The sequence below is a fragment of the Pinus tabuliformis genome, chromosome 5_1, assembly GCF_031772625.1.
Source record: "Pinus tabuliformis cultivar Carrire ecotype Pingquan chromosome 5_1, CPIR1, whole genome shotgun sequence".
NCBI classification, from domain to species: domain Eukaryota; kingdom Viridiplantae; phylum Streptophyta; class Pinopsida; order Pinales; family Pinaceae; genus Pinus; species Pinus tabuliformis.
The window spans coordinates 578,276,211-578,420,389 of NC_142305.1; the positions used below are offsets into that span (position 1 = coordinate 578,276,211).

The window sequence follows — 144,179 nt, forward strand, 5'->3', positions numbered from 1 at the left end:
GTTCTGAGATCTGTAGAGAATTGTTGAGCAAGGGGGAGGATAGCTTCATCTTAAAGCATCCCTCTACCCAACGTTAAGCTTGATGGGAAGAATTATCCTATCTTCAAGTGAAGGGTGCTAAACATATAATTGAAGAATTGATTGTTAAGACTTGTGGAGGGTAAGAAGACAAATTGCACTGTTGCTAAAGAATTAGTAAAGCTATAAGACAAATTGCACTGTTATATAGAGTGTCTATACAACAGTCTATATATTACAACTAAGTACAATGTGGAGAATAGGAAATGGAGAGAAAGTGAGAATAGGTGAAGATCCCTAGGTGAGGTTTAAAAGGCTCCAGGAGATTAATGAAGAAACTATTGAGACCCTGCATAATAATGGCACACAATCAAGCTGATATTGTGGATCCAAATTTGACCACCATGCAGAAATAGCACTAGATATCAGCAAGGTCAACAGGTTTGGAAGGATATTCGTTTGACAATCGAGTTGGCTATGTTAACAACTTAACATATTGCATTGTTGCAACTAAGTACAATCAAAATTAGAGATAAGGAGGATGAATTAAATTGGTCTAACAACCTTGATTCAGTCGGCTACACAGCAAAGCTTGGTTACAAAGCAGTGCTCACAGAGAAAACACAAGGGGAGCCAGTATGCTGGTAGAGAAGCATATGGAAAATCAAAGACGAAGTCAAAACTAAGTTGTTTAGAAAAAAGATATTGAAATTTAACTGAGGATATAAACCTAGGATACCTACCACAGTCCGGGTAGAATTTGAATATTTTTCTAAATTCTTAACCAGACCATATAAGGGTTCCCCTACATATTAGCATCACTAGTTGTACTTTGTAGTCCCATTTACCTATCTGTCAGGCTTTATTTAGACTTAAATAAAATTATCTTGCCTTATCTACATTGTTTCTCAGCCTTATATCTTATGCTACAAAATTAGATAGAACTTTGTAATAAAGGCAGGACAACCTTTCAATCTGAATCTTGACTTGCAGCATCCTACAAGTTGGTCAGGCTTAAATTTTTTTGTTGGCAGGTATTGAACGATGATACTATATCTATAAAATATATTTCTTCTGTACTAACTGTATTGCCTAGAATATTTTGGTCATTGAAGTTGTGGGTTGGCAGGCTCTAATAGCCCACTTGGAGCACAACCCCTTGAAAAATTCGGCTTTAAGAAGAATTACATGAGAAAATTGCTGTCACTTAGATGTCAGTAAAAACAGGTAGGTCTTTAGACTTTTGATCATAGTTGAGAACATTCCTGAGATAACTTTCTTTGATACTCCAGACTATAAAATTTCTGAGAATGCTGCAAAATGGAAAAACTGGAACTAGACATGCTTAAACCTTCTGCACTCCTCAAAATAGTTCCGCTTACACTGTTTGATTTATAAAACAGAGAATGCCAAGCCAACTGAGCAATGGAATTCATCAACTCCTATATCTTTAGACTTGATTGTTTCTCTTGAAGTCTCATCTTCCGAAGGCTAGTGATTGGTCAGAAAGAAGCCTTGACTTTCAGTAGATGAGCTTTTCTCTAAACAAACCTCTTGATGTGGAAGTAATAGTGGCTTTCCTTGACCCTGTCAAGACTTCCAAATTAAGCTTTCCATCTTATTATATTTTAACCATTTATTTTTCACATGTTAAGGGATGGAGGCTCTACCCTTTCCATACTTAGATTTCTGGTTGTTCAAATTTCTTCCTCAGGTAGCAATACCCTTTCATTTGGCTTAGCATTAGCTTTTGAGTTTTGGGCATGGTAGACATACTGTAAGCTAACTTGGGAGGAGGGGACCAGGTCCTAAATCCGTCAACCAACTTCTGTAGGAAATTAGGAATAATTCAAATAAAGTGATGTTGTTTCAATGTTATACAAATGAATTATCATATTTTATGTCTTAAAATTTAATAGTTTCCCATTATCATTGTTAAATAATTTTTGTGAAATTCCATTTTGCCTCAAAATTCAATTTCTGATATATGTTCTTTCAATGTTGACTCAACAATTATTTTGCAAAGTATAATTCTATTTTCTATGAACAAGTGAATTTATATGAAGCATATCTCAACGCTTGAAAACTGTTGATGCAGGTTTGCAGATCGATTGGAAATTTTACTTGTGGAATATTTAGTGAGATGTCAAAAGATAATCATGGGAAGAAACCATCAAGGCAAACAGATGTATTATCATACTTTCAAAAGGCTCCATCCAAAAATACACATCCTCTTCATGATTCAAGCTCCTTTGAACAATCTGTTACTGAGAGAGAGGTTAACTCTTGTGGAAATGCATTTGATATCCATACGATGGATGAAGAAATAGGTTCCTCAAGTGGTCAGGGTGAGATAAATGCAGTTTCAACAAAAATTGGTGATGAAAATGTTAAAGATTTTTCCTTGGAAAGTGACACAATCCATTCGCGGAAAAGGAAAAGAGGCCAGTGGGCCATAGGAAGACGATTCCAAGAAAATTGGGTCTCAAGTTTTCCATTTATTGAAGAAATAACTCCTACAAATGAGAAAGAGCTTTTCCGACAAGTTAGATGTATTGCGTGTAGTTGGAAAACTCAAAAGGAAGTGAAATTTCAGATGAAGCTAGATACGGTACAAAAGCATGCAGGAAAGGTGTATGAAAAGAAAATTGTAAATGGTAAAGAGAAATCTATTGTTAGATGGAAATCTTCCGAGGAATGTCGACATGTTGAATATGCAGAAGAATATAAAAAATATTTATTATGTAAGAGGAAACTTGAGGCGGACGGAGGAACCATCATATCTCTATTTGAAAAGACGATGGAAAGAAATTTGTTATCCAAGACGATACAATTGAGCACTGTATTTCACATCTTATCTAAAGGTCGTCCTATGACAGATTATCCAGATCACATGAAATTACTATCTTTTCTTCAAGTGCCAAACTTTCCATCTTCTCATTGGTCTGTAACTAGTGGTTGGGGATGGGCAGGATATCTAGATCAAGTAGAAAAGGATGATTTGAAAGAGAAGATTGCAAATGCTAGGTTTTTGGCATTGTCTTTAGATGAGGTTACAGCTATAGATAATACTTCATGGATTTGCATGAGCATTTATATGGTTAATGACCATATTAGACATTCCTATCTACTTGGGATTAATAAGATGAGAGAGACTTCTACAGCTGAAAATATTTATGAACTTGTTCTTAATGGATTGAAGGAAAGTGGTATGGATGAATTAATGATTGCAAAAAAGTTGGTATGTGTTGGAGCAGATGGAGCAGCGGTAATGCAAGGACAAAGGAATGGCCTTTGTGTTAGGCTACAACTATCAGCTTCACCATATATGCTTAATATTCATTGTATGGCTCATAGGATGAATCTTGCATTTAAAATAGTAAGCAAGTTTCCATCAGTTTCAAAAGTTGAAGATCTTGTACGTGAGACTCATGCATACTTTTCTCGTAGTCCCAAACGATATTTAGAGTTTCAACAATTTGCAAATGGTATTACGGATGGAAAAAAACTACTGAAAGATGTTGATACAAGATGGATCTCATTAAATGGACCAGCTCAAAGACTATTTAGTGAGTTCAAATCTTTGGTAGGGTTGATGTATGAAAATCGCTATAATGTAGACAAAGCTCAAGATCTTCTTTTTCAACTAACTAATATAGAGACATTATTGACATTGGCTGGAATTCTTCCTATGCTACATGAAATGAATGTCCTCGTGAAAATGTCTCAGAATCGCACAATGTATATTGCGGAATACACAAATGCAAGAAAGTCAGCATGTCTTGCATTGGATAATTTGTATATGATGCCAGACTCTTTTACTGGTCCAGAGTTTAAAAGTTGGACTGAGATCATCAATATAGAAAATACTGAAAATTTTTTGACCTTTGATGAAAAAGGGATACTATGTATCGTAGTGCGTGGGTATATGGTTCCCTTTCATTATATTAGTAAGACAGGACGAATCACCAAAGATTGCCCCGTGTCAAGAGACCAATTTGATAATATTGTGATTTCAGTGAGACAAAATTTGATAGAAATTGCAAGATCACTATCATTAGAGATAAGAGAACGATTTCCTCGAGATGAATTGTTGGAGGCCATGTGTGTGGTATACCCTCAATATTGGAACAATTGTCAATGTCGAAGAACTTTAAAAGCTGATTTTCAAAAAAGATTAAAATGTTTAGTAGACCATTTTTGCAAGAAAGTCTGGATACATGGAGAACAAATTGAAGGTATTTTAGATTCATCAAAATTGTATCAACAAGGTGGACGCTTTGCTGAAACAATGTGGAAGCAATATCCTTTTTTGGAGAATCCTAATGAAAATGGTGCTATAACAAGATTATGGACTACTTTAAGTGCTAGTCAATACCTGCAAGAAAACATATCAGAATATTTCAAATTAGCAGATTTGTGTCAAACCATGATTTTGGGATCAGTGGAGGATGAGAGAATGTTTAGTGCATTATCATTCTTGAAGTCAAAGTTGAGGAACAAGCTTGATAAACATGTGGATACATGTTTAAGATTATATGTAACAAAGTATGACATTGACAATTTTCCATATGAAAGAGCGCTAACTCTTTGGCGATCAGATTGTGATAGAAGGGGAGAAAACAATATAATAAATCTATCTAATGAACTTGATATAGAACATAATGTTTTGGAGGCTCATAATGACAGTTCATTTAGAGAAGATCATGTTCACAATTTAGAAAATGAGGACCAAGATGAGAACTGGGAAATTGAACTACCCTAGGACTCTTATTTTGGTATACATGTTCCATTGATCATGCAAAATTACTATATGTCAACTTCAGGTAAAAATAGGTTCTATATTTGTATTTTTCATTGTAACATTGCAGCAACATTATTTTGATGTGTGTTATTTTAAGATTGATGTTTCAAATTTAATCATTACATTGTTTGTTTCTTATTTGTGACAGGAAATAAAGCTGGATTTGGTGAGGTTGGGACCTATTTCTTTTCATTTGCTAGCCATTTCTTGTCAGTGATTTGTCAGCCATGTTTTCAAGTCTTTTAGGTACTAAGTTGTTCGGGTCCCCACATGTCCTTAGGACCATTAAGGGATGAGATAACATGAGTCAGTCCAACTCATGCCCCGAATTTACTTTTTACCTATTGATGTAAGTGTTTTGTTACCACTTATCACCAACAAAATTCTACCATAACATAAACCAACTTGAAGACGACACTTCTCATCTTCCTTTTACATAAATGCTCTATGGATCTCCCTACTATACTTTTCCGAGACCAACGTCCCTTCTTGGTAGGTCTCTCCACCATACCACTAATCACATAATAGTAACTACTGCCTTCTATAAATCTCTCTAGTCTCAGTTATTTGTGTCCCTGTCACACTCGACCAATATAATCTTGCAGGTCTTCTTTTTTATCATATCTTTATTTTTTTTTATTTTGTGTATTTAACATTAGTACCATCCAAGAGTAACGAGTTAGTGTTCTTTGGATTTGATCTTTGATTTGAAATGAAGTCAGATTTGATGAAGCTGGGACCTATTTCTTTTCACATAGACCGTGTCCTAGTATTAAATGATAAATAACTAATTTAAGAAGTCTAACGCTAAGCAACAATGGGCTTATTCAAGTACATGAAATTGCGTTGATGTCTAGCTCTAATATCTTAGAAAATTTTAGCAGTTTGTTTGCTGCTTGTTTAGAGGATTTTGTCAAGTTTGAAATTTTTGGTTTATTTTGGTCATATTTTTTTAGTCGCTTGACTTATTTCATGCATAGATCGACAGATCTAGTTTTATTTTTATAATTATTGTTGTTTTCTTTATATATTTGGTGGTTTGAGGAAAGATATTTGATTTCCTTTCACTTTGTGGCATGATTTCAACATCTTCACCTTTTAGAATATAGTAAAATATTATTCTTATTTTATGTTTTCTTGGAAAAGAATTATTGATATTTGGAAAGGGAAATAAGCCCTAGGTAGCTAAGCGAAGAGAAAAATGGTCTATGTACTAGGTTCCTGCGCATTCATCGTAGGAGACCTATTGGCATGAGACCGACATTCCTTTTATGCAATTACACTTTTTCAAGGCGGAGCTGAGTTTGCTGACTTGGGAAGAACACTGACAGCTGATCATAATGCTAAGGAGATTATAATGTTGGTTTCAAAAACAGGATTGTGAAAATTGTTTGCACTAGTTCTTCTTTTGGTCATATTTACTACCAAATTTGTGTCTTGCTGATTTTTTACATTTGTAATGACCTTGTGCAGAGATGGTTTGAAGAGCCCAATGTTAGAGTGTGAAGACTCTCTACAAACCACAAGGACTACATTTTCTTGGAGGGCACTCGATGTTCTTGGTGTTGCTGAGTCTCTTCGCTCGAAGCGTAAATGGATACAATGGTATGGCCATAACATCACTTAATTTGATCCTCTTTACTAATCTCCTAATATCATTTCAATACATCAAATTGCTTTGTTTACATGGAATCCAAAGATACATCAGTAATGTTATTTTGTCTTGGAAATACTAAATTATTTTGTTTTGGTATCACCCAGTTTGAGTTGTTCTTTGCAACTACCACTTGATCATTTAACAAGCATTTGAAATTCAAAGTGAAATAAAGCTCTTTTAGTTTTTTTCCAGAAGAAGATTAGATGTTGATTGATTTCATTTTCCAACAAATGTGGTATTTAAGTTACTTTCTTCTTGCAAGTCGATTTTACCGTTATTAGTACACTGCTAGTAGATTTGTTTGACATGATCATTTTCTTCAATTTCAAGGTCGACTAGCTTAATGATAGTGTCCTTTTGCTTCAGCTCATGTTCATTCATCAGTTCTCAATTGATTCTCTCTGTGTTCAAAATGGATTCAAGTAGCTTAGGAATTACATCGATTTCCATGTTCATTCATCAGTTCTCAACTGATTCTCTCTGTGTTCAATGGATTCAAGTAGCTTGGAAATCACATCAATTTCCTTTTATATTGTATTAAAATGTACAGGAATGTCATAGTGGAATTGCTTTCCACAACAATACTTCTTTGTAACTATGGACTTTATCTCAACTCAACTGGATTTCATTTCTAACAAGAGATTTCCTTAATAAATTCCTCTTGACAAATTTTTCTGTTATAAAACTTTGCAAAAGCATACCCTTGGTATAGCTCACTACACAAGAAAATTCATTTTTGAAGCATAATTCTTATACTTGCAACTTTCATTTCTCTGTATAGACTTTCTAGAAAATAAATTGCGTGTAAAGAGTCTATATTCCACTCTTGGATTCATTTTGTTCGAGAGTTATGTGAAGGAGTAACGAACCTAGTAGTCACAGGACGAAACAAACCCTGAGGCAGTAAAAATTTGTACATGGGTCCACATTTGCTCCCGTTATGGTCCTTACAGAGAGTGCATTGAAGGTAGGTATGTTGCAGTTGGTAGAATATGACGAATGTGCTCCCTTCATGTTCTCTAAGACGACAACTTACAATTATTTGACAATTTCCTCATCCAAATGATTTTGAATGCGTAATTTCATCTAAATTTAACTGATTTTCAAACTGGGATTTAGTCTTCTTAATTTAACTGATTTTCAAACTGAGATTTAGTCAGTGTTATTGAGGAGTGAAATAGAAACTGATTTTCTCTTGCAGAGAATAACAAGGATTGGTGTGAGCTTATACTCTGCCTTATAGACCTTCAAATACAAATAAGCTCTTGTATCCCTATTTCAATCACATAATTTAAATGAATATAATGTCATTTTATTAGAAAAATGCAATGAGTATGAAATAGATCATTAGAATGGCCACTGTAGCCTAGGCTGGTGAGAACTTGAGTATTTTATATCTGACTAAACACATGCACGTGAAAAGAAACATCACCTGACACAGACATGAACAAGATAGAATCTAGATATTAGAATTTTGGGGAAAAACAATTGTGCCTTAACAGAGAGCTTCTTATCCTACACCACACATTTCACTCTTTCAAGGTGGAGTTACAAACTGAACATGCAATGATTGAGCTGCATGGTCACCAAAGTTGTAACACACCCAAAAAAACAATGCTTCATATCGGCTTCTCAATTATGTGTGTTTAGCATTAGTGATATAGTCTCTTCTGAACTTTTATTTCAAGTAGAAATTTGATTAAATTTCAAAAGTGCAAGAAATCACAGAAAACCCTCCGGCAGTAAATTGATAGGATAAATCTTCAAAAAAACCTGGAAGCTGTCCTGTTCATATTGTCCTGGACTTTTTAGCCAAGTTAATATGTCTGTAAAGAATACTATTTTATCCTAAGAAAAGATTGACACTTTGTTTATCACCAGATGAAAATAAATTAGAAGCAAAACATCAGGTTGGTGACAAATCCAAAACAAGTTGCAAGACTGTAACCCAATCTGCAAAACATCAAAAAATTGATTGTCCCAGAGTGGGATGCACTATGGGAAGCTGTGCTATCCCATCTTTTACTAGTGTCAGCTTCATAGCACCTGCTTCCATTTCCAGCAGCTCTGTCTTTAAGAGAGCATCGACCTCTATCTTGATAGTGTTGTCATCAAGAGATTTGTAGCTTATTTCCATTTTTAATCTTTATGGCAGCTGTTTATAGTCCTGTAGGACTGAACGTATGGATGTTTCAAAGCTTCATTAGCTGTTATTCTTTTGTTTCCATCCACTTGTAACATTTGTTTCAGCAAATCCACACCTTCTAGACACCCAACATTTTTAACAAATCTTGTGAGGGATGGGAAAGGCTTTCCCGGATTTGGAAATATGATATCCAACTACTCCTTTACAGATTGCCCACGAAATAGCGGCTCACCGATGAACAATTCTGCCGACATGTTATTTGTTGCTTTTTTCTAGACTAGCTCTCACAAAGCATTTGAGTTGTTCCTGTTCCTGGTTGGTTTTTTTATAATTTTATAGACAAATTCCATGTCGTGGAAATGTGAAAAAAGATAGTGATATTGCCACCATGTGGCTCTTATCATATATGGTTTTATACTTCTTCAAAAAATTCTCTAAGAGTTCACAATGCTAAAATTCACTAGGACTTTACAAAGTTTTATTATTTAGTGAAAGACTTGCCAAGTTCTTACAAGATTTTATAATTGAGTAAAATATTCGCCATGCCTGGTGAGAGATTCGCCAGAAAATTATATATACATATTATATTATTGATAAAATCGCCTTCCATTTTTCCTATATACCATGGAGATTCGCCCAATTATTATATTTATAAATTTGGGGGGGGGTTCTTAAAATTTTCCCTGCTCTATTCTGACCTAAGTAACAACAAAAGGAAATTAACAGAAGTTTATTTGCAAGGAAACCATGTGAAATAACTATGCAACTAAGCAATCATAAACCTAAACATGCATCCAAAACTGATATCAAGTTCTGCAAATGAGATTCGAACACTAATAATTGCATGGTGAAGCAAAGAATGTGTTTTTGTGGGCAGCAAGGTTACATTGGTCCCAGCTCATGATTCCACTGAAGGGGAGGTGAGATCCAAAGTACTTGGTAGCCTTTTTCTGAATATAATCCCTGTGATTAACCTATCAAGTAAATTTGAACATGAAGAACCTTTTTAATCATCGAAAGCAACCTAAATAACAACACAATATTTAAATCTAAATAGCAGACTTTATTCTAAGAATGCAGCAAAAACACATAAAGATAAACAAAGGAGGTACAGGGCACTTGAGATGGGCCCAACCCCAAAAGCTACAGCCTCCTAAGAGAGATTTAGAGCTGGTGCAAAGCTGGATTCGCCTTTATTGAGCAAGAAAAGAAGAGTTACATCAAAACTTTCCACAAGGAGAACTTGAAAATGAGTTGAAAGAAAAGCTAATCTATTGTCTCAAAATCGAAATACAAACTAGCTAACTTCTGCCTACAAAATGACTAACCATTGGCTAACTACTAGCTAACCAAAATGAGGCCCTAAGCCTTCTTATTTATACAAATTGAGGATCCAAACAGTCCTCCTAAACTTTAGGGACTCGGCTGCCCAAAACTTGTAGTTAACAATAGTCCTACTTGACTTGCTTGGCTGACCTTGTGTTAATTGATTTGGTGGCCTTTGAACTCCGAGCTGATGGTGGATAATTCGAGGTAAGGGCCCATAAATGAAGGGGACACCTTTCTACAAATCCTCCCCCTTGTTCTCCCTCGAATTTGGCTGCCAAGTGCTCATTAAAACCTTCAATTTTGTCTCCAAATTGACCAAAAAGGCTACAGAAAGCACCCTTTAGACTTGTTGGCATAATGACTAACCCAATTCACTTTATTAGCATAAATATAATTAAAAACATGCAATAAACTAATGAGAATGGTGGATTAAGTCGAATTAGGAGGTTGAATGAGCCCAAATAATTATCCATTTTTGGGGCTCATCAGGTTTCTTGACTAAGCTTGTTGCTGCAAGTGAAGCTTCTTTAATCACAACTCAAGGAGTGTATTTCTTAGTCTTTTGATTGTTTGAAGATTGAGATGCCCATCCTAAAGAAACAAGAACTCCTACCATGAATGCTCTTTCTTCTCAAGCTCCTTCATTACCAGCGATTTAATTAATAAAAAATGGATCAAAATGGCCTCAACTTGACTTCCTTTAGTTTGAACCCAATCAACCATTTTACATAAACTCCTAAACAAATAATAGGGAAGATTCAAAGCTTTCTTGCCAGTAAAATGCATTAAGAACCTAATGTGATAGTGATACACCCTATTGAATCTCCCCTCACATGTGAAGTACCTTTGGATGACCTCCAACAGTTTGATATGATGATCTTGTAAATAACTCCTTGGAACAAATGAACCATACCCTTTCTTATGTTTTGGCTTGAGAAATTCCTTGAAAGCAACTAAATCAAAATCCATTCCTTTGAGCCATTCCTCTCCCCTCAAAGGTATCTCAGTGGCCTTAGCTATTGATTGAACTGAGACTAGAAAAGTCATACTTCCCCCTTTGCTTGTACACCATCAAAACCCCTAGCAAATTCCTTTTCCAATTTCATATGATATCCCTGAATTCTCTCACAGAATCTCATGCATCCTACTTATTCAAAAGCCATCCTAATGGTTGGATCTACATTAATGGTCATGATGTCCTATGGTTCAAAACGTACAATGGCTCCCCCTTTGTGTTTTTTGTCTTCTGGTGTTGACATGGTTTCACTTTTGCAGCAATGGATATTTGAATTTATGAATCAACTTGTTTGGGCAATAATGGAGGTGTTATGGTTTTTAAATCTTGTGACAATATCTTAAAACACAACCCAACAATTTCACCAAAAATCAAAACCACAGACTTTCTCAGGCAAACCCTAGAGGACTCAGAATTTTGTAATTGTTGGCAAAAGATTAAACTAGGGATAGTCGCAGCGCACAATCCAAATATGCAGCGCTAAATAAAATTAGACCTCTAAACACCCTTGAGCATAAATTTTAAGGCAAAAATCCTAGTTATAGCCTTTGGACCAAGGAAACAATTTGCATGCAAAGGCTCTCACAGTGAAAAGGAAAATTGGCAACAAGAAAAGAGGGAAAAGTCTCATTGTGTGGATTTGCAGCGAGATGAGATGAAAACACAACGCAAAAGAGGAAAAATGCAGTGAATCTCAAAAAGGCAGTTATGGCAAGCTCTAAACTGTGTGCGATGGATTGAAAATGAAATTTCAGAGTTCTATCATGACCGAAGGACAAAGGGAAAATCGGATTTGTACATGTGAGAGGATTTGGACTATCAAGATGCGAAAAAATGAACACTGTGTGGATTTGCAGTGCCCCTGCCTCCCTTTCGTAGCGAAAGAACTAAACCTCTTGATTTTTTTGATGTCGATAATGAAGAGTTGAGCACTGAGGGATAATAAGGAAAGTTTAAATGATCACCATGAATGGCCTGGTGCGAGAGTGAACATGCTAATTATGATTTGGAGAGAAGCATCATGAATGCGAAACGTTTTTTCTTAAAATGCAACGCATTGGGAATTCAAATGATTGTCCTCTGACTGTTATCCTTTGTTGAGATCACATGTTATCCTTTTGAAATGACATCCAAACCGATGTAAGAAAGCCTCCAAAACTTTGTCACGATCATTGCATGATTGCTTTGATGAAGACATTATTACCAAACTTAGGTGGCCTACTAACTCTGACTTAAGATGGAACTAAACCACTCACACTAACTAAAGACTTGTGACATGATTTTTGTACCCTTTTACAAGTGACCAAAGACCTTTCATGATTTCCCTTTGTAAGGAAAAACATAATTTTAGACATTGGCCTCTTAATCAAAATGACAAGCCTTACATGATACCCAATCTAGACCTAGACCTTTTAAACAATAATAATCAATTGATTCATGACTAATATTTACAATTTTGACCTTAGATACATAGAAAGACTAACAAGACTAAGATTCCTAGACATAGGACACTAACATTATGACTATGAAAATCATTCAAATTCACGTTTAAAAAATGTTTCAATTTTAAATTAAATTAAAAATAGAAATGCTACTGCTAGTCATATGTTTCAATTTGATAGTTGATTTTTAAGCTTTGCATTGCAATAATACTAGTTTTTAAGGCAAAGATTTCAAATGAACTATAATTTTGACTTGTAAAAAAATTGCTTTTGGTAAAACCACTCTCTAATTTAATTGTTGATTTTTAAGTGTATTTATAATAATGTTATTGGTCTTATATTGGTTTTTACTGTCATGGTTGAAAAATATTGTAATTTAATCCTAAAAGAATGTGTAATTCAATAGCACCACTTTTTGATTTAGGGGCATTTTTCATATTTTTACAAAAAAATATGGGTTTCTGGGGCTAGAGTTCTTGTTTTGAAGTATAGTTCTCATTAAGTTGGTAAAGTTGCGTGTCATATGGAAAGAAACACATTGTTTTCATTTATTTCCATTTTTTTCTTGGTGTAGGTCTACCCAAAAGTGTGTAGAGTACCTAACTTGATGCGGAATTTAGAAACACAAATTTTTCACGCATTTCAAAATTTTATCAATGTAGGTCTACTCAAAAGTATGTACAATAATTAATCATTAGACACATAATTTAATTTTGCATGCAACAAATGCCTACACTTGACATTAGACACAATCTATAAGGGGATAATTCCAAAATAAAATAAAAATGTGTCTCCCTTTCATTTCTTTAAAAATTATCTCTTATTTTATTATTTTCCTTAAAATGTCCATTTTAGGCTTCAAAATTTCCCGCATAGGAGTTACCTAAAGGGATAATCAATGTAATGCAATCATAATAATAAAATAGACTCACTATGTAATTAAAATGAAAGAATATAATAACAAGAGATGGTTGGCATAAAACCTTATGACTACTCATGGAAAATATAAATACACAAGTATTAATGTTGGATATCGGTCAAATTGTTTAGAACCATAGCTTTTGGAGTGATTCCTTGTACAAGGAATATTTAATGGTGTTAGCTTATCTTAAGGGTTCTTCTTTCTATATTTGTGTGTTGTTTATAGTGAATGCCTTGTTATGTTTGGTGTTTAAGGGTTTATCTCTTAAGTTTTACAATTTATTCTCTCAAAATATCCACTAACGTTTACTAGAGAGAGCATCCCATGTTGTAGAGAGGGTTTTCAGAATCATTCAATGGAGAAGAAGAACAAGAAGATGAACATTTAAGGCAAGCAAATATGTCGTCATGAATCTTTAAAGGTATAGGCTGATCTACTAAAAAGGCCTCCCCCCAAACTGAAAATAAAAAATAATAAAAAAATAAACAATACTTAATCTTACTACAAAGAGGATCTCATGTTGTAGAAAGAGTTTTTGGAATCAAATAATGAAGAAGAAAGAGTTTTTGGAATCAAATAATGAAGAAGAAGAAGAACATTTAAGGCAAACAAATATGTCATCATAAATCTTAAAGGGTGTAGGCTAATCTAGTACAAAGCACCACCTCTCTCCCCCACAAAAAAAAACAATACTTAATTATACAACTATGTAGACTATGCAATCAAATTGCTGCATACTTGAAAGTTGTAGCACCACAAACAAGGTGATTCGTAGGTCAATTTAATATTTGTTGCGTTGTGACTTGAGTTAGATTATTATTATTGTTATTAAACCCCTCATATATCTTTGTTTTCAATACATTAAAAATACCCTTTCACCCCTATATATTATATGTTGACGTTAAATAACAAAAAGTAAGACATCTAAGGAGAAATGTCACAATGAACTTGAAAGGTATCAATTAATACAATGTTAAGCCATTGGTTATAACCATATAATGTAGACTAATTGGTTTGTGTGGGGCTAAATCCCCACCAGGTCTTAGGTTCAAATATCATGGGGAGGGGTTGAGGGTGGAAGCCACTTTGAGGGAATTAAACTATCCCAAGGAGCATCCAAGCTCGACCAAGCTTCACACAATCCTAGTGATAGCATCCCATTAGTGGGCAGAAATATATTTGATAAAAACTTTAAATCAAAGATGGATATATGTGTGTGTGTGAGCTTTACACAATCCTGATGATAGCATCTCATTGGTGGGCAAAAATACACTTGATAAAAACTTAAAATAAAAAATGGATATATACATATATGTGTGTGTGTTTTATAGATTTAACATTTTGAGGAGGCTCCATACAACTTGGAAACCAAAAGAGTATTTTTTTAACTTATATATTTGTTATAGCCAAACCTTTTTGCAGAATCTGACTCAACTCTTAACCTTTTTTAATTTATATATTTATCATAGCCAAACCTTTTTGCAGAATCTGACTCAACTCTTAACCTTTGGCCTACTGTGTCGTTCTTGTAGCCGAATCTGACAACTTTGCTAGAGTGTACACATGTTGTAGATACATGCAGTTCAATAATAACATTCAAGAGGATGGAAACAGCCTTCAAAAATTTTCCATTCAAAATATCTTCCTTAAAGGAAGGTAGCAGATAATACATTCAATGCTGAACGTATTGTTAGCAACATTGTTCAGCCAGCTCTCTATGAATGAATGAATGTTTGCCTATACTCGATGTACAAAACAGTAGCTCTTTTTGTAATATGTACACTGTTTGTTACAGTGGAAAGAATCTTGTACGACCGTTCTCATCCATCAGTAATGCATTAGCCATTAGAGTCGAAAATACACTATCTATCACAGGGCATCATTCACAACAAACAGGGCCAGATCCCTGCTGAAGCTTTTGCCAAAGACACAAGATCGATCTTGGTCCTTGGTAGTGTGCAATGACGTAGTCTGGTTCACAACCATTGTTAAAAAACTGATTATTATTAACGTAATAGACTTTATGGCCACTTTTCTTGTACTCCTCAACCCAGATACCCATAGCAACATCTTCCAGCTTGAAAAGCTACAAAATCCACATTAACCTAGTCAGATCCTAAATGAAAGGCTCAGATAAAAAACCAATGTTACTATTGATGGGATCCAATAGCACCAAATGCAAATTGTAAGAGAAAAAGATGACCCACCTTTAGCTTATTCTCTCGATGACCTTCTACAACAAATTTGGCAATGTCTTTAGAAATAACGTAACCTGGACCATGAGCCCATGGAGGATAAACTTCTTGTGCCCATTCCTGCATTTATATATGTGACATGGTTTTATCATAATGCTAAGGCAGTAAAGTAGCCTGCAAGACAAGTTATAAAATCCAAACGGTTTTCTAAATGAAGAATCCCAGCTTTATAATTCAAGTTTGAATGAAATTGCCTACCATCCTTACCTTTTTGCTAATATACCATTTACTGTCTTCATTTCTGTGTGGCTCAGAGGTAAAGGATATTAACCCATACAAAAGGCCCTTTGTGGTTTTTGTCTCTTTTAGAGCTGACAGGACTTCATCCACTCGCACAAATGTATCATCATCTGTTTTCATTATGTACTGTGCAGATACAACTTTGGTCTGCAGGTTCAGAAAGCGCATTTCAAATCCATTTTAGCTAACACACCAAAAGCGCTTTGGTTTTAGAAGATGTCAAACTGAAACGTTCGCTTACTAAACATGACCATACCCCGTAAGTGCAGATGGCAATAGTCTTCAAAGTGATCAGACTGTAGTAATCCACAAAAGGCACCAGCTGGATATCACCATATGTGTGTGCCTCTTTCCACAGCTCTTCATTGACTCTCTTGTTCTTGTTCTGCAGATGATAACAAAGACAACATGACTCTCTTATATAAGTTCACACACTACAAAGCAAGAAAACGCAGACTTGTGAAACACCGTAAAAAGTTAAAAACAATGCCGGTATAACACTAAATGAATGGGCTGTTATTGACAATGGATGATATGGCAATGGCGATCATCCACAGAAACAATTCAATAGTGCCCTTTTTATCTGAACAAAAAAATAATGACTTTACTACTAAGTTGCACTGAAACGGATATGGGAATGGATATGGAAACAGGGTTTGAAACGGACATGGCAAATTTTCAAAAAATCCAGATTACGATACTGGAAGGAAACAGAATATATATATATATATATGAAAAAACAAAAATATATATAGCATTCATTTTTTAGAATCTAGGTTCTATACTTAAAAATACATAATCATCATCATGAATTCAACATAAACAACTCATCATCATCAATTCAGCATAAAGTTTAAACATTGTCATCATCATTAATGATTATTATAACATTTAACATATCATCAAGTTTATGTTTCCAATTTCAATCATCAACGTCGTCACCAAAATTGATAATGCTAAATGCACACTACATAGTACAAATTACAAAATGAACTACGATTCGCAGTCTACTATCATATGAAATATTAAGGTATTCAATGATCATTGTTCAAAAGTTTAAAATATAATCATAAATTACATTTACATATCATCAAATATGTCTTCATCCATGTAATTAAGATCCACATCAACATTTGGATCATCTCCATGAATGGGAACATTGCTGCCATGTGCACTAGAAGATGCAATTATTGGTGCCTCCTCATCAAACAAAGTCATGTAAGACATGGCATTCAAAGTCATATCCAAGTCAGGCAACTCTGTAAACAGGGCCAAAACCCTTAAAAATGCCCAAAACGTTTCAGAAATAGGATCTTGCATTTCCAAAAATACTGAAACATTTCAGAAATAGGATCCTGCATTTCCAAAAAAACTGAAACGTTTCAGAAATAAGATCCTGCCTTTCCAAAAAAACTGAAACATTTGCCGTTTCAGTGCCATTTCATACCCATTTCCATTTCTGAAACGCTGAATGGCATTTATGGAGTTTTGGAGGCACGTTTCCAATAACTTAGCTTTACTGTATGCAACAATTTGGTTCCTAACTAGGAGATTGTGCTGAAAGGTGATTTCAGATGTTTGTTGTATGTGACTCTCCAGCAAGAGTTACCACGATCTGGTTACCTAAATTTAGTACATTGAATGCAAATTTATAATCATACACCATGGAAACACTAATTGCTAGAGGCATTCCAATCTGTTTACTGTCTAAAGAAGATTGATTGTTGTTTTCGATTCCAAACTTGATGCCTTTTTCCTAGGAATTGGCTTGACTAATAAGCCATAATTGGATAACTTGCATGAAAGCCATAGTCATTGAACACTAAAATAGTTTTCAGAAACCAATAAGCTGAGCAAATTGGGAAGTAAGCCATCTCATTTAATATTAATATCGCTTACTGTTGCATAAATGGTATCTTGATGAACTGTTCATGACCATCATTTTATTGCAAACGTCCAGATTTTCTATAGTTATTTTATTTTGGAGGTCACTCTACACAGAGAGTTCAGACTATTTAGTTTTAATGGAAGAGAATGTTTCTAAGGACAAGACCTAGGATTTCGTGTATTAATTGAGTTAGTAATCAGAATTGTAGCCTAACAATCTGTGAATGACAAATACTAAGTCTTATTCTGCTTTGATATATGACATTGGATGCAGTGTTATGTTTACTTAGAACAATAGAGACACCATACATGTTTTTACTAGAGCTGAGAGGGTTAAAAGCATCCAAGATAATAGTGAGTATAAGTACAGAACAGAGAATTACAATAGAGGAGAACATGACAGAAGCAGGCGCGTGACAAAAGAGAAGCACAAAATATGGAAGCGCGGATGAAAAAGCGCAAGTGCAAGAGGATGGTAAAGTACATAGTTTAGGAGTGGAGCAGGGAACTGCATGATGGGAAGAGCAGTGCACGAAGGATAGCATCATGGAAGTTCAGAACGACAAAGAGCATGCATGACAAGCACAACAGGGAGTAGTGTGACAATGCACTGGTGGAAGATGAAAGGTTGCAGATGGCAGAGAAGCGGAAGTTGAAAGGTCTTATGTAATTTGAACATCCCAAATAGAAGCTGAACCGGCTAAGGCAGGTGAAGAGTTCACGAGGAAGAAAAATAGGCAATCAGCAAAGAATAAATAGATTTAGCTATTAGAGTCAATTAGGAGGTGAGATCATGTAGGTAGCCAATTCTTGTAAGGCTGACCATTGATTGTATCAAAATATAGGTAGCCAATTCTGTAAGGTTGACCAGGGATTGTGTCAAAATATAGGTAGCCAATTTTGTAAGGTTGACCAGTGATTATATCAAAGTTAGTAAGTATCAGTAAGTTGGTTGTAAGCCAAGTAGTAGAGCATTGAGAGCATATGCATATATGTAACTTATGTATTAAAATTGTTAATGACAATGAGTAGACTATTTTCCCTATGATGTATGCTCTGTTTCTGCATTGTTCTGTATGTGAGTGAATGCGCATTAATCTTAGTGTGCCTTTGTTCTAATTGAGAGTCAGAGAAAGCTATGCAATGGTAGAAGGTGGTCAATTGGGCATGCCATGCCCCTAACTACACCATTTCATGTCAGAGCGAGGTAGAGATCTAGGATAGAGAGGAATAAGTTAGAGGAAGTGCTTAGAGAAGACAATGACAAGAGATCATAAGTTAGAATAAATAGCAAGAAGTGGACGAATGAAAGTGAATACAGCACTGTAAATACTAACAATAAGGTTAGAAGAACTAGAGAGAAAACACCAGGTTAGAGAAGTTGAGGAGAGTGACATCGAATCAAAAGAGGCAGAAGAAAAAGTCAAAGACAGATATGTCACAAGATAGGTTGAAAGGTCCTTGAAGAGCAAGAGGGAAACAAAGATTGAAATTTCCTGCTATGGTGGAAGCTTGAAGGAAAAAGAAATGATTGATCGTCTCAACCAAATGGAGAGATATTTTGAATTTGAAATAATGGAAGACCATCAAAGGATAAGATTTGTGAGTACCAAGTTGAAGGGAGATGCTGCAAGTCTGTACAATTTTGTTCAACATGAGTAAATTCAAAAGAGTAAAGATGAGGTAAGGAGTTGGAGCATCATGGTGGAAGCTTGAAGGAAAAAGGATTGATTGATTGGCACAATCAAATGGAGATCTACTTTGCGTTTGAAATAATTAAAGACCCTTAGAGGAGGAGATCTATTTGTAGCAATTTGAAGGGAGATTCTGCAATTAGGTACAATCTTGTGCAACATGAGAAAATTTGGAAGGGTTAAGAGGAGGTAAGGAGATCGAACAAGATAGTCATTAAATTGTGAGAAAAGTTTCTTTTGCATAGAGTAGAATGAACATTGTTTAGACAATAGAAAAATTTGCAACAAAAGGACAATATTGTACAAGAGTTTTATAACATCTCAATTCGAGAGGGACACAACGAGGATTATGGCCAATAAGTGTCAAGTAAGTGGGTTAAAATTAACAATTCAAGATAAAATTACCTTGCATGAAATGCATATGATATATGATCAATGGGCACAAGTAGAGGAGAAATAAGCATGCAATGCCTATGGATGGAATTTTGGTAGAGGATGAGGCACTGGTTGCAGTGGCAGCGGTTGCAATACTACATAGAAGGTGGAAGATGCATTCGGCCAGAAGGTGGAAGAAGCACACAACAAGAAGACTAAAAGGAAAAAAAATATTGTGCAATTGGAAAATGCCAAGGTAGGTCATCGAAATTTTAGAGGACAAGGAAGAGGTTATGATGGTTATCAGCCACAAATATACAATTATGTTTGTGAAGCATGATGACACAATTCATTTGAGTGTCCACAAAGAAAGAATGCATACAAAACTAAACAAAGAGCCCAATTAGCACACACAAAATCTTTAGAAGACAAAGAACTAGTGGCAACAACAATATAACAAGGAGAAAACTAGATGACGCATAGAGGGATGTGTGCACTAACAAAGCAACAAGCACCAAAGGAAGATTGATTATTGAGGAAGAATATCTTCACAACCAAATGTAAAGCTAGAGATAAGTGTACCAAAATTATATTTGTACCAAGAAGAAGATAGTTATAGTTGAGAGGTAGAGAAGTGTTGAAATTTCGAAGTCTGACACGTCAAAAATCCCTACTGTATTATCTAGTTTATTTTCTCCTACTTGTTCTTTTCATTAACAAGTTATTTATAAATATAAATACCGAAAATAAACACAAATGCAGCCTTAACACATATACAAATCAGCGACTGAAATAACTGAGACAATCACACAAGGGACACCATTATCTTTGGACAATCATCCCTAGAAAAACCCAATGTTGGAAAACTGGTGCAGCAAATATGAGGGTTTTATTATTATGCAGTTTCTGAATACAACTAGGGTGCCAAAAATGGCTCACCCAACAGAGAATGCCCTCGGCAGTAGTACCTCTCTTCGAAGACAGACATTTCGGCTAATCAGCAACCAATGATGAGCCCCACAATGATTGTTCCTTAGCTGGACAGTGAAAGTTGCTCCAAGCTTCCCTCTGGAACTGCATCACCCTCCTACGGCTCTACATCAGCTCACCATCACTCAGCCTGCCCCACGAAAATCACCCAGCACAGCTCCTCAGCCCTCTGTATCAGCTCTGCTAGCCTCTACGTCCTCAGCGTTGGCCCTCCAAGCTCCTGCGTCAGCTCTGGCTACCTCTGCATCAGCCCAGGGTGCCTCTGTGTTGTCTCTCTGACACTATCTTTGCTATGTATTCTCGACCTCATGCAGAACTACCCCTCGCTGCAATAGATCACTGGTTTGATTCTCTTAGCAAACCTCGCTCCAGAAAATCGAACTGACTGATCAATTTGGTGTATCTCCAACTGACCTTCAAGCCTCTTCTTATACTTTTCCTGTTGAGTCTTCAACAGCCGAGATTAAGTCCATAATCAACGGCTAAGATTAGATTTGGCTTGATCCTCGTCTCTTAGAACCTTCTAACCCAAAATTATATTAATACACATTAATATTTTAATTTTCCTAAGTTTATACTTAGGACCCCATCAAAATATTAATTATTTTAATATCTCCTCATCCGGGTAGAATTTCTTCAAACGATTTCTGGGTTTTGGAGATCTCATGTGCTTTAGCCTCTCCACCAATTTTCATGGCTAGAGCACATTCGATGCTACCAAAAATCAACACTCCCTCTTAGCGAGGAATGTGCTCTGGTAATGCTTCACCATGGAACATCACAATGATCCTCCGCACCGATACCTGTGTTGATGCTTGGCCTACTGCCTCACATCATTTGCACTGTTGCTTCCTGTACTGTTGCCCATGACACTGCCACTACCACTGCTACATTTGTACTGCAACTCCCTCTCAATATGTTGCCCATGCTGCCCCTAGCACTGCCACTGCTAACTGTTGCACTGCAACTCAGTTACCGAGAAGTAGGTAACTAACTTCTCCCAAATACTGACATCCCAGTTAGTCTGGAAGCCTTGTGAAACTGAAGTTGCCTCTACTGCTATCCTGTGCTCCCTCTGCTGCCATTGCGTTGTTGCATACACCTTTGTGCCTCTCGCATTGTTGCAACCTCTATTGCGTTGCCTTAGATTTCTGCACCCAAGCATTGCCTTGCTACTCCACTACACTTTGCTCCACCTGACCCCTATCGTCCTACTATTGTCGTTAACGGCTCCCGTAGCCAGATATGATCCAAGAGTTTGGGCACCTGAAGGATCCTAACCCTAGTATGTAGTCCTCCTGACTACAACTTGATGTCTCCCCACCTCTTCTCTAGAGGTGCATGAGCACTCATGGCACAATCATCATCAGTCCCAACCTCTTTCTCCGCCTTAACTGGAGTTGCCTTTGAATCGGAAACCTCTCCTTTGTTTTTCTTCCTGGGACATTGGGACGCATAATGTCCTAGCTCCCCACAATGGAAGCACCTCGCCTTGGAGATGTCCTTCTTCTTCCTCTTCCCTTACTATCCCGCAGATGCTAGAATCACATCCTCCTCCTCCTCTTTCTTGATTCGACCTCCCTTGCCACTACTCCCTGCCTTGTTCATCCTCCTGATCTCTTCTTGGCGAAGAGCTGCCCACATCTCCTCCCATCCTTGAAGAGTATCCCTGCCAAAATACTTTGGACAAATGTCTCCCACTCCTCAGAGACTGCATTCAGGACAATCCTAACCATAAATTTTGGATCTGGTGTAGACCCCACAGAAGTAAGTTGGTCGCAAATCTCCTGCAACTTGAGAAGGAATGGATCTATCTGCTCTCCCTTCTACATCTAATACGACCGCAGTTGATTCTCCAATAACATCTTCCGTCACACAGAAGTGCCCTGATACAAGGTCTTCAAAGTATCCAACATTTCCTTTGTTGTTTTCTTTTCAGCAATATGTGATATGACATGATCTTTGACCCCATCTAGGATCATGCGCTTCACCCTCACCATTGCATCCTCATACTTCTCATTCTCAGCTGGGTCGACCAGGATAGCCATGGTTCTCAAGGCAAAGTCCTTGATGCGATGTCGATCCAGGATTGCCAGGATCTTGGCCTTCCAGATGACAAAGTTGGAAGCCCCATCCAACCTGTCCTGATCCCTCAGTCCGTTCATTGCCATTTCAGCTCCTCTTCTGGACTCCCTCTGAGTTTCGACTTCCCTCCTGGAAATCTCCCTCTAAATCCTGATTTCCCTCCTGGAAATCCTCTGGCCAGTTATCGAACCACTCCTCTCCAATCTTCCTTGCAAGTGCAACTTGGATCTGGATTTCTTGGCTAGAAATCTGTCAAGGTAGCGATTCCCTATATCTTGGTTCTATCTCCTTAGGTACTGTTATGTTCTGACAGAACCAGCACCCCACCAGCTTCTCAATCACAATCTGCCCACAGCTCCCCAAGCCCCGACAACTGAAGACATTGAGCCTTTCAGGCTCTGTGCAATCCCGACAATGGCAGAATCTGCTCCTCCTGGCCACAGCGTCGATCCTTCCTAGCTAAGAAAGATGATCGGGCACTGCTTTGATCTGCCCCTCTCTGCCTCTGCGCTGACCCTCCTCCTGGATCGAAATGATGACACAAGCCCTCTGCATCACTTCTTCTATGTTGCTTCTGTTCTGGAACATCGATGTTTCTCGGGACAGCTACTATTGCTGCAAATTCTTCAGATTACTGTTGGTGCCTTCAGTTCTCCTGTGATCTGCAATGCTCTGATACCATGTTGAAATTTCTAAGTCTAACACATCAAAAATCCCTACTGCATTATCTAGTTTCTTTTCTCCTACTTGTTATTTTCATTAACAAGTTATTTATAAATATAAATACTGAAAATAAACACAAATGCAGCCTTAACATATATACAGATCAACAACTGAAATAACTAAGACAATCACACAAGGGACACCATTATTTTTGGACAATCATCTCTGGAAAAACATAATGCGGGAAAATCGGTGCAGCAGATATGAGGGTTTTATTATTATGCAGTTTCTAAATACAACTAGGGTGCCAGAAATGGCTCACCCAACAAAGAATGCCCTCAACAGTAGTACCTCTCTTCGGACACTGATATTTTGGTTGATCAGCAACCAAATGATGTGCCCCACAATGACTGTTCCTTAACTGGACAACAAAAATTGCTCCAAGCTTCCCTCTGGAACTGCATCACCCACTAGAGACTGCGTCACCCTCCTACGGCTTTGTGTCTGCTCACCAGCACTCAATCTTCCCCATGAAATTCACCCATCACAACTCCTCAGCCCTTTGTGCCAGCTCTGCTAGACTTTCCGTCAGCTTTGTGTACTCAGCATTGCGTCCTCAACGCTGGCCCTCCAAGCTCTTGTGTCAGCTCCGGCTGCCTCTACGTCAACCCAGGCTGCCTCTATGCTGTCTCTCTGACACTATCTTTGCCTCTCTGCTATGTATTCTCGGCCTCATGCCAAACTGCCCCTTGCTGCAACAGATCACTGGTTCGATTCTCTCAGCAAACCCTGCTCCAGAAAATCGAACTGACTGATCAATTTGGTGTATCTCCAACTGACCCTCAAGCCTCCTCTTATACTTTTCCTGTTGAGTCTTCAACGGCCGAGATTAAGTCCCTAATCAACGGCTAAGATTAGATTTGGCTTGATCCTCGTCTCTTGGAACCTTCTAACCCAAAATTATATTAATACACATTAATATTTTAATTTTCCTAAGTTTATACTTAGGACCCCATTAAAAATATTAATTATTTTAATATCTCCTCATCTGGGTAGAATTTCTCCAAACAATTTTTGGGTTTTGGAGATCTCATGTGCTTTAGCCTCTCCACCAATTTTCATGGCCAGAGCACATCCGATGCTACCACAAATCAGCAAGAATTTGGGTTTAGAATGATGGAAGCATCCATAACCATATCAATGGTTTTTGTCTTAGCACATATATGAAGTTCTTTTAATAGATTGATGGAGGGTGGTGGTACACAAGAGAGCATCACAATAAAGTACCCTCTAATGTTAAACCAATGGATGCTTGCCAATTCATATTTGAAAGGCCATGGCAACATGAGAGGAGCACTATGTATCATGGGAGAAGGAACACCTACACTATCATGGAGGATGGAGAAAATTTTGGTTGCTACCAATGGAGGAAGAAAACCTAGAGAACTATTGTTGCTGCTGGTGAAGAAATTCTTTAGCAGAGTGAAGAAAACCAAGAAGTATCATGCTATAGTGCCAAGGAAAGTGGTCCAGCACAAAAAGGATATTTACAATGAAATGAAGTTGTTGAAGAGGACATTGGCATTTCACACAAAATTGGAAGATGAAGTATCATAGAAGAGGAGGATAGTGCATGAGATTGACTTGATTTTGGGGCAACATTATCGAATCAAGTAGATAATAGGATGATTCCAACGAAAAGCATGAAATTGAACAATAAAGTTGGAGAATTATTGTTGAAGGACTAATTAGGGAGTATATAGCTCATGAGAGGTACTAACATTAATCATGTCCAAGAAAGATGTATAGTGGAGGATGTTCACAAACTCCAAAGCGTTGAACAAGATTAGAATTAGATACATGGTCCCCTCACCAAGGATGGACAATTTGAGTGGCTTCAAATACTTCACGAAGATCGATTTGAATAGTGGATATCACCAATTTTGAATCAAAGAGGTGACAAGTTTGGAAAATTGCAATCAAGACCAACGATAGAATGTATAGGTGGTTAGTTACACCATTTGCATTGTCCAATAGACCAAGCAAATTCATGTGATTGATGGTGGTATTTTAATCATACATTGATACGTTTGGAGTTGTTTGCTAGGACACCATATTGATTTTCTATAGGAGTAGGAAAGAATATTTACATCATTTAAAGCTAGTATTGTTGATGATTGTAGATCAGGAAGGTACTTCTGCACAAGCATTAATGTCTAGGCCTGCAAAAGTAGCCAAAAGTCTCTTTAGGATACTTACTCAAGTATTGAGTAAGTTGCTTTTGTAAATTAGCCCATGTCTAACTTAGTAAAAAGTTAAAAACACATAATTAGTAATGTTGGCTATTGAGATAAAGAAAATTAGGAAATGTAAAGTATTTACTTTAGCGATTATGTTTTAATTTCAACCATTGATCTCAAGTGAGGCCAGATCTAATCTCAACCATCCATCACTTTGGAGATTAGGGTTTGGAATTTAGCACAATGAGAAGTTATGAAACCCAGGCTAAGGAGAGGAGAAAGATACACCATATAGCAGCAAAAGACATTTAGAAAGATATTTTCTCAAGTGAGGAGTGAGATACTCAAGTGTACCACGTCTGAGGAAGGTATAGGGGTGTAGCATAGGAGATACAAATCAGCCAAGCAGATCAAGGATAGATATAGGGCTTGACTATTTGGATCAGATCCAGGGTATGTTGTATATGTAGTTTCCTCAGTTGAGCCATTATTGTAGGATGGGAGCCCAAGTAAGTTTATATTATTAATTTAATAAAGAACTGTTGAATGACCAGAATTTGTGTGTCATATGTGATTGAGATTGGTTGTGTAATTGTGTTTCCACTAAATATTTTGTTAATAACCTAGTTGTTCTTTTATTCAATAGATCTATGATAAATATGCTATGAATTAATTTCCAGGCATTGGGTTCAGATTTTAACAAGTATTTGAAGCATTAAGAAAGGACAAATTGCACATTAGCTTGAAGAATTGTGAATTCTTCAAAGAGGAATTGGTGTACCTTGGGTTCATTGCGTCTAAGGATTGATTGCACATGGATAAAGAGGGGGAGGCAATTTTGGAATGGCCCACATCATGCAATGTCATAGAGGTACGCAGTTTCCATGGCATTGCAATTTTAAAGAAAGTTCATAAGAGAATTCAATGGGATATGCCTATTGTTGACAAAAAGTATGAAAGCATAAGGATTCCAATGGTGTGCAACACATTGTGCAATTTTGAAATACTAAAGAAGAAGATAATAGAAGCAACATTACTAAATTTCAACAAAGTGTTCCAAGTTAATTGTGGTGCAAACACAACTATTGGCACAGTGTTAAGCCAAGAGGGAAGGCTGATAATATTTTTCAACAAAAGGTTGGATGAAGCACGAAGGAGGTCATTTCAACACCTTGTAAGAATGCACACGAGTTCGCATCCTGTATGGCCATTGAATGAAGATTTGAAGACATCTTGTAAGGATGTATTGTTTTTAATCTGCAACAACCTCCCCAAATTCTATGTTGAGGACAAAGCATCTTGAAGGGGAAGGGCTTAATATGAACATAACATTCATTGCTCAGGCTAGTTAAGTAAGCTAGAATAGCAACGATTAATAAATGCATGGTCAGGGAAACATAGGCCAACTAGCATGTACCACTTTGAACAAATATTGTACTATGTACTCTTTTTACATTCATTCATCCTTCATCTGTTACATGATTATTTGAATAATTCATTTGAAACATTTGTTATATTTACTTGAATGGGAATTGTTGCTTACTGGACTTGGTTATATGCATGGATAAGGTTATATGGCCTGCCGTCAGTGAGAGTCTATTAGTCTTAGAATGTTTTTGTTCTAACAGAGAGTTGCAGGTCACTGCACAATGGTAGAAGGTGGTTAATTGGGCACATCACAACCCGACTACACCATGATCCAACCCAATTACCTATGCCAAATGTGTAGGATTTCATTTCTTATGGTTGTAAATTAACTTCCCATTTTATTCTCTTCTATACACCCAAACATGGTTGTCCTACAACTCTCAAATGTTGATAGGTCACTTGATTCAACATATACACATTTTACATATCCAAAACTAAGATTAAGGTTTTGCAAGTTATACATTGTATCTGCTAACTTAATAAATCCCAAAATTTGATGACCAGTATGACCTTTCGTAGGAGTTACATGACTTTGTTATTCTGTTAGACCCAAAAGGGCACCTCCTTAAGAGCTCTATCCCAACCCCCTTTAGAAAATTTGATAGAAATGTGCTTGTGAATGGACTAAGCTAACACTAGAATATGGCTCAAGTCATATCAATACTTGGTTACCCTAAATTGACAAAAATATTATGGACAATCCTGCTATGGGAAACTATGACAAAGATTCTCCATCAGTGGCAACTTGGCAAGAAATACGGGATGAGTATTGCAATATACAAAGATAACCTGTTACACATAAACTTCAATTTGCTAGTGTTTTAAAGAATGTAACCTAAGAGAAAGCTGCAGGGCATGAACCTGCATCTATTTCATGTTGCATGCATTTTCCTCTTGAAATACTCCAAAATCCTTATTTCTCTTTAACTTCCTAAACTTGTTTATTACTAGCATTATACCAAGAAGATCTAAATATAGGAAGCTTTTCCATATGACAAAGGCAAAGGTGAAACCAATGAGGTAACAATAATAAGAAAAAGTGGGGAGCGACAAAGGGCAAATGGAATACCAATTGAGTGACAAAAGAAAGAAATAAATCTATTCATAAATGACAGGAAACTATATTTCTTTTTATTTTATTGTAAGTAATAAATTGCAATGATTAAAAGACCTGGGAAAAAATCCAAAATCGTAAAGCTAAAAAGATTTCTATTTCATGTGTATAAAATGTGAAAATTTTGAACTTGGAAAAAGGTCCATACAATAGAAGGAAAAGCATGAAGTGGTGTTCTACAGCAGTTAAAAGATATAGAGAAGGGGCCAAGAGGATTTTTTACCTTTATGAGGCTTTAGATTTGAACTAAAAGTAGAATTTTATTCTTAAATACCTACCATGAAGTTAAAGCCTAATTGCCAAATATTATATACTGTTATCGAACATTAACTGTATCAGTGGCCAACAGAAATAAAATATAAGTTCTTGCAAAGGGGCAGCATGTAATTGGAGTGAAGTGAAGAATAAGATTTAAATATGTCTTGTAGGTAAGAGATTGCAATCACAATCATCAGAAATTTGCGCAGTGAGGAATTTCATATATTCCTTCTTCTGTTGAAAAATATTTCTTCCTACACCATGATTCCAGATCAGTTTCAAAGTGATTTTTGTAGCTGAGAAGATAAAACTAAAAGAAAAAAAAGCTTTTTAATCGTTAGTTAAAAGTAAGTTACCATCCCAACAAAGAAGCGCACGACCACATCTCCATCTCTTACAGCCTTGTACTGCATCCAGGACCTACGAACTGCCATTCTGCGGTTGAAATTGTTTGCTGTAGAGAATACTCCAATAAACATGGAAAGCTTCTTCTGAGGAACTAAAGGAAGTGCCTTAAGGGACTCCAAATCAAAGACATAATCAAGATATTCTGATGTGGGCAAACCACTTGCTAATACAGAAAGGAGCTTAAGATCTCCCGTAAATCTTACCCCACTCACTAACCATGGTTCAAGGCTCTGCAAAAAAGCATGAAAAGATAGAATTAACCACTCAGATCAAACCAACAAATCACTTTTACTTAATTATTTTATATAATGTCTTGATTCATTATTAAATCCCTTAGTTTGACCATCTACTTATATGTACCTCACTGGACATGTACCTCACGGTATTCAAATGAAGTGACATGTTTCCCATTAACTGTCATATGGAAACCTTCCATGCCCACCCATATGGTTGCCACAAATGCATAGCCTTCTATAAAGGGAAAATAAATATTTTCTTTAGCACCCATCCTTCTAACACTTGTCTCTTTAGCAATCTCAGAGTGATTCCTGTTGACATGTTTTCTGATGGCAGCTTTTCCCACTTTTTCATTGCATCGATCCAAGTCATCCACTGCCAAAAAAAAAATCCCCACAGTTTCTTTTTAAGTATGAAATGCTTATAACAGTGAATAAGTATTCTGCGAAAATAAAATCAGATGATTTTTAGTATCTAAAAGGAAAAAGAACTACCAGTAGCTCAAGGAAATTGGTGATTGTTCCCATTCATCATCTTTCATAACTAAAATAACCTATATATATATATATATATATATATATAGGTTATATATATATATATATATATATATAACCTATATATATATATATATATATATATATTATATAGGCTATATATATATCTGTGTGTGTGTGCATTCACAGTCCTGTAACCTGTCCATCCATTTGCCATTGGCATTCACACATACAGATACAATTCCTAATTTCCTACTACAAAGTATATGTCGCTAATATGTGCTTGAAATCATGTTACTATGAAAGGATTGATAGAATAAGATTGTCACTGTAGCAAAAGAAAAGTGTAGCCTACCCTCTGCGCATGAAAAAAAAAGGCACAATTCCACTGGGACATAACCAGCCACACAAAGTTCAACAAGATAGGCTGCAAATTACTAAGGGCCAAACTATGAAGATGCCAACCAAAGAGACTTGAGATAAATCCCATTAACAGAAATTCCTCTTACCTCCAACATTCATCTATTTGATACATCATACAAGGTTTCAGAATATCTATAACGACTCTGACACATGCCCCTTAAACATTAAATTTTACATGCTATTCAACTAAAAGTCAACAACATCCCAGAAAAATTTCTCGTCATTAACTCATGCTCCTGTAACCCAATCACAAGGACATAAGATTCAAGACCAATATTGACTCAGACTCATAACAACATTTTATAAAGTCAGCCAACAATCCGAGAATTAATTTATCTCATCATCAAATAGTACTCTTCTACTACAGAAAATAAACTGTACAGCTGAGATAGGATGCCCAAGACAAACCTTATAACAAAAACATCACTCAATTACAATCTCTCGAAGTTTGTAGAAACTACAAAATTTTATTGGTTCTAGAGTTTATTTGATTTTAGTCTAAACAGAGCTGTTTATAATCCTTGAATTTGCTTTTTGGTCAGTGGCTGTTACCCACCAAAATGTGGGTAACCCCATAGGAGAAATTTTTCTCCTCCTTTGGACACCTAGCTAGCCAGCAGCTCCACATAGCTCAATATATGACATTGTATCGGGATCCTCCACCATTTGCACTAGTCAAACACCTCTCACCATTCCACATTCCTCTTGAAGGAAGGTGGGTCATTCCTCAGCAGGTACTTTAAATTTTTACTTAATGTTTTGGGCATTCTAACATGGATTAAGGGCTGATCTAGACAATTGACTGATCTTGACAGTAACCTCTTCTCTCACTTCACCAGGGAGGTTAGTTTTTGACCCTAATCTGGTGGGACCTCCTTTGAGGCCTTAGGGTTATAGGTGGGGCACTACTTGGGAGACTTGGATTGGAGTAGTGTGTCCATGATATTCCATGCTTACCACTTTCCATCATTCCCTTGATGTCATCTCCATTCTTTGGGCTTGTGATCATTGGTCATTGGGATTGGCACCCTTTCTTATCCTCATCCTTGAGTCTGGGCTAGAAACTTTACCCTGGAAGTTGATGCAGCTAAAAGAATGTTAAAAGAATAAATGGGAACAATAAAAGAAAAAGAAATGCTAAAATGCAAAAGATGGCCGAGGCCATTAATTAGCATGTGGACAAGAACCCAGCATGAGCTCTACCCCCCCATTAGAAATCACCTTGTTCCTTGAGCACTTGATGCTCCATCACATAATAAGAAGTAAAACGCACACTAGAGGGGTGGAAAAAGCAGGCTGAGGAAAGGGGTAACTCAAGCCTCCACGATCGCTCCCTCCTTACATGTACACTCAAGATGATGGGCCTCCATGTCACCTTGCCCCAAAGTCCTTCCCCTCCATTGCCACTATTATCACAAGCACCTATGGATTGAAGAGTTGAACTAGGACCTGTCACTTCCCCTTTGGGGCTAGAAACGCGTAAAAGGATTGACTATCTAGCCATCCCTAACACAAGTAGGCAACACTTTTATAGGACTTGGTCTAGTTAGATATTTGAAGGTGATCTTACTCTCAAGCACTTCTTCAGGCTTCTCCTTACCATTTGGAGTTGCTTATGACAGTGGAGCATCTCCTTAAGCCCATTCCACTCCTTGTTGTGGCATTTATTTCTCAAAAAGGAGATGATGTCATGATTGTAGAGGAAATCAACCCACACTTGTGAGCATTTATGGCATTATTTTATTGTTTTGAGCTATGAGGTTGGCTTATAACCTCTTGTCTTGTCAAACACTCAAAGTTAAACTTGTTTTAGGGCTTGTAGGATTAATTATTTTGTAAAAGTGAAGGGATAAACCTCATATAAATAGAGGATCCCTCCACTTCATTTGATCATCATCACACATGTGAATTCAACCTCCTTATAGAGAGTGTAAATTTCCTTTGTCTAACTTGCTACTTGGCACAATGTGATTTTTATGGAGCATCTTTATATTGGAGATTGATTTTTGCATTGGAGATGTCTTTTTGGGATTGAAAGAAGAGTTTCTTGGTGGAATTTGTAAGTTTATTGTTGATTTTTCTATATTTTGCATGTGAATGAATTTATGCTAGGGTTTATAAATGTCCATTACTAAATGTATATCATTTATTGGAAATCTTGGTGAAACTTTGCATGTTAAAATTATTCTTCCTTGAAACCTATTACCCACCAAAAGTGGGTGATCCCATAGGAGAAATTTTTCTCCCATCAACTCTTCCAACCAACAGCCAGCAGCCTCTAATGGCCTCTAGTAGCCGATGACAATGTGCCATTCTATCTTTTCCACCTCAGTCTTATGTTTCCTCACCCATTTGGCAAGAGCACATGTTGGAAGGTGGGCTTCTGATGAAAAAGTACTTTATTCATTTTGCATTCAGGTGCTTATGCTTGTTTGTATTTGGGCATTTGACATGGATTATGGGGTAACCTAGAAGGAAGAAGGGTTTTAACCATGATCATGTTCCCTCACCTTAAATGGGGGGTTAATTTTTCATCCTAGTCCAAAGGGACCTCTCCTAATGACCTAATGGGTATAGGAGGGGCACTATTTGGGAAACCCTAATTGAGATAGCATAGTCCCATCTTTCCATATTCCATACCACTTTCCACCTTACATTACGAGCCCTATATTCCTCCTCCCTTCTTCGGGTTCAACTGACCATTGGTTCTCTAGGATTTGGCACCATACATCCTCAAACTTGGTTAGGGCCTAGATCTTGGCCCTGGGAGGTTGATGTAGCTAAAAGAACAAGAAAAAGCATATGATGGCCACACGCAAAAGATGGTCAAGCATACACATTAGCACTTGGGAAAAAGCCTAGCATGAGATCTACCTCACTCATTATGGCCATCACCTGGTTCCTAAGCATATGTTGCTCTTCATATTATGAGAAGGAACCCTTGCATGTCCCAACCCTTGGTGGGAAATGAGTTGCCTTACCATTAAGGGGGTAATAACTACTATACATCATACAAAGCAAACTCTAACCCTTTGAGCTACGAGCAGTAATACAAAGAAAAAATCAAGAAAAATTAAAAGGCGCACATGAGTGGAAAAACAAAGACCGAGTTGGTAAGTCATGCATCCATGATTTCTCCCTCTCCACATCTATACAGTTAGGATGAGGAGCCCATCATAGCTAGTCCCTTTAGCCATGGCACTTGGCCATGAAGTCTTCTCCCCTCCGTTCCATCATTGTTCACATGACACCTATCAATTGAAGGGTGGACCGAGGACATGTCACTTTGCCTTTAGGGCCGAAAACACCTAATAGGGTGATCTATTAGCCACTTTTACTTAGGGAGGTAACACCATTGCAAGTTCAAAGCCCTAATTTTGGAAGGGGATCTTTATTTGAAGTGTAAAATTGCCCATTTCTTGCAAGTTTGGTTCACTTAGATACAAAAATGATTAAATGCACCTAATGATGTGGTTGCTAGCACTGGAAATTGTGTGTAATTGTCAGGTGGTTCCACAACCATGGTTTGGGAAACTTAATCGGGGTCCAAGTCTTTTAGAGGAGCACATTGGCACCCATAGGTGGAGCGTTGAGAGCCATGGGAATCCAAGCAATAGTAGAGCATCATACATATCATTGGGCACCTCTAGCACCCACAGCGTTCCAACACTTTTCCCTACACATGGGAGGGCTAGAACCACCTTGAAAGTCCCCAATGTTGGAGCAGAGATAGGCATTTTGACCACTTGGAGACCCATGAGACCACTTTTGTGCCCCAAAATTAAAATTGACGTCCATAGAGGGAGATTGATAGAGACCTAAGGGCCAACCTTTACGAGATGATTTTAGAGGGCTTCTACATAATACTTGGCACCCTTAGCCCTCAATGCATGCCTTGGAAGGGCTAACACAAGCATGACATCATCATTCTCTCACTTGCGGCTCACACATGTGGGAAAGAGTTATGTTTTATCATTGGCTACTAGGTCGTCTTGTGACCTAGCTTGTTATTAGCACATTATTTTATTATTTTAGGGGCCATTATGCCAAAATAGGCTTTATGACTCCTTATATAAATAGAGGAGAGATCATTTGTATCAAATCATCATCACACACTTTGAATTCCGCCCTGCTTGAGCAATTCAAACTTTGTTAAAATTGGCAACTATGGCCAAACTCCATGTGGATCACCTTATTTATGGCTTCTGATATTTTTCCTAGATTCCTCTCATTGAGAGGTCTAGGATTGATCTAAAGATCATTCAATTCGATAAGTATTTATGGAGATATGAATTTATTTTGATTATGGACAAGGTCAGTCAGCAAACTTATGTAAGCTCAGAAGCCCAACAGTCATGTCTATTCAACCTCAATGTTTGCATATAAATACAAGGAGCATTCTCCTCATTTGGACAATTCAATTCACTCATCTTCTCTCTCTCTCTCCTACGCATAAAAGGAGCCCCTCTCTCTCTCTCACACGTGTGGCTAAAAGGAAGACGTCCTAAGGCAAGGAAGATGTAGAAAGAAGGATGCTAGGGCAGCAGGTCATCTCTTTGACCAAGCGTTGACCTTCCAGAAGTGCGGATTGGGTGTGGTTGCCTCTCCTAGGCAGGCCACAATTTTTGGCATGAAAATCGAGGTGATCTGACCTCTGGTTTGACCGGTGTTGACTACCCTAGTTTAGGGTTGCAAGTTGACTTCAGAAATCTGCAAATTGACTGAACTTTTGGGGCTGTTCAAGGGTTGTTTCTTCAGGCTGTTCGAGGACAAGTTGACTGGAAATTGACCAAGTATTTTAGAGGTCAATTTCAGCTAGTTTGACCAAGTTTGACTTTGTTGATCTAGGGTTTGTTGCTGCAGATATAAGTTACATAATTTAGATTTTATAGTATTTCTCTCTGCTGAACTATTGAAGATAAAAGAAGATTTGATCAAAGGGTTTCCCCGCATTGGGGTTTGTCCCTGGCTAGCCACCACATCTTGTGTCTCTTGTCTTGGCTTGTTTTTTGTTGATCATTTAATGTTCTATCTGCACTTTAGTTAATGTATATGTGATTGTTAATCTGTGACTAATAAGAAGAAAAATAAGTAAACTGCTCTAAGCATAGAACATACCATAATTTAACATGGTATCAGAGCTGAGGTGAAGACAAAGCCCAAGCAAGAGCAAGAGCAAGAGAAATCACCGAAGAGAAGGTTGGCAAGGCTATCTTAAAAAGAAATCATGGGGTCCTCAACACACTTCTCTGCTAAAGACAAACTCCGTGAGAAGTCTGACTATCACGGATGGAAGATGTCTCTCGATCTAACATTAGAAGAGCAGGAAGTGTTGGACCATGTGAGAGGCGGAATTGTTGAGCCTCCATCAAATGCATCCGCTGCTGCTAGGAACAAATGGACCAAGGGAGAATTCAAAGCAAGGAAGATCATCTGGGACTCTATCGACAAGCGCTTGGTGGCCTATGTTTCCGAGTTGAACACCTCCAAGGAAATCTACGATAGATTGGTGAGTTTATTTAAAGTTAATGATGCAAATCAAGTCTTGTTTCTTAGAAATAAGCTTAAGGAAATTAAGAAGGGCAAAGATGAGAGTATGCAAGCATATTTCTTAAGGATCACCGAGATCAAGAACGATCTCCTATCTATTGGGGAAGTAATTCCTGACAGGGAAATGACACTCACAACTCTTAGAGGACTGCCATCTAAATGGTATATATTCAAGACTACTCTTCTCAACAATAACATAATTCCTAGATTTGAGGAATTAATGGCCAGGTGCATTCAAGAAGAGACGAGGATGGAAGAGCAAGAAATGCCCATACTTAAAGGTCATCCCTCTGCCTTTTCTTCTCATACTAAAAGAAGAAACAATTCCGGGGCTAAATTCAAAGGAAATTTTGGACCAAAGGGTGGAAGAAAAGGACGATGTTACAATTGCAATAAAACGGGTCACCATGCAAGGGAGTGCCCTGATAAAAGGGACTCACACCGGGACGATGATCAAAATCCCTCTCAAGGCAATCAAAGGAATGGCAGGTCAAATGGCAGAGGTAAAAGAAGTGTTGGAAATCAAGGAAGAGGACAACCATTCAAGAAGGCAAGAAATTCCAGGTATGAATCTAACATTGTTAACAATAAGCAAGATGAATATTATCTACCAGCAGCTCTATCTACTATTGCTCCCCCGGACTCGCTAGGAAATTGGCTTATTGATAGTGGTGCCTCAAGGCACTTCACTGGTTACAAAGAAGCTCTCTATAATCTGATAGAGAAGGAAATCAACCTAGAAATTGTTCTTAGAGATAATTCAAAATATCCCGTGAAAGGCGTAGGAAATGTCACTCTTTAATTGAATCAAGGTAATACCATCCACTTACAAGATGTATTATATGTACCTGATCTCAAAAAGAACCTGGTGTCCATTTCAGCAATGGAAGACAAAGGCTACAAGGTGGCCTTCAGCGATGGCAAGGTACGCGTATGGAAAAAGAACTTTAAAGATGCTTTTACTCTTGGGTTTCGAGTTGATTCATTATATCAGGTCGGTGGAAGTCCACTAGGTATCATGTCTTGTGACACAACTCTTCAGTCCAAACTATGGCATCGGAGATTTGCTCACCTTCATGATAAAGCTCTACCTGATGTAAGAAAAATGGTGACCGAGATGCCCGAGTTCAGATTAAAGCAAGAAGGTGTATGTCCAGGATGTGCCGAAGGGAAGCTCAAAAGGGGACCATTCCCCTCAAGCCAAAGCAAGACCTCTGATATATCGCAGTTGGTTCACTCAGACATATCCGATATGATGCCTGTGAACTCCTTGGGAGGATATTTATATTACCTCACTTTTACAGATGATTATTCTCACAAGACTTGGATATACTTCTTGAAAAAGAAGGATGAAGTGTTCTCCTTGTTTCAGCACTTCAAAGCCTTGATCGAGAATCAAACCGAAAGGAAGATCAAGATCTTAAGGACTGATAATGGGACTAAATATGAATCCAATGATGACTTTTGCAAAGAGGCTGGCATTAGGAGGGAGACTACTACACCATATACTCCTGAACAGAATGATGGGCGGAAAGGAAGAATTTTACAATTGTGGAAGTTGTCCGTGCTATGCTCCATGATCAAAGACTTCCGAAGTTTCTATGGGCCGAAGCTGCAAATACCGTCGTATATGTACAAAACCAATGCCCTCATCAAGCATTGGGTTCCAAGACTCCTGAAGAAATGTTCACAGGTAAGAAACCTGACATATCTCATTTTAGAATTTTTGGAAACCCTGTGTATTTTCATGTGCCTAAAGAAAAAGGAATAAATTGGGTGCATCTAGAAAGAAAGGAATATTTGTGGGCTATAGCGAAAATACTAAGGGCTATAGAATCTATGTAGCTGGTCAAAAGGAAGTCGAGATTAGTCATGATGTCACCTTTGACGAAGATATGGCTCTTAGCAAGGTAGACAATCTTCCTACTTTAAGGGGATCTAAAGAAGCTGACACCAGGGAACCAAAGGAAAAAGAAGATGAGATGATGCCCGATGTGGAAGAACCTATGGATCCTATTGATCCTCCTCCACAAGAGCCTTCCTCTTCTAGAAAGAGGCCTTCATGGCTTAGGGGGACACTTGATGATGCTGAAGGACACATTGCACCCCGAGGAACCTTCCGTGAAAGTAAGAAGCCGAACAGGTATCAAGGATACCTGACCATCATGAGCACGATCATCCAAAATGAGCCTTCATCATTCACAGATACCGTCAAGCATCAATTATGGAAGGATGCTATGACCAAGGAATATGAGTCCATTATGAAAAACGATGTTTGGGATGTGGTTCCCAGACCCCAAGACAAAGCAGTTGTCACTTCAAAATGGCTTTACAAGATAAAACATGCAGTTGATGGAAGTGCGGAAAAGTATAAGGCTCGTTTTGTCGCTCGTGGCTTCTCCCAGAATGAAGGTATATACTATGACGAGATATTTGCACCTGTTGCCCGATATACCACCATCCGCTCAATCATAGTCCTTGCTGCTTCGCAAGGATATAACCTACATCAAATGGATGTCAAGACTACGTTCTTACATGGTTCGATCAAAGAGGAGGTCTATGTGGAGCAACCCGAAGGATTTGAGATTTATGGTCGAGAATCTCATGTGTGCAGATTGAAGAAGGCCCTCTATGGGCTAAAGCAAGCACCCCGAGCATGGTATGAAAGGATCGATAGCTACTTGATGAAGCTGGGATTCACTAGGAGTGAAGTCAGCCCTAACCTTTACTTTAAGGTTATAGATGACAAGGCTCTCATACTGGTGCTATATGTTGATGACCTCTTTCTAACAGGTGCAGACCCTCTCATTCACGGATGTAAGAGGAAGCTGGCTTCTGAATTCGAGATGAAAGACCTAGGACTTATGCACTATTTCCTAGGACTGGAAATCTGGCAGAAACCAGGGGAGATTTTCCTATCTCAAGGAAAATATGTGGTGAAGATATTGGAGAGATTCGGCATGGTGGACTGCAAGCCCGTAACCACCCTGATGGAGCTTGACTTCAAGAAGTTAAGTGGTAGTGCTACCAGACCTGTTTTACGAAATGCTACTGAGTATCATCAACTCGTCAGAGCATTAATGTTCTTGATGAACTCCCATCCGGATATATGCTTTGCAGTCAACACATTGAGTCAACATATGGTTGAGCCTCACCACTCACATTGGATTGGTGCCAAGAATCTGTTGAGATATCTTCGTGGCATAATCACTCATGGGTTGAGATACACTGCCAGAGATGTGAGACTACTTGGGTATACTGATGTTGATTGGGCAGGCAATGTGGTGGACCGAAAGAGCACTTCTGGGTGTTGTTTCTCTTTGGGATCTGCCTCGATATCCTGGATGAGCAGGAAGCAGAAGTCGGTGGCTTTGAGCACCGCTGAGGCAAAGTACATTACTGCTAGCATGGCCTCCTGTGAGGCAGTTTGGTTGCGAAAGCTCTTCAGTGAGCTGTTTGGATTTACATTGGATACCACCGTGATTCTGTGTGACAACCAGAGCGGGATTCGTTTATCAGAGAATCTTGTATTTCATGATCGCTCCAAGCATATCGATATCAGGTACCACTATATTCGAGACATGGTGCAGCGAGGAGCAATAAGGCTCCAACATATCGGTACAGATGAACAGGTCGCCAACATTTTAACAAAGCCCCTAGGAAAGGTCAAATTCCTGATTTTTCGAGAGCGACTTGATGTCGTTCAGAGACCCTCTTATGAGGGTCGAGTATGATGTATTAAGCTCTGGGAGCTCCGGGGGGGCGCGGGGTACTTCTTGGAGCGACATGTGACCACAGGGCGACACACCATCTCCTGGTGGTGCACTATGTACAGGGTAAAGGTTCAACCTTCCCCTACGACACCCCGTGGCGACTGTGGAACAGGATGATTAGTTCTCCTGTGGGCCAGGATGATTCGTTGTCCGTGGCGACTGTGGAGTAGGATGATTAGTTCTGCTGTAGGCCAGGATGATTAGTTCTCCTGTCGAGGCATCCTATCCATGCAGTCTCGGACTCATGGGAAGTACCTCTCATCTGATCAATGAGCAGGGAAATGAGGATAAGGACCATAGTAGTACTATCGATGGACGCATCGTTGTATCTACCATACTCCCTATGCTAGGATAACCTCCATTGATCTGGGATCAATGATACTGATCTGGGATCAGTGGGAGTGGTTCACACTCTGAGACTAACTTCGGGTCAGTGGAGGATGGTATGATACATGCTCGATCATTTCTTCTTCTTCATAGTTCGAACAGAGCAAAGCAGAGTAGAGCAGAGTGGGATCAAGTTGTACAGGACAGTGCATTTGATGGATGGATAGCAACGACGGTCTGACGAATTGCGGATGAAGTTCTCCCTAGTTGAGAGGAAGTGTTAAAATTGGCAACTAGGGCCAAACTCCATGTGGATCACCTTATTTATGGCTTCTGATATTTTTCCTAGATTCCTCTCATTGAGAGGTGTAGGATTGATCTAAAGATCATCCGATTCCGATAAGTATTTATGGAGATATGAATTTATTTTGATTATGGACAAATTGTCAAGGTCGGCCAGCAAACTTATGTAGGCTCAGAAGCCCAACAGTCATGTCTATTCAACCTCAACGTTTGCATATAAATACAAGGAGCATTCTCCTCATTTGGACAATTCAATTCACTCATCTTCTCTCTCTCTCTCCTACGCATAAAAGGAGCCTCTCTCTCTCTCACACACGTGTGGCTGAAAGGAAGACGTCCTAGGGCAAGGAAGACGCAGAAAGGAGGACGCTAGGGCAGCAGGTCATCTCTTTGACCAGCGTTGACCTTCTAGAAGTGTGGATTGGGTGTGGTTGCGTCTCCTAGGCAGGCCACAATTTTTGGCACGAAAATCAAGGTGATCTGACCTATGGTTTGATCGGTGTTGACTTCCCTAGTTTAGGGCTGCAAGCTGACTTTAGAAATCTGTGAATTGACTGAACTTTTGGGGTTGTTCAAGGGTTGTTTCTTCACGCTGTTCGAGGACAAGTTGACCGGAAATTGACCAAGTATTTTAGAGGTCAATTTCAGCTAGTTTGACCAAGTTTAACTTTGTTGATCTAGGGTTTGCTGCTGCTGATATAAAATTACAGAATTCAGATTCTGTACTATTTCTCTCTGCTGAACTATTGAAGATAAAAGAAGATTTGATCAAAGAGTTTCCCCGCATTGGGGTTTGTCCCTGGCTAGCCGCCACATCTTGTGTCTCTTGTCTTGGCTTGTTTTTTGTTGATCATTTAATGTTCTATCTGCACTTTACTTAATGTATATGTGATTGCTAATCTGTGGCTAATAAGAAGAAAATTAAGTAAACTGTTCTAAGCATATACCATAATTTAACAAACTTCGTGTCTTGTGGTTAAATGGTTTCTATGAATGCATTTTGACATTTGGAGCAAATCAATTGTCTTTGGAGCTATTGTCTTGGATCAATGGATGGAATCTTTTGCATGTTATCTTATAAGTGAAATCATTGTTGAATATTTATTTTCTCTATGTCTAATGTATGGAATATGTTGAATCTAGGGTTTGCTATTGTGCCCTAATTTATTGATTGGTATAGATGTTAAGTTTAGGTCTGTTCTATGCTAGAGCAATTTATTTCAATTTTCACAGTTAGCTCAATATCTTTTCTAGATTAGCAATCACATCAGCGTTAAACTAAACTACAGATAGAACATAAATATAAATCGCAAAAGACAAACCAAGACAAGAGGACACAAGATGTGACGCTAGCCAGGGACAAACCCCAATGTGGGGAAACCCTTCGTCAATTCTTCTTATATGATCTTCAATAATTCAGCAGAGAGAGAGATAGATAATACATTTACAACAAAAGTCAACACTTTGACTTATCTAGATAAGAGCATAGATCATCTCTAAGAATATGATACACGAGATCAGTTGAAGACATGTTGTTTCAACTGATTCTCCAAGGTGACTTCTTCACCTATCATTGTACTGCATCTCGTCATCATGCTACGACTCACCATGCTGCACCCATCATCACTATGCTACATCTCATCATGCTTCATCAATCATGATTGTACCCATCACTATACTGCATCATGTGCCATTGTTGCACCATGTTGCCATACTGTCCTATGTGCTTGCTTGTTGTACCTTGCATGCTTGTTGTCCCTTGCATGCTTTTTGTACTATTGCTTGCTTCGTGTACTTGCTGCACCAAGTACCATAATGTTGTCCCATTATTGTTTTGTCTCATCATATGGTTGTCCCAACATCTTGTTGGGTTGTGTTATATTCTTTCCACAACTAGCCCACGTAGTTAACCGGGGGTTAGAAGGGGGGCGGAGCCCCCCTTCGCTGCGCCAATTGTGTAGCGGGGGGAGTCACAGGGGGTTTGAGCGGTGCAGGTAACCCCACTCTATGGGATCCGAGGCAGCGCCCAGGAAAATTTTGGTTTTGGACCCTATGTTAGGTTGGGCGAACCTACCTATCGTTTTGTGCATGATTCTCACACATGGTTTTGGACACGCTGGTTTTCAGTCCATGGTTTTGGACACGATGGTTTTCGGTCCATGGTATTGGATGCTTCGGCATGTATAAATATGTATTGTAACATTGAAAGGAACATAACAAAAAATCAAGCTAGTAGTCCCGGTTTTGGGATCCAGGGGAAAATCTCTATGTATATGTGTTTTATGTTTTATGCTCTCGCATTGTTTATTTTCTGTGGTCTATAAATCGTATGCAAGTAATTTATGTACGGGGTTAAACCTACATTTGATATCAAAGTTGTTTTGGCTTCAAGGGCATGCCTCTGTTGTTGAGGGGTTTCGCTCGGGCCTGTGGTAGACCCTGTTCAGTGGGAGATCTGCGAAATCGATTCTGGTGGTGAAGAAGATGGCGAGCAGTGGAAAGATAGAGATCGAGAAATTTAATGGTCAGAGTTTTGAGTTGTGGAAACTCAAGATGGAGGATCTGTTGGTGGATAAAGATTAGTGGATTGTGGTAGATCCGGGTACTAAACCAACGGGAGTGTCTGATGAAGAATGGAAGAAGTTGGATCGGAAGGCAAAGAGCACAATACGTGTCTCAGATTCAGTATTGTTGAATGTATCAGGGGAAGCTACGGCGAAGGCTTTGTGGGAGAAGTTAGGGACTTTGTACCAATCTAAGTCTCTGGTGAATAAATTGTTCCTACGGAAAAAGTTGTATAACCTAAGGATGAAAGATGGAGACTCTGTGACAGAGCATTTGAATGCGTTTAATACTATAGTAAGTCAGTCATCGTCTGTTGATATCAAAATTTCAGATGTAGATAAGTGCATTAGTTTGTTGTGTTCTCTACCAGATTCGTGGGATAGTCTGGTTATTGCAATAGATAGCAATGCAACTGCCTTGCAGTTTGATGAAATAGTCTCATCCTTGCTGACAGAGATGAGACTGAAAAATATGGAGAGCCAAAATGGTGATGCATTGTCTGTACGAGGACGGTCCCAGACCAGAAACAAAAATAAATCATCGAGTGGGAGATCTAAATCTAGAGGGAGATCTAAATCTCCAGGAAAACCTGTAAAAGTGGTGTGTTGGAAATGCAGAAAGGAAGGGCACTACAAAAGGGACTGTAAATCTAAAGCTCCTAACAAAGGAAAGGAATCTGATGATGCTCCTTCTGCATAGGCGAGAACCACCTCAGATGAAGGTGGGGATGTGTACTTGGCTTCTTCAAGTACACATCTAGATCATGAGGCATGGTTGATTGACTCAGATGCATCCTTTCACTTCACTCCCCATAGAGAGTGGTTCTGCGAGTATGAGAAATACGATGGTGGTGATGTCTTCTTAGGGGATGATAGAAAGGCTAGAATCGTTGGTCGCGGAAAAGTAAAGTTGAAGTTGCAAGGTGGAAGGGTTAGAATACTTCCGGGTGTCCTACATATTCCTGCATTGGCCAGAAATCTGATTTCTGTAAGCAAGCTGGATGATGCAAGTGTAAAAACAGTGTTCGAGAAGGATACCTGCAAGATGGTTCGGAGAGCATTGGTATTGATGCGGGGAGTTCGGATTGGAACTTTGTACAAGCTGCAAGGTAGCACTGTTGTTGATGGGTGCAACAGTTCTGTGGTTCCTGAAAGTGGAGCAGAAAATCTGGTGGTCTTTGGAGAGAAGACCATGCTGTGGCATCAAAGGCTTAGACATATTGGAGAGAAGGGTCTTCGAATACTTCATGGTAAAGGTACGGTAGAAGGTATGAGTAATAGCTCTCTAGATTTTGATTTCTATGAAAATTGTGTATATGGGAAGCAGAACCAGGTGAGTTTCCCCTCTGGTGGTAAGAGGGCGAAACAGATATTAGAGCTTGTGCACAGTGATGTGTTTGGACCTGTGAAGGTTCCATCACTGGGTAAGTCTGTGTATTATGTATCATTTATAGATGACTTCTCAAGGAATACATGGATATATTTCCTTAAGAAGAAATCTGAAGCCTTTGACAGGTTTAAAGAATTTAAGGCTCCGGTGGAAAACCAGACAGAAAAGAAGATAAAGGTGTTGAGGACAGATAACGGTGGAGAGTTTTGCAGTAAGGAATTTGAAGAATTCTGTAATAAGTGTGGTATAGCATGGCAGAAGACTACTCCATATACACCTTAGCAAAATGGAGTTGCAGAAAGAACGAACAAGACGTTGATGGAAAGGGCAAGAAGCATGCTCAGTGGTGTCGGGTTAGGACAGGAATTATGGGCAGAGGCGGTGAAGACAGCATGTTACCTGGTCAATAGATCACTTTCATCAGCGTTGGAGGATATGACTCCACAAGAGGTATGGACTGGTAAGAAACCCTCTCTTTCACATCTGAGGGTATTTGGATGTGATGCATATGTACATGTTCCAAAGAATAAACGAACCAAGTTGGATAGTAAATCTGAAAAGTGCATCTTTATTGGGTATAAGGATGGTTTAAAGGGTTATAAGCTTTGGAACCCAGTAACAAGGAAGGTTGTGTACAACTGAGATGTGGTGTTCAGAGAGGTGAAAGATGTTATTAAACATGAAGTCCAACCAAAGGAACCTAAGAAGATAGAGTTTGATATCAAGGAGGAAGAATCATACTTTACAGCAGAGGAGGAATCAGAAGATGAAGAGCCACAAACTCCAGGTGTGAGAAGATCAGTTCGAGAAAGAAGGCAGCCAGAAAAGTATAGTCCACCTGCTTTCTGTTCAAATTTTGCTTTATCTATTACTGATAATGATCCCAAAACTGTGAAGGAAGCAGTACATTCAGAGGATGGAAAACTCTAGAAAGAGGCCATGGTTGATGAAATGGCATCTTTGCACAAAAATGAGGCTTGGGATCTGAGGGAGTTGCTGGCTGTAAGGAAACCCATTGGCAGCAAATGGGTGTTCAAGAAGAAGACAAATGCAGAAGGAAAGGTGGAGAAATACAAAGCTCGGTTGGTAGCAAAAGGTTATTCCCAGGTGCCAGGAATTGATTTTGGTGATATTTTTTCTCCTCTTGCCAAGGTAACTTCTATTAGATTACTTTTATCTGTTTCTGCTGCTTTTGATTTTAAGGTAGAACAGATGGATGTGAAGACAACATTTCTTCACGGGAATCTGGAAGAGGAGATCTACATGAAGCAACCTGAAGGCTTTGCGATGAAGAGTAAGAAAGAACTAGTATGCAAGTTAAAGAAGTCTATGTATGGGTTAAAACAGTCACCAAGGATGTGGTATCAGAAATTTGATACATTTATACGGGGACTTGGCTTCACCAGAAGCAAAGCAGATCACTATGTGTATTTTAAATTAATTGGTGACCGTGTTATTTATCTAGTCTTGTATGTGGATGATATGTTGCTAGTTGGAAATGACAAAGAAATTATCTAGGATTTGAAGACCCATTTGTCCTCCAAATTCGACATGAAAGATCTTGGTGTTGCAAACTATATTTTGGGCATGGAAATTAAAAGAGATCGAACAAAGAGGAAGCTCTGGTTAAACCAGAGAAAGTATGTCGAGACAATATTGCAGAGGTTTAATATGCAAGATAGTAAACCAGTGAAGGTTCCTATTCCTATAGGTGTAAAGTTATCTGCTGAACAGTGTCCCAAGACACAAGAAGAGGAAGAGGACATGTCCCGTGTTCCATATGCAAGTGCAGAGATTGTGTTCAAATATGGAGTTAGTACAGGGAGCTATAAGGATAGACTGTGACAGCCAAAGTGCAATTTTCTTAGCAAAGAACCCTGCATATCATTCAAAGACAAAGCACATTGATGTTCAGTACCACTTTGTGATGGATATGATAGAAGACAAAAAGGTGTTGTTGGTAAAGGTGGACACTTTGAAGAACACTGCAGATGCATTGACAAAATCTGTGAGCTTTGAGAAGTTCTCTTGGTGTAGAGAAACAATGGGCGTTGCAGGGCTGGATAAATGACTAAGCTCTCTTGTGGCCCCCTGTGGAAAGAAAACAACAAGTGGGAGAATGTTGGGTTGTGTTATTCTTTCCACGACTAGCCCACGTAGTTAACCAGGGGGTTAGAAGGGGAGCGAAGCCCCCCCCCTTCGTTGCGCCGATTGTGTAGCGGGGGGAGTCACAGGGGGTTTGAGGGGTGCAGATAACCCCATTCTATGGGGTCCGGGGCAGCGTCCCGGAAAATTTTGGTTTTGGACCCTATGTTAGGTTGGGTGGACCTGCCTATGGTTTTGTGCATGATTTTCGCACATGGTTTTGAATGCGATGGTTTTCGGTCCATGGTTTTGGACACGAAGGTTTTCGGTCCATGGTTTTGGACACGAAGGTTTTCGGTCCATGGTATTGGATGCTTCGGCATGTATAAATATGTATTGTAACATTGAAAGGAACATAATAAAAATCAAGCTAGTAGTCCCGGTTTTGGGATCCAGGGGAAAATCTCTGTGTATATGTGTTTTATGTGTTATGCTCTCGCATTGTTTATTTTCTGTGGTCTAGAAATCGTATGCAGGTAATTTCTGTATGGGGTTAAAACCTACATTTTATAGTTGTCCCTTTGATCATTGCAACATTATATCATTGTTGTCCCATCATCTTGCAGTTGTCCCTTTGATCATTGCAGCATTATATGATATATCATATTATATCATTGTTGTCCCAATATCTTACAACTGCCCCTTGAATATTGCAGCACTATATCATTGTTGTCCCAAAAACAAGCTACTGCTCCAGCAATTAACTCGGCCTCCATTGAGGAACTCAGGCCTCCTCCACGCTGTCTTAGAGCCTCCCTCTCTTGCTGCGATTAGGGCAATCCATAGATTGCGTTAAGGTTCTAGGGCATCCATTTAGGGTAGAGACCCTTTTCTAGGCTGCATTGAGGGCTTACATTGCTGCCCTTCTTGACTGCGTATACCTCTTCATAGGTTATGTTAGGGCTTCTCCATAGGGCAGCATTAGGGCTTCTCCATAGGGTTGTGTATAGGGTAGCGTAGGGCTTCTCTTTTAGACCAACAATTAGATCTCTCCTTGCGGCGTTATGTAGGCTTCATTTATTGCATTAAAATCTCCTCCATGATAGCGTTAGGATTTAGGGCATCCTCTATGGCAGCATATCCTCTTTAGATCTCTCCTCCCAACCAAAACCCAAAGACAAGTGGAGAGGAAGAGATCACCAAGAGGATGTGTGTACAAATGACTTTCAAGACACCTCTATTTATACTAAAACATTGAGCACAAGTGAGGTTTATTTGGTTGTTGGCCAACCTTGACGAATTGTCCCATAACACAAATAAATTCATATCTCCATGAATACTTATTGGAATCGGATGATCTTTAGATCAATCCTAACCTCTCGCTGAGAGGGATCCAAGAAAAATATCAGCTGCCATTAATAAGATGACCCACATGGAGTTTGGCCCTAGTTACCAATTTTAACAATATAGATATAACTATTGCATGCATTACTCATGAATAGCAGGTAAATGAATTTACTAGTGGTGAACTTTAACTAGCTCTCCCATAAAACTCCTTGACCCATTGCATAGGTAATTGATACGATATTTGATGTTAGGGCATCAAGAATTCAACCTATTACCGCTCAAACTAGCAAGGGTCCTAGGAGGGGATCCTAAAGGGAAACTACTAGGTCAAGGGCAACAATGGAGCAATAGCCCACTATCACCTCAACTAAGGCTCCCTGCTCTTTACAGACTTTCATCGATGGGAGGAGACCCGGTATAAAGGGGAATCACTAGATGAGTAGGTCAATAAGAGGATAAGGAGTGATTCCTAAGGCCTATTCACAAGAGAGACTCAATTGTATGGTTTTCTTGCTCGAGAAGCAAGGTGATAGGCTCTCTAGGAAGGGCTAAAAGGATTCTCGAGGCTAGGGTTTGGGATTATATCTTGTAAAGATGATTCCAAAACGTAGACATCCTCATGGAGAATTGGTCTTTGTATGATCTTTGTGGGATTGGAATTTTTAGGTTGCAGGACCACACGAGACCAAGTGAACCCAAAATTAGGTCAAGGAAGTGGGATTGATCACTTAAGGAGGGGCTTGACCTAATTGTGGAAGAGAAGAGGATCAATGGACAAATCTTCTTGGAGTAAAGTGCAAGGATTCAAGTGAGGTCACTAGCCAAGGGAAACCTAGGGCAAGAAACAATCCTTGAGCTAGGACTTCCAATATATCGACATCCCACCATCAGAATTTCGTGAAATTTGGAGGGCCTCTAGAGGAAACCACAACGCAGTAACGTCCAAGAGATTGAAGAATTTTGATGGCTAGAACGTGGGATAATTGATGCCCTAGATGACCTATGGGGGCTATGCCTAGAAAAAAAAGAGGTGAGAAAAATAAGCTTTGAAAGTGACCTATGGAAGGATTAGTGCCTTGTCCTTTGGGAGAGATAGAGTAGAGGAGAGTTTATTGTTTGGAAAGAATTCACCCAATCAAGGAGGCCTTCAAGTGACTTCGCATGGCATTAAGGCATGTCAGCGGCTACTTCAAGGAATTTATACTTAGATTTGCAATATTGATGACTTATCGAGATGTATTTGGCATAAATTACCTCTAGGAACATTCACCCATTCATACATGGCCCATGACATGATGCAACGCTATAAAAGATCAAAATTTCCACCAATTTGTATAGGAAAGCAGTAAATTTCAGACTTGTATAGCGAAAATTCCACAACATTCATGTGACAAAGTAAATAACAAGAATAAGCATGAAAAAGAGCACTTACATGTACAAAAGAGTATATCCAATCATCAAATTATGCCAATAATGAAGCTCCAAGACAAGAGAGATAGATCCAAACATCAAAATTCATCCATATCATCCAAACTTGTCCTCCAAAAGGGATAGCGAAAATCTCACAAGAGCTAATAACCCAATCCAAGTGATGATGAGAGAGTGAATCACCTCTCATCTATTTATACAATCTCTAATGAATTCGAATGGCCTAATTTGGACTAATAATGCCCCTAAAATAAAATAATGTGCATAATAACAATACTTTTGGTGACAAGCCCACCAAATAGCTCAATAACATAAAGATAAGCCTCTCAAGAGGGCAGAATGATCAACATAATGAGTCGTTGGGCCTTTGAAAAGGCCTAATGAAGTCCAAGGGGTGCAATGATGTGAAAAGGGACTCCCAACATAGTGGACAAGGGCTTGGCCCCTTGCTTTGCAAGCAAGAACCCGTGGTAATCCCAAGTGGGGGTGGGGGCACAAGGACATCCTCATGGGTCTCCAAGGAGATCGAAAATGCCTATAGACCATCTGTAAAGGCTAGGATGATAACATAAGCCCTCCCTCTACAGTGGGAGACATCTTCTAGACCCTAGAACATCTGCCAAGTGTATGGTGCAAGTGTGAAGCCAATTGGGCATAATGAACCAGTTGCATCATCCTCATCCAACAAGATGGAACACAAGCAATCACTGATCGGTGTTGGGGATCCATAAAGTAATCTTTGCTATGGTGGAGGCGCATGGCTCTCAATGCTCACCCTACAAGTGCCAATATGGCCTTCTGGAGGGCTAGGACCCCGTATAGGGAGACCAAGACCCAAATAGAGACCCACCTGCAATCCTACATAAGATCCAATGCGCCCCCTCGCCCTCTAAGATAACAAATCATTAGAATAATCAAGTAAAAGAGCTTATAAGTCATGGAATCAATGGGGCACTTCATGGTAGCATGCTCTTCCATCAAAGGCTTTGGCAAGTACAAGTGTCTCCAAGCTCAATAAGGGGGTTAACCAAGGAGTCTATTAGGTGGTTTGATCTTTTAAAGGGGGCGACATGTCCATGGTACATCCTTCAAGTGGTAGGTGGCAAATGATAAAGTGATGGAACGGGATGGGGATCAAGGGAATCATCCAAACCACATGTTATGGTACAAGGGTAGCTATAATAAAGGGAATGTTAATTTGGGGTAGCATCGGATGTACTCTAGCTTTGAAAATTGGTGGAAAGGCTAAAGCACATGAGATCTCCAAGACCCACAAATGGTTTGGACTGAATCTAACCAGTTGGGGAAATATTAAAATAATTAATATTTTTAATGGAGCCCTTAAGTCTAAACTTAAGGAAAAATAAAATATTAATGTGAATTAATATAAAACTGAGTTAGAATGGTCCAAAAGTCATGGATTAAGCCAGATCTAATCTTGGTCGTTGATTAGGGGCTTAATCTGTGCCGTTGAATTGTCAACGAGAAAAGTATAAGAAGAGACTTGAGGGTCAGTTGAAAGACACACCGAATTGATCAAGAATTCGATTTTCTAGGCCAAGGCTTGCTGAGGAAATCGAATGAGTGATCTGAGTTGCAGCTGAGGGGCAGTGACTGCAATAGCAGAGAGGCAGAGATAGTACCAGGAGCATCAGCGCAGAAACCGAGAGAGGGTTGATGCAGAGCCAGCTAGAGGCCACGTAGAGCCAGCTAGAGGCCACGCAGAGCTAGCTAGGAGCTACGCAGATCCTAAGGAGGGCCAGTGTGGGAGACGCAAAGGCTCTAAAGGTTGACGCAGAGCCCCAAGAGGCTGACGCTTGGCCACATAGGCTGACGCTGGACCAGAGAGGCTGACGCAGACCCTAGAGGCTGACGCTGGGAGATTTCGTAGGGACCGCATTAAACGCAGTCTCAGAGGATTGGGAGGTAATTGTCCAGAGCATACTGGGCGGGACGAGCCTTCCAGATTGGGAGGAACTGTGGGCGGCTCTTCGTCAAAAAGAAATCAGATGGGTGTCCAAGGCGGGGAGTAGTGGAAAAGGGGTCAGAATCAAGAAGGAGGAAGAAGAAGATGTGGCTCTCACATCTGCGGGAAAGCAGGAAAAAAGAAATGAGGACCTCTCCAAGGTCAAGTGCTTCCATTGTGGGGAACTGGGACATTATGCGAACTAGTGTCCTAGATAGAAGAGCAAGGGAGAGGCTTCTAAGACCAAGGCTGCGCCAGCTAAGGTGGAGAAGGAAGTGGAGACTGATGACGATTGTGCCATGAGTGTTCATGCAACTCGAGAGAAGAGGTGGGGAGACATCGAGCTATAGTCAAACGGACTACAGGTGATGAGGGGCAGGATCCTCGAGGTACCCAACCTCCTGGATTATACCTTGCTACGGGAGCCCTGAAGAGGAATAGCAGGACTGGCAGATGTCGGTAGAGAAGGTGCGAATGTAGCAACAGAGAGGGCTACAGTGCAGGAGTCCCAGGACAGCGTGAGGCAATAGTGCAAGAGGCATAGAGTTGTTGCAGCAACGCAGAGGTCAGAGAGAGAGCACTTGTCAGTGACAGAGGGAGCTTCAGCATCGGGAGTGCTTCTAGCCTGACAGAGATGTCAAAGTTGGGAGATCAGTTACTTACTTCTCAGTAACTGAGTTGCAGTGCAGCAGTTAGCAGTGGTAGTGCTATGAGAAGCACGATGCAGCATGATGAGAGGGGATGTAGTGCAGATGTAGCAATGGCAGTGGCAGGGCCATGAGCAGCAGCACGGATGCAAAGGGAGTTGCCATACGGATGCAGCAGTGGCAGTGGCAAGGCCATGGGTAGCAGTACATGATGCAGCAGTGCAGAGGATGTTGGGTAACAGGCCTAGCATCAGCACAGGGACCGATGTTGGATGATTAGGGTGACACTCAGTGAGGAATATTACTAGAGCACAGTCCTCGCTAAGAGGGAGTGTTGATTTGGGGTAGCATCGAATGTGGTCTAGCCTTGAAAATTGGTGGAGAGGCTAAAGCACATGAGATTGCCAAGACCTAGAAATGGTTTGGGCAGAATCTAACCAGTTTGGGAGATATTAAAATAATTAATATTTTTAATGGAGTCCCCAGTCTAAACTTAGGGAAAAATAAAATATTAATGTGAATTAATATAAAATAAAATATTAATGTGAATTAATATAAAACTAAGTTAGAATGGTCTAAAAGTCATGGATCAAACCAGACCTAATCTTAGCCGTTGATTAGGGACTTAATCTCGGTCGTTGAATTGTCAACGAGAAAATTATAAGAAGAGCCAGAGGCTTGAGGGTCAGTTGGAGGACACACCGAGTTGATCAAGAATTCGATTTCCTAGGGCAGGGCTTGTTGAGGAAATCAAAGGAGTGATCTGAGTTGCAGCTGAGGGGCAGTGAATGCAGTAGCAGAGAGGCAGAGATAGTACCGGGAGCATCAGTGCAAAAGTCGGGAGAGGGTTGACGCAGAGCCAACCAAGAGTTGTGCAGAGCCTATGGAAGGCCAGCGTGGGAGACGAGAGGCTCCAGAGGCTGACGTAGAGCCCTGAGAGGCTGACGCTGGGCCAAATAGGTTGATGTTGGGCCAGAGAGGTTGACGCAGACCCTGGAGGCTAACGCTGGGAGATTTCGTGGGCCAGATTGGGGCCGATATTTGTCTCCGACTGAGAGGTACTACTGTTGAGGGCATTCTCTGTTTAGGTAAGCCAATTCTGGCACCCAGATTGTATTCTGAAACTACTTAATAATAAAACCCTTAGATAGCTGCACCGGTTTTCCCACATTGGGTTTTTTCGAGGACATTAATCCAAAAAATAATGGTGTTACTTGTGTGCTTGTTTTTCCTTCAGTTGATGATCTGTATGTGTTGAGATTGTACTTGTATTTATTTTCAGTATTTACATGGTAAATAACTTGTTAATTAACACAACAAGTAGGAATAAATAAAACAGAAAGTACAGGAAGGATTTCTAATAGTTAGAAATTCCAACAGGGAATCCCACACCTCGGTATATGAGTGTAGGAAGGAGAAAATCATGGTACAAGGGTTACCCCGACCTTTGTTTTTCCAACCTTCTTCATATGCCTTTTGCCTTTGATTGATTTCTCTTCATAACTTCTCAGGGTTCCAGGGGATGAGATCATGTTGTGTGGCATATAGCAGTGGGTACCCCCTTAAGGTGGGCCAATTCATTGCCCACCAGGGGTTGGCACAATCATGGATTCTTTAATGATGGAAGGGGCTCATCTAGGGCCCATAGAAACCAGGGTGATGGACATATGTAAGGGGCAGAGCTCATGTTTGGCTTTTGCCCACGTGCTAAATCTGCATGTCCCGGCCATCTTTTGCATTTTGTGGTACATTTCCTGTTAAGAGTGGCCGAATTATGCTTTTTCTTTTCTTTTTAGCTGCATCAACCTCTGAGTGTTGTTCAAGGCCCGACCCAAGGTGTGGACGAGGGGAGGGGGAGGCTAATCCTATGTGGACCTAATGGACACATGTCTCTGCATCATCTCCTGTCACGTTGTTGATGTCTGGCTGCTGCTACCCACCAACTACTGCGCAACTTTGATATGTGTTGCATCTATGTTGTTGTTGAACCGTTGTCAACTACTGCATCTACACTACAACTCCCTCTCAACTGTTATTGTTGAGAATCTATTGAAACAGATTCTCCACCATACCCATATGTTCTCTGAACTGGATAAACTTAGCTCTCCCTAGAACTTTTGTGAGTATGTCTGCTACCTGATCGCCTGTAGGGGCATACTGCAGCTGGACTGCCCCACATTGAACACAATCTCTGATGAAATGACATTTGATATCAATGTGCTTCAACCTATCATGAAATATTGGATTCTCAGATAATTTTATGCAACTCTAATTATCACAGTAAACATTGGTCGCTCCCATTTTCTTCTTGAACAAACTCACCAGCAATTTCCTAAGCCATATGGCTTCGCACGTAGCCGTGTTGGCCGCCATTATGCTTCTGCTGAGCTCAGTGCTACTGACTTCTACTTCCTACTACGCCAAGGGATTATCCCTGATCCAAAGCTGAAGCATTACTCGAAGGTACTCTTCCTATCCACTAAACTACCTACCCAATCTGCATCTGTGAATCCGCTCAACCTAATGTCATCTCCTCGAGTATATTTCAACCCGATCCCGACTGTTCCACACACATACCTGAGAATGTGCCTAGCTGCTACCCAATGTACCCTCTTCGGTTCCACCATGAACTGGCTAAGGGTATTGACAGTGAAGCAAATGTCTGGCCTAGTGTTGACCAGATACATGAGTGACCCAATTAGCTGTTTGTACAAGGTGGGGTCGACTTCCTTGTCCCCTGATGCATCTATCTTCTTCCAGTTGGTAATCATTGGTGTTGCCATGGGTCTGCAGTCTTGCATTCTGAATCTCTTCAGAATTTTTGTAGCATATCTCCCTTGCCCAAGGAAGATCTCCCCATTCTTTTGCCATACTTCCAATCCTAGAAAATAGTGCATCAACCCCATATCCTTCATGTCGAATTCTGTTGCAAGGTTCCTTTTGCAGTCCTTTATGAGCCTCGATGATCTTGTCAAAAACAGATCATCTACATATAAAACCAAAATGAGAGGCTCATTCTCCACCATCAGATAGTAGAGATTGGGATTTGCATCACTCTTGATGAATCCCAACTGCTGCAAGTAATTGTCAATCCATCCGTACCATGCCCTGGGTGCCTGTTTGAGCCCATATAGGGCTTTCTTCAATCTGCATACATGAGTGTGTCTCTCATGAGTTTCAAAGCCTTCAAGCTGCTCTATGTATACCTCTTCTTCTATCACCTCGTTCAAGAATGTTGTCTTGACGTCCATCTGGTGAATTTCTCATCCCATTTGTGATGCTAGGGATATGACGGATCTGAAAGAGGTATATTTGGCAACTGGGGCGAAGGTACCCACATAGTCTATTCCCTTTGCCACAAATCTAGCCTTGTACTTCTCCACACTGCCATCTACAGCATACTTGATCTTGTAGATCCATCTGGAACCTACAACTGATCTATCTTCTAGACGAGGCTTTACCTCCCAAAAATCATTTGTCATGATAGAGTTGTATTGTTCTACCATGGCATCCATCCACACCTGATGTTGAACAACTTCTTGAAAAATGGAAGGTTTTGTAGCCTGAGCTATCAAGGCTTGATATCTGGCAGGCTGCCTGTGTTGTCTTTTATCTGTCCTGGGAGCTCCGACAAACTCCTCTGCGTTTCTCAAGGTCTGGCACACTTCCCTATTGGCTCTACCACTGGTGGTGGGAGGTTCAGTCAATTCCTCCTCCTGTTCTTGTTGCTCTATCTGCTGAGAACTTCCTGGATCTCCTACTCCTGAGGAGATGTTGGTACTGGTCACTGTGCTTGACCCCTGCAACTATCCTCCTGCTTGTCCAACTTGTTGTCCCTGCTGCTGGACTAACGGAACCTCTGTTGACTGATCTCCTGCAGGCATCTCTCGAGATTTTCTGAAAGCTTTGTCTTCCATGAACTTTGCATCTCGCCTTACTACAATATTCCTACTACTAGGAATGTAGATCATGTATGCCTTTGAGGTTTCGCTATATCCTACGAGGAACCCCTTCTTTGTAGTCTGATCTAACTTACTTCGTTTTTCATCTGGGATGTGACAGTAGGCCACACTCCCAAAGATCCTCAAATGACTTATTTCAGGCTTCTTCCCTGTGAAGACTCCTTCTGGCGTTTTCTTCCCCAATGCTCTATGAGGTGTTCTGTTTTGAATGTACATTGTTGTGTTACATGCCTCAGCCCATAGAAATCTAGGCAAATCCTAGTCATATAACATAGCCTTTGCAGCCCCAACTATTGTTCTATTCTTCCACTCTGCTACTCCATTCTACTAAGGGTTGTATGGAGCTGTCCATTCTCTTTTGATGCCCTCCTGTGCACAAAAACTTGTGAAGTCTTTATCAATGTATTCTCCACCGTTATCTAAACACAACACCTAGATCTTTTTCCCTGTCGTGTTCTCTATGAGTTCCTTGAACTCTCTGAATCGATCAAAGACCTCACTTTTGGTCTTTAGAAAATAGATCCAGGTCTTCCTGGAATGGTCATCAATAAATGTGACAAAATATTCACTTCCACTAATAGCTTTGGTGGACATAGGGCCGCAAATATCTGAGTATATCAATCCCAACATGCCTTTTGCTCTGTTATCACTTCTAGGAAATGTTGCCTTAGCGTACTTCCCAAGTACGCAACCTCTACAAACGTTGTCGTGCTCAGTACTAAGAACAAAACACTTGTCACAGTTTCTTAGAGCATCCTAAGTTCTCCATGGTGTAAATGTCCCATCCTCCTATGCCATAGTTCGTTTAGCTCCTTCCCGTTGCTATTGTTCTTGCCTATCAGTGCCATTGGAGAATCAATCTGCAACCTATATAACCTGTTGCTTCTAGCTCCAATCTGTCTCACCTTCTTCCAGCTAGAGTGTTTGACATACACTTTCTTCCCTACAAAGTGTACATCATACCCCTTGTCCTACAACTGAGACACTGAAATTAGGTTCATACCCAATCCTGGCACATGCAGTACATTAGTAGCACTGGTGCTAGTTCCTGTTTCAGTTTGAAACTCTATGGTGCCTCTCCCTATTGGAGTACATTTAGTTTTGTTCTCCATAGTAATCTAGAAGTCCATCTCCTCCTCCTGATAGCTAGAGAAATATTCTCTAACTCTCGTTATATGAGATGAAGCTTGACTATCAATATTCCAGATACCAGATGATGTTGAACCTGACAAGCATGCAAATTCATCTTCCAATCTGGAAGACAATTTTGAGGCTTCCTAATTGCAGACTCTATCCATGATTTTTCTGTGTTATTTCTCCTTTCCTTTTCAACGCTAATTTTTGTTTATTTTTGTAGCATCGGATGTGTTCTGGCCACAAAATTTTGTGGAGAAGCTAGAATACATCTATTCTCCAAAACCAAGAAATCATTTCTAGAAATTCCACCTAGAAATGACTTAATTAAAATAATTAACTTTTTTTAATGGTTCCTAAGTCTAAACTTAGGAAATCTGGTTAATTAAAGGGTATTAGTTAAGTCATGGTGAGAATCTTCTAGAAGAAGACATGGATTGATTTTTAGTTAATCTTACCCATCGATTATATTTTAATCTTGCCTGTTGGTGCTCCAACAGAAAATTATAAAAAGAAGTCGATGGGTAGATGGAGAACACACCAGGGCAGATACTTAGTTGCTCAAGTAGATCAATTTTCTTAGTGCCTGAATTTCGGCAAGAGAAAGTCAAGTCAGAGAGTGAATTGCAGGTGGGAGAGAGGGCATTAGCATAGTCTCAGAGTGCAGGACAAATCTGGAGGGCACAGCACAAAGAAGGGACACAAATCATCAGTGCAAAGGGTTGACGCAGGGCCTACGCAATCATTGCGCAGAGGGTGACGCAAAAAGGCTAGTGAAAGGGCAAGAGGTCCTCTTTTGGGTCAGAAAAACGTTGTGGAGTGAGAAATTCACCAGTAAATTTCTCTCAGTGATTCTTCCTCTATTTTGTCTATCTGTGTTTTGTATGGAGATTATTGTTGAATATTAATAAAAGAAACACTCATCTGCTACACAAGTTCCCACATTGGGTTTTTCTTGGGACAATTGTCCAAAAATAATTGTTATTGTGGTTATATATGTGCTAGTATTTTCCTTGTATTTACTTTCCGCAGAATTTTATTTGTGAAAGCTGCAGTGTATGTATTTTGATATTTGTCGTAGAAAACTACAAATAATTTGTTTAAAGTAATTTAACAAATAGAAGAAATATTATTAGTTACTGCAGTAGGATTCGGATCACCGAATTTTCACAATTTTCCTACTGCAAAATGATGCGTCCTAGCTAGAAACTGTTGCAACCTCGTCTGTCTTTGGTAATCTTCGATCTGGAAGATTTTATTCTCTGTCAACTCTCTCAGAGAAATAATTTTTCCTCAAAACTGACCCTCTTGGCCCTAAGGGGCTCCGCTGCCTCTAGAGGGTTTCGAACTGCTGCCTTTGCAGAGATTCGAAATTCTCTTTCTTTCTTCTACTGAGCTCTCCAGCTTACAACCTATGCTCCGATACCATGTGAAAAATCCGAAGTCTGGAATCCTACTGCAGTAACTGATATTATCTCTTCTATTTGTTAAATAAATTATTTGCAGTTTCTTACGGAAAAAATTGAAATAAATACACTGCAGTCTTCACAAATTAAATACTGAGAAAAAATAAATGCAAGGAAAATTAGAAAAATGCTAACACACATATAAGCATATTAACACAGTTATTTTTGGACAATCATCCCCGGAAAAAAAATCCAATGTGGGAAAACCGTTGCAGCAGATGAGGGTTTCTTTATTATTCTTTAGTAGTAATTCATGTACAAGATATTGGACATCAAAAATAGAGAAAGAAACATTGAGAGAAATTTAGTATTAAATTTCTAACTCTCCACAGTGATTCCTTGACCCCGAAACGGCCCCTCTGCCCTTATGCTGGTCTCACTACGTCATCCTCTGCGTAGTGCACTAATGAACTGCATCCTCTCTCACACTAACCCTTCCAGAATTTATCTTGCACTCTCAAACACTGTTGATGCCCTCTCTCTCCCCCATGCAACTCACCCTCTAGCACTATCTTCTCTTGTTGAACTTCAGCCACTGTGAAAATTTGATCTGCCTAGGCAACTGAGTATCTGCACTGGTGTGTTCTCCATCTACCTATCGACTTCTTCTTATAATATTCTGTTGGAGCACCAACGGCCAAGATTAAAACATAATCGATGGCCCAGATTAATTCCCTATTGATCCGTGTGAGTTTCTAGATGATTCTCACCACATCTCAATTAATACTGATTAATTAACCATATTCCCTAAGTTTAGACTTAGGAAATAATTAAAAATTTGGTTAATAATATAATTGAGACACTTATGGGTGGAATTTCCAGAATTTATTTCTGGGTTTTGGAGAACTCGTTCATTCTAGCCTCTCCACAAAGTTTTGTGGCTAGAACACATCTAATGCTACAAAAACTGACACAAAATGTTGAAGAAGAATTAGATCCTGAGGAGTGGTATAAACCCTCCTATGCTTCTGTCCTAGAACCGCTCCCTTCCTCATGTTCTAAGAAATGATTTTGGCTGAAATCCGAAAGACAAAAGAAGATATAAAAAATAAACAAAAGAAGATGATGGAATTAGCAGATCAGATTCAACATCAAGTTCAGAGACTTGATGAAATGAATTCAAAGTTTACAGCTTTGGTCTTAGCTCGTGCAGATATACCAGCAGTTAAGGTAGAAGAAACATCTCCTAAACCTGTTCTTGATATCAGTTCTATAGGAGATCAGATGGTCATCCCCATTGGGATCAAAACTGATGGTTATAAACAGTATGAATTGGATGCACAGATAGACACAGGAGCTATGTGTAGTTGTTGCAAGTATAAATCCATTCCATCCTACTTTTGGCAGCCTACCCAGTTGCATTTTAAAGCTGTTAACAAACAGCTCATGAAGATTTCTTATTTTGCCCCTGATTTTCCTATATTGCTTGCATCTACTATTGTATATGTCACCCTGTATAACTATGATACTGGTTGTGATATGCTATTGGGACAAGATTTTGTGAAGAAATATATGCCTATCATAGTTGACAAAGATGCTATTACATTCACTGTGCAACAAGCCAAGATAACAGTCCCAGTTAAAAGCAAATATGCAATCCGAATTAAGCCAAATACTCCAGAGACTATTGAAGAATCTGTTGAGGACTTGGCAAAAATTCAAAAGATAATCAAGCATGCTAACCTACATGGCCAAGAATTGTTAAAAGATATTGTCTCCAAACTCCAGAAGGATTGCACTTCAGAACAATCCAATGCCTTTTGGTTTAGAGAGAAATATTTTGTAAATTTTCCTTTTAAAGATGATCAGACCCATCGAGCACAGAAGCATCAATCAATCACATGAGTCCCTCTGAACATGAACTTTGCAAGAATGAAATAAAATAGTTGCTTGAGAGAAAGCTCATTGAGCCCTGCAAAAGCCCATGGGCATGTCCTGTGTTCTATGTGAACAAACATTCAGAGCAAAAAAAGGGGTAAGAAAAGGTTGGTAATCAATTATAAAGTTCTAAATGATGCATTACTCCCAATTAGATATCCCTTGCCAAACAAGGAGATCCTTCTCTCTAAGATTGCTAAAGCCAATATCTTCAGTAAGTTTGATCTGAAAAGTGGATTTTGGCAGATTGGCATTGCTCCAGAAGACAGGTTTAAAACAACCTTTGTGGTACCAGGAGGGCAATATCAGTGGACAGTGATGCCTTTTGGGTTGAAGAATGCCCCATCTGAATTCCAAAAAAGGATGGAAGATATTTTTCGGGATTTACCATTTGTCATTGTGTACATAGATGATTTGTTGATTTTTAGTAAAGATATTCAGCAACACAGACAACATTTAGAAATATTCTACCAGTTTGTATATAAGCATGGTTTAGTTTTATCTCACTCTCCTGATAAGTTTATTATTGGACAAACAAAGATTGATTATCTTGGTTTGATAATCTCACAAGGTAAGATTGAACTTCAGCCTCACATATTGCTTGCTCTTTTGAAATTTCCTGACCAGTACCAGATGTCAGGACAGTGCAAAGGTTCTTCGATGCCCTAAATTATATCGAACAGTTTTATGCCGAGCAAGCTCGTGACACTCAAATTCTCTAACAACGTCTAAAACCAGGAGCTCCATGGACATCTGCAATGACTATAGTTGTCCAAGTAATCAAGCAGAAAATACAGTGGTTTCCGCCATTGTCTCTACCTCAACCAGATCTTCCATTTATCCTCGAGATTGATGCTTTTGATACATGTTGGGTCATGTTGACCACTCCATGTCAACTACCCCATAGCTATACATCGTTTTGCGCATGGATTTTCATTGTGTCTGAGCACTCAAATGATCCACAGATTCATCATTATCAGCTATATGTAAATTGGAGTTTTGTAAACCCATTCTGCATTTTGTAATGTAAATGATCCTAGTAAGACAAATGTATGTAACAACCTAGGTAAATTTATTTTTTTGATGATGATTTCTCTCTTAGGAGGTTTTTAGTCTCACCGATTCATATGTGTTTCTAAACACGGATGATCGACAAAGTTTTTCCCTCCAGCCTCACCCAAAAGCTATGGTGGATTTTGTCGTCGGGACTTTAAATGAGTCCTAATGTTATTTATAGAGTCTCTGTAAAAGTGATTTAGGAATAATTCTAACTATTTGGTTAGATTATTTTATTACAAGTCACTTAGTCTACTAGATCATATTTTGTGTCGCAAAAATGAGTAATAATTGAGGTTCTATAACGAACTGGTGTTCCCCCTTCATGGGTTAGAAATGTAATATTTCATATAAAAAATATTTAGTGCATGGTCCCTCATAGTTAGACACCATGGCTAAATATTAGAGAGTTGAAAAAATTAATAATCCCCTTATGAGTCAATTAATTAAAATTTCTGGCTAAAAAAAATTAAAATGCTAAAGCCAGGAATTTAATTAATTTAGGTTCTAAAAAAAAAATCTCCAACATTTAAAATTCGTGGGTTTTAAAGTTTTTAATTTTTGGAGGTCCCCGGCCAAGGGAATATCGAAAATTTCAAGATATTTTGAACCCTTGGGCCATAGTAGTTAAGACAAAGTCATCTTTTGTGGCAATTAACTCAAAATAATCATTTTTTAGTTAATTAAAAGGAAATTAAAAGTGAAATTTGAATTTCCTCAAAAAGTAACTTATTTCAACAGTGATGATTAAAAAAACATTTGATCTTTATCAACGGTTGAGATTGTTTTGACAGGGATCAAACCAACTAGCCGTTGGAGAATTTTCCTATAACTGAGAGGCCTCTCTCCATTATTTGCATCCGATTTTTGAATCGTGTACATGCTCTAAGAAATCTCTTGTAACTTTTTTCTGGTTAATAAAACGCAAAGACTTTGGGGTTTCAAATCGTGGTGTTCCTGTAAGGGCTATTCAAGATTTAATGTAAGGTTTGTACAGAGTTTTACAGACATTGCAGAAAACATTAAAGGCTTCTAAAATTAAACATCATGAGCCTGTGATAAAATTAGCTGAATTTTACAAATTTAACTGACAAAACTGATGAGAGTAGTTACCTGTAAACCGACAGTTGATGATGGCTCAAACTACTCCTGCTTCGGTTACCAAAGACCGAAACCACCCAGCCACACTGAGCAAAACCTCGCTTACTTAGTGTTGTAAGCTTCTCAGCTGAAGCAAACTGTTCCCCCATGCCCAGAAACCTCAAAACAAGCAAAGCTCAATCGTTCTTCATGAAATCTGTGTGCTAATTTTCCTCTTGTTTCTTCCCCCTCTCAAAATTGTTCCCTGCTCCTTATATGTTGTTTCTTGGCGGTGGTCGCTCCCTCCACCTGCAACCCACCGCTTCACCTTCTCGTGACACCCTTCCCATGTCACGTGATATATATATATATATATATATATATTTCTTTCTTTCTTTTTTAAAGGTATATTGATTTTTGATTTAATATCCTTTTGTTTGTTTTTAATATAATACTTTATCTTTAATTTATTTTTATTATTTTATTAACTGATTAATATAATTTATTTTTATTTATTTTATAGATAGGTCGTTACAGTTCCTCTTTCAGATTTATATGGTAATATTGTTCTTAATACTTTGCTGCTTTTATTTGCATTTGCTGGTTAATAGCCTTTGAGGATTGATCTATGTACAGGTATCTTACACAAATTTTTGGGTTTTTTATAATATCATTTTAATTTGATAGAAGTAACAGGTGTCTCTATTTCTTGATAGTTTTATGATCATTTTTTTAATCTCTTTATCTAACAAGCATATTTAAGTGTATAGAAGTTACCATTCAAAATTTGGGCTTTTGGGGAAGTCCTAAGCTGGACCAACTGACTCTCAGTTTACAAAATCTAAAAGAGCCCACTATATTTTTAATTTTTGATGTCATTTTATAGAATATTTTACTTGCAAGGTTTTTCTTGGGCTTGTGCCTCTTTAAAATTTCAAATTTATTTCTAAATATTGTGTAAAAATTTGTTTAAACCTAGCTAATAGAGGACTTTGATCCGCAGATCGTGTAGAATATTATTCTAGATTTGTAAATATCAAATTTTTAATTCATTGGGGTTTTGGGTATTTCATAGTTTTGTATATACATGCTTTGGGGTTTTTTCCTATCTTTTATTTGTACAGGGACAAATCTGAAAATTGCAGGTGATTTTTGTGGACTTCAGAGAGAGATCTAAGCCCCAAAGGGCATCTCCATTTTGTTTGCAGGTTGAGGAGAAATTTCAAAAGGATCGTGGGCAAATTTTTTTAAGGCCTTAAGGCCTAGCGTTGGCCATCTCCAACCTCATTCTCGGCCTCTATCATTACACCCTCAGGCCTCTCATCTTTGCAACCTTCTTCAACACAATTTTCTCACTAAATTTTTCTTAAAATTTCTCAAAAGAAAAATTTTCTGAGTTTGGCATTTGCATTGGAGAATTTCAGTGACTTGGGCAATCTATCTTCAAGTGTCTTCAAGCCCCTAGGGACTGAATGGTGCACATCTTCTAAACCCTTACCTTTTTCATTGATTTAATTGAAAGAAATATTAATCCTGGCATAAAATTTTAGTTATCTAAAGTTTAGCAACAAATTAGTTTGCATCTTTCACTGCATTACATTTTAGAAATATAATTACTTTCAGAAACTTTTGCATGTTATTTTTTGAATATTATTTCATTGTTTTTTTAGTAATTTTATGAGTTTTTAGATCAAATACATCAATAGATCAGAAAGAATTAAACTCGGAAATTTTCTGAATTTAACAACAGATTTAATTTACATTTTTATTGTTGTATAATTGTTGAAATAGAAGTTAGTTTCAATAACTTTTGCAAACAAACTTCTGAAAATTGTTTTACTGTTGTTCAGTGGTTTATTTCTGAGTTTTTTAGATCAAATACATCAACAAATTAGAAAGAATTAAACTCATAAATTTTCTGAATTGTAGTTATCAGTTTGTCATTTAAAATTTTTTGTTGTTATACATAGAAATTTTTTAATATTGCATGGTTACAGGACTGTTGTTTTAGAATATATTGTTGGTTTTAACATTTGATGTAAGAGCAGATTACTAGACTGATATTTCATTAATGTGATCTGAGTTTAAAACATTTAGTTTAATTTCTAAAGTTCATTTGTTTTTTACATGCTTATGCAAGTAGGACTAATCTAGTTTTACTTATGCATCTAATGATCTTGGTTGAGTATTTCATACAAATGAATTTTTGAATTTAAAGGTGTTTTATTCCAACGTTTTACATTTCAATCCATTGTGCATTTCAGTAATTATTTGTGCAGATTTTACATTTTGCAGTGTTGGTATAAGTACCTGCTTTCACATTTAGATCACCACCTTTCTGAGCCTTAAGTTAAGTAACATTTAAGACATATTTCAAAAATAATTTTAGGCTCTCATTTAACTAAAATTAACCAAGTCCTTGCATTTCACATAGTTTTAATTTTGCATTTGCATATGAGACAATTGAGTCTTTTCAGCAACAGTTTCTCATCCTTTACTTGAACCTTATTTTCTTCGCAAGATAGTTGACTCCACAAGGCACTGATATCACTTTCTTCAAATCATTTTGAATCCTTAAAATCTTGCACAATCTAAAACAAGTATTGGTTGCTTAGTTGTGTCTCCCAAGTTGGTTGGTTCCCAACTAATCTTTCATTTTTCCTTTTCCATAGGGTCTACCCGCTTAATCTGCTATTGGGAAACAACTCAAACGGAGTGATTGGGGATTAGTGTGACAACCCCCAATCTGAGTCGTTGTCGCGGTGCCTAGACATTTTGTGCGGCAACAGACCGCAATACTTCTAAAAAATCATCCCAGAAGAGAGGAATTGTGTGCATATGCATCCGGTACATTTTCAAATCCTCAGCTCAAATACCCTTCCTCACATAAAGAAATTCTTGCAGTAAAAAAGGGCATTAAACGTTTTAGACTCTTCCTTAAGAGTGTTCATTTCACTGTTAAGACTGATCTAAAGCACATGAAAGGGATGTTGAGTAATAAAAGATTACTTGAACAAGGCAACTCCAGAATTCTCAAATGGGCATTATGGTTGGAAGGATTTGATTTTGACATTGTCTACAAGGCCAAAAAGAAAATTACTTAGCAGACTTGCTCACCAGCAGTGTTGCGAAAATCACAATTAAATCGCAGTTTTTTCGGCATGGAAATTTAATCAGCGATTTTTTCATTTTGAAAAAATCGCCAAAAAATCGTAAAAATCATGAAAAAATCGTAAAAATCGCGATAAAATCATAAACATTGTCAAAAAATCATGGATGCTTTAGATACTTAAAAATTGAAAAAATAATGAATTTTTTATATTTTTTTAATGTTGTCGACGTTTTGCCGATTTTTACCGATTTGTTCCCAATTTTTACGATTTTTTCCCCTCGCCGATTTAATCCCGATCGCGATGTTCGCAACACTGCTCACCAAGGAAGGAGCAGCCTCCAACAAGTATTTTGAGTTGAATAAATTTGAGATTGGTGAAAGTTCTTCCTCCATGCAAAAAGCTTCTATTGACTTGTGTCCTTGTTGTACATACACCTTTTGTTGGGATTGTTTTACTTCAAGGATAAAGGCCTTACCAGTTGAAATTCAAGGGATGATTTTAGAAAAATGGTTTAATTCATTAACAGGCCGCCACAGTTATAATATCAACTAGAACCATATTAATAATTTTCATGTTTACTTTGGTCAGATGAGAGCCCCATATTAGCGGTTAGTCTATATTTTTGACCCATGGATAAGTTGGATTGAATACTATGTGTTAAATTGGCAACTAGGGCCAAACTCCATGTGGGTCATCTTATTTATGGCAGCTGATAATTTTCTTGGATCCCTCTCATCAAGAGGTGTAGGATTGATCTAAAGATCATCCAATTCTGATAAGTATTCATGGAGATATGAATTTATTTGTGTTATAAGACAATTCATCAAGGTCGGCCAGCAACCAAATAAACCCCACAAGTGCTCAACGTTTTAGTATAAAAGGAGATGACTTGAGAGTCATTTCACACACACTTCTCCTAAGATCTCTCTCCACTTGTCTGGGTTTTGTGGTTAGAGAGATCAAGAGGGAGAAGCCCTAGACGTAGTAAAGAAAGGGTTCTATACGCAGCAAATCAAGGTGCCCTAGACGCAGTTGAAGAGAGGAACATCTAGCCGCAGTTGAAGGGGATCTAGTCATGCCCTAGCCGCAACAAAAGAAGGTCTAATACAGTCATATATTTGCAGTTGAAGAAAGGTTCCTATACGTTGTATAGAGGAGGCCTATCTGAGATCCTAAGAAGACCTAACCATTGTCATATCAAGCCCTAGGCTCTACGCTGCTCTATGTTGTCCTAAGTGTGGTATCGCTCTACGCTGCTCTATACTGTCCTAAGGGTGGTATGGATATACCCTAGCCGTAGCAGCCTAGAAGAGAACAAGAGTTATGGAGTCTGGACAGCATGGAAGAAAGGGATCTGAAGTTTGCTACAGGAGGCCGAGTGGCTGAGGCAAGTGCGGATTGTTTTAGGGCTAGAACAGTGACGTAAACAAGGTCTGAGTTTGCTATGTAGAGAGCCGAGAAGGATCACTGTTAGGCCGAGCTCCTAAGGGTCAAATACGTTGTTGTTTGGGCACATTTTCGGAGGTCTGTTGCTACAGCAATCTGTTGTGCTAGGCCGCAAGCCATAGCACACAGCTAGAGGCTGCGTGAGGGCTGTCAAGGGTGGACAGTACCCTAAGCAAGCAACGTGGGTGAGGAGGAGACCTTTGAGGGTATGTCGCAGCCCTTAAAGGGTTAGTTTGTTGACTGTGGGATGAAACTAGGGCTGCAGTAAGTGCCCTAACCAGGAGTGCAGCAAACAGCAGTGCAAACAAATGACAGCAGTGTTTGGTGGAGGGATGTTGGGTCAAAGGAGTTGACCAGTTTGGATCAGTTTTCCTTGCAGCCTGTTGGAGCAAATTGAGCACATTAGTACACCAAACATGCTAAGGTACAACATGTCTAAATGGGACAGAAATGCAGCATGGTAAAGCATGGACAATTGCAAGCATGGTGATGCATGGAGCAGCAATGCAGCTTGATATGTGCAGCATGCATTTGGATGCAACATAGTGCAATCTCAGCATGGTGCAGCATGAGGAGTGCAGATTAGTGATGAGTGCAGACCAGTGATGAATGTAGCATTGGGTGCAGATCCGTGATGAAAGCAGCTCAGTGATTGGAGCAGCACAGTGACAGGAGCAGCAACATGAAGTGCATAGCATGGTCATTAGGTCCAGCACTGTGATGATGAGTGCAGCATGGTGCAGCACAGTGAGGTGCAACATGTGGACGAGATGCAGCACAATGATAGGTGAAGGAGTCACCTTGGAGAATCAGTTGAAGCAGCATGTCTTCAACTGATCTCATGTAGAGATGAACTAGAAAGTTGAAGTGTTGACTTCTATTGTAAATGTACTATCTCTCTCTCTCTCTCCGTTGAACTATTGAAGAACATATAAAAAGAATTGATCAATGGTTTCCCCACATAGGGGTTTGTTCCTGGCTAGTGCCACATCTTGTTTCCTCTTGCCTTGGCTTGTCTTCTGCGATTTATGTTTATGTTCTATCTGCAGTTTACTTTAATGCTGATGTGATTGCTAATCTGAAAAAGATATCGAGCTAACTATGAAAATTGAAATAAATTGCTCTAAGCATAAAACATACCTAAAATTAACATGGTATCAGAGGTGAGGTGAAGACAATGCCCAAGAAAGAGGGAAAGAGCAATCACCGAAGACAGCTGGGAAAGGACAAAAGGATCAATGGATTCCTCATCCCTTTTCAAATTCACTAAGGTGAAGTTGAAGTAGAGAATATTATCAGAATGGCGCAACGGAAGTTTCTGATGGCCTACCTAAAGATCACTCCAATGGGAAGTCTGGATCTAAGAGTGGAAGGAAAGGCAGATGGCTTGTTTGTAATAATTTCGACCATTATGTGAAGGAGTGTCCGAGGTAGGGACACATCACTTGATGATGATAACAATCATTCCAGGGACATCTTCAATGTTCGGAGGAATGACAGGTAATGCAGGTCATCAAGGAAACGGTTGAATCTTCAGAGAAAGCAAGGAACTCTAGGTATGAAGAATCAAATGTTGCTTCTGATAAGATAAAGAAGCATTATCTTATATTGGCCCTCTCCTTCGGATTCTTTGAGAATCTGGCTTATTGATTGTAGTGCTTCAAGGCACCCCATTGGATAGAAGGGTGCTCTCTCGAATCTGATAGAGATGGAAACAACCGTGGACTTATACTTGAAGTCTATGCCGCCTATCCCGGAAAGGGTGTAGGAAATGTTACCCCTCAATTGAATGAGAGTAACTCGATTCATTTACAAAATCTCTTTTATACATGATCGCAAGAAGAACCTGGTGTCTGTTTTGGCAATGGAAGTCAAAAGCATTCATCGATGGAAAGGTACAGTGACAGGAGCAGCAGCATGAAGTGCATAGCATGGTCATTAAGTCCAGCACTGTGATGATGAGTGCAGCATGGTGCAGCACGATGAGGTGCAGCATGTGGATGAGATGCAGCACAATGATAGGTGAAGGAGTCACCTTGGAGAATCAGTTGAAGCAGCATGTCTTCAACTGATCTCATGTAGAGATGAACTAGAAAGTCGAAGTGTTGACTTCTATTGTAAATGTAATATCTCTCTCTCTCTCTGCTGAACTATTGAAGAACATATAAGAAGAATTGATCAAGGGCTTCCCCACATTAGGGTTTGTCCCTGGGTAGTGCCACATCTTGTGTCCTCTTATCTTGGCTTGTCTTCTGCGATTTATGTTTATGTTCTATCTGCAGTTTACTTTAATGCCAATGTGATTGGTAATCTGAAAAAGATATTGAGCTAATTATGAAAATTGAAATAAATTTCTCTAAGCATAGAACATACCTAAAATTAACACTATGGGATACATCAGTTTGCTCAAGCTTTTGAGAGAGTCTCCATTATTATGTACTATGAAGATGTTGTATCACCATTCAGGCAGTGGAGCTCATGGATGAATCTTCTCATGACACAGTATGTTCCCAGAACAACTTCTCTTAACAATGCTAGTCCCCAATGGACTCTTTCCGTTCTCCAGAAAGAAATGGAAGAAGTTGCATTATCATATAATGTCTTCGAATTTGATCTCGTCTTCCAAGGCACTACAGTTTTAATTGAAAAAGATAGTCTAGCTCAGTCTGGTCAATTTCTTTGGTGAAGTTGGTATCCCTCCAGATCAATTAGAACCTCACATGGATTTCTCACCTTTTTCTGCATGCTTTTCCCAACATGCTCCACCATGGCTCAATCAAATTGTTCTAGGCATTGTACCTGACTTTGGACAAGATGTTTACAGTCTTGACAATGCTTTCGGTGACTCAAATTATGATTCTGACCGCAGTACATAATGTAATCTTATAATATCTTACTTTTAAAGGTTCCACATGTGACTTATACCTTTTGTAAGTACAATAATTGGGTTTCGAGGGTTTCCCATAAAGAATCTCCTACGTGTAATGAACTAGGAGTACAATCATTTGGCTTTAGTGGGTTCTTCGAACAAGAATCTCCACTGTGGAAAAACTTCATAAGGACAATTGTCCCACCTTAGTGGATGGTCATATGCAACTTTCCATTGTGTAAATCTTTAGGTACAATTTTTTAAAGATATGCTCAAGAATAGCATATCCATCGGAGGATGCTTCTCGATGTGAAAACTTGTATATATAGGTCTGAAAGTAAATGAAAGAGGCAGAGTGAAAAAGAGAGAAAATTAGAATTTATGAGTAATTCGAAACTTGTTTGTGCGTTTGTTTTGGTGCTTCCATTATATCGTTTGTGTTCTTGCTTATGTTCTTCTACGTATTCTGAAAGTTTGTTGAATCATATTGGAAGGCTAACTTGGCGGAGGAGGAAGGTCTTTTGGTCAGGTCTAAGGTCTTGCTCTACCTCAATTTCATTAGTGGAAGAGTTTGACTGGGTTTTCCCCTAGAGAGGGGTTTTAGCCTTGGCTGAGTGCCTACATCTAGTATCGTTGATATTCATGTTTTTGTTTTGATGATTACTTGATGAAACTAAGATAAAGAAGAACATAAAGAGAAGATAATAAAACTACAAGAATATAACAAGTAATTATCAACATAAGAAAAAAATGTATGCCTTTCTAATTTTCTAACACTTTCAATCCAAGCTTACCTACTAAATCTTCTATTATGAGGTCGACTTATGAACCAAAATCAAATAGAGCATCCACCTTTGTCTTATTGACTTAGATCTTGATATGGAAGAGTTTGGTCATCTCGTTCTCTTTCTTTTGATAAAGGTTTCTCATGTTCACCTCCCTCCACAATGTAGTGCAAGAAATCTTCTTGTCTACATTTGAGCTTCTCTCCACTTGGTTCTCTATATCCATGCCTAACATGTTCTTCTTTTTGGGATGCTTCTTGGAATTCCTTGGATTCAATTTAGGATGTAGCTTCCAACCCTTGTCCTTGGTATGGCCATCCATGTTACAATGGTTATGGTGGTTGTTTGGATCCTTGAAATAACGTGTGTAGGTGATAATCTTCTTTCCTCTTCCTTTCCTCTTCTTTCCCTCATAAGTACCCTAATGCTCTATTTTCTTGGAACCACTTAGCTATCCTTTATTTTCGTCTATACCCATATATTATGCTTGCAATAGGCTTCATCAATGGTCTTAGGCTTAAAAAGCATCACTTGTCTTCTTAAATTGCTATTTATACTACCCAAATGCTCAGTGACTACATCAAGGTTCTTGGGAATTATTCCAAACTGAATGGTTCATTTTTTTAACTCAATATTGTACTCCTTTACACTTTTCCCTTTTTTTCTAGCAGTGGCACCCACAACTTCTATGGTCCTCTTCAGACCCAATAGGGAAAAATGGTATTTGATGACATCTTAAATATCTCACACTTAGTTACACCCTCCATTCTAAGTGTCTCCACTTAGCTTTCCCACCAAGTCGAGCAAATGATATCTTCTTTTCTTCAATCAAACAAATGATATCCTCTTTTCTTCTCGTAAGCCATGCAGAGTAAACTAGACTTCTAGCTACTACAACAAATGATTTAGTTTTGCTACATCACTCTCACCTTGATAAGCTTGATGTCCATTTTGGCTCCAACTTTAGACATAGCTACGGAAGTGTTAAAGCCCAGATCTGCTCCTTGCAACTGGAGGGTTAAGGGCCAACCAACTCTCATTAGGTTGGTGTTCAGATTCAGCTCTTAGAGTTTGCTGTCAGACTCATCTTCACACAGGTCAGAGACAACTCTCATAGAGATTAAACATAGAATTTTTTTATTATTTGAGCCCAGTTTAGAGTCAAAGACATTTCACAACCACTTTCATCAGTTTTGGAGGACACTGTTCTTTTTAGCAGTTAGAGTTTAGAGGCTTGCATGTCAAAGGTGATAGCATATTTGAGATACTTGCGAATACATTATTCTGCTGAGCTAATTCCAGGAAACATGGAAGACACTGATATTTTTAACAATTGGGGTTCCAGAGCTTGCATGGTGATTCTAAGCACGTATTCGGATTCCTTGGAGAAAATTGAATCCAATAAGCCTAATTTCTTTGACATGTGAGGAGCTTCTATTTTTTGCAGCACCTATTTTTAGCCATGCTATATTTACAAGGTTCCCCTACTAGTTCTAAACATTTTTCATCTTTTCCTATTTAGGGGAACTCCTATTTTTGGCAATTTTATTTATAGGAGGTGGTCACCATGCAGGGTGACAAGTGGAATAGATGGATGTGCTACATGGCAGTGACATGGCAATGATGTAGCAAATGCTTTGTCTCTTCCCAGGGCACCTTGTTGGACAAGAGTTCACTCAACCTCACTCATGTTTAGTCATCTTCAATTCAATTTAGTTCAATGTGCATGAGCTTGCATGAGACTTCCTTGTTGGAGTTGAGTGAGTTTATCCCTAGTTAGGTGGAGAGACTGCATGGCTCTTGTCCACTTCACTCCACCTCACTCAAAGCGCATGAGGGAGTTAAACTAAAGTGCATGGCCTTCTCTCTCTATTCACTTCACTCCACTAGAGAGAATGCATGAAGGACTCAAGGATAACGCATGAGTTTAGGTCCAGATCACCTCTATTCACTCCACCTCACTCAAAGCACATGGGAGAGTCTGATTGTTTACTCCACTTTGCATCACTTCTAACAAGGCCCATGGGTTAGGCACACGATATCTCCTCCACTTCCACTCACTTCACCACAAGTCATCCTAGGCATATTTTATGAGACTTGCACCTCCTTTAGGAGGAAGAGAAATAAATAAAGGGGTCAAATGGCCATTATTTGGCATAGTTTTCCTGAGAGTAGTCAGCAGAGCTTCTTTTCTATCATTTATTTCCTTCATTCTCTCTATCAATACTCTATGTAGGGCTTTTTCTCATCTTGTCTCTATGATGTAACCAATCTTTTGGAGAATACATAGATAGATTTTGACCATGCTCTTCTCTTTAGCTTCTCGGCTCGTGGATGTGATATTTTATTTTCCATGCAGTGATATAGATAGTTTTTCCTTTGTTTTGATTTATTTTGACCATGCTCTTCTCTTTAGCTTCTCGGCTCGTGGATGTGATATTTTATTTTCCATGCGGCGATATAGATAGTTTTTCCTTTGTTTTGATTTTTTAATCACTTACGATGCACTACCTTCGTTCTTTCTATCTATCATAGTTTGTCGATTACTGACTAAAATTCTTGCATTTATTTCGAATTAATCACCCATTTTTATCCTTGGATCTCTGATTGCATGCCAAGGATCCATGTTATGTGTTGATTTCTTATGTTGATTTTCAGATTTATATATGATTTTCAGTGCATGACAAGCTAGAGAGCCCCCAGATATTGGCAAGCAACGATCCTAACAGAGAGGTAATCAACTAGTGAGCTTTGGGCTGATTACCTCTTGGTTATCAACTAGTGATCATCTACTTCCTTTGCTACACTCTGATATCCAAGTCTTTCTCTACTTATCTATGAATAGTAAATCAGATACAAGATTAATGAAATGATCTAGGTGGATACAAGTGCCCCCCAGGGCCCAAACCTGCCACTAACTCAAAAACGGTCCCACACCTTGCCAAATTGATAATACTTTGGCAAGTCCTGAACTTTCAGTGCAATTTTTGGGCACTTCCCATACATTTTTTATGATTGATTGCCAAGCTGGCCAAACACATAGAGCTTGGAAGAAGCCTTGTAATGGTCCAAGAAATGCCCCAAACAAAGTTCGTATACAAAACTTTCAGCCCTAGGAAGTTGACATATCAACTAGGCTCCTTGGGGTCCGCACTACCTTTGCCACCTCATCTCTTAGGGTTAGGGTTGTTAATATTAAGTGTTTTTCCTTTTAGGGTTTTAGACTTATGTTAAAATCTAATTTTGGCCTCTTGTAATGGGTTTTTCATGAGCATAGAACTAACACATCCTTCTTAGAGATAAGGTAGCACCATTCTAGCTAGTTTGTATTGCTTTGGATAGTGCATTGTTTGAACTAATCTCATTTATTAAAAAAATTGGGGTTTCACTGTATTACTGTACTCTTTGCAATATATCTATGTTACTTTCATTGTGAATTCTATCTTCATTTTGTTCTCAACATAATCCAAATCATGGAACCCCTTTCTTTTCCTATGGATTACTTTTTAACATGTCCTAGTGACTATTAGATTTAGCTTTGGGACATTTCGTTTCCCCAACTACTGCTTAGTGTTAGGTTTTGTGACCATCTCGAATTTCCTTGAAAGACCATAAGTATCTATCTGCACATGTATGAACTATGGGAGTTGTCATGGCTTCCAGTCGGTACTAAGGTGGGCAAAGGACAGGTCAACTTCTAAAGTCCATAACTTTATCATACGAACTCCATTTTTAGTCTACAATACTTTGTTTTGAAACCTATTCACATGTCCTACCCCCTGGGGTCAGCCACTATGCTTATGAACCCTTCTCTTTTTCTATCATAAGAAGTGCATTTTTGTACCCCAAACAATCAGTTTTTGGATTTGGGCCCTATGCAATGGATTTCAAGATTTGTCTTCAATATGGCCCCCATAAATCCACAACTTTGGTTCCTCACCCCAAAATGAACCAAAAAGGATGACAAATTATATAATGATCCCTTTTTTATTTCCAACTTTGAAGACCTTGTAAACACCATTTTGTCATATGTCCTGGTGCTTAAGCAAGAGAAACAAATCAGCCTCTTAATATTCTCACTTTAGCTTATTCTAGCTATGGTAATTTGAAGGACTGCAAGGATCATTGTTCACTAAGACTGCAAATGAAAGTACTCTTCTCCATTCCATATGCTATATTGTGCTTATCTAAGAGTGAAGGAAATAACACTATAAAACAAACACAATCATCATAATCCTTTCTTATTTTACTAGAAAAGCAATGAAAGAGCAGCACATAGATTACCTTTCTGTCTTCCATTGGTAACAGGCAGAGGACAGCGCTCCTCTTCACCCCAATCACCTGCTGCAGTCCATGTGTTTTGAACAATGACTGAGTTTTCTGTAACCTTATCTCCTTGAAGACGAACATTGTAGTGCAAGATAATAGGAGGATCTGTCTCTCCCGAAAGTTGTGACCCTATAAGATCAATTTGAAAATTGCCTAGAAGCCCCGTTGGAATTCCAACAAAAGTAATTGAAGAATCTTGAATCAAACCACATGGAATCTTTAAGTTAAATCCATCTCTTTGAAGTTTTGTTTGGTTCATGGCACTTAAAGAATAGGGGCACTGCTCTTTTGTATTGTTCTTAAGGCTGTTACTGTCTATTGCCCTAGATAGTTTCTCCTGCTCAATAGAATCTAGAAGGTCCTTCCATGCAATAACTGCATCTATTACTGCCTCAGATTGTTGAGGTAAGAGTTCTCTATGATGGATAAGGTCCTTCAAATGCTTCCATGTTTGTAATACCTGCGACTCTTCTTTGGAAAGATTTTTCCAAGAGAAAAGGTGTTGAAGCTCTTCAGTAGAAAATATTGGAGAATGAACTGCCTGAGTATTATTTTCTGAATGTTGGGTAGGATGAATAACTTCATTCTCTTTCAATTGAAGGATGCCTGAACTCAAGTTTGTGGGAAAACTGAAAGCTGATTGTCTCCAGAGATGACTGTCCATGACGCTAAACCCAATTACCAAAATTATGAATAGAAAAATGATCAGCAAGCCTCCTGACCACTTCTTCATCTTTATTACACTCATCAATTACAACAGTATTGACCCAAATATCATCTGTAGAACTTAACTCCCAAATGGTATTGCTCTCAATGATCACCCAACTCTGAATTCACCAGTATGATCAGTTTAAAAGTGTCTGAGCTCTCAGTGACAAAATGAGTCTCAAAAGGGATATCCAGAACATAATCTGCCTCTGTGACCTGCAGTTCATGAAGATGTTACAGTAAGATAAATCATTTGTCAAATCTATACAAATAATTACTTAAGAGGAAACGATAACTTTAACATTAATCTGTTCATCCAGTATAATATTTTGTATGGCCCTGCAGGATGAGCCCCATCAGCCTGCAGAGAATGACACTATTGGGCCCACAGGTTGCTTTGCAGATTTCAAATTCAACCCAATGAAATATATATATATATATATATGAGAGAGAGAGAAAGATGCATCAAGTCAATTACTTGACATGGATTCATACTAGTGTGTATAAATACAAATATGTATGTATGTGTGTCGGTAAGCTCCCCTTCAAACATCCCCTAGCAAGTAGCCAGATTTTGTATTTTCCATGAAGCTGTAGATTCTCTTGAGATTGAAATGCTGCTATTAGTTAACTGCGCTAGCCCAATAAAAGTTTACAGCCTCAAGCATAGACTAAAAAAGGTCTAGCCACTTCGTTACCAATGATACTAGAAACATTCAATTTAATTCTGAGAAAAGGAGAACAAGGAGGCTAAGGAACTAGCAATTCAGGAAACACGTACTTAAACCAGCATATATGAAGCCTCTTCTGAGAGAAGGGATGAATATCCTCTTCATGTAGCTTCATCCGATGCAATCCAGAATTGTTCAACAGCAACACTGTTCTAGACAGCTTTCTGGTGTGAAATGTGACATGGATTACTAAGAGGAGAATTGGGAAGCCATAGCATGTTGAGATCTTGTCATAATGAGGCCCATTTCCCTTTATTAAGTATGTTTTGCATTAGATTATACATAAGTTTGAGTTGCTAGTTGGCCCAACCTTTTATCTCTTGTACACTAATTCCTCTTGTAAGCACTAAACTGTCCATCCATCTTCAGTGCGTTTTGTAGAATTCAGTTCCTTTTTATTTGCCAAACTAGATCTTAACTCTGGATCTATTAAGCACCGGGAAGATTGAAAACAGATTGAGATGCAAATCTCTTTATGCTTAACAGATCCCAAGCGAGGATGGATCTATACTAGTGTGTCTGTTAATTAATGTTTGGTATTCTTTTCTTACACTAAGGATTTATTTTTATTTTTTTATAATCTGATTTATACGCATGGATGCTCCACATTGCATTCATATTATGCTGTTATACGACTTACACCCAATGTCACGTCAGCATTAGGAATGGACATTACATAGCTTCCTCATACTACCTCGCTACTCTCAGTGCAATGAAAATTTATGTCCGTCTATATATCTCTAGTCTAAAAATAGCTCTTTTGCTACCAGCCTGTATAAAGTTTGACATCAATTTAAAGTAAGAACTTTGTATCTGAAAATGTTCCTACCCAAAGAACATAGGAAACATTTAAAATTTTTCCATAAACAGAAAAAAAAAAAAGCAAGCTAGCATGTATATTGGCACCTGGATGTGGTACTTTTGATATATATGTATATTACTATGATGAAATGTATGATGCATTTTTGAAAAAAATTGCAAATCGTCATGCCAAACCAAAGATCAAATATGATACATGTCATTAGCCAGGTTCACAGACCTTGAAGTTGGCAGATGACATCTTAAAAAAATTCAGGTCAGCTAGGAAAACCAGAGCGGATTGGGTATCAATTGGGAAGTCCATATTTTACAAATCATGAACAATGGAAACAAGGTTAAGGGCTAAAGAACACATCTTGTGACAGCTAGAATTTACGCACTGTGATTCTTGCAGTAGTTAGGATTCAGGAATAAGGATTTTCAGGTTATCACTAATAAATAAGTGATTTTCACAAAGTGAAGAGTGAGTTCTTTCAAAGAAAGTTCAGAATGAAAATAATGTCAAGACAATTATTGTAAAAAAGGAAAACAAGCAGCTTCTTTCAAAGACAGATCCAAGAAACAACATTATTAGTTTAGCAAGAAAACACATGGAATGCCAGCCACAGCAGAATCTACTGTTGGTATTAATCAAGCCACAGAAAAATTTACAGTTAGAAACATTGCAGGAAAACAATATAAAAGATGGTACAATGAATAAGCAAAATGCAAGAGGAAGAAAGAAAAATTGAGGTTATACCGTTGGCAAGAAAATGCAATGAGGACTGCAACTTGTGGTGACAGAATGGCTTATGTGGAGCAGATTAACAGAGGAATACAATGTTAATACGGATATGGTAAATGACCAGCTATCCAATATTCTTTAGGGTTTTAAGTCCACAAATAAACATGTCAGTAGCATATTCACTATGTGACAAGATTGCAGAGAATGTATATGGCATTAACTAGGCAAATATATTTTATGGAAACTGACATAAAGGAGTTTGGTTGACTTTTAGTTGAATAGGATATGAATTGAAAATAGCTGCTTGCCATACTTCTTCGAAGCACATAGCATGATTCAGATTCCAAATGAGGTGAGCTTGCAGCCCATTTTATCTCTGAGGATGGCAGCAATAATCCTCAATCCACTGGCCGAGATATAAAACTTTAATCAAATCACTATATTTTACTCTCGTTCTTCTGAGGAAAGTATAAAACGGATGAAGCACACGGTGCTTCTATTTGTCTATTTGGGGGAGATACCACTATTCGTATAGATACTTTGGAGGTTCCCTATCCACCTTCTTCTGCTATTCTGATCAGAGAGGCTTAGCTCTCTTCCTCAGAGGGACTGTCACCATTAAGCATAGAACTTTGCAGGAGACCTACAGGCCCAACCCTAGAGCTACTAGGTTGATAAACTCCTCCTTTTAGCCCTTGCTGGACTTTAGGGGTATTATGTGCGCTTAAGATGCTATCATTCCACAAACAGTCAGAGACAAGTAAGTGAGAGTCGAGACAGTGTTCTTCTCAATGTGCTATTATTAGAGTACCTCGGTGTCCTCACCTCCATTCCAAGCATCGTGGATCTGCTTCTATCCAACAACAAGGACCATCTAGTTCCCTTTGCCAATGTCCCGAGACAAGGGGATTGGTGAGCATTACCAGCTTCCTTGCTATTTTTGGATCTTCACCAGCCTTGGATGTTAGGGGAGAATGTTGGGGAGGCACCCCGCCTCCTCTGAGGATTTCCTAGCCTAGCCTTCACCCCTCTCAGTGTTGGGCATTATCCTATGGATATTAGAACCTGTGTTGGTCATATCAGAGTGGTGGATAATGACATAGTTGATCCCTCGGCATCCACTTCAAGCATTGATAAAAATATGCTGACAGCACTGATCTCTTCTCTTGGTTTCCTGCTTTGGTATTCATTTTTCCTTGAAGGAAACTTGTACATGTACATGGGTCTTATAGTTTGGGTTCACCCACTATTACTATTCTACAATGTTTACATTGTTTTAGCATCTTTGTTGACATCGTTTTAGCATCTTAGTATTCAGCTACATTTTCAGTCCCTAGGGTTCTTTCTACCCTGGTTCATTTCTATTCTCCTAGTTGTAGTGTCAAGTCCCAATGACCTACTTTCGTCATTTGTGGGCATTAATACATGTTCTTTCTTTCTTTCCCCTAAATCATTTTGAGAAAATGGTTTATCATGCCTGCTATGAGTTATCGGGTGAACTGGCATAGGATTCATAAAATTCAGAGTCAGAAGTCACAGCTACAAGTACTGATGACAATGGATAGAATGTGGTATGGGTCATTGTTCACAGCAAAAGCAGGCCCATTGGGAAGAGTGTAATTCAAAATCAAACATATGTAGTGACATTATTTTGTTTTGAGTTCATGCTGTGAAGTTAAGCAGTATGTGTAATACTAAACATTCAGATTACTAGCAATACCCCTTTGTGCATTTTGACATTTTTGTTAGGCAGAGACTGCACTATCATGAATTCAATGTGTGCCAACAAAAAATTATTAAAAATGTACATGAAGGCCTTTGGCTTACCTGGGATAGTCTTTAAGTGGCATTTACAGTGGTCATAAATTTGATCTCAAAAGCTCTCTCTCAATTCCTTACCCATTCCACTATATTTTGTGGTAATGCCTTCGATGGTCATAAATCAGTCTGTAAATTCCATGTGCACAACCACAGTGGGTTAACCATTGAGTGACTATACAACCAACAGTGAAAGCTGGGAAGCCCTGAAAATGCTCAATAAGTTTCACTGTCCGGTGCTTTTTGACAATTCTATTAACTGCCCTGGATATTGAATAAAGTTTTGTTTTCCCCCCTTGTTATCTTTGGCTGCCACAATATCAGTGTGTAATGTATGAGTTTTGCACCATTTGCAAATAGAACATCTTCTTGACAAATTTTAGTGCCCTTTAGTTTGTACATGATCCAATCAGAGATGGCCGTTTGTTCCCACCAATCCTAACATTTCAAACTTGGCAGCTCCCTTCTTCCAGATTTCTATTTCACATTAAATGTTGTGTCTCAGATTTAGTGCTGAGACTTAACTCTTCATACCCTCTAGTATTAAAGGTTGGTGGATAAATACCATAGTATGGGATAGATCACTGGTGCTGTAATCATTTTTGGAGTTCACTGTGACAATGGGAAGAGATTATATTGAATTTCTTGCTACATATGAGAACATATTCAATCAAACCTGAGCATAGAAATGGTAAAGACTAGGCAGAGATAGGATGTGGAAAACATGCAGCAACCTTAAATTTATTTGACATGGGAAATGTTTTGCGTGTCAGAGGAAAAAAACAATCTAAGAGAGCCATTAAGATAAAGGGCAAGCTATGGTTACTCCAATTACAGCACTAGGTTAAACACCTATTATGTAAGGGTAATTTCAATCTACTGACATATTAATCCTCAACTTCCTGTAAATGTTTGAGCACAAACATCATGCGGATACACTATTCAAGGAAAACTGGAAATCTCCTGTGCAAGTGTGCAAATTGAAGTTAGCTAACTCTTCCTAGAAATTGAATATAACAGAGTTTACAAATGACTTCCATTCTGCTAGTCTACTGTAAATCTCAAGAAAGCATTCCAGTGTAATATGAGGATTTTACAGGGAATCTATTAAGCACAAGGAAATTGGATGGAAGCAAGAGTATCATTTGCAAAGCACATTGAGCCACCCGAGACCGTCGAAACAAGGCAATTTAGGCTTTCAGCTTGAGCCACTCATAATCAAAATAAAGATGGTCCTGAACAACAGATAAAGCCAGTATGGTGAAATTAGTGAGAACATACAAGCAGAGTTCATGTGGACTCCTTGCACGCGCCAACCAGGGAAAACCAAACGACAATCACGAGGCATGGGGAACTGGGGCCTCAATCGTCCATCTGTAAAAGAAATTATGCCCTAGGACCTGTCCCCATAACCCCTGTCAGACCGCTTTACCATTGAACTACATGCCCCTTTCATACTGACCGCCCTTGCCCATTTAATTTCAAGGTGTAGGTTGCTATCTTCAACATCCTGAACATGTAATTTCAGAAAAATGTTAACATATAACAGACCATTACTCAAAATATTGGAAGTATGTCAGCTGGAATCCTCACCCCACAAATTGAAATTCAAGGACAGAGCAACCCACAGATTGAATTTCTCAGACTAGCCACTGCACTTACCTTCCTTACCTCTAACGTTCAACATACGAAGGAATTCGGAGAATTGTGAACTCACGCATTAACACATATACTCAGATGTTTTTGGGTATATACCAGAGAGTTTTAATGAGGTTTTAGCCCAAACAGCTCAATATAACTCATCTCAAGAAAAAATTTAGGCGAGACAAAGAAAGGATAAACACTAATTCCCAATAACAGCGCATGCCAGAGAATTTTAACCAACTCGCCACAATGCAAAATAGAGTCAACGGAGATGTCCACAACAGCAAACGACCTTCAAAAAAAAAATAAGCAATCCGTTCGGCCTCTAGACTGACCAGGTGGTTGTACTCTGCCAACCGAGTCGACCCAGTTCTCAACCTACACATAAAATGAATACCGAAGCATGCCTTTGAATTGATACCCAAGTAAATATAGATGACAGTTCTGCATCCAAACCCACCTTAACGTGCAGGGCTTCGGCTTTTTCTCCTCACTGGGTGACTTTTGTGTGCTGTGAACCGAGTTCTTGATCATGGCTGAATTCAGCCACCTCTTTTGAAAGCGTCTGGGTAGGTGTACCGTCTTCTGGAAACGTTTAGAGCGTTAAGAAGCCTGGAAGCTAAGTCTTCGAACGCTTCAAAATATTAAAAATTATAGAATGTTAGAACGAAACTCGTCCGAGGAATGATCATGAATTTTCACTACCAGACAGAAGATTTAAAAAGTAAACAGAAAAGAGCTCACAGGATTTGAAAAATGTCGGGTCAATGGCCCTTTTTCTCAAAGTCGTGGGAAGATTGCGGGAAGCACTCTCGGCGGCGGTGATGATGCCGCGTGTTTCTGAAGACCAGTGGATGATCAACTTAGGATATTGGAAATTTGTATTATTGGTACTTGGAAGTAGAAATTCCCCTGACAAAAGTGCCCCTCATTTATTTATTAATTTTGTTAAGAAAGCCATCCGCAACTGTTATTGGCTCAGTTGCGGGCTAACGGTCGCAGAAAGTTAGCGACGGTTTAAGCCAATGAAGTCAGATTTCATCGTTGGGAGTTTCACACGGCCAATTGAGCTGATTTGTTTGATAAAACAGCTGTGGTCTGACAGTCATAGTAGACTGGTCACGGTTTAAGCCAATTAAGTCAGATTTAGTAGCTGAGAATATTTACCCAATTTAATTAAATCTGTTGTTTCGATGAAAATACAATCCAGTAAATTCAGATTCGACTTTCAACACATATATGAAAGTCTTTACTTGAAAATTCCGTGAGCCATTCTATGAAGGTTCTTTCTCTCAGCCATCCAATGAGAATTCCTTCACTGTTAATAATTAAAGGAGCAACATGAAAATCCTTAAGCTATCCAAAGAAAACTCCTCCACTACGAATAACTAAAAACAGGAATTAAAAGACTGTCAAAGATAGAGTGCCGAGACACTCGAGAGCGACATGAAAATCCTAAAGCCATCTAAAGAAAACGCCTCTACTTCGAACAATTAAAAACAAGCTTTAAAAGGACTATCAGAGACAGAAATTGAGTGAATACACTCCCAACGATTGGATAACTCATCTGCTGCCAGTGTTTTCGTGTACAATTCGTTGTGCAAACTAAAAATAAAAATTTTAATAAATGATGTTTAAAATTAGAGTAGGACGGGGTTGTCATGATAAAAAAGAAGTCACACATTTTCAATGCGTTTAATTTCATATAAATTTTCTTTGAAATAAACATTTTAATAAACGAGGTTTAAAATTAGATTAGGAAGGGGTTAGGATAAAAAAGAAATCACACATTTTTAATGGGTTTAATTTTATATAAATCTTTTTAAATTTGTCACGATTATATTTTTATCATATTTAATATCTAATCTTAATTAGATGGGGAATTAAATCTGTGATTTCACATCAAAGAGTCTAAAAAACCATCTATCCAAAATCTGTGAACATAATTGTTTTTATAAAATAAATTAAATTAATAATTTAATATTATAATAATTTTCATTATATCAACTTGGTTGAGTATGAAAGAGATTTTTTCACATTCATGTTAGGTAATATACATTAAAAAAAATTGAAAAAAAATTAACTAAATGAACAAGTCAAATTCATATGTGGGCCTAGAGTATGCCTAAAACTGGTTATGTTTGGCTAAGAGATCATCTTCCTCGAAAGTAAGGAAACAGGTTAATGGCCCAAGACCCACAGGCATCTAGTAGGACTGAAACTGAAAGCCTACCCTCTTACGGACCAGCAGGTTATTCTAAGTGGCGTGGTTTTCCTTGAATAAGAGTGATGAGTAAACCTCTATTAGCGGAAAAGAGAGTTTGTCCTCACCACTGGTTTGACCACTAAATTATGATAGGTTTTCTCACCCTTTGAAAAATGTCAAATTCATATGCTCATATATTAATCTTGCTCTTTTGGTGAAGTATGATCCTGTGAGAGATATTTATTCATATTTAGGGATATAGAGAGCTTTAGAACATAGTTTGAAGATGGATAAAGTGAGATCATGAAATGGAATGAAATGTATATTTTTATATATATAGTGTATGAATACCTCAATATTTAGAACTAAGTATCTTATATCTACAATATTATATATTTTAATTTTGTCTGAGAATTTTTCTAAGTTATGAATCATGGGCTTCTTTACAACTTCAAAAGTGGTTGAATACCGATGCTCCTTTTCTTGCTAGTACTTATCTTACATCTACAAGACATATGTTAATTCTTGTTTGGTTTCTTTTGAGCTTATGCACTGTAGAAAGAGATCTTCAAAGATTAAGATATTAATGATGCTAGATTTTGGATAGATATCATTGTTAAGGCAATGTTTCCATGAACAATTAACCACACAATACAGAGAAAAGAAAAATTGAATTCTTACTATTATTAAAAAATACGTTTTCAAGTATTTATTTATGATAATAAGGAACATTGTTAAAGCACTTGATTACTGGTTTAAATCCACATATTTGTATTCTTATTATTGTTAAAAAATACATTTTCAAGCACTTATTTATAATAATAAAGAACATTGTTAAAGCACTTCTTGTGATAGATTACTGGTTCAAATCCACATATTTGTATATTTTAATTCAAAAACGTGAATGAAATTCTTACCAACATATTCATAAGTTAAAAATCCAAAAATAAAACAATCATAAATAGTTAGTTTACTATGGAGGAATCATTATATTGATTAAGCATGAAATTACGGTACAAATGATTTAGTGATTAAAACAGTATATTATAATGACAATGGTGGCGACGCTGGTGATTCCAGTTTTTATTATGTTTCCTATCTCTAGCTTCATGTTCTATTCTGATAGGTCTCTCAGCTATTAGACACTCTCTGATGCAGTCTTCTTCATGAAATCCATCAGAGTATGATGTATATATTGCCTCAATATAATATATGTGCTTTTCTTTCTTAAAAAAAAAAGAAAAAAAGGTGGTAAATATTTCATAGTCTCTTGAATAAGAAGGTAATTCAAGTAAGACATAATTGACTCAATATCATCATTTCTTTGTGTCAATGCAATCTATAAGTTAATAAAGAAAAATACAAATTACAAATACTTTAAGTTATTTTTTTAATTAAAAAGTAAAATAACTTTTTAAGTTAAATACTATTTTTTATGATATATTTATCATTATAACTTTATTAAACATATATTTTCAATATAAAAATATTGCAATGTTTATATTTATTTAACTTATGTATTTTTATAAATTATCATATTTTTTCCATATAAAAATATTATAATGTAAAGTTGAGTAAATTTTAAAAGTAATATATTATATTTATTTAGTTTAGGTAATGTATTATATTATTTAGTTTATTAAATTTTAAAAGATGTCCTATAAAATATTAAGTTGAATAAAAACACTATTTTAATTTAAATAAAAAGCCAAATTGAATAGAATATTTAGTATTCCAAAATAATCCAATATTTATAATAAAATCAAGTTAGATAGAATATTTATTTAGATAGCTTACAACATTTATAAAAAAATTAATAAAAATATTAAATTGAATAGAATATCTTATCACCAAAATAATTCAAAAATTCTGGAATAATAATATTTATTATGCCAGAATAGTTCAAAATTTATAATACAATATCAATGAAATAGAATATGTATATAGTCAACTTACAATAATATAAACTACTTTTTGAATTAAAATATCAAGTTGAATGAAATATCTATTATGCCTATTAATAAAATATCTTGGTAGAATAAAATACTTATTATTCCCTTCCAGATATATCTTGGTAGCATAAAATACTTATTATTCCCTTCCAGCTATATCTTGGTAGAATAAAATACTTATTATCCCCTTTAAGATTTGTACCTGTGGGTTAAAAAACCATTCTTAAGAGTTCAAAAACGCCATTTTTCCATGGTAGTTCCCTCTCCCTGAAATCAGTAGTTTTTGTAACTGCTTTGTTGTCTGCCAATATATAATGCATGAGATGAACTAAAAAAAAGTAATCACTATCTCTGTTTCTGAAAATATTCCATTTTAAAGAATGTAAAAAACACATCATCATCTTCCATGTTTATGTTCCTTGTAATGGGCAGATGGGGTTGAATCAGGAAAACTAGTGGAGATTTAGGAACTGGTATCAATCGGGGAGTCCATTTCTTGGAAAAATATGAACAGTTATGCCAAACAAAGTCAAAGGCTTTAGAATGAAAACATTCTGTGACAGCTAGACTTTAAGCACTGTGATTGATGCAGTTTTCACTGAGAAATAAGTGTTCTTTTATGTTTAATTTTCATGAGGAAGGGCTCTGTCAATGAAAGCCCTGAGTAACAATAAGGTCAAGACAACTGTAACAAGGAAAAAAAAGTTAGATTTCAGAGATCTTAACCCAGAAACCTGGTAAGAAAAATGACATAGAACAAGTTATGCTTATTGCACCTTAAGAAATCTGTGATTATCCATGGCAGCAGTGAATTCCCAAATTATTCTCTAAAATTCTGAGAATGGTGCACCTAAGCTTTATGGTATTTTTAGGGAGAGTTTTGTTTAGGTATTAGCGTAAACAGAACACAATTTAATTTTAGGAAATTTGTATTTCCAATACTATCCTATGGCTGAGAATTTCAAATGATACTTGAAAACCATAGTCAACGATGCTGTCTATAAAAGAAAATGATTTTAAATAGGCTGCCTGTATACTATAATTCATTTGGCCAGTAAACGAAAATGATTATAAAAGAAAATGATTTTAAATAGGCTGCCTGTAAACTACAATTCATTTGGCTGGTAAACTTTTTCACCATCGGAATAGTGAGTGACTCCGTCGTTCCGGTCCTCTCTCGGTGGTCGAGCAATTAAAGTTTCAATTTACTTATTGGGTAGGGGGCGATGGTCGAGCCCGCCGGTCCTCTCCCAATGATCGAGCAACTAAAGTTCCTTGTTTTAAACCTAGTTGCAACAAATTTATATGCATATGAACAATTATGAATTGCTTTTCAGATGGAAAAAAAAAAAAAAAAAAAAAAAAATTATTTTAATGTCAACAAGACTAAAAAAACATATCATATAAAACAGTAATTTCACCACTTCTGTACTTTTCCATATACCATCTCCATACTACTTTAACTCCTTTATATATACAATCTCCTTACTTTCTTTTGACTTCTTTCGCATATGTCAACAAAACTAAAAAAACATATCATATAAAACAATGATTTCACATTCACCACCTATGTACTTTCCCATATACCAGCTCCTTACCACCGTGGCTACTTTCCCATATAGAGTCTCCGTACCTTTGGGCTCCGCTGATTTTAATGTGTGGAAAACATTAGAAAATGGACACGTATGAAAACCGCCCGCCGCAGCGACGAGGGAGAAATTTAAGACCATGAAATCTTGAAAACGCGGAAACTTCGGTGCAGTCAATTGTTTTAATCCCGATATCGTATGAAGCTGAGGTGCAGCTATCTTGGCCGCTACTGTGGTGCCGCGTGTAATTGAAAAAGTCCGTTGTTGGGTACAGGAAAACGCCAAATTGTAATGTGGTTCTCAATGAGTCAGATGTTTTGGATTTTCTAACCAACCTCTTTTAACACGTGGTTTTTGACCCTTGTGGTTGGGTAATTTTTTGGTTTTTCTTTTCTATTTTTAAATTTGGCAGAGGTTTTTTTTAAATGGGTACAGGTTTTTCATAATAGTAATTTGACTCATGTAATTGGTAAAAAATAAATGTTTTACATATTTTTTTAATGTTAAATTATTTAAATATAAATATATTTTAAATAAAATAAAATAAATTAAATTATTATAAAATTGTAATAAAAAGAAGATCAAATTTAAAATTAATTTTCAGTATTAATCAAATTAGTGAATGAAAAAGAAAATTATTAAAATTTAAAATAATATATTTTTTTGGATTTTTTGAAAATTTAAAATTAAGTTTTTGAAAAATTTAATTAATCTAAATGAAATATATAAATTTAAATTTGGATATAATATATTTTGTTGGGTACAGGAAAACGCCAAATTGTAATGTGGTTCTCGATGAGTCAGATGTTTTGGATTTTCTAACCAACCTCTTTTAACACGTGGTTTTTGACCCTTGTGGTTGGGTAATTTTTTGGTTTTTCTTTTCTATTTTTAAATTTGGCAGAGCCTCTTTTTTAATGGGTACAGGTTTTTCGTAATAGTAAATTTGACTTATGTAATTGGTAAAATATAAATGTTTTACATATTTTTTTAATGTTAAATTATTTAAATATAAAATAAATTAAATTAAATTATTATAAAATTTTAATAAAAACAAGATCAAATTTAAAATTGATTTTCTTTATTAATCAAATTACTGAATGAAAAGTCCGCAGTGGGTAGCTCAAGTGGCAATGGCCGTGGAAATGAAGTCTCACCGAACCAGAGATCTTGGGTTCTAAATCAAATATATAAATTTAAATTGGTATTAAATAATTAATAATAAAAAATTAAATTATAACATTTATGTATATGAACATTAATATAAATATATGATGATTAATTCAGTTCTAAGAGGTTGAGCTTTCTTCATTAATTAAAGTATCTTTGCAATTGAGAGGTCAGGGGTTCAATTCTCTCAACACTCTAGGGATCAAGCTTCTTGGTTGAGTGTACAACAAAGTGATCCTTTGGGGTGGATGTGATTGGTACAATGTGATCTCTTCTGGTGGATCTGCTTGGTACAAATATTTTGAATATTATGTGGACATTTGAGACTATAAACCACATAGAAAAAAATGGCTTTTAATCTTGGATTCAGGGTGACAATATAAATATTGCTATGGCCATTTTTAAATGAAAAATATCTTTGAATAATATTTATATATATATTAATTATAAATAATAAATAATTAAAAATATAATATAATAAATAATTATATATTAATTTAAAACAATGTAAAATATAACGGAAAAAATGTTTCATTAAATGATATTTTAAGGTCTATGAGACCATTAGTTCCATGTTTTCCCTTTTTGCAATTCAATCATTTTCCAATTCAAATTGATGATGAGGTAACCCAACCTTCCAACAATCCCCGGCTAAAAAGACAATGCCAAGAAACCGATGCTAACATGTTCTTATAACTTTCTCTGATGTCTTTGAATGCATCACATTCCAAAATGAAATGTTTTTCCAATTCCACAGTGGCAAAGGTGCAAAATGTACACACTCGTTCTTCCCAAGCTTCTTTAGGTCTTTTCCACCGTCATGTTTCACACTGAAGTTGATGTGAGTTGGTCCTTAATTGAGCAATAAGAACCTTTGCCCTCCTTGAAATGCTAGCTCCAATAAACTCTTTTTGTTGTAGATGAGATGTAGGGTTCAATTCCTCAATGTAATATTTCTTCTTTCTACCCATCTCTAATTTTGACTTTCACTTCTTCATAAAGTCTATGGACAACAACTCTATAATGCACAGGAATTTCAAGCTCTTCCATTCTAGGCCACAACTTAGCCCTAGGGACTGTGTCAAATGTTTTTTTGAAGTCAACAGAAGCAACAAAATACTTCTTCTTTGTACTCCCAAACCTTTTCAACAATGTATCTCAATGTGATACCATGATCCACTGTAGAATGTTTGGGCTTAAAACCCGCTTGTCCTCTTGCCCTCTATTATTTTACTTCTTCCCACTTACTAATTATGTCTTCTACCATGTTGTCGAAAAGCTTTGCAAACAAAGGATTGGTCATAATTGTTTTATAGTTGGATAGATTATTAATGTCTACACTTTTAAAAAGGGCTATTGCTAGGCGAGTTGTCCGGACTCTTGGAAATCCTTGTTGAATGATGTTGTTGAATATTTCCATGGTGTGCGGTGCAAGAGTGTTCATTCCCCATTTTAGATACTCTGCTTGAAGTTCAACCAAGTCCTTTGCCTTTCCTATTTTCAGCTTCTTAATTCCATTCTCCACCTCCTGTAACGTGAAGAGCTTTGAATTTGTGTTGGTCCTGGGGGGGCTTCACCTCAAATTCTTTCTCATAGAGTTGCCTTGCATATTCAAACCATTGATTGGCTGTAATATTATTTTCAGTTTGCTTCTTCCTTGGTTGCAGTTGCTGCCAGAAAAGCTTTGGATTATTCTTGCTTAAATATATTAACTCTTCTCTCCTTGTTTGTATGAACTCATCTTTTTTCCTTTTTCGTATCTGCTTATATAACTTTACATTCATCTTCTCCTTTCCTGCCTTTTTCAAGTTTCTCCTTGCCATTTTGCATTCCTCATCAAACCAAGCATTTACACGAAAACAATTTGATTCTAATTTCCTATTTTTTGCTCTTTTGCACTTCTCAAGTGTACTTTTGTAACATACCCCGGTAACCTCACATGTAAAAGCAGGGAGTTAGAATTTTTTTATACAAATTACCCACAAGTAATTATCCAAATCACAACTCCACATTCCTCATTAACCATTAGATATAATGTTCATTAATGCATAAAGTAAAATGCAATAGAGGACAGTAAGTTGCATAACCATTGACAACCACTGTTGTAGTATATTAACATAAACTGTCTCATGAACCTTGCATCCATTTCATGATTTCCTTAACCATATTAATTAATCACATACTTGGACATTATGATTATCACATCAAATAAAGAATCATCATCATCAAGGATTCAACATCATCAAACTGACACAAAAGGCAATCACACCATTGAACACTGATATACCCTGGAAACCTCGTAGGGTGAAAACCAGCAAACGTTTAATCTTATTATTAAATGCTCGTGAGGGTTTTCACCCCTCACTCAATGGCTTATAAGGGATTCCATCCCTTAACCATTGTTATAAAATTATTACAATGAATTATCATTAAGTTGTCACGTAACTAGCTAAAATCTAATACATTTTCCATAAAACCCCTTACTAACATACCGCCACATGCAACATTCCTTGTGGCATGATTGTTCTAGAAATGTACAATCCTGCAACTCGTACTCATCTGCATGGACCATTAATCCTTTTCCTGCCACAACGTTAAATATAATCTATGCCTTGCGCAAGTAATCCAACTTTACTTGCCCATGTTATCATTATCAACATTGACATCATGATTACATTTATAAATAATCATATTAACTAGCATTTCCCTTCGCATAAGCACATATTCTTAGAGGACAAAACGATAAGGCATTCCTTTGAAGGGACTAACCAAAACATCAGTTATAATCTTCTTACATGAAAATTTACATAAACTTTATCAAAAGATCTAGCCTTGTAGCTATTACTTTTGATGCATGCAAATATATAAAGCAATCTCACACAACCTGTAGTCTTTTCCCGCATGCGAATATATATCCTTTCTAATGATAGCTAACATAAATCTCGTGTGCATACACACCTCATTCAATAAGAAACTAAGATAATAATTATGTTAGCATAAAATTAATCTCATATCATTTTCCTGAAGAGAATGACTCAATAGTTCTTCAATCCATACAAAGAATATATCTCTATAACACATTGACTATACTTTGTGCATCCAATAGCTTATCATAAGAGCTCTCCTTTAATGTATGCAACACATATTCCCTTTTCTAGAATTCTATCAATATTTCATGTAAACAATTTCATAATTCTTTCTTAGGAATTCATTATAACCTCATTTCTCTATCTCCCTATATGAAGGTTTCTCATGCTTCCTTTTCGAGAAATTATTATCGATATCCATCTTTATGCATAAAAATCAAAATACAATAACAAGGTTAACTTACCCTTTTATGCACCAAAATCAAGAAATCGACACAACTCCTCTAACAAGACAATCTTTTCAAGAGATTATTATTTTCAAGAAAGTTAACATAGTCACATTCTCTGTGTACACACAAAATCATATTTCCAAAGTCACAATAGCCACCCTTATGTACATGCAACATGTGTTTTTCCTAACACAATTACTTTTACTTCAATGCACATAATCTTTTCATGAAACAAGTAAGGATTCTTGATAAGATATGAACACTAATCATATGTCTTTTAAGAATAGGAAACTCTATTTTTGTTTCAAGAGATCTCTCATAAAAGCCTTCATTTTCATACATGAAGTATGCACACTTTTTTTTAAGATGAAACTATATTTATGTGTATATAAAACATACTCTTTCTTCAAGAAAATTAGAAATGAATATCTATGTGCCTAGAAGCACATCTTTAGTTATTTCTATCATGCATGTAATGCATAATTATTTCACTAGAAACTCATAAATTAGCTAGTATCACAATGCAATTAGCATATATATTTTTTCAAGAAACTTTTATTAAATAAAAATACATATTTTAATTCAAGAAAACTTGGCCACTTTTCACACTATGACCTCAGGAAGTTTATATGCCTCACCATCTTTTCTCAAGAAGATATTTTAGCTATTTAGCAAGGATTTTGTTCAAGAAAATGACAAGTGACCCAGCGTTTCACACACAAGACTCACATGTAGTCTTTCTAAGAGGAACTACATATTTTCTTTATAAGAAAAACTACATATTTTCCTTAGCATTTAAGTCCACTCATTTTTCTCATTCCTCTTTGCATACTATTATGCATATATTATCTATATTTGGTAAAAAAAATCCTTCAAGAAGATACGCAAATAAAACATACACATATTTTTCTTCAAGAAAGCGAGCAAGTTACTTATCTTTTCATGGGATTGAGCGTCCAACAGTGAAGGCAATGTAGCCTAAAACAATAAGTTCTTGATTTTTTGCTACGGTTTTATCCAACAGTGGCAAATGCTGAAACAGATCCATTTCTTCAAAAATGCCATTGAAAGAGCGTTTGGACTCCCAGACGTCAGAGGAGTCTGGCAGAGCCTCCGGCTCTCGGCAGCGCTTTCTGAGTGTGGCCGACATGATTGAACGACGGCCCAGAGATTTGAACACGGAACATAATGGTGGTGATAATTCGGCTGCAACGAAGAGCTACTCTGCCAATATGAATAACAGAGCAGATATGATACAAGTTATATCAAGATTGGCTTTTTGTAACTCTGGGGAAGCTATATACTTATATAGCTGTGCAACCTGACTTTTATTGGGAGTCTGCCAAACGGCAAGGGAGGTTAAAGAAGAGCATGGAAGATTGGAGACGGCAACCAGAGCTCTTCCCACTAATAATCAATGGCAGCTCTTAAGACGTGACCCCCAAGCTCCTTCCAATTCCGGGTTCTCTCCTTTCTTTTCTCATCCTTATCAAGAATTAGTTTTCATAACTGATTCGTAGCTTTTTTTTATTTTACCATGAGATTTTAGGGATGTTACAACTTTTAATTATATTTGTTAACTCATGATTGTTGAAGCTTTTGAAACCAGTTTTCTCCTTCCGAATTAATCTCTCTAACATTATCTTGAAAATAGTACAATTTTCTTGTGTTAGAAGAATTTTGCCCCTTGATAGTGATTGTCAAGAGCATTGGGTTTTCCTCCTATGTTGCCTTTCTTCTAACCACGATAACCTTATATAAATTGGGTTATGGTATGATTTTAAGTCCCAAATATGTTCTCCAATACTAACTTCGTATATTTTTTCTATCAAGCTTTCTGAACACATCACATAGTCAACGACACTTGCCCCATTGTATCCATTGTATGTGTTGCAAGTGAAGTTCCCAGACCTTTTCCATCTATCTAGACCATTGCAAATAATTAAGTTGAAAGCCCCACACAGTGTAAGCAACTTCTCTCCAAAATGATTGCTAATCAAATGAAGGAAAATGAGTTAATGTAAGTTCAGTTTAATTTTGTATTTATTGTTTTTGAATGCCATAGCATTGAAATGTTTTAATTATAATAACGCTTTTATTTTCAATTATTAATATAAGATAAAGGAGATGTTCAAACTTAAAAAAAATAAATAAAAATAAAAAATAAAAAATTGTTAGCACAAAGCAATAGAGAGTTCCAAAACACTCCGGAATACAAGAATAATAAAAAATACTCTAAACTAATTATGGTATTAATAGATATTAATCGTCATCATTAACATCATCACACACAATTAAAAAATATATAATTATTTAATTTATTTGAAATATTAGATATCAACTTGATTTTAAATATAAATGAAATTTGAGCGCTGAGAGTTCCATAGTTATTCATATTTCTTGAGACTTTCAAATATAAATTGTGTAGAGGTTTTCCCTGTCCATGATAGCTTATCAACTTATGAATTGTCAAGGGATGGAGGGTCAACAAATTTTAAGGTCAAATATATGCATATCCGAATAAATGAAAAATTAGATGAAAAATAAGAAAGTGCATTCCATTCGGAGTTGTTGTCTTTAGTGCCACTTTTTGCATTTTCTGTCGACAGAAAAATTTGATGTGAATTTTGAGTTGTGTTACTTAAACTAGTTTTTTTACTATATATATATGGATAACTAGTTTTTTTTACTATAAATATGGATTCAACCCGTGAAAAACCCTAAAGGCACTTCAATTGTGCAAGGTTACCCATCAAGTCTGTGATTTCAATAAATTCCTCCTTGATTTTAGAGAAATTAGACCGAAAAACCCAATGACAATTATTATTGACCGATAAAAACTTTTGAAATTAAGTATAGAAATTTAAATTTTAAATTAAGTCAAAATTTGAAGATAAATTAATATATGTATTTATTATTAATTTCATTTTTAATAAATAGAAAAATTTCCATAAAAACATAAAAATTATTAAATGGTTAATAGTTTAGCTAAATTATAATAAACAGACTGAATGGTAGCGGACAAAGGAGAAAGTTTTCTAAATAAATTTACTTATAATAACCTAAAAGTATATATATATATATATATAGATTAATATCTTAGATATTGAATGGTAGCGGACAAAGGAGAAAGTTTTCTAAATAAATTTATTTATAATAACCTAAAAGTATATATATATTTAGATTAATAGCTTAGATTATATATAGATAATAAGTATTGAGCAATATTATTTATAGAATTAATAGCTAAAATTATTTAATTTAATAAATTTTAATTTAGTCAAAGTTGGAAAATATATATATATATATATTTCATTTTTAATAAATAAAATATTTCCAAAAAATTTAAATAATATTAAATGGTTAATAGTTTAACTAAATTAATATAAGTAAGAGAAAGTTTTATAAATAAATTTATTTATAATAACCTAAAAATATATATTTAAAATAATAACCTAAATTATATATAGAGAGTAAGTAAATATTGAGTCAAAGCTAAAAGTGATTTTAATAAGAATATTTTTTTAATTAATATTATTTATTTAACTATTAATCCTATAAATAATATTAATTAAAAAATACTCTTATTAAAATCATGAACCTTATTAAAGTATTGAATCAAGGTTCATGATTTTAACAATAAAAGTATTATAATACAGATGTAAAAGTATTGAATGAAGGTTCATGATTTTAATAAGAGTATTTTTTAATTAATAGCATTTATAGGATTAATAGTTAAATAAACAATATTAATTAAAAAAATTTCTTATATTAAAATTATATTGAGCGTTGACTCAATATTTAATATATATATATAATTTAGGTTATTAATTTAAATATATATTTTTAAGTTATTATAAATAAATTTATTTATAAAACTTTCACCTTTGTTTTTTACTATCTATTATAATTTAGTTAAACTATTAACCCATTAATAATATTTAATTTTTTTTGAAATTCTTTTATTTTATTTTATTTAAAATGAAATAAATATATATATATATATATTAATCTATCTTCAAACTTTGACTTTATTTATGGAGTATTAAATTAAAATTTATTAAATTAAACAAATTTAGTTATTAATCCTATAAATAATATTAATTAAAAAATTCTTTTTATATTCAAATCATTGTGAGCCATGACTCTATATATATATATATAATCTAGGCTATTAATCTAAATATAATTGATGGTGAACCACTACCTGGTTAGGGAACCTTGACCCTCGACGTGTGAGGGTCAAAGTTGAGTTGATGTTAGGGAGGCGCACCGCATTGCCTAATAAGAATGGCACCACTCATGTCAGTAGACATCGGTGGGCTAGAGGGTGCGACCAGGATCGGTGTACTTCAGGGCTGACCTCCTTTGAGGGGCCGCATCTTACTGATGGGCTTACCTAACTTGAGGGGGCTCAACAGTTGTAAAAAGCCTGACCTAACTTGAGGGGCTCCTCCAGCGAGAAGGCTTACCTAACTTAAGGGGCTCCTCAGAGAAACCTTGATGGTGTTCAAGCCTACAAACATCCGCCCATTCTTTTAGGGATGGGGTCCCTTTTGGGGATGGGGTGTCCCTTGACTCCTTTTGGTGTCCCTTTTGGGGGTTGTCGTTGAATACCCTAAAGGGTAACACTTTTTGACGTGTACTTATTTATCCATATATATCTATATATATATTTATGTTATTATAAATAAATGTATTTATAAAACTTTCTCCTTTATCTGATATTATAATGAATTATTTTCATTGGTATTAAATTTAAACAAAATTATATTGTTAAAAAGTTTAAATAAAAATTATTTATAAAATTTGATTTCTAACTAATTTTACTAGTTTAAAAAAAATTAAATTAAATATATAGATTTAAAAAATTATATTTAATAATAATTACCCAAAACTAATCCATAACAATAACATTCCAAGAAAATATATATATATATATATATATATAATTGAAAAAATTAAAAAATTAAATAAAAAATATTTTAAAAATAGTAGTTCATTATCAATATTTATATGTAATAATTATAAATAATAATAATAAAATCTCATTGGGTGTGGCTCAATAAATTTGGCGACGCGGGTAACATAGCCCATCACTATAAGTGCCCCTCCCACATTTTCCCAATTTCACTGGCCTACCAGGGTAAACATGAGATGAAGATTTACGATGACATGACCTGATCTCCCAACTCTAGTTAAGTAAGTAGGGCCTACAAACTAACCATCGATTGAAAACTCAGAACATCCCTCAGGGCTACAGGACGCTTAAGGGCCAAAGATCCACCCTAGGTGACCAAACCCTGAGTTGAGGTTCCTTTTCACTAACCTAGGCTCTCGACCGCATGTATGACAAGGCCTCGGTGCAATTGAAGGCCTCCAACTACGTGCACAACACTACCTCCATGCAATTGTGACCCAATTTTCCGAGTTCAGAGGGTGCGGTTCCAAGATCTAAGCCACAATTCCAGGTCAGCCTCCAAACCACTACCCAAAACTGCCTGAGACTTTCCAGAATCATAATAGACATGACAACAAAGTTAAACATTCAAAATTGAGTCAGAAACTTGACCTAGACTGGCTAGAATATATGAGACATTTTGTCACATGGTAAACATGTAAGCTACATGTCATGAATGCATATCTTATCATAATAGTAGAAGATTCACCTGAGAAATACCAAGAAGGTCCTATGCCCTCTCCTCATAGTTGCAACACCACTTATTAGTCCATACATTCATCAACCAATCAATAGATAAACCATTCGTGACAACGACCATAAATAACATACATTATGTAACCAAAAAATAACCAGTAAATAACCAGCATAGGAACCATGGCAACTTAGTCATAATATCACTAACATGACCGCTACAAATATACATGAATCATAAGAGAAGAATAACTCTTATTAATATATGAAAAAACCAACCAAGTTAGGGACTTCCACTTACCACCCGACCATAGATTGGGTTGATCCAAATCTCTCTTTCAGCCAATCACCCCTACACCATATTCCAAGCATGAATTTGGGATATCATGGATTAAACTAAAACAAAACCAAACGAGGGCTTCTAGAAGACAAACCACCTCAACCCTCAACCATAGTGATTCCACCTCCACGGTCATACATCATTAACACTAACCAGATCAGTTTCTACCCAAGTTGTCTAAGGATCCATGAACTAGTAACTCAACCCACAACCTTCCAGGGCTCCAGAAAATTTTTCCAACCCAACTCTAGGGACTAGTAACTCAACCCACCAAGGGCTCTAGAGTGTTTGTCCCAACCTAAGCTCCAAGACTAGTAACTCAATCCAAGTTGTTCCAGGGTTTCCAGAGTGTTTGTTCCAACCCATAGCCATAAGGAATTATGAACATCAATCATAAAACAATCAAGTGGAAAACCCACAACACCATGGCTATTGAGGAAATGGAAAGGAAAGGCTAAAAAAATTATCAATCCAAATAAATCTCCATTCCAATGACAACATATAACCAAAAAATCACATGCATATACCATGCATCCACAAATCAACAAGGAAATCACACATGCAACCTGTTACCTGCAAAGCAATCCAGTTGTAGTTGTTGATCCACTTGTTCCCTTGCACTTTCCTCCTTTCTCCAAATCCAATGTATGCTAAAGTGATCCAAGAATGCTCCAAGAATACTCTAAGTGTGTAAGAGTATGAGAGAATGGGAGAAAGCTCACACACTAAACTGACAAAAAGCTAGTAACTGATCCTCAGAAACCTTTTTATCATTGAGGCATCTATTTTCTTCATTTTCCTTCATTTTTCCTTCAATTTCCCTCTCATGCAAATCAATGTCTCTTCACATTCATTTTCTCTTATTTTCCTTTATTTCATAAATAAAATGCCAAATAATGCCACTTTTCCTTTGCCAATTTCCATAGCCATTAATTAAGCATTAGTGATACCCATCACTATGTTCTGCCCAACATTCATCTTGGAATACGTGTCCCATGACCTTGGTATTACGTTTATTTACATGGAAAATCGACCAAGGGCTGTTACAAACCCCTCCCCCTTGGGGGAACACCGTCCTTGGTGTTCAATGACACCTATGACTAGCAAACCACTAGAAACAAAACATACTGACGATGGAGCTTTATAACATTGATCGATGTAGTATTTACAAAGACATCCTACAAACCATGACCAACATAACAATCATGACAATAACATCGCTTCTTAGAAATTTATAAAACAACTCAGGTTGCTCCAGACTCAGAGAGATAGGCAAGACCAGATTACGGGTATCATCTGGACACTTTGTAATCTACAAATTATGATGATACTCATGCGAAAAAAGACTTGTCTCTAATTGAAAATGTTGTAAAGAAACGAGAACCAATCGTTGAAAATTTTATATTCAAATACACCCAGTCGACATCGCTTTCAGGAAATTCAAAACAAAGATGCACAAATATGAAAGAAAAATCCTCTAAAGATTCTTTAGGTTTCATCCTAAGCTCATTTATCCTCTTTAACACATCTTGAAAATCGTACTTGTCAATTGGTTGTTGGAGCTTATCGATGAGTTGTTCGAACAAATGAATGGGCGTCGTTGGCAACGTGTGGCACCATTGCTTGGCGCGACCTTCAAGGGTGAGGAAAAAGAATATACAAGAAAACCCTTCATCATCGATCTCAAAAGATTCACAAAACTCGAGGAAATTAGAAATGTGCTAGATGATGGTTGTTCCAGCCTGACCATCAAACTTTAAGTGAGACAAGTGATGGAGATGCTCCCGGGGGATTGAAAATTGAAAAATAGACAAACCAGATAAACACCCCGGGAGGAAAATTTTGGTCGGAGCCATTAACAAATATGAGACTAAATTGCAGGTTCCAAGGGCTCGGCTTATCACTGGCCCTCGTTCTAGCGCCAATTTGTTGACGAGCCAAAATGTATCGCCAACGACTAAGGGGTCTCCCCAGTGTGAAGTCCCAATTAGACCTCACACCGTTTGGGATAGGAGCCCCATCCGGTATGTGGGCTCAACTGCCACCATGAATGTTTTCTGCTCTTGGTTTTCAAATGAGAAGGTTCCAGAGTGGGGAAAGAATGAAGTGCTCGGGCAGTGAAACAAAATCAGCCCAAGATTGACAAATTACAGAAAGAGGTGCAAACAAGTCACAACAACAATAGAAGAGATAAATGATGAGAGGGATTAGTGAGCTAAAACCCTATCAGACATAATAAACAGGAACATGCCAGAGGTCAATTGCGAAGTCGTTCATAATAGGTCACCGACATGGAAAGGAACAAGTAAACACATATTCAAAAGTGAAACATACATGCAACCACTATGTATCAGTATATAACATCTTGCGTATATGAAAGCACACATACAAATATGGTGAGGTACCAGACAACTAATACAACCACCATGAATACGCATGGGAATCAGTGCAAAAGGTAAAAGAAAACATCTTATTGATATTGCTGCAACTTCAAATACATAACATGAAATTGGTCAATACCCAATAGTGGAACATGGGCTGTTCATACCGGTGCTCGATGCAAAAACCCTAAACCCACTGGAGGTCCACTCTACTAGCTACCAAGAGCTCAGTGGCCCTCGCTCTCAAGCATGAATCCACTATCTATCTTGGCCTCAACTCAAGTGCTAAAGTCCATTGTAATGAGGCCTAGGGAAACATTTATAGAGATGAGGTGATTGTTCACCTACCGTGACCCTTAACCTTCCCTTGTGCCCCTTCAGATACCTCCATGACTCTTGAGTTTTCCTACTTCTTTCTCAAGCCAAGAACGATTTTTACATTCCCACATCAGTCCCAACATAGTGGCTGATATAATGGTGGGTGAAATTTACATTATGATGAAAGGGAGAGAGGGGAGGGATGTAGAGGGTCATTGGAAGCCCTAGAATGCTTGTTTCCCATATATCCCAATGATGCAGATGCCTGGTCCTTGAACCAGCTAGTTCTCTTTCCACTATACTTCGCTCGCATACATCAATCCTATTGTTAGGCCCCTATACTACTAGTGTAACCCCTTATTGTTATTAGTATAACCCACTTATTATATTGATGTACCCATGTAGTGCCCATATTGTTACTATTGTGCCACATAGAAGCCCACTATTGTTATTGTTGTGCCCTACAATATTATTGTTATGTAGGCTTTGATTGTATTGGGACCACTTAGAATCCTATATATAGAAAGGAGGTATTTTAATTTGTATCATCCAAGAATTGTTCATTTATGTAATGTAAAGGAGGTTGCCCCCTCGAAGAGGCTGAATTCTAAGGCGTGGATCTCTCTTTTCTATCTTTTTGTGAGCTAGTTTCATAACATTTGGTATTAGAGCTTTGGATTCTAGGGTTTCGCTGCTCCAAACAAGTCATCGTGGCATTTTCGCTATAATTTTTTTCCGTGATGTTTCAAAAGTCGCAAAAAAAACCCATTTGAGAAGAATTGACGCTGAACCTTGGGTCCGAATTTCAGAGATTTTTAAGCGATATTTTCGGAGATATGATATGAGTAAGTTGGTCTTTTTGCAGACTCCTGAATTACACTCAAAACAGGTGACCTGGGGAAAATCGTAATAACTTTCTTTCTGAGAATCGGATTGAAATTTCGTAAAAAAGTACAGAAAGAGGACGGACTGTAGTTTCTGTTTATATATCTTTCAGAGTCAAAGGTTGAAACAGTGACACGTTGCACATCATAAAAGTTCGCTCTACTGAACTAGTCTATAATCAGGTCACTGCGAGAGATTGTGCATAACTCTTTCTTGGAGAATCCAATTTGGATCAGACTTGTGGCATTGGAAAGAGGACACAGAGGGATACTACGAGTCACAATTTCAGAACTTAAAGATCCGAAAGTACAGAGTTACAGTCGTTTCAAGGTAGAGCTCCTAAAATCAAGAAAAAGCAAGATGAGGAAGTTTGATGGCAAGGATCCGGTAAATTGGATACTTCAGATGGAGCAATATTTTGATATACATGGTGTACAACTGTTACAAAAGGTATGTATTGCATCTTCATATTTAGAACCAGATCAATTTTTATGGTACAAAGGGCTTTGTTCTCGTAAAAAACTTGTTACGTGGTCAATTTTCACGGAGGAAATGATAGCACATTATGATGATACAAAGAGCAACACCTTCTTTAGAGAAACACCACAACAATTGGAAAGAGTAAAAGGGCTTTGTGACATAATGGAAAGAAAAATTATGGAAACCAGGAAGCATACCCCTCACAACTATAAAGATGGAAGTGTTGTTTCTCCCAGCCTTCCACAACCTACAAGGGTTACACCACAACAATTGGAAGAAAAAAGAGAAAAAAGGGCTTTGTTACAATTGTGATAGCAAATGCACTAAAGGTCATAGGTGTGCTGAGAAGAAATTATTTTACATAGAATATGAAGAGGAGGAAGAAAAGGATCAAGAAACATCAAAAGAAGAGGATATACGTCAGGACACCACCCCAGAGAAAGAAGAAATGAATCAGACCATATCTTGTAAAGCATTGGCAAGAATTACCACTCCTCAAACTCTCAAGATAGAAGGACATATCAAGAAGAAAAAGGTGCAAGAAGTGAAACATCACACCGAGAAAGAAGAAATGAATCCAACCATATCTTGTAATTCAATGGATGAAATTACCACTCCTCAAACTATCATGATAGAAGGACACATCAAGAAGAAAAATGTTCAAGAAGTGAAAGATCACATCGAGCATCAAGAAATGAATCCGACCATATCTTGTAAAGGACTGGAAGAAATTACCACTCCTCAAAAGATAGAAGGACATATCAAGAAGAAAAAGGTTCAAGCAGAGAAAGATCATATCGAGCATCAACAGAAAGTTCTCCAACTTTTAAAGGATAACGCCACTTCGGTGCAAAACCAAATGAAACAACAGGTAGATCAACATCGTAGTGAAAAATGTTTTGATGTAAGTGATTGGGTATTTTTACTGCTACATCTCAAGCAAGCTATTTATGAGAAGGAAATGTTGGCAATACTACATGCACTTAAAAAATAACGACCTTACCGAATGGGAAGACGCTTCAAGGATGAGGATGTGGAAGCATTGTTTTGTGCTATTTATATTATCCAACCAAATTGGATAAACGAAGCAACGGATGAATGGAAGAAGAACGAAGAAGTATGGCCACTTATTCAAAAGTTGCAAAAGATCCCAATTCAAGCAATATTGCCAGAAATTGAAGAGGAAGGAAAAATCATATTGGAACCTGGAGCAGTCACAGAAACAAGAACCCGACAGCTACGAAATCGATCAATTTCAGAGTATCTCATCAAGTGGAAGAACTTACCCGCTGAATATTCCACATGGGAGGACAAGAATTTTATATAGAAGCATCAAGAACTACTCAAGCGTTGAGGACAACGCTTTTTGAAGGAGAGGGGCATGTTAGGCCCCTATACTACTAGTGTAACCCCTTATTGTTATTAGTATAACCCACTTATTATATTGATGTACCCATGTAGTGCCCATATTGTTACTATTGTGCCACATAGAAGCCCACTATTGTTATTGTTGTGCCCTACAATATTATTGTTATGTAGGCTTTGATTGTATTGGGACCACTTAGAATCCTATATATAGAAAGGAGGTATTTTAATTTGTATCATCGAAGAATTGTTCATTTATGTAATGTAAAGGAGGTTGCCCCCTCGAAGAGGCTGAATTCTAAGGCGTGGATCTCTCTTTTCTATCTTTTTGTGAGCTGGTTTCATAACACCTATGGTGATGTGTCTTGGGGTTATTGAGGGGTTCTTGAAGCTTGCAAGGGACCATCTGGCTTGCTGGAGGAGAACCTTAGCCAGGAAAGCTTCATGATAAAATGTAATTCTTTTACATGGACCAACATCTTGCTTCCTTCTTTCTAACTTTGAGACGCATCCTCTACTACTATCAGAGGTATACTCTTGCCATTTAGGTTGTTTCTCTAAGCTATCATCCACATAATGAACATAATGAGCATTGAATGCATCTTTATGTCATGCAATGTCATCTAGCATAATGCTTAGAAATTGGATGGTATCTTCGTTATGTCAACAAAATGCTCGCGAACTTAACCCTCCAAGAACATACAACCATTGATTAATTATCAATATGAATTTACTTAAATAAGACAAGTAGAAAATATAAACAATAATAATAGGCAAGAATTCATGGCCCTTGATATATTGTCATCAAAACAAATCAGTCTTCCATGGTGCTTTATAATGGCTTTCATCATTCTTTGTATCATCATCTTAATATGTTCTCTAGGATGTATCCTAGCATATTGCTTGACACTGTGTGTTTTAGCAGTGAGCTCATCCTTAGGTCGCAGATTTTATGAGGAGGTCATAGGTGGGAGGTGGGTCACATCTTCAGTTGACATATGTGAGACCTGCAATGCGACTTTGTGATCTGGAAGGAGGTTGAAAATCTGTCACACATGATTGCGACTTAGGAAGAACAAAGATTCCTGAATCCAGATCGCATGGTCCTAACTCGCTAAAAGTTGCACACCTTGTGCTCGTATGGGGCATTGTATTGCGACTTGTGAGTTGTCATGGTGATCTTGGTGAAGAGTGACGATGTGACCCAATCCAAGTCACATTGTGGAGTGTGATTTACATGGGAAATTATGAGCTTCTCTTAATGCCTTCCACAACATCTTGAATTTCATGGCACTATACATGGCTCAAAAAATATTGATGAGTTTTCTTCCCATCATCACTGCTTTTGTAGTAATATAAATCATGTCCTTTTCATTATGAGACCTCAATCACTTTAAGTTATCATATGCAACCAATAACACCTCATACAATACAATGGACCTCTTTATACAATACGATGGTTACTACTTTGGTCGCACCCTACATCTCTTCTGGAAAGCTGGGTTGTAGCTTAGAAACACGACTTATGGAGGTCACTCAGTAACACAGTAACTAGGTCGCACCTTGAGGTCGCACTGCTGAGATTTTAAGACATGACTTCGCGAATTCTGAGGGGTTGTAATGCGACTCAACGACTTGGTAGGCAGTGCGACCCCTTTGGAGGTTGCTAGGTCGCAACACAATGCAAGTTGCATTTCTTGGCTACCCACTTGAGGTCTTTGAGTGCGACTTAGCGACCATTAGTCGCACAGTCGCATCTAGAGTGAGGTTGCACTTCTAGCACTTGTTTAAGGCTCCGAAATTGCAATCTTGCAACTCAAAGAAGCAGCATGGTTGCAGGTCACGTTTAGAGCTTCGTATCTGAGCATCGTCTCCTGCGACTTGCCCAACTGTTGCGATGGTCAAGCCGAAGTCTCAACCTGCCATGGCGATGCAGTCATCAGCGCATGTTGCATTCCTCTAGGTCTATGGTGAGATTTTCCCTGCTATAAAATTGATGATGTACCATCTAGTAATCATAAGTCGATCGTGAAAGCTAACCGGTGCTATGCTTTAGTCAAGACAACTCAACAATTTGAGAATGTGGGGAGTCTTTGAACCGATAGATGATGTGTTTTATTTGTATAAGAACTTCGTCTTTAGGCTGGTCCATTGACAACAAGCTCAGGTCTCTACGGGGCATGAATTCATTATACACGCCTCCAAACAATGGTAGTTGGTTATTACCGATTGTATGAAATCTGTGAAACAGACTCAGTTCTAGTTTTTGGGCTAACATAGCAAGCTTAACATTGCTCCCCTTGGTCGAAAATAGAGATGCACTACACCCAATTCCATCCTCCTACACGACAGGTTTGATTGGGAGGTGTCATGCTAGCCTTCACTTACATCGGGTCCTGCCAAGTAGGCCTGCTCATCATTATGCGTTTCCTCATGCTCATACTCCAAAGGGTTTGCCAACAAAACGATAACTCATTAAGAAGGGAGATATCCGATTTTTATACATGAGTATCCCTCAACACATAGATTAGGTTATCGGCCTTAGCTAAACAATACGACTAACTCACTCAGAAAAACAAGGCTACCACTATATAGACAAGCAAGGACTTAAAGGTTTGAAGTCATTCCTTGTTGTGCTATAGTTTAACTGTAATCGTCGAATCTGAACTTCTATTACATCGTGCCCATTCTTGATCTTCCCTTGAGGCTTGATATTCTTTTGAAGAGTCGAATTTGGTGGTCAAATAAAACCTCTTCAACACGATGTTTGAAACTTTTCTTTTAAAGGTATGGTTTCAGATCACTTCCAAATGCATCCTTTGGGCCACCATAGTTAATTCCATCACAAACCTTCTTGTCACCCTTGAGTGTGATGCATATTTTCGTATTTTTTTAACGAGAGGAAAATTAACAATTACCCCATAACAAGCATTGTCCTAACTTCTTGTAATAATGCTTAAGGTTGAGAGAAAGACGGTGGCAGAGTTTTTTTTCACTTTCTGGTTCACGGATACCCGGGTCAATGGGTAGCCGCTACATCCAGGGTTGTTCAACACTGAGTGGACGCACCCGAAGGCATCAACACCCCACGGCCTATTTACTGACCTAACCCCAAGAGCTTTCGGGATTCGACCCTGTGACCTCCCATTGGCAAGACACTTGATTTGACCGATTGAGCTAACTCTTGGGGCTGATGGTGGCGGAGTTATTTCAACAAATATATATATATATACACAACAACCACCGTTATGCCTAATATATGTATGTATATTAACAAAACAGTCTTCCCTGCTTACGTTCCCTCATTGTCAAAACCCTTCAAGTGCATTCGACATTAGTTTTGTGGCAAACAGTTGTTCGTTGGACCTGTGCTCGAGCCACCTCTCCTTGATCCCTGCAGAGAAGGTGAAACAAAACAATCACTTTACCCAAACAACATACACATGTATATATTTGCACGTGGAAGCACTGAACTTAATGAAATAATGGAAATAACTCATTAAAGGAACATGCATCCTGAGTATCCCAAATTAAGGTGTCATACATTGTACGGTTGAGTGAATTATGCTTTCACTTGGAAATCAGTTCAACATTCAAGCATCTTAATGGGCTTAGTAATTACAAGCGGTCATGGTATTATATGAGGTCCAAGGTAATTTCCTACTCATAGGATAAACGCTTAGAAATATCTTGTTAATACACATCTGAGAGTGAGTACTGGTTCAAACAGGGTTGGACCTTCAATCACATATTCCGGAGTTATAAAGATGCAAGGGAAAGATAATTCCCACAAACCCGCACATGCTGAGGTGAAGGATCTGCCAAGGGCCTGTGGAAAGAGTGTTGTTATGACTCCCACGATGATGCCATGTGATGTCGATGGGAGCGCATCACTAGAGGCATGTGGATATGGTGACAATAGGGAGGGAATCACTCCTCTGACAATCTAGGGTTTCTCCCAAACCCTAATATTGTCACTCTTACGGGAAGCCACCTTGAACGCATGTTTGTTCAAATATAGGACATCCACTGATCACGATGTGTATCATGCGAAGATGAGTTTTAAAATCATGAGAGACTCTTAACGCATTAATGAAGCCATTGACCTTTGAAACCCTAATGTGATTCTGAGGCCTATATCTGAGATAAAACATGATGCGTGAATGTGATGCATGAAACGTGAGTGAGCGCACCAAAGGGGTTGGATAGACAAGGTTGTTGAGAGAGCAACCAGTTGGAGTCTTATCAAAAACCCTAGAAGCTCGGGGTGAGTGATGGGATACCCAAAATTTTGAATATGCCCAAAAATTTGAGTGGTATTGTAGCATCTACAACAATTTAATAATTATAAATAAAGAGAATATTATATATATTTTTCATAGACTCAATTAAATTTATAAAAATCTAACTAAATCAAAATAAATTTTATTTAAAAAAATAATAAATAAATACAAATAAATTTTAACTATTTATATAATAACAATTAAAAGTTTTAACCAGGAAAACAAAAGTTACCGATGGTTACTTTTATATTTTCTCTTTCATACCGGCATTCTCCTTCCTTCACCTTTTAATGTTTATGGATCATTATAGTCAACTCAATCAAAGGCAACGTGCATTATTAATTTATTTTATTAACATTTGACCAAAGAGTAACGCGTGGGTTGATCCTTATTATAGTATTTCATTAAACTTATTAATTTATTTTATTAACATTTGACCAAAGAGTAACGCGTGGGTTGATCCTTATTATAGTATTTCATTAAACTTGAAAATTGGTTCTAAATATTAAATTAAGTATATAAAAATAACAAATATTTATTTTATTAACATTTGACTGAGGAGGAACGGATGGGTTTATCCTTATTACTATATTTCATATTATCCTTGGAAAATGGTTCTAAATATTGAATTTTAATGATTAATAACCTTTGATCTTAAATATATAAAAATAATAAATATTAATTTTATTATATGAGATTTGACGTGTAGGATAAGCAAAGAATAAAGACAAATAACACCTAGTAGTTGGACTTTGATGTGCAGAGGAATTTTCAATGTGTTTAGTTCACAACAAATAAAAATATATAGAAATGAGATAATGAGATACTAGAAGATTCTTAATACGTTTAATATTGAGAGATCATGAAAATTTGAATCGTGGGTGATTGCAATGATATTATTTGGTATTTGAATGTCGGCTCTTTTCAATATGTTAAAAATTCCAATTTATTTTCAAGAAAATTCTAGTTATCTTATTTTCCATTTTTGAATATCATTTAGTCAACATCTTTTGAGTTCTCAACACATTGGCAAGCTCATTAGAAAATAAAGTGGCCATACCTCCTTTAGAACTATGTGGGCTAATGGTTCCAACCAATTCTACCCAATTAGGTAACACTTGTACTATGAGATGTGGATTTGGTGGCCTCTATAAATAAGAGATTGAGAGTTCACATTAGGGAGGTCTTCCATATATGGCCTAAAGATTAGGTTTAAATCCCTCATCATAAATGCTATAGAGGAGATCTTCTTCACTTGCATGAAACCTAAAGGAATGTACATTGGCTCGAATGACGCACAATGAGATTTATTGTAGGTCTAGAGCCAAATATCTCTCCATGTGGGGGCTTCTAAGCTTGTGGCATATCTCTATTTCATTCTATGAACCTAGGAGCTTGGGGATCGAGCACGAGACATGTAGCTAGGATTTAAATTCTCCATCATGACTGCAGTAGGGATGTTTCTCTTCATTTGTGTGACAATGATGTGAAAATACCCTAGCTCGAATAACGCAACATGGGAATTAAAGTGTGCTCAGAATTTGGACCTCCCACACACATGGGCATCTATTTTTATAGCCCATGATTGCTTCAACAATGACATCTGGTAAATTGAAGAGTGATTCGTGATTTAGCACTTGTGGAATGCTCTGAGCACACAAATTGATAGGCATAGGGGTAGGATCTCCTCCAATCTTTGGTATAACTCACTTGTAAGAGTATTGAAGGTTGGTCTCCTCTGTCTTTGATGGTACAACAACCAAGCTTCAGGATCAAGTCATTGCTCTCTAATTACACATGGACAAGATGATAACATAATTAACATCAACAATGGAGATTTTGATTGAGCATCGACACTTGAGTCAACAACAAAATGACGAAATTAATTGCTTGAGAAACAAGTGGGATGTGCTTCAACAATTAGAATCTCATCTTACTTCGTCTTTAGCCTTTTTGGTGAACTCAGTCTATCCTCCCCTCCCCTACAAGACCTAAATTTGGCAGCCTCTCTAGACACCATAGTTTCTCTAGGTGTATTTCATGATCCATATAATGTAGTCTGTCATGCAATCAAATTTTGTTTATTCTTGGGAGTCTTCTTCAGGGATATGCTTTCAAAACTCTTGATTGTTTTCTAATTTTATCCTAGACTTAGAAGTAGCTCACTGCATTGTCATCTTCCTTGAAAATTTTTAGAAAATAATGTTATTCAAGATTTTATATGTAATATTGTTATGTTTAATATTTTGCTAATATTGGGGAGTCTGGAGCAAGAGGGGTTATTTTTCGCCTCGACAAAGAAAGAGAGATCCAGTATGCTTGGGGACTAAGAACTTCAACCAATAAACATACCAAACATTTAGCATTATGGAAAGGATTAGACTTAGCAATTTCAAGGGAAATCTGCCATCTTTCTATCTTCGATGACTCGATGATTGTTATCTAGCAAGCGATCAAGCTAAACAAGAACCCATAATATATTCTAATACCCATTTTATATAGGTTAAGTTTTCAAATCGCCAAATCTGATAGTGTGGAATTTTATCATATTAAAATACATATCAATCCAGTGGCAGATTCATTAGCAAAAAAAGGTGCCATATTGGATGAAGGAGAGCTGATCTTGGATGAGGAAAGCCCATTCACAAAACCTTGCCATGAAAAGCATGAAAGTGGAGTTTGTAGTCGAAGCCACAAAATGAATTAAGGGATGGGACGTTTGTTGTCCCTCTATCAGAGCATTTGCTGATGTAACAATATACACTTTCACTTCCTTAATGTTTCGGTGGCCCATTTTATATGTAGAGAATTGGAACTGTATCCTCATCTAGGGTACTCATGTATTTCAAGATCTGTTAGTGGACAGATGTATGACATTTCTAAATGGTAATAAATTTGAGTGGAGGTGGAGAATTAGTAGCTCCACAATTGATATTTAGGAAACAAACTTGAGCTTGTAGGTATTAATGGATCTAGGTACATATTATAGGAAGGAAATTATGGTTTTGGATTTCTATGCCTAATGCTTGAATGGGAAGCAATGCGACATTAAAGGTGAAGGGAGGACAACTGAATTGGGGGAAGGAAACATTGCATGGGTATAAGAAGAGGAGGCATAATCCTGGTATAGTAGTGTGGCCCATTTAGTTTTCAATCCGTCTAGGTGATTCAAAAGAAAATGTCACAATATTTCTAATGGAGAATCACCAGAGTGCCAATAACAAGAATAGTAATTACTACTTAGCCCAACCATCAACTTCCATGGAGTTTATTATAAGTTTACTTTCTAGGCAGGGAGAAATGATCTTAACCGAATCACTAACACGTTTTTATTTGATCAATGAGAAGCTCAATCTGTTGGAGGCTAAAATGGTAAGGTTGCAGGTGACGACTGACTTGTTGAATTCCAAGATGAGAAATTTGGCCTTTCTATCTGAATTAGAATCAACTGAGGAGAGCAACAAAGAATTTGAAGACTTCAGGGTGTAGTGGGATTTAAACTCAGATCCACAATCAGGGATATCTGAAGAAGATTCTACTTGAACCTCATTGTCAGGACTTGTAATTCATGGACCTAAAGACACCCCTGATCTAGGGGTGAATCCCGGTGAGTAGTTTCTACCTCTATTATAAACTATGTTTTGTTAATTCATAATAGTCTTAGGAGTTTTTTGGATAACATATAAGAATATTTTGTTCAAAACAGTGGAATGTAGATAGAGGAGTATTAGAGCCAGCCTTTTTTGGTTTATCTTGAATATAAATGTAGAAGATATAGTCCACTATGCAAAAGGTTCTCGCCTTTACACCACACTGCATCAATATAAAACTCATAGTTGTTACTTAAAAAATAATTGCTAATATTATTTACTAGTTATTCTTGATGTGCAAACCTTTCCTCAAGTTTTGCACTCAAAAATATGTTTGCATCTTGAGTGATTTGATCCCTTTTGGCACTTGGTAGATCCGGAGTGTGTGTATATATATATATATATATATTTTACTCCGGATCTACCAAGCATCGAGAGGGATCAAATATCTCAAGTTGCAAACATCTTTTTGAGTGCAAAACTTGAAGAAAGATTTGCACCTCGAGAGATTTGATTCCTCTCATCGCTTAGTAGATCTTTCATTAAGATGGATCTACAATGATTCTTAATAATATTATCTATACTATATAAATTTCACATCTCTATATATAAAAGTATTCTCATTTTTAATTTTATTAAAACCTTGATTTAATCTCTATGGAATATCCACATAATATTTTTAATAATAAGGATAGAGCATTTAGATATAGCTAAAAAATAATTATATATATATATATATATTTTTTTTTTTACTTTTAGATCTAATTAAAAAAATTATTTTATTAAAGTAAATTAAATTAATAAATAAAATATTTTGTGTGTGCATATGGTATTGATAAGTCATAGTATTAGTGCATGGTATTGTAACAAAGCCTATATACATGGGGTGAATATCCATGATTAAGAATCTTGTTATATTGCGAGTTTATTGTAAGTACTAAGTTTTTATGTGCTTATCAATTAAATTTAAATATATTTATGATATCATTATTTTAATTTATATGGTAAAATGGATCTTAATTATAACTATTATTTATATGTTATATTTTAATGTGATATGTATATTATGATTTTCTTTTATATAAACAAATATTTATAATTTTATTAATAAAAATAAAATTATAATATATAATAAATTGAATTTTATTATTTTTAACTTTTATTAAATTAAGATAATATTTAAATATTTACATTTATTTACACACTACAACATCTCTTTATATTAAATTTTATATCATTTTTAATTAAATAATTATAAATAAATATTTATACCACTAAAATATTATGCCAAATTAAACTATAAAATACTTCTCAATATAATAATTAATATTATATAAATTATATAATTTAAATAAATTTAATATTTAAATATATTCTGAAATTATATGTTCAATGCAAAGAAGTAAAGTTATATACACCTGGATAAACTTTAACCAGACGTAGGAAATTGAAAAATGTAGTGTGGCTTTGAATTAGATTAAACGTTACGGAATTCTATAACCATCTATTTGTATTGAGTTTCACGTGAGTGTTGAGTATTGACCAAATTGCGCCATGGAAAAATCAATGCCGCGTACAATAAGTAATCGTGAGAAATCACGATAGCCGGCTGACGGATGTGACACATTATTGATTTTGAAATTTTTTAAAATTATTTATATATATATATATATATATATATATTAAGTATTTGAAACGCTGCAATGCAAACATTTTTAAATAAATTTAATATTTTAAATATAGTTATGTATTTTCCCTGGAAAGAGCAATGCCCGTACATGAAGTAATGGTGAGAAAGCACGATAGCGCTGGCCGACAAATGTGACATTTTATTGATTTTGACTTGGTTTTATATATATGTGTGAGAATAATGCGTTAATATTTATATTATATATATTTACATATTTTTATTGAAGGTTAATGATTTATTAAAAGTTTATATTGATATATTTTTAAAGATAATATATATATATATTTTTATTTAAAAGTGATAATATAAAATTTAGTCTATTTTTAATTATTTTATTTCTTTTTAAATAAAAAATTGATATAAAATTATGTTACTTAATATAAACATAGAAACATTTAATTTATAGCTAAGAATAAAATATTTATAACTATTTTTATTTTTTATTTGGTGAATATTTTTTTTAAAAAACATGTTTCAACTCTAAATTAAATAAAAAAATTACACATTTCTCTCAAACTAAACTTTATAATATTCCTCTATCTATATATCTCTATCTCTATACACAAATAAGAAAATAAATAAAAAACATAAAAAATACTATTAATAAAATTTAATCTCCATACTAAAATAAATATTAAATACTTTTTAAAAATACCATATAAATACACCTGTCTTTCCTTGTATACACTTAGAAAAGATAATCTCAAATAACAATACATCTCAAAGTATACAATAACTTTCCTTAAAATTGATTAAACATTTTATAATTTATATTTTTAAAAACTTTTCTTCGTTTTGTGAATAACTGGGCCACGCCATATTTGGTGCTCTACATTGAGTGTCTCTTCTCCTAACATTACAATAATATTGTGGGAATTTTTTTAGTTTATTCCACAGGTTATATATTACGCTTAAGAAATGGTTTTCACAACAACTCAATCACTGCCTTACAAAATATTATTGTTTTCTTTTTGATTAGGAATGTGTGAGTGGTCTTTTAATGGAATGCTCAACACAAGATGGAATCAGGAGGCCACTGTCCCTCCAACTATAAGAGGAGAGGGACATGGCATCGATGCCCCATGACATTGTGTTGGTTTATTTATGTGTCATACTTGTGTTACTACTTCATTGGTTATGTTGTTTGTGTTTGATTTAATTACAAATCTTTCTTAGTATTTTTAGTATCATCGAGTTGTTAACCTCTTCGTCCTTAGAAGATTAGCATGGTTTGTTAGCATATTTTTAATTTTCACATTAATCATCCCCGAAGGTGAATAACTATGATGGCACGCGTAACACATCTCTTTGCACATGAGGATAGTGACTAATAGTTGGTATGCACTTGTCTTTTGTACTTTCAATCTGATGGTGTCTAGTATATTTTGGGAGTTTCAGGCTCAATTGCAGGTATTATCAAGGAACATTGGTAATATCTATATCATTTTAGGCTCTCCTCCTTGCAGAGATTCATCCCCTTCGTCTTCCTTGTTGAACTTATTGTGTTGAGGCCTGATGAGTTCCTCTTTTAACAACAATTTTGCCAGTAACATCTTTATTTTTGGCCTAAGAAGCTTATAATTTCTACTCCATACTTGCCTTATCTATTCCTCATACATGTATATTTGCATATATTCTCAAACTTTGTCTTTTCTGTTGATAAATGAATAACTAAGGGTATTGAATAGTAACTTATGTGTGTGTGGCTTGCATAAGATTGTAGTATATATATATATATATATATATATAGTGTGATTTGAATAAAAGGTGTGGGCTACTAACTTATAGGGTTGTATATAATCTTCCATGACTCTGCTATACTACAGGATGTTCTATGGGCAATCATTTTGACGAGTTCATATTATACTACTAGTTTATTCAGATTGAAGCATATTGGTAAATCATCTTCATCAGCTCCATGTTGGTATTTTGACAAGGCTCTATTTGCAAATCTTATTTAATCAGGAATATGGATTTTGAATGTGAATGGAACCTACATATGAACAACTCTAGGTGGCATATCAACAAGCCTTCATTGACTATCATGATCGAAGAACACGAACTTGGCTTAAGTGAGTTATTTGAATGTCCAAGTGGCATCCCTGTGGCATTTTGTTTGTAAGTGGTTGCAGTCAGCTGGTTTGGTTACACGACAACCTTAATTGTATGCATAGACAATTGTGGCTTTGAGGTAGCTCATTGATTGTGTTAGCTTTCCATAATTTCTTAAGGTTGTGAAAGAAATTGCAAAGGTAACCACAAAACCACTTTTAAGTTTAGAAGCTAGCCCTTCTAAACTCAGAGAGGGATCTCTCTATCAAATTTAGCTTTGTTTGATTTGGGATTTTAGGCTAGATGTGAAAGTTCAGAGTTTTGTTTTTGAATTGGTTTTTCTGGAACAACAAAGTAAGGCCAATGGGAAATGGATTCAGAAGGGTTTAAAATGATCACCTACAAAAATAATTAAGCTTAAGTGAAACAGGGAAAGGTAGGCATACTATTGGATCTTTGTAGTTTGTGAAATGGAGGAGGAAGAACAAACTTTCATGGAAAACATTGATATTGTTTTAAGCCAGGACAAAGTGTTATGAAACAAATTCTGAAATTAATTCTCTTTAAAACAATAGAGGAAAGAAACACACATGAAAACAGAGAAGTAACAAAATAACAGTAAGAAGCACTTCACCAATATATATGACACATGAATCCTGGAACAAATTTCTTGTATTAATGAAAATGGTCACTTAATCTCAATGATCAACTTTACAGTAAAATGGTAGTCTTTCTCAGTACACATCCCTACAGTGATACTTCGAAATTTGAAGTATTTATAAAAATTATTACAAAATATCTTCTTTGGAAAATATCTAGAATTGCTCGGAAAGATATTTCAAACTTATTACAAAAATAGAACTTAAATCTAGGAAATTTGACACTGTTGGAGTTGCTGGCACTATTTTCCTAGGTTGTTGGTGATGACTAGATTTGAAAAATAGAGGCTTTGCTTTTGATTTCCTTCTGGAGGCTCGATGACTATTTACTCTAGGAACTCAAACCATTTGGTCCATTTCTCCTCACCTGGAAGTTTAAACTTAATTAACTTCCGACAAGTCTCATCTACCTCTATGTATTTTTTGAAGGTATTCTTGCCAAGAAACAAATGATTGATTTCATGTTTAATTAGCAGGTCATAACTAAGGTCTTCCATGAACGCTTTTCCTGTAATTGTACCCTTAACGTTATCAAATTTTGACTTGTCTCTGGCAATAGAGCACAATTTCTGCTGGTAATCTTCAATCTTGACCAATGTATCGCCCATCCCTTCTAGACCAGGGAGACCTTTCTGATGCAATATATTAAATTTCTTATGAAACCTTTGTATAATAGTCTCCAGACCATTGCATTTACTCTCTAATTGCAGCATCAAGTTTCTCTTAGTGAGAACCTTTCTCACTTCCAGGATGGTGTCTGTTATGTCCTCTATATCTAGCTCTTCCAATTCTTCTCTGGATTTTGAATTTAAAAACCTTATCAGAGCAGTGGCATCACTGGGTCTGGTGCTAAGGTCCCTTTTCACATTTGTTAAGAGTCTCTTTGATTTCTATGCACCAATTCATTTTGTTCAAAGATGATCTCATTGGATGGCCATATCTTTGTGATGGCCTCATTTATCTCCAGACATATGTTCTCTTTAGCTTGTGCCATGGTGTCAGCCATAATGGATTTGTTTTCTAGATATTCTATCCTTTGTGTGAGCCTATGTGTTTTCTATAACTCTGCCAGATAGACAATATCCACTTTAATTTTTTGTTGCAAATTGTTCATTTTTGCAGTCAACTTCTCAATTTCATGGTCTTTAATGGACATGTTTTCCATTGCTTTGGCTAAGTCTAATGGTGTGTTGCTGGACTGTTCTTTTGTTGTTGTAACTGCTATTGCTGATGTTGATGCCTCTATTGTCGATGTACCTGTCACTGGAATCACAGACAAAGGAATGGCCTACACTGAAACATATTGTTGTTATTTTTCTTTTAGGAGTATCTCCATTTCTTTCTCCAACTTAGCAATTTGATTGTTCTGTTCAATAATAATTTTGAATAGATTCTCTTTTTTCTTTTCCTGTTCTCCATGCTCCTTAGTCTGTGGATCTTCAGTGGAGGGGAGTTTAAGCTATTTTCTCAATGCTGCTATATCTGTATTTTTATTCTTTATAATCTCTTTAGCTATTGTTATATTGTTGGGACCATATCCCAATTTAATGATCATATCTTCCAAAGACTTTATCTTTGTGTCTTTGGCCAGAGAAGAAATCCTTTCCAGTTTTAACTGTTATTGATTGTTGTTTACAGATACTTGGAGCTTAGTTGCAACCACAACTGAATTGGTGAAAGTGTTGTAAAGCATCTCATCAGAATGTTTATGGAAGTCCATTTGGTCTATAGGATGGATCATATCTGTATCAAAAGAAAAAATGGATTTCTTGTAGTCATTTGTTGATTGAGGCTGAGAAACTTTGGGCTCCAGGAAAGCAACTTGCATTTTTCTCTTCTTAGTATCAAAGGCCGAAAGAAGCCTATGCTAGGTGGTGGTTGTTTGCTTCCAAAACTGTGAAAATGTAGTAGCCTTGAGTGCTTGATTTTTTGCTTTGATTTCTTTGTAGATGGAAAAAATATTCTGATCTTTCTTTCTCTGTTCCATGTCTCCTATTGGTGATGAAACATGTGTATCTATTGTTAGTGAGGTCATCGGATATATAGGAATGATCTCCTCTCTATTTGACACTGAAGGTATATTTGAGCCTATTAAAATAATAGGTTGTTATTGTTCTGTACTCCGTTGTTGTGTCTCTCCTACATCCATGGTCTTCTGCCTCTTATTGTACACTATGAAATCCTTGGCTGAAATCTCTATCACTGAAGGGGAAATGGTTTCCATTGGTCTTTTTTCAACCTTTTCCTATGGTACTGGTATCTGTGAAGTTGACAACACCTACTCTTTGAACTCCTGTAATGTATTCTCATGCCATTCTTCTTGGTTCATGGATTTGTCTATCTCTTGTCTGGAAGTATGGGCATAAGGAGCATACCTTTGTTCTACCCTCAACTTAGAAATTATACCAAAGGGTCATAGGACCATGTAAAACTGTGCTTGAAGTTCATTTGCTTCAAAATGGCATCTTCTTCTTGTCCTGTTGATCTTGCATTGCATGTGAAGGGACCAATTTGTGTTTTTATCTTGAATTGTGCCTTTTTCTTGGCTACCAGGAAGTGTGGCTCGTCCATGTTGATCATTTGGCTAATAAATTCTAAGGCGAAAATGTGAATCGGAAAAAGCTTAGGGAGTTTATGAGGGGAAAATTCACACCCATATATCTTGATCTCTGTATAACTCTGGTATAAATACCAGTCTCCTTTCTTGGTTTGGTCACTTAGGTGCAAAATTATGTTGATCTATGAATGTATTCTTGGTTCTGCATCATCGCTTAACAAATTGGCTTCCATATGCAAAAATTGATCCACAAAATCATTGAATGTGAATTCAATGTTGTTCTTTCTGACTAGGGAGGTCCAGTGAATGACTAATTGGGGTTTTCCTTGACTGTCTAACTTCTGTATATAGTGTATATACACTATATATTTTTATATATATAGTGTATGAATACCTCAATATTTAGAACTAAGTATCTTATATCTACAATATTATATATTTTAACTTTGTCTGAGAATTTTTCTAAGTTATGAATCATGGGCTTCTTTGCAACTTCAAAAGTGGTTGAATAACTGTGCTCCTTTCTTGCTAGTACTTATCTTACATCTACAAGACATATGTTAATTCTTGTTTGGTTTCTTTTGAGCTTATGCACTGTAGAAAGAGATCTTCAAAGATTAAGATATTAATGATGCTAGATTCTAGATAGATATCATTGTTAAGGCAATGTTTCCATGAACAATTAACCACACAATACAGAGAAAAGAAAAATTGAATTCTTAGTATTATTAAAAAATACATTTTCAAGCATTTATTTATGATAATAAGGAACATTGTTAAAGCACTTCTTGTGATAGATCACTGGTTCAAATCCACATATTTGTATTCTTATTATTATTAAAAAATACATTTTCAAGCACTTATTTATGATAATAAGGAACATTGTTAAAGCACTTCTTGTGATAGATAACTGGTTCAAATCCACATATTTGTATATTTTAATTCAAAAACGTTAATGAAATTCTTACCAACATATTCATAAGTTAAAAATCCAAAAATAAAACAATCATAAATAGTTAGCTTGCTATGGAGGAATCATTATATTGATTAAGCATGAAATGACGATGCAAATGATTTAGTGATTAAAACAGTGTATTATAATGTAAATATTTCATAGTCTCTTGAATAAGAAGGTAATTCAAGTAAGACATAATTGACTCAACAATATCATCATTTCTTTGTGTCAGTGCAATCTATAAGTTAATTAAGAAAAATACAAATTACAAATAGTTTAAGTTTTTTTTTAATTAAAAAGTAATATAACTTTTTAATTTAAATATTATTTTTTATGATATATTTATCATTATAACTTTACTATACATAAATTTTCAATATAAAAACATTGCAATGTTTATATTTATTTAACTTATGTATTTTTATAAATTATCATATTTTTTTCCATATAAAAATATTATAATGTGAAGTTGACTAAATTTTAAAAGTAATATATTATATTTATTTAGTTTAGGTAATGTATTATATTATTTAGTTTATTAAATTTTAAAAGATTTTATATAAAATATTAAGTTGAATAAAAACACTATTTTAATTTAAATAAAAAACTAAATTGAATAGAATATTTAGTATTCCAAAATAATCCAATATTTATAATAAATCAAGTTAGATAGAATATTTATTTAGATAGCTTACAACATTTATAAAAAAATTAATAAAAATATCAAATTGAATAGAATATCTTATCACCAAAATAATTCAAAAATAATAATATTTATTATGCCAGAATAGTTCAAAATTTATAATACAATATCAATGAAATAGAATATGTATATAGTCAACTTACAATAATATAAACTACTTTTTGAATTAAAATATCAAGTTGAATGGAATATCTATTATGCCTATTAATAAAATATCTTGGTAGAATAAAATACTTATTATTCCCTTCAAGATATATCTTGGTAGCATAAAATACTTATTATTCCCTTCCAGATATATCTTGGTAGAATAAAATACTTATTATTCCCTTCAAGATTTGTACCTGTGGGTTAAAAAACCATTCTTAAGAGTTCAAAAACGCCATTTTTCCATGGTAGTTCCCTCTCCCTGAAATCTGTAGTTTTTGTAACTGCTTTGTTGTCTGCCAATATATAATGCATGAGATGAACTAAAAAAAGTAATCACTATCTCTGTTTCTGAAAATATTCCATTTTAAAGAATGTAAAAAACACATCATCATCTTCCATGTTTATGTTCCTTGTAATGGGCAGATGGGGTTGAATCAGGAAAACTAGTGGAGATTTAGGAACTGGTATCAATCGGGGAGTCCATTTCTTGGAAAAATATGAACAGTTATGCCCAACAAAGTCAAAGGCTTTAGAATGAAAACATTCTGTGACAGCTAGACTTTAAGCACTGTGATTGATGCAGTTTTGACTGAGAAATAAGTGTTCTTTTATGTTTAATTTTCATGAGGACGGGCTCTGTCAATGAAAGCCCTGAGTAACAATAAGGTCAAGACAACTGTAACAAGGAGAAAAAAGTTAGATTTCAGAGATCTTAACCCAGAAACATGGTAAGAAAAATGACATAGAACAAGTTATGCTTATTGCACTTTAAGAAATCTGTGATTATCCATGGCAGCATTGAATTCCCAAATTATTCTCTAAAATTCTGAGAATGGTGCACCTAAGCTTTATGGTATTTTTAGGGAGAGTTTTGTTTAGGTATTAGCCTAAACAGAACACAATTTAATTTTAGGAAATTTGTATTTCCAATACTATCCTATGGCTGAGAATTTCAAATGATACTTGAAAACCATAGTCAACGATGCTGTCTATAAAAGAAAATGATTTTAAATAGGCTGCCCGTATATTATAATTCATTTGGCCGGTAAACGAAAATGATTATAAAAGAAAATGATTTTAAATAGGCTGCCTGTAAACTACAATCCATTTGGCTGGTAAACTTCCTCACCATCGGAATAGTGAGTGACTCCGTCGTTCCAGTCCTCTTTCGGTGGTCGAGCAACTAAAGTTTCAATTTACTTATTGAGTGGAGGGCGATGGTCGAGCCCCGTTGCCGGTCCTCTCCCAATGGTCGACCAACTAAAGTTCCTTGTTTTAAACCTAGTTGCAACAAATTTATATGCATATGAACAATTATGAATTGCTTTTCAGATGGAAAAAAAAAATTATTTTAATGTCAACAAGACTAAAAAGACATATCATATAAAACAGTAATTTCACCACTTCTGTACTTTTCCATATACCATCTCCATACTACTTTAACTCCTTTATATATACAATCTCCGTACCTTCTTTTAACTTCTTTCGCATATGTCAAAAATTAAAAAAACATATCATATAAAAAAGTGATTTCACATTCACCACCTCTGTACTTTCCCATATACCATCTCCTTACCACCTTGGCTACTTTCTATATACAGTCTCCGTACCTTTTGGCTCCGCTGATTTTAATGTGTGGAAAACATTAGAAAATTGACACGTATGAAAACCGCCCGCCGCAGCGACGAGGGAGAAATTTAAGACCATGAAATCTTGAAAACGCGGAAACTTCGGTGCAGTCAATTGTTTTAATCCCGATATCGTATGAAGCTGAGGTGCAGCTATCTTGGCCGCTACTGTGGTGCCGCGTGTAATTGAAAAAGTCCGTTGTTGGGTACAGGAAAACGCCAAATTGTAATGTAGTTCTCAATGAGTCAGATGTTTTGGATTTTCTAACCAACCTCTTTTAACACGTGGTTTTTGACCCTTGTGGTTGGGTAATTTTTTGGTTTTTCTTTTCTATTTTTAAATTTGGCAGAGGTTTTTTAAATGGGTACAGGTTTTTCATAATAGTAAATTTGACTTATGTAATTGGTAAAAAATAAATGTTTTACATATTTTTTTAATGTTAAATTATTTAAATATAAAATAAAATAAATTAAACTATTATAAAATTTTAATAAAAACAAGATCAAATTTAAAATTAATTTTTATTATTAATCAAATTAGTGAATGAAAAAGAAAATTATTAAAATTTAAAATAATATATTTTTTTTGCAATTTTTTTGAAAATTTAAAGTTAAGTTTTTGAAAAATTTAGTTAATTTAAATCAAATATATAAATTTAAATTGGGATTAAATAATTAATTATAAAAAATTAAATTATAACATTTATGTATATGAACATTAATATAAATATAAATGTATGATGATTAATTTAGTTTTCAGAGGTTGAGCTTTCTTCATTAATTAAAGTATCTTTGCAATTGAGAAGTCAAGGGTTCAATTCTCTCAACACTCTAGGGGTCAAGCTTCGTGGTTGAGTGGACAACAAAGTGATCCTTTGGGGTGGATGTGATTGGTACAATGTGATCTCTTCTGGTGGATCTGCTTGATACAAATATTCTGAATATTATGTGGACATTTGAGTCTATAAACCACATAGAAAAAAATTGCTTTAATCTTGGATTCAGGGTGACAATATAAATATTGTTATGGCCATTTTTAAATGAAAAATATCTTTGATTAATATTTAGATATATTAATTATAAATAATAAAAATTAAAAATATAATATTAACTATAAAATTAACGGAAAAATGTTTCATTAACTATAAATGAAATGAAATGATATTTTATGGTCTATGAGACCATTAGTTCCCTTTTTCCCCTTTTTGCAATTCAATCATTTTCCAATTCAAATTGATGATGAGGTAACCCAATCTTCCAACAATCCCCTGGCTAAAAAGACAATGCCAAGAAACCGATGCTAACATGTTCTTATAACTTTCTCTGATGTCTTTGAATGCATCACATTCCAAAATGAAATGTTTTTCCAATTCCATAGTGGCAGAGGTGCAAAATGTACACACTCGTTCTTCCCAAGCTTCTTTAGGTCTTTTCCACCGTCATGTTTCACACTGAGTTCATGTGAGTTGGTCCTTAATTGAGCAATAAGAACCTTTGCCCTCCTTGAAATGCTAGCTCCAATGAACTCTTTTTGTTGTAGATGAGACGTAGGGTTGAATTCCTCAATGTAATATTTCTTCTTTCTACCCATCTCTACTTTTGACTTTCACTTCTTCATAAAGTCTATGGACAACAGCTCTATAATGCACATGAATTTCAAGCTCTTCCATTCTAGGCCACAACTTAGCCCTAGGGACTGTGTCAAATGTTTTTTTGAAGTCAACAAAGCAACAAAATACTTCTTCTTTGTCCTCCCAAACCTTTTCAACAATGTATCTCAATGTGATACCATGATCCACTGTAGAATGTTTGGGCTTAAAACCCGCTTGTCCTCTTGCCCTCTATTATTTTACTTCTTCCCACTTACTAATTATGTCTTCTACCATGCTGTCGAAAAGCTTTGCAAACAATGGATTGATCATAATTGTTTTATAGTTGGATGGATTATTAATGTCTCCACTTTTAAAAAGGGGTATTGCTAGGCGAGTTGTCCAGACTCTTGGAAATCCTTGTTGAATGATGTTGTTGAATATTTCCATGGTGTGTGGTGCAAGAGTGTTCATTCCCCATTTTAGATACTCTGCTTGAAGTTCAACCAAGTCCTTTGCCTTTCCTATTTTCAGCTTCTTAATTCCATTCTCCACCTCCTGTAACGTGAAGAGCTTTGAATTTGTGTTGATCCTAGGGGGGGCTCCACCTCAAATTCTTTCTCATAGATTTGCCTTGCATATTCAAACCATTGATTGGCTGTAATATTATTTTCAGTTTGCTTCTTCCTTGGTTGCAGTTGCTGCCAGAAAAGCTTTGGATTATTCTTGCTTAAATATATTAACTATTCTCTCCTTGTTTGTATGAACTCATCTTTTTTCCTTTTTCGTATCTGCTTATATAACTTTACATTCATCTTCTCCTTTCCTGCCTTTTTCAAGTTTCTCCTTGCCATTTTGCATTCCTCATCAAACCAAGCATTTACAGGAAAACAATTTGATTCTAATTTCCTATTTTTTGCTCTTTTGCACTTCTCAAGTGTACTTTTGTAACATACCCCGGTAACCTCACATGTAAAAGCAGGGAGTTAGAATTTTTTTATACAAATTACCATCAATTAATTATCCAAATCACAACTCCACATTCCTCATTATCCTTTAGATATAATATTCATTAATGCATAAAGTAAAATGCAATAGAGGACAGTAAGTTGCATAACCATTGACAACCACTGTTGTAGTATATTAACATAAACTGTCTCATGAACCTTGCATCCATTTCATGATTTCCTTAACCATATTAATTAATCACATACTTGGACATTAGGATTATCACATCAAATAAAGAACCATCATCATCAAGGATTCAACATCATCAAACTGACACAAAAGGCAATCACACCATTGAACACTGATATACCCCGGAAACCCCGTAGGGTGAAAACCAACAAACGTTTAATCTTATTATTAAATGCTCGTGAGGGTTTTCACCCCTCACTCAATGGCTTATAAGGGATTCCATCCCTTAACCATTGTTATAAAATCATTACAATGAATTATCATTAAGTTGTCACATAACTAGCTAAAAGCTAATACATTTTCCATAAAACCCTTTACTTACATACCGCCACATGCAACATTCCTTGTGGCATGATTGTTCTGGTAATGTACAATCCTGCAACTCGTACTCATCTGCATGGACCATTAATCATTTTCCTGCCACAACGTTAAATATAATCTATGCCTTGCGCAAGTAATCCAACTTTACCTGCCCATGTTATCATTATCAACATTGACATCATGATTACATTTATAAATAATCATATTAACTAGCATTTCCCTTCGCATAAGCACATATTCTTAGAGGACAAAATGCTAAGGCATTCCTTTGAAGGGACTAACCAAAACATCAGTTATAATCTTCTTACATGAAAATTTACATAAACTTTATCAAAAGATCTAGTCTTGTAGCTATTACTTTTGATGCATGCAAATATATAAAGCAATCTCACACAACCTGTAGTCTTTTCCCGCATGCGAATATATATCCTTTCTAATGATAGCTAACATAAATCTCGTGTGCATACACACCTCATTCAATAAGAAACTAAGATAATAATTATGTTAGCATAAAAGTAATCTCATATCATTTTCCTAAAGAGAATGACTCAATAGTTCTTCAATCCATACAAAGAATATATCTCTATAACACATTGACTATACTTTGTGCATCCAATAGCTTATCATAAGAGCCCTCCTTTAATGTATGCAACACATATTCCCTTTTCTACAATTCTATCAACATTTCATGTAAACAATTTCATAATTCTTTCTTAGGAAGTCATTATAACCTCATTTCTCTATCTCCCTATATGAAGGTTTCTCATGCTTCCTTTTCGAGAAATTATTATCGATATCCATCTTTATGCATAAAAATCAATTAACTTACCCTTTTATGCACCAAAATCAAGAAATCGACACAACTCATCTAACAAGACAATCTTTTCAAGAGATTATTATTTTCAAGAAAGTTAACATAGTCACATTCTCTGTGTACACACAAAATCATATTTCCAAAGTCACAATAGCCACCCTTATGTGCATGCAACATGTGTTTTTCCTAACATAATTACTTTTACTTCAATGCACATAATCTTTTCATGAAACAAGTAAGGATTCTTGATATGATATGAACACTATTCATATGTCTTTTAAGAATAGGAAACTCTATTTTTGTTTCAAGAGATCTCTCATAAAAGCCTTCATTTTCATACATGAAGTATGCACACTTTTTTTTAAGATGAAACTATATTTATGTGTATATAAAACATACTCTTTCTTCAAGAAAATTAGAAATGAATATCTATGTGCCTAGAAGCACATCTTTAGTTATTTCTATCATGCATGTAATGCATAATTATTTCACTAGAAACTTAGAAATTAGCTAGTATCACAATGCAATTAGCATATATCCTTTTTCAAGAAACTTTTATTAAATAAAAATACATATTTTAATTCAAGAAAAATTGGCCACTTTTCACACTATGACCTCAGGAAGTTTATATGCCTCACCATCTTTTCTCAAGAAGATATTTTAGCTATTTAGCAAGGATTTTGTTCAAGAAAATGACAAGTGACCCAGCGTTTCACACACAAGACTCACATGTAGTCTTTCTAAGAGGAACTACATATTTTCTTTATAAGAAAAACTACATATTTTCCTTAGCTTTTAAGTCCACTCATTTTTCTCATTCCTCTTTGCATACTATTATGCATATATTATCTATATTTGGTAAAAAAAAATCCTTCAAGAAGATACCCAAATAAAACATACACATATTTTTCTTCAAGAAAGCGAGCAAGTTACTTATCTTTTCATTGGATTGAGCGTCCAACAGTGAAGGAAATGTAGCCTAAAACAATAAGTTCTTGATTTTCTGCTACGGTTTTATCCAACAGTCGAAAATGCTGAACCAGATCCGTTTCTTCACAAATGCCATTAAAAGAGCGTTTGGACTCCCAGACGTCTGAGGAGTATGGCAGAGCCTCCAACTCTCGGTAGTGCTTTCTGAGTGTGGCCGACATGATTGAATGACAGCCCAGAGATTTGAACATGGAACATAATGGTGGTGATAATTCGGCTGCAACGAAGAACTACTCTGCCAATATGAATAACCTAGCAGATATGATACAAGTTATATCAAGATTGGCTTTTTGTAACTCTGGGGAAGCTATATACTTATATAGCTGTGCAACCTGACTTTTATTGGGAGTCTGCCAAATGGCAAGGGAGGTTAAAGAAGAGCATGGAAGATTGGAGACGGCAAGCAGAGCTCTTCCCACTAATAATCAATGGCAGCTCTTAAGACGTGACCCCCAAGCTCCTTCCAATTCCCGGTTCTCTCCTTTCTTTTCTCATCCTTATCAAGAATTAGTTTTCATAACTGATTCGTAACTTTTTTATTTTTATTTTACCATGAGTTATTTTAGGGATGTTACAACTTTTAATTATATTTGTTAACTCATGACTATTGAAGCTTTTGAAACCAGTTTTCTCCTTCTGAATTAATCTCTCTAACATTGTCTTGAAAATAGTACAATTTTCTTGTGTTAGAAGAATTTTGCCCCTTGATTGTGATTGTCAAGAGCATTGGGTTTTCCTCCTATTCTGCCTTTCTTCTAACCACGATAACCTTATATAAATTGGGTTATGGTCTGATTTTAAGTCCCAAATATGCTCTCCAATACTAACTTCGTCTATTTTTTCTATCAAGCTTTCTGAACACATCACATAGTCAACGACACTTGCCCCATTGTATCCATTGTATGTGTTGCAAGTAAAGTTCCCAGACCTTTTCCATCTATCTAGACCATTGCAAATAATTAAGTTGAAAGCCCCACATAGTGTAAGCAACTTCTCTCCAAAATGATTGCTAGTCAAATGAAGGAAAATGAGTTAATGTAAGTTCAGTTTAATTTTGTATTTATTATTTTTGAATGCCATAGCATTGAAATGTTTTAATTATAATAATGTTTTTATTTTCAATTATTAATATAATATAAAGGAGATGTTCAACCTTAATTTAAAAGATAAAAAATAAATAAAAATTGTTAGCACAAAGCAATAGACAATTCCAAAACACCGTGGAATACAAGAATAATAAAAAATACTTTAAACTAATTATGATATTAATCGTCATCATTAACATCATCACACACATTTAAAAATATATATAATTATTTAATTTATCTGAAATATTAGATATCAACTTGATTTTAAATATAAATGAAATTTGAGCACTAAGAGTTCCATAGTTATTCATATTGCTTGAGACTTTCGGATATAAATTGTGTAGAGGTTTTCCCTGTCCATGATAGCTTATCAACTTATGAATTGTCAAGGGATGGAGGGTCAACAAATTTTAAGGTCAAATAAATGTATATCCGAATAAATGAAAAATTAGATGAAAAATAAGAATGTGCATTCCACTTTGATTGTGCAAGGTTACCCATCAAGTCTGTGATTTCAATAAATTCCTCCTTGATTTTAGAGAAATTAGACCGAAAAACCCAATGACAATTATTATTGACCAGTAAAAACTTTTGAAATTAAGTATAGAAATTTAAATTTTAAATTAAGTCAAAGTTTGAAGATAGATTAATATATTTATTTGTTTTATTAATTTCATTTTTAATAAATAGAAGAATTTCCAGAAAAACATAAAAATTATTAAATGGTTAATAGTTTAGCTAAATTATAATAAAGAGACTGAATGGTAGTGGACAAAGGAGAAAGTTTTCTAAATAAATTTATTTATAATAATAACCTAAAAATATATATTTAATATAATAACCTAAATTATATATATAAGTAAATATATATATATATATATATATATATATATATATTAATTAATATTATTTATTTAACTATTAATCCTATAAATAATATTAATTAAAAAATACTCTTATTAAAATGATGAACCTTATTAAAGTATTGAATCAAGGTTCATGATTTTAATAATAAAAGTATTATAATACATATGTAAAAGTATTGAATCATGGATTTTAATAAGAGTATTTTTTAATTAATATTATTTACAGGATTAATAGTTAAATAAATAATATTAATTAAAAAATATTTTTATATTAAAATTATTCTGAGCGTTGACTCAATATTTAATATATATAAAATTTAGGTTATTAATTTAAATATATATTTTTAAGTTATTATAAATAAATTTATTTAGAAAAAATTTCACCTTTGTCTTTTACTATTCATTCTATTTATTATAATTTAGTTAAACTATTAACCAATTAATAATATTTAGTTTTTTTAGATTTTTTTTTTTAAATGAAATAAATATATATATATTAATCTATCTTCAAACTTTGACTTAATTTATGGAGTATTAAATTAAAATTTATTAAATTAAATAAATTTAGTTATTAATCCTATAAATAATATTAATTAAAAAATTCTTTTTATATTCAAATCATCGTGAGCTTTGACTCTATATATATATATAATCTAGGCTATTAATCTAAATATAATTGATGGTGAACCACTACCTAGTTAGGGAACCTTGACCCTCGACGCGTGAGGGTCAAAGTTGAGTTGATGTTAGGGAGGCGCACCGCATTGCCTAATAAGAATGGTACCACTCATGTCAGCAGACATCGGTGGGCTAGAGGGTGCGACCAAGATCGGTGTACCTGAGGGCTGACCTCCTTTGAGGGGCCGCATATTACTGATGGACTTACCTAACTTGAGGGGGCTCAACAGTTGTAAAAACCCTGACCTAACTTGAGGGGCTCCTCCAGCGAGAAGGCTTACCTAACTTGAGGGGCTCCTCAGGGAAACCTTGATGGTGTTCAAGCCTACAAACAGCCACCCATTCTTTTAGGGATGGGGTCCCTTTTGGGGATGGGGTGTCCCTTGACTCCTTTTGGTGTCCCTTTTGGGGGTTGTCGTTGAATACCCTAAAGGGTAACACTTTTTGTTGTGTGTGTATATATATATATATATATATATATATATATATTTATTTATTTATGTTATTATAAATAAATGTATTTATAACACCCGATGCGGGTGACACGACCGAGGGCATCGGAATGACACCTGGTCACCATGAGCGATCCCGAGCATAAGAAAGGCATTTATTGCAATCCGCCGTCGAGGATTGCAAGCGTGAGTGCTGGAGCGAGAAAGGACGGCACATTACTGCCTTGTCCGGGTTTCAATTTCGTTTGCAGTGTGCAGTTATGGCATACAAGAATCGAGACAATGCAGAGGAGCATAAGAATGTTGGGGGTATGGAAAATAATGCATTGGGTCGAACTCAGATTTTTGAATTGGGAGTATGGTTGTTGGCTCTCAGAGCTAAGGTTCAAGGCGTCCCTCTGGCAATTGAGGGTGGTATCAAGTCTGCAAGGGTGGGCGACGATTGTTTCACGCATTCCCTCTCATCTTACCAGACTCTGTTCCGCTTTCCTGCCTTCAGCGACAACATGGTCAAGCAATGACAGCGCCTCATCAGCCGCCGAGGCTCTGGCAGAGGCGGATCCTCTCGTCCCTCAGTCGCTAATGCACCCTCTCGCTGCTACCGCTGTCTCTACCACCAAGTTGCAGAGGCTCATCCCATCCAGGCGAGCCAGTTCATGGATTTGGGCAATCCTGATTCGGGCTCTAATCCACTTCCTGCGTTTGGAACATCGGTCTTCTCCTTTAGCAATGCCCAGGGCAATTCTCGTATTAACGCCCATGTGTCTGTCCTTTTCTTGGAAGAACCGACGGAGGAAGGCGGGGAGCCACCCAGCACACAGCTTCATCAAGCCGAAAGCTCAAGGGCCGCTGAGGGTATGCCAGAGGATCGCCCAGAGCCGAACATCGACCCGCCTATGACTCAGGAAGCGCCTTCGTCAGAGAAAGCCAAGGTCGATTGGCCCCCCCCCCAGAAGGTATGTGTTGGATTTATGAAGAGGAGCCGGACGAATAGTCGTCCGCTCGCTCAGTCTCTTCCCTTCAGACGATGCTCTGGTTTTGCCATGAATCGCCATAACGGAATACTGTATGTCTTGAATGTCTTTGTTTGGTTCTCGAATTATATATTTCAAAGTCTGTCTAAGCCCCTGCGAGGGATATGGTTGAAGGTTTTCTTTTTCTCGTCTATGCCCCGGAATGGGATGACTATTTTTGCTCTCAATGTTCCTCAATGGTTTAAAGCCCCTGCGTGGGCAATCAGTCACAGTGGTAGCGCCCCTGCGAGGGTGACTTGTCTCCAGGATAGGGCCCCTGCGCGGGTTTTCAGTCTTAGTGGTGTGGACCCTGTATGGGTGGTATTTTTGAGCATTGTAAATCCAGAGTGCCATCCTCTGCCTTTGGCAATATGAACTCTTGGCTGTAACTGTTTTCCTTTTATTGTATATAATAGAATAGCGTAGTCTTAACGAGAAAAAAAAAAAATGTATTTATAAAACTTTCTACTTTATCTGATATTATAATGAATTATTTTCATTGGTCTTAAATTTAAACAAAATTATATTGTTAAAAAGTTTAAATAAAAAATTATTTATAAAATTTGATTTCTAATTAATTTTACTAGTTTTAAAAAAATTAAATTAAATATATAGATTTAAAAAATTATATTTAATATCCATAACAATAACATTCCAAGAAAAAAAATAAAAATAAATAAATAAATAAATATATATATATTATTGAAAAAATTAAATAAAAAATATTTTAAAAATAGTAGTTCATTATCAATATTTGTATGTAATAATTAATAATAATAATAATAATAAAATCTCAATGGGTGTGGCTCAATAAATTTGGCGACGCGGGTAACATAGCCCATCACTATAAGTGCCCCTCCCACATTTTCCCAATTTCACTGGCCTACCAGGGTAAACTTGAGATGAAGATTTACTATGACATGACCTGATCTCCCAACTCTAGTTAAGTAAGTAGGGCCTACAAACTAACCACCGATTGAAAACTCATAATATCCCTCAGGGCTACAGGACGCTCAAGGGCCAAAGATCCACCCTAGGTGACCAAACCCTGAGTTGAGGTTCCTTTTCACTGACCTAGGCTCTCAACCGCATGTATGACAAGGCCTCGGTGCAATTGAAGGCCTCCAACTACATGCACAACACTACCTCCATGCAGTTGTGACCCAATTTTTCGAGTTTAGAGGGTGCGGTTCCAAGATCTAAGCCACAATTCCAGGTCATCCTCCAAACCACTACCCAAAACTGCCTGAGACTTTCCAGAATCATAATAGACATGACAACAAAGTTAAAAATTCAAAATTGAGTCAGAAACTTGACCTAGACTGGCTAGAATATATGAGACATTTTGTCACATGGTAAACATGTAAGCTACATGTCATGAATGCATATCTTATCATAATAGTAGAAGATTCACCTGAGAAATACCAAGAAGGGTCCTATGCCCTCTCCTCATAGTTGCAACACCACTTATTAGTCCATACATTCATCAACCAATCAATAGATAAACCATTCGTGACAACGGCCATAAATAACATAGATTATGTAACCAACAAATAACCAGTAAATAACCAACATAGGAACCATGGCAACTTAGTCATAATATCACTAACATGACCGCTACAAATATACATGAATCATAAGAGAAGAATAACTCTTATTAATATATGAAAAAACCAACCAAGTTAGGGACTTCCACTTACCACCCGACCATAGATTGGGTTGAACCAAATCTCTCTTTCAGCCAATCACCCCTACACCATATTCCAAGCATGAATTTGGGATATCATGGATTAAACTAAAACAAAACCAAACGAGGGCTTCTAGAGGCCAAACCACCTCAACCCTCAACCATAGTGATTCCACCTCCACGGTCGGACATCATTAACACTAACCAGATCAGTTTCTACCCAAATTGTCTAAGGATCCATGAACTAGTAACTCAACCCACAACCTTCCAGGGCTCCAGAACGTTTTTCCAACCCAACTCTAGGGACTAGTAACTCAACCCACCAAGGGCTCTAAAGTGTTTGTCCCAACCTAAGCTCCAAGACTAGTAACTCAATCCACGTTGTTCCAGGGTTTCCAGAGTGTAATTGTTCCAACCCATAGCCATAAGGAATTATGAGCACCAATCATAAAAAAATCAAGTGGAAAACCCACAACACCATGGCTATCGAGGAAATGGCAAGGAAAGGCTAAAAAATTATCAATCCAAATAAATCTCCATTCTAATGACAACATATAACCAAAAAATCACATGCATATACCATGCATCCACAAATCAACAAGGAAATCACACATGCAACCTATTACCTGCAAAGCAATCCAGTTGTAGTTGTTGATCCACTTGTTCCCTTGCACTTTCCTTCTTTCTCCAAATCCAATGTATGCTAAAGTGCTCCAAGAATACTCTAAGTGTGTAAGAGTATGAGAGAATGGGAGAATAGGAGAAAGCTCCCACACTAAACTGACAAAAAGCCAGTAACTGATCCTCAAAAACCTTTTTATCATTGAGGCATCTATTTTCTTCATTTTCCTTCACTTTTCCTTCAATTTCCCTCTCATGCATCAATGTCTCTTCACATTCCTTTTCTCTTATTTTCCTTTATTTCATAAATAAAATGCCAAATAATGCCACTTTTCCTTTTCCAATTTCCATAGCCATTAATTAAGCATTAGTGATACCCATCACTATGTTCTACCCAACATTCATCTTGGAATACGTGTCCCATGACCTTGGTATTACGTTTATTTACATGGAAAATCAACCAAGGGCTGTTACAAACCCCTCCCCATTGCGGGAACACCGTCCTCGGTGTTCAATGACACCTATGACTAGCAAACTACTAGAAACAAAATACTCTGACGATGGAGCTTTATAACATAGCTCAATGTAGTATTTACAAAGACATCCTACAAACCATGACCAACATAACAATCATGACAATAACATCGCTTCTTAGAGATTTATAAAACAACTCAGGTTGCTCCAGACTTAGAGAGATAGGCAAGACCAGATTACGGGTAGCGTCTGGACACTTTGTAATCTACAAATTATGATGATACTCATGCGAAACAAGACTTGTCTCTAATTGAAAATGTTGTAAAGAAACGAGAATCAATTGTTGAAAATTTTATATTCAAATACACCCAGTCGACATCGCTTTCAGGAAATTCAAAACAAAGATGCACAAATATGAAAGCAAAATCCTCTAAAGATTCTTCAGGTTTCATCCTAAGCTCATTTATCCTCTTTAACACATCTTGAAAATCATACTTGTCAATTGGTTGTTGGAGCTTACCGATGAGTTGTTCGAACAAATGAATGGGCGTCATTGGCAATGTGTGGCACCATTGCTTGGCACGACCTTCAAGGGTGAGGAAAAAGAATATACAAGAAAACCCTTCATCATCGATCTCAAAAGATTCACAAAACTCGAGGAAATTAGAAATGTGTTAGATGATGGTTGTTCCATCCTGACCATCAAAATTTAAGTGAGACAAATGATGGAGATGCTCCCGGGGGATTGAAAATTGAAAAATAGACAAACTAGATAAACACCCCGGGAGGAAAATTTTGGTCGGAGCCATTAACAAATATGAGACTAAATTGTAGGTTCCAAGGGCTCAACTTGTCACCGGCCCTCCTTATAGCGCCAATTTGTTGACGAGCCAAAATGTATCACCAACGACTAAGGGGTCTCCCCAGTGTGAAGTCCCAATTAGACCTCACACCGTTTGGGATAGGAGCCCCATCCGGTATGTGGGCTCGACTGCCGCCATGAATGTTTTCTGCTCTTGGTTATCAAATGAGAAGGTTCCAGAGTGGGGAAAGAATGAAGTGCTCGGGCAGTGAAACAAAATCAACCCAAGATTGACAAATTACAGAAAGAGGTGCAAACAAGTCACAACAACAATAAGAAGAGATAAATGATGAGAGGGATTAGTGAGCTAAAACCCTATCAGACATAATAAACAGGAACATGTCGGAGGTCAATTGCGAAGTCGTTCACAATAGGTCACCGACATGGAAAGGAACAAGTAAACACAGATTCGAAAGCGAAACATACATGCAACCACTATGTATTAGTATATAACATCTTGCGTATATGAAAGCACACATACAAATATGGTGAGGTACCAGACAACTAATACAACCACCATGAATAAGCATGGGAATCAGTGCAAAAGGTAAAAGAAAACATCTTATTGATATTGTTGCAACTTCAAATACATAACATGCAATTATTCAATACCCAATAGTGGAACATGGGCTGTTCATACCGGTGCTCGATGCAAAAACCCTAAGCCCACTAGAGGTCCACTCTACTAGCTACCAAGAGCTCAGTGGTCCTCGCTCTTAAGCATGAATCCACTATCTATCTTGGCCTCAACTCAAGTGCTAAAGTCCATTTTAATGAGGCCTAGGGAAACATTTATAGAAATGAGGTGATTGTTCACCTACCATGACCCTTAACCTTCCCTTGTGCCCCTTCAGATACTTCCATGACTCTTGAGTTTGCCTACTTCTTTCTCAAGCCAAGAACGATTTTTACATTCCCACATCAGTCCCAACATAGTGGCTGATATAATGGTGGGTGAAATTTACATTATGATGAAAGGGAGAGAGGGGAGGGATGTAGAGGGTCATTGGAAGCCCTAGAATGCTTGTTTCCCATATATCCCAATGATGCAGATGCCTAGTCCTTGAACCAGCTAGTTCTCTTTCCACTATACTTCGCTCGCATATATCAATCCTATGGTGATGTGTCTTGGGGTTATTGATGGGTTCTTGAAGCTTGCAAGGGACCATCTGGCTTGCTAGAGGAGAACCTTAGCCAGGAAAGCTTCATGATAAAATGTAATTCTTTTACATGGACCAACATCTTGCTTCCTTCTTTCTAACTTTGAGACTCGTCCTCTACTACTATCAGAGGTATCCTCTTGCCATTTAGGTTGTTTCTCTGAGATATCATCCACATAATGAGCATTGAATGCATCTTTATGTCATGCAATGTCATCTGGCATAATGCTTAGAAATTGGATGGTATCTTCGTTATGTCAACAAAATGCTCGCGAACTTAACCCTGCAAGAACATACAACCATTGATTAATTATCAATATGAATTTACTTAAATAAGACAAGTAGAAAATATAAACAATAATAATAGGCAAGAATTCATGGCCCTTGATATATTGTCATCAAAACAAATCGGTCTTCCATGGTGCTTTATAATGGCTTTCATCATTCTTTGTATCATCATCTTAATATGTTCTCCAGGATGTATCCTAGCATATTGCTTGACACTGTGTGTTTTAGCAGTGAGATTGTCCTTAGGTCGTAGATTTTATGAGGACGTCATAGGTGGGAGGTGGGTCACATCTTCAGTTGACATATGTGAGACCTGCAATGCGACTTTGTGATCTAGAAGGAGGTTGAAAATTTGTCACACATGATTGCGACTTAGGAAGAACAAAGATTCCTGAATCCAGATCGCATGGTCCCAACTCGCTGAAAGTTGCACATCTTGTGCTCGTATGGGGCATTGTATTGCGACTTGCGAGTTGTCATGGTGATCTTGGTGAAGAGTGACGATGTGACCCAATCCAAGTCACATTGTGGAGAGTGATTTACATGGGAAATTACGAGCTTCTCTTAATGCCTTCCACAACATCTTGAATTTCATAGCACTATATATGGCTCAAAACATATTGATGATTTTTCTTCCCGCCATCACTGCTTTTGTAGTAATATAAATCATGTCCTTTTCATTATGAGAGCTCAGTCACTTTAAGTTATCATATGCAACCAATAACACCTCATACAATACAATGGACCTCTTTATACAATATGATGGTTACTACTTTGGTCGCACCCTACATCTCTTCTGGAAAGCTAGGTTGTAGCTTGGAAACACGACTTATGGAGGTCACTCAGTAACACGGTAACTAGGTCGCACTGCTAAGATTTTAAGACATGACTTCGCAAATTTTGAGGGGTTGTAATGCGACTCAACGACTTGGTAGGCAGTGCGACCCCCTTGGAGTTTGCTAGGTCGCAACGCAATGCAGGTTGCATTTCTTGGCTACCCACTTGAGGTCTTTGAGTGCGACTTAGTGACCATTAGTCGCACAGTCGCATCTGGAGTGAGGTTGCACTTCTAGCACTTGTTTAAGGCTCCGAAATTGCAATCTTGCGACTCAGAGAAGCAGCATGGTTGCAGGTCACGTTTAGAGCTTCGTATCTGAGCATCATCTCCTGCGACTTCACAACTTGCCCAACTGTTGCGATGGTCAAGCCGAAGTCTCAACCTGCCATGGCGATGCAGTCATCAGCGCATGATGCATTCCTCTGGGTCTACCGTGAGATTTTCCCTGCTATAAAATTGATGATGTACCATCTGGTAATCATAAGTCGATCGTGAAAGCTAACCGGTGCTATGCTTTAGTCAAGACAGCTCGACAATTTGAGAACGTGGGGAGTCTTTGAACCAATAGATGATGTGTTTTATTTGTATAAGAACTTCGTCTTCGGGATGGTCCATTGACAACAAGCTGAGGTCTCTACGGGGCATGAATTCATTATACACGCCTCCAAACAACGGTAGTTGGTTATTACCGATTGTATTAAATCTGTGAAACAGACTCAGTTCCAGTTTTTGGGCTAACATAACAAGCTTAACAATGCTCCCCTTGGTCGAAAATAGAGATGCGGTACACCCAATTCCCTCCTCCTGCGCGACAGGTTTGATTGGGAGGTGTCACGCTAGCCTTCACTTACATCGGGTCCTGCCAAGTAGACCTTCTCATCACTATGCGTTTCCTCATGCTCATACCCCAAAGGGTTTCCCAACAAAACGGTAACTCATTAAGAAGGGAGATATTCGCTTTTTATACATGAGTATCCCTCGACACATAGATGAGGTTATCAGCCTTAGCTAAACAATACGACTAACTCACTCAGAAAAACAAGGCTACCACTATATAGACAAGCAAGGCCTTGAAGGTCTGAAGTCATTCCATGTTGTGCTATAGTTTAACTGTAATCGTCGAATCTGAACTTCTATTACATCGTGCCCATTCTTGATCTTCCCTTGAGGCTTAATATTCTTTTGAAGAGTCGAATCTGGTGGTCAAACAAAACCTCTTCAACACAATGTTTGAAAATTTTCTTTTAAAGGTATGGTTTTAGATCACTTCCAAATGCATCATTTGGGCCACCATAGTTAATTCCATCACAAACCTTCTTGTCACCCTTGAGTGCGATGCATATCTTTGCATTTTTTTAATGAGAGGAAAATTAACAATTACCCCATAACGAGCGTTGTCCTAACTCCTTGTAATAATGCTTAAGGTTGAGAGAAAGACGGTGGCAGAGTTATTTCAACACACACACACACACACACACACACACACACACACACACACACACACACACACACACACACACACACACACACACACACACATATATATATATATACATACACACATACAACAACCACCGTTATGCCTAATATATGTATGTATATTAACAAAATAGTCTTCCCTGCTTACGTTCCCTCATTGTCAAAACCCTTCAAGCCCGCATTTGACATTAGTTTTGTGGCAAACAGTTGCCTTGTTGGACATGTGCTCGAGCCACCTCCCCTTGATCCCTGCAGAGAAGGTGAAACAAACCAATCACTTTACCCAAACAACATACACATGTATATATTTGCACGTGGAAGCATGGAACTTAATGAAAATAATGGAAATAACTCATTAAAGGAACATGCATCCCAAGTATCCCAAATTAAGGTGTCATACATTGTACGGTTGAGTGAATTATGCTTTCACTTGGAAATCAGTTCAACATTCAAGCATCTTAATGGGCTTAGTAATTACAAGCGGTCATGGTATTATCTGAGGTCCAAGGTAATTTCCTAGTCATAGGATTAACGCTTAGAAATATCTTGTTAATACACATCTGAGAGTGAGTACTGGTTCAGATCAGGGTTGGACCTTCAATCACATATTCCTAAGTTATAAGGATGTAAGGGAAATATATAATTCCCACAAACCCGCACATGCTGAGGTGAAGGATCTGCCAAGGGCCTGGGAAAAATGTGTTGTTATGACTCCCACGATGATGCCATGTGATGCCGATGGGAGCGCATCACTAGAGGCATGCGGATATGGTGACAACAAGGAGGGAATCACTCCTCTAACAATCTAGGGTTTCTCCCAAACCCTAATATTGTCACTCTTATGGGAAGCCACCTTGAACACATGTTTGTTCAAATATAGGACATCCACTGATCACGATGTGTATCATGCGAAGATGAGTTTTAAATCATGAGAGAATCTTAACACATTAATGAAGCCATTGACCTTCGAAACCCTAATGTGATTCTGAGGCCCATATCTGAGATAAAACATGATGCATCAATGTGATGCATGAAATGTGAGTGAGCGCACCAAAGGGGTTGGATAGACAAGGTCGTTGAGAGAGCAACCGGTTGGGGTCTTATCAAAAACCCTAGAAGCTCGGGGTGAGTGATGGGGTACCCAAAATTTTGAATATGCCCAAAAATTTGAGTGGTAATGTAGCATCTACAACAATTTAATAATTATAAATAAAGAGAATATTATATATGTTTTTCATAGACTCGATTAAATTTATAAAAATCTAACTAAATCAAAATAAATTTTATTTAAAAAAATAATAAATAAATACAAATAATTTTTAACTATTTATATAATAACAATTAAAAGTTTTAACCGGGAAAACAAAAGTTACCGATGGTTACTTTTATATTTTCTCTTTCATACCGGCATTCTCCTTCCTTCACCTTTTAATGTTTATGGATCATTATAGTCAACTCAATCAAAGGCAACGTGCATTATTAATTTATTTTATTAACATTTGACCAAAGAGTAACGCGTGGGTTAATCCTTATTATAGTATTTCATTAAACTTGAAAGTTGGTTCTAAATATTAAATTAAGTATATAAAAATAACAAATATTTATTTTATTAACATTTGACCGAGGACGAACGGATGGGTTTATCCTTATTACTATATTTCATATTATCCTTGGAAAATGGTTCTAAATATTGAATTTTAATGATTAATGACCTTTGATATAAATATATAAAAATAATAAATATTAATTTTATTATATGAGATTTGACGTGTAGGATAAGCAAAGAATAAAGACAAATAACACCTATTAGTTGGACTTTGATGTGCAGGAATATATAGAAATGAGAGGTTAACAAGAAGAATGAGATACTAGAAGATTCTTAATACGTTTAGTATTGAGAGATCATGAAAATTTGAACTGTGGGTGATTCCAATGATATTATTTGGTATTTGAATGTCGGCTCTTTTCAATATGTTAAAAATTCCAATTTATTTTCAAGAAAATTCTAGTTATCTTATTTTCCATTTCTGAATATCATTTATTCAACATCTTTTGAGTTCTCAACACATTGGCAAGCTCATTAGAAAATAAAGTGGCCATACCTCCTTTGGAACTATGTGGGCTAATGGTTCCAACCAATTCCACCCAATTAGGTAACACTTGTACTATGAGATGTGGATTTGGTGGCCTCTATAAATAAGAGATTGAGAGTTCACATTAGGGAGGTCTTCCATATATGATCTAAAGATTAGGTTTAAATCCCTCATCATAAATGCTATAGAGGAGATCTTCTTCACTTGAATGAAACCTAAAGGAATGTACATTGCTCGAATGACGCACAATGAGATTTATTGTAGGTCTAGAGCCAAATATCTCTCCATGTGGGGGCTTCTAAACTTGTAACATATCTCTATTTCATTCTATGAACCTAGGAGCTTGGGGATCGAGCACGAGACATGTAGCTAGGATTTAAATTCTCCATCATGAATGCAGTAGGGATGTTTCTCTTCATCTGTGTGACAATGGTGTGAAAATACCCTAGCTCGAATAATGCAACATGGGAATTAAAGTGTGCTCAGAATTTGGACTCCCACACACATGGGCATCTATTTTTATAGCCCATGATTGCTTCAACAATGACATCTGGTAAATTGAAGAGTGATTCATAATTTAGCACTTGTGGAATGCTCTGAGCGCACAAATTGATAGGCATAGGGGTAGGATCTCCTCCAATCTTTAGTATAACTCACCTGTAAGAGTATTGAAGGTTGGTCTCCTCTGTCTTCGATGGTACAACAACCAAGCTTCAGGATCAAGTCATTACTCTCTAATTACACATGGACAAGATGATAACATAATTAACATCAACAATGGAGATTTTGATTGAGCATCGACACTTGAGTCAACAACAAAATGATGAAATTAATTGCTTGAGAAACAAGTGGGATGTGCTTCAACAATTGGAATTTCATCCTGCTTCGTCTTTAGCCTCCTTGGTGAACTCAGTCTATCCTCCCCGTACTCCCCTACAAGACCTAAATTTTGCAGCCTCTCTAGACACCATAGTTTCTCTAGGTGTATTTCATGATCCATATAATGTAGTCTGTCATGCAATCAAATTTTGTTTATTCTTGGGAGTCTTCTTTAGGGATATGCTTTCAAAACTCTTGATTGTTTTCTAATTTTATCCTAGACTAGGAAAGTAGCTCACTGCATTGTCATCTTCCTTGAGAATTTTTAGAAAATAATGTTATTCAAGATTTTATATGTAATATTGTTATGTTTAATATTTTGCTAATATTGGGGAGTCTGGAGCAGGAGGGGTTATTTTTCGCCTCGACAAAGAAAGAGAGATCCAGTATGCTTGGGGACTAAGAACTTCAACCAATAAACAGACCAAACATTTAGCATTATGGAAAGGATTAGACTTGGCAATTTCAAGGGAAATCTACCATCTTTCTATCTTCGATGACTCGATGATTGTTATCCAGCAAGCGATCAAGCTAAACAAGAACCCATAATATATTCTAATACCCATTTTATATAGGTTAAGTTTTCAAATCGCCAAATCTGATAGTGTGGAATCTTATCATATTAAAATACATATCAATCCAGTGGCAGATTCGTTAGCAAAAAAAGGTGCCACATTGGATGAAGGAGAGCTGATCTTGGATGAGGAAAGCCCATTCACAAAACCTTGCCATGAAAAGCATGAAAATGGAGTTTGTAGTCAAAGCCACAAAATGAATTAATGGATGGGACGTTTGCTATCCCTATATCAGAGCATTTGCCAATGTAACAATATACACTTTCACTTCCTTAATGTTTCGGTGGCCCATTTTATATGTAGAGAATTGGAACTGTATCCTCAACTAGGGTACTCATGTCTTTTAAGATCTGTTAGTGGACAGATGTATAACATTTCTAAATGGTAATAAATTTGAGTGGAGGTGGAGAATTATAGGAAGGAAATTATGGTTTTGGATTTCTATGCCTAATGCTTGAATGGGTAGCAATGCAACATTAAAGGTGAAGGGAGGACAACTGAATTGGGGGAAGGCAACATTGCATGGGTATAAGAAGAGGAGGCATAATCTTGGTATAGTAGTGTGGCCCATTTAGTTTTCAATCCATCTGGGTGATTCAAAAGACAATGTCGCAATATTTCTAATGGAGAATCACCAGAGTGCCAAGAGCAAGAATAATAATTACTACTTAGCCCAACCATCAACTTCCATGGAGTTTATTATTAGTTTAATTTCTAGGCAGAGAGAAATGACCTTAACCAAATCACAAACACGTTTTTATTTGGTCAATGAGAAGCTCAATCTGTTGGAGGCTAAAATGGTAAGGTTGCAGGTGATGATTAACTTGTTGAATTCCAAGATGGGAAATTTGGCCCTTCTATCTGAATTAGGATCAACCGAGGAGAGCAACAAAGAATTTGAAGACTTCAGGGTGTAGTGGGATTTAAACTCAGATCCACAATCGGGGATATCTGAAGAAGATTCTACTTGAACCTCATTGTCAGGACTTGTAATTCATGGACCTAAAGACACCCCTGATCTAGGGGTGAATCTCGGTGAGTAGTTTCTACCGCTATTATAAACTATGTTTTGTTAATTCATAATAGTCTTAGGAGTTTTTTGGATAACATATAAGGATAGTTTGTTCAAAACAGTGGAATGTAGATAGAGGAGTATTAGAGCCAGTCTTTTTTGGTTTATCTTGAATATAAATGTAGAAGATATAGTCCACTATGTAAAAGGTTCTCGCCTTTACACCACACTGCATCAATATAAAACTCATAATTGTTACTTAAAAAAAAATTGCTAATATTATTTACTAGTTATTCTCGATGTGCAAATCTTTCCTCAAGTTTTGCACTCAAAAATATGTTTGCATCTTGAGAGATTTGATCCCTCTTGGCACTTGGTAGATCCGGAGTGTGTATATGTATATATATATATATATATTTTACTCCGGATCTACCAAGCATCGAGAGGGATCAAATATCTCAAGATGCAAACATCTTTTTGAGTGCAAAACTTGAAGAAAGATTTGCACCTCGAGAGATTTGATTCCTCTCATCACTTAGTAGATCTTTCATTAAGATGGATCTACATTGATTCTTAATAATATTATCTATACTATATAAATTTCACATCTCTATATATACAAGTATTCTCTTTTTTAATTTTATTAAGACCTTGATTTAATCTCTATGCAATATCCACATAATATTTTTAATAATAATGAGGATAGAGCATTTAGATATATCTCAAAAATAATTATAATTTTTTTACTTTTAGACCTAATTAAAAAATTATTAAATTAAATTAAATTAATAATAAAATATTTTGTGTGTGCATGTGGTATTGATAAGTCATAGTATTAGTGCATGGTATTGTAACAAAGCCTATATACATGGGGTGAATATCCGTGGTTGAATCTTGTTATATTGTGAGTTTATTGTAAGTACTAAGTTTTTATGTGCTTATCAATTAAATTTAAATATGTTTATGATATCATTATTTTAATTTCTATGGTAAAATGGATCTTAATTTATAGCTATTATTTATATGTTATATTTTAATGTGATATGTATATTAGGATTTTCTTTTATATAAACAAATATTTATAATTTTATTAATAAAAACAAAATTACAATATATAATAAATTGAATTTTATTATTTTTAACTTTTATTAAATTAAGGTAATATTTAAATATTTACATTTATTTACAGACAGTACAACATCTCTTTATATTAAATTTTATATCATTTTTAATTAAATAATTATAAATAAAAATTTATACCACTAAAATATTATCCCAAATTAAGCTATAAAATACTTCTCAATATAATAATTAATATTATATAAATTATATATAAATTTAATATTTAAATATATTCTGAAATTATAGGTTCAATTCAAAGAAGTAAAGTTATATACACCTGGATAAACTTTAACAAGAGCTAGGAAATTGAAAAATGTATTGTGGCTTTGAATGAGATTAAACGTTACGAAATCCTGTAACCATCCATTTGTATTGAGTTTCACGTGAGTGTTGAGTATTTGACCAAATTGCTCCATGGAAAGAGCAATGCCGCGTACAATAAGTAATCGTGAGAAATCACGATAGCCCTGGCTGACGGATGTGACACATTATTGATTTTGACATTTTTATAAAATTATATATATATATTAATTAATTATTTGAAACGCTTGCAATGCAAACATTTTTAAATAAATTTAATATTTTAAATATAGTTATGTATTTTCCATGGAAAGAGCAATGTACCCAATATAGCACTGGCCGACAAATGTGATAGTTTATTGATTTTGACTTGCTTATATATATATGAATAATGTATTAATATTTATGTTATATATATTTAAATATTTTATTGAATGTTAATATTTTATTAAACTTATAATGTATTAATATTTATATTTTATATATTTAAATATTTTATTAAAAGTTTTTTTTAAAATGGGAGGGGCTAGTTTTTTTAGAAGCATCATGGGCCCTCTTTTAATTACATATATTGTACAAATACGTGTCAGCAAGCTGACAGCCAACAACCATCACATCAGATCGAAATCCATCACATCAGATCGAAACAATCGCCATCACCGGAGTCATGGCACAAGATATGCTACAGCATGGGCAGAGCACAAGATACGCTGCAGCATGGGCAGCTTCCGTAGGAATCGAAAGTGGCCGGGGGGAGTGCAACCAAGCCGCCCCGACCGCTGCGTCATGCACATCA

The 144,179-nt window shown here is 36.6% G+C and overlaps 1 protein-coding gene across 3 annotated transcripts; it reads right to left on the reverse strand.

The window, feature by feature from the left end:
• Nucleotides 1-14,942: 14,942 nt before the first annotated feature.
• Nucleotides 14,943-82,052, reverse strand: LOC149166159 (beta-1,3-galactosyltransferase GALT1-like). 3 transcript variants are annotated; one of them, XM_089432483.1, is made up of 10 exons: nt 81,811-82,052; nt 81,527-81,700; nt 80,704-80,932; nt 74,578-75,546; nt 29,347-29,582; nt 28,919-29,200; nt 16,085-16,213; nt 15,796-15,975; nt 15,541-15,648; nt 14,943-15,419 (listed from the first exon to the last, which is right to left on the reverse strand). In XM_089432483.1, exons 4-10 carry the CDS (start codon nt 75,368-75,370, stop codon nt 15,213-15,215), a joined length of 1,935 nt encoding a protein of 644 aa, XP_089288609.1. In that variant the 5' UTR covers nt 75,371-75,546; nt 80,704-80,932; nt 81,527-81,700; nt 81,811-82,052; the 3' UTR covers nt 14,943-15,212. The 3 variants fall into 3 exon arrangements, with proteins under 3 accessions (XP_089288609.1, XP_089288608.1, XP_089288610.1); XM_089432482.1 differs by lacking the exon at nt 80,704-80,932; XM_089432484.1 differs by lacking the exons at nt 81,527-81,700; nt 81,811-82,052 and adding an exon at nt 81,085-81,445.
• Between the last annotated feature and the right edge of the window lie 62,127 nt (nt 82,053-144,179).

Bases quoted from the DNA above. Each gene is read 5' to 3' on its own strand.
- LOC149166159 (XM_089432482.1), bottom strand. From the start codon at position 75,370: ATGAGTGTAATAAAGATGAAGAAGTGGTCAGGAGGCTTGCTGATCATT. The intron at 15,649-15,795 runs GTAAGGATGGTA...ATATAAATGCAG, and splicing joins AATGGTATATTAGCAAAAAG to GAATGGGCACAAGAAGTTTA. The intron at 15,420-15,540 runs GTGGGTCATCTT...TGGATTTTGTAG, and splicing joins ATCGAGAGAATAAGCTAAAG to CTTTTCAAGCTGGAAGATGT.